At 32.2% G+C, this 139,530-nt stretch overlaps 20 protein-coding genes across 40 annotated transcripts in view; 12 read left to right on the top strand and 8 right to left on the bottom strand.

Moving 5' to 3' along the window:
- Positions 1-1,665: 1,665 nt before the first annotated feature.
- On the bottom strand, positions 1,666-4,610 carry CBSX6 (Cystathionine beta-synthase (CBS) family protein). Its single transcript, XM_068628474.1, has 2 exons — positions 3,723-4,610; positions 1,666-2,805 (listed from the first exon to the last, which is right to left on the bottom strand). Exons 1-2 carry the CDS (start codon positions 4,061-4,063, stop codon positions 1,875-1,877), a joined length of 1,272 nt encoding a protein of 423 aa, XP_068484575.1. The 5' UTR covers positions 4,064-4,610; the 3' UTR covers positions 1,666-1,874.
- A 4,769-nt stretch (positions 4,611-9,379) lies between these two features.
- Positions 9,380-12,558, top strand: CLV2 (Leucine-rich repeat (LRR) family protein). 2 transcript variants are annotated; one of them, XM_068632957.2, is made up of 2 exons: positions 9,577-10,563; positions 10,651-12,558. In XM_068632957.2, the coding sequence occupies exons 1-2, from the start codon at positions 9,722-9,724 to the stop codon at positions 11,894-11,896; spliced, it is 2,088 nt and encodes a 695-aa protein (XP_068489058.2). In that variant the 5' UTR covers positions 9,577-9,721; the 3' UTR covers positions 11,897-12,558. The 2 variants fall into 2 exon arrangements, with proteins under 2 accessions (XP_068489057.2, XP_068489058.2); XM_068632956.2 differs by having other exon boundaries at positions 9,380-12,558.
- Positions 12,559-12,855: 297 nt separating this feature from the next.
- ABCI13 (non-intrinsic ABC protein 11) lies at positions 12,856-17,765 on the bottom strand. Its single transcript, XM_068632959.1, has 10 exons — positions 17,134-17,765; positions 16,849-16,977; positions 16,007-16,102; positions 15,839-15,916; positions 15,692-15,753; positions 15,468-15,543; positions 15,171-15,278; positions 14,172-14,347; positions 13,981-14,065; positions 12,856-13,300 (listed from the first exon to the last, which is right to left on the bottom strand). The coding sequence occupies exons 1-10, from the start codon at positions 17,320-17,322 to the stop codon at positions 13,262-13,264; spliced, it is 1,038 nt and encodes a 345-aa protein (XP_068489060.1). The 5' UTR covers positions 17,323-17,765; the 3' UTR covers positions 12,856-13,261.
- Positions 17,766-22,654: 4,889 nt separating this feature from the next.
- On the top strand, positions 22,655-34,387 carry LOC137826820 (uncharacterized). Of its 2 annotated transcripts, none has more exons than XM_068632960.2 (21): positions 22,655-23,109; positions 23,320-23,418; positions 23,512-23,663; positions 24,080-24,152; positions 24,225-24,347; positions 24,632-24,740; positions 26,438-26,517; positions 26,668-26,749; positions 28,007-28,146; positions 28,238-28,348; positions 28,476-28,592; positions 28,680-28,769; positions 29,449-29,502; positions 29,908-29,982; positions 30,088-30,163; positions 30,242-30,341; positions 30,695-30,764; positions 31,104-31,177; positions 32,303-32,409; positions 33,063-33,320; positions 33,758-34,387. In XM_068632960.2, the coding sequence occupies exons 1-21, from the start codon at positions 22,984-22,986 to the stop codon at positions 34,030-34,032; spliced, it is 2,391 nt and encodes a 796-aa protein (XP_068489061.2). In that variant the 5' UTR covers positions 22,655-22,983; the 3' UTR covers positions 34,033-34,387. The 2 variants fall into 2 exon arrangements, with proteins under 2 accessions (XP_068489061.2, XP_090149546.1); XM_090293420.1 differs by having other exon boundaries at positions 22,711-23,109; positions 23,512-23,653.
- A 2,013-nt stretch (positions 34,388-36,400) lies between these two features.
- On the top strand, positions 36,401-39,465 carry FHY1 (Haloacid dehalogenase-like hydrolase (HAD) superfamily protein). 2 transcript variants are annotated; one of them, XM_068632261.2, is made up of 6 exons: positions 36,404-36,815; positions 37,513-37,564; positions 38,090-38,204; positions 38,280-38,350; positions 38,541-38,628; positions 39,227-39,465. In XM_068632261.2, exons 1-6 carry the CDS (start codon positions 36,504-36,506, stop codon positions 39,345-39,347), a joined length of 759 nt encoding a protein of 252 aa, XP_068488362.1. In that variant the 5' UTR covers positions 36,404-36,503; the 3' UTR covers positions 39,348-39,465. The 2 variants fall into 2 exon arrangements, with proteins under 2 accessions (XP_090150741.1, XP_068488362.1); XM_090294615.1 differs by lacking the exon at positions 37,513-37,564 and having other exon boundaries at positions 36,401-36,815.
- Positions 39,466-41,263: 1,798 nt separating this feature from the next.
- CXIP1 (CAX interacting protein 1) lies at positions 41,264-43,935 on the top strand. The gene is made up of 3 exons (XM_068632961.2): positions 41,264-41,570; positions 42,326-42,595; positions 43,544-43,935. The coding sequence occupies exons 1-3, from the start codon at positions 41,357-41,359 to the stop codon at positions 43,597-43,599; spliced, it is 540 nt and encodes a 179-aa protein (XP_068489062.1). The 5' UTR covers positions 41,264-41,356; the 3' UTR covers positions 43,600-43,935.
- A 1,177-nt stretch (positions 43,936-45,112) lies between these two features.
- LOC137824508 (uncharacterized) lies at positions 45,113-51,788 on the bottom strand. The gene is made up of 8 exons (XM_068630176.2): positions 50,952-51,788; positions 49,966-50,057; positions 49,183-49,880; positions 48,407-48,477; positions 47,715-47,804; positions 47,404-47,598; positions 46,246-46,408; positions 45,113-45,759 (listed from the first exon to the last, which is right to left on the bottom strand). The coding sequence occupies exons 1-8, from the start codon at positions 51,318-51,320 to the stop codon at positions 45,608-45,610; spliced, it is 1,830 nt and encodes a 609-aa protein (XP_068486277.1). The 5' UTR covers positions 51,321-51,788; the 3' UTR covers positions 45,113-45,607.
- Positions 51,789-56,042: 4,254 nt separating this feature from the next.
- On the bottom strand, positions 56,043-63,975 carry LOC137825675 (Membrane insertion protein, OxaA/YidC with tetratricopeptide repeat domain-containing protein). Of its 2 annotated transcripts, XM_068631407.2 has the most exons (14): positions 63,498-63,975; positions 63,275-63,381; positions 62,451-62,578; positions 61,179-61,250; positions 60,078-60,179; positions 59,169-59,228; positions 58,867-58,932; positions 58,379-58,426; positions 58,042-58,281; positions 57,887-57,942; positions 57,639-57,756; positions 57,351-57,440; positions 56,442-56,551; positions 56,043-56,338 (listed from the first exon to the last, which is right to left on the bottom strand). In XM_068631407.2, the coding sequence occupies exons 1-14, from the start codon at positions 63,857-63,859 to the stop codon at positions 56,188-56,190; spliced, it is 1,710 nt and encodes a 569-aa protein (XP_068487508.1). In that variant the 5' UTR covers positions 63,860-63,975; the 3' UTR covers positions 56,043-56,187. The 2 variants fall into 2 exon arrangements, with proteins under 2 accessions (XP_068487508.1, XP_090149547.1); XM_090293421.1 differs by lacking the exon at positions 62,451-62,578 and having other exon boundaries at positions 63,498-63,929.
- Positions 63,976-66,906: 2,931 nt separating this feature from the next.
- Positions 66,907-69,617, top strand: LOC137826823 (UDP-arabinopyranose mutase). The gene is made up of 3 exons (XM_068632963.2): positions 66,907-67,212; positions 68,026-68,155; positions 68,250-69,617. The coding sequence occupies exons 1-3, from the start codon at positions 67,093-67,095 to the stop codon at positions 68,267-68,269; spliced, it is 270 nt and encodes an 89-aa protein (XP_068489064.1). The 5' UTR covers positions 66,907-67,092; the 3' UTR covers positions 68,270-69,617.
- Positions 68,348-69,617, top strand: RGP5 (Alpha-1,4-glucan-protein synthase family protein). The gene has a single exon (XM_068632962.2). The coding sequence runs from the start codon at positions 68,348-68,350 to the stop codon at positions 69,398-69,400; it is 1,053 nt and encodes a 350-aa protein (XP_068489063.1). The 3' UTR covers positions 69,401-69,617.
- A 5,105-nt stretch (positions 69,618-74,722) lies between these two features.
- Positions 74,723-75,589, top strand: LOC137826222 (uncharacterized). Its single transcript, XM_068632109.2, has 3 exons — positions 74,723-74,897; positions 75,007-75,126; positions 75,214-75,589. The coding sequence occupies exons 1-3, from the start codon at positions 74,778-74,780 to the stop codon at positions 75,427-75,429; spliced, it is 456 nt and encodes a 151-aa protein (XP_068488210.1). The 5' UTR covers positions 74,723-74,777; the 3' UTR covers positions 75,430-75,589.
- A 3,480-nt stretch (positions 75,590-79,069) lies between these two features.
- CYP97A3 (cytochrome P450, family 97, subfamily A, polypeptide 3) lies at positions 79,070-85,045 on the top strand. 2 transcript variants are annotated; one of them, XM_068632964.1, is made up of 15 exons: positions 79,070-79,685; positions 79,896-80,109; positions 80,529-80,600; positions 80,701-80,811; positions 81,137-81,328; positions 81,465-81,626; positions 82,359-82,454; positions 82,538-82,639; positions 82,999-83,031; positions 83,349-83,429; positions 83,525-83,607; positions 83,922-84,053; positions 84,159-84,219; positions 84,398-84,463; positions 84,628-85,045. In XM_068632964.1, exons 1-15 carry the CDS (start codon positions 79,357-79,359, stop codon positions 84,823-84,825), a joined length of 1,932 nt encoding a protein of 643 aa, XP_068489065.1. In that variant the 5' UTR covers positions 79,070-79,356; the 3' UTR covers positions 84,826-85,045. The 2 variants fall into 2 exon arrangements, with proteins under 2 accessions (XP_068489065.1, XP_090149552.1); XM_090293426.1 differs by lacking the exons at positions 79,070-79,685; positions 79,896-80,109; positions 80,529-80,600 and having other exon boundaries at positions 80,702-80,811; positions 81,096-81,328.
- Positions 85,046-85,343: 298 nt separating this feature from the next.
- Positions 85,344-92,942, bottom strand: LOC137826827 (sterol 3-beta-glucosyltransferase UGT80A2). Of its 9 annotated transcripts, none has more exons than XR_016514550.1 (14): positions 92,646-92,942; positions 92,333-92,499; positions 91,696-91,935; positions 90,566-90,677; positions 89,905-90,075; positions 88,603-88,666; positions 88,349-88,406; positions 88,071-88,248; positions 87,762-87,892; positions 87,098-87,200; positions 86,932-87,002; positions 86,810-86,857; positions 86,580-86,729; positions 85,344-85,837 (listed from the first exon to the last, which is right to left on the bottom strand). XR_016514550.1 is itself a non-coding variant. In XM_068632972.2 (14 exons), exons 1-14 carry the CDS (start codon positions 92,743-92,745, stop codon positions 85,598-85,600), a joined length of 1,839 nt encoding a protein of 612 aa, XP_068489073.1. In that variant the 5' UTR covers positions 92,746-92,942; the 3' UTR covers positions 85,344-85,597. The 9 variants fall into 9 exon arrangements, 4 of the variants coding, with proteins under 4 accessions (XP_068489073.1, XP_090149554.1, XP_068489074.1 ...); XR_016514552.1 differs by having other exon boundaries at positions 87,691-87,892; XR_016514551.1 differs by having other exon boundaries at positions 86,932-87,008; positions 87,691-87,892.
- Positions 92,943-94,243: 1,301 nt separating this feature from the next.
- On the top strand, positions 94,244-101,800 carry LOC137826825 (uncharacterized). 8 transcript variants are annotated; one of them, XM_068632970.2, is made up of 9 exons: positions 94,244-94,418; positions 95,460-95,562; positions 95,676-95,902; positions 97,499-97,685; positions 97,809-98,344; positions 99,180-99,229; positions 99,339-99,643; positions 99,812-99,969; positions 100,414-101,800. In XM_068632970.2, the coding sequence occupies exons 3-9, from the start codon at positions 95,741-95,743 to the stop codon at positions 101,629-101,631; spliced, it is 2,616 nt and encodes an 871-aa protein (XP_068489071.1). In that variant the 5' UTR covers positions 94,244-94,418; positions 95,460-95,562; positions 95,676-95,740; the 3' UTR covers positions 101,632-101,800. The 8 variants fall into 8 exon arrangements, with proteins under 8 accessions (XP_068489071.1, XP_068489067.1, XP_068489069.1 ...); XM_068632968.2 differs by adding an exon at positions 94,563-94,582 and having other exon boundaries at positions 94,337-94,418; positions 97,499-98,344; XM_090293423.1 differs by lacking the exon at positions 94,244-94,418 and adding an exon at positions 94,561-94,863.
- An 881-nt stretch (positions 101,801-102,681) lies between these two features.
- LOC137826826 (subtilisin-like protease SBT3) lies at positions 102,682-105,435 on the top strand. Its single transcript, XM_068632971.1, has one exon. The coding sequence runs from the start codon at positions 103,050-103,052 to the stop codon at positions 105,345-105,347; it is 2,298 nt and encodes a 765-aa protein (XP_068489072.1). The 5' UTR covers positions 102,682-103,049; the 3' UTR covers positions 105,348-105,435.
- Positions 105,436-108,996: 3,561 nt separating this feature from the next.
- Positions 108,997-111,558, bottom strand: LOC137826828 (wall-associated receptor kinase-like 2). Its single transcript, XM_068632974.2, has 2 exons — positions 110,454-111,558; positions 108,997-110,251 (listed from the first exon to the last, which is right to left on the bottom strand). The coding sequence occupies exons 1-2, from the start codon at positions 111,313-111,315 to the stop codon at positions 109,095-109,097; spliced, it is 2,019 nt and encodes a 672-aa protein (XP_068489075.1). The 5' UTR covers positions 111,316-111,558; the 3' UTR covers positions 108,997-109,094.
- A 1,352-nt stretch (positions 111,559-112,910) lies between these two features.
- Positions 112,911-115,808, bottom strand: LOC137826943 (wall-associated receptor kinase-like 2). Its single transcript, XM_068633101.2, has 2 exons — positions 114,885-115,808; positions 112,911-114,261 (listed from the first exon to the last, which is right to left on the bottom strand). The coding sequence occupies exons 1-2, from the start codon at positions 115,732-115,734 to the stop codon at positions 113,108-113,110; spliced, it is 2,004 nt and encodes a 667-aa protein (XP_068489202.1). The 5' UTR covers positions 115,735-115,808; the 3' UTR covers positions 112,911-113,107.
- Positions 115,809-121,785: 5,977 nt separating this feature from the next.
- On the bottom strand, positions 121,786-124,327 carry LOC137826830 (subtilisin-like protease SBT3). The gene has a single exon (XM_068632975.2). It carries the CDS (start codon positions 124,167-124,169, stop codon positions 121,875-121,877), a length of 2,295 nt encoding a protein of 764 aa, XP_068489076.2. The 5' UTR covers positions 124,170-124,327; the 3' UTR covers positions 121,786-121,874.
- A 3,636-nt stretch (positions 124,328-127,963) lies between these two features.
- Positions 127,964-128,497, top strand: LOC137823569 (RING-H2 finger protein ATL11). Its single transcript, XM_068628755.1, has one exon. It carries the CDS (start codon positions 127,964-127,966, stop codon positions 128,495-128,497), a length of 534 nt encoding a protein of 177 aa, XP_068484856.1.
- A 10,186-nt stretch (positions 128,498-138,683) lies between these two features.
- LOC137823808 (RING-H2 finger protein ATL67) overlaps positions 138,684-139,530 on the top strand; it is a 1,127-nt gene continuing 280 nt past the window's right edge. The window contains exon 1 of the mRNA XM_068629084.2: positions 138,684-139,530. This exon is cut by the window's right edge and continues 280 nt beyond it. Within this exon, the coding sequence (XP_068485185.2) occupies positions 138,975-139,530 (556 nt within the window). The 5' untranslated portion in view covers positions 138,684-138,974.

The raw sequence follows: 139,530 nt of genomic DNA on the forward strand, positions 1-139,530 counted from the left end.
TAACATTTGATTCATTTAATCACATTGGGTAGGCAAACTTTAATTCCATTAAAGAAGATAATAATATCTAGAATAAGAATATACAAACCTTAACCCCATTAAATAAGACAAGTTTAAGACATCTAATATGTAACTAGGGATGGCAAAGCGGGACGGGCCATGTGGGCCGGCTCGCGGCCCACCTATAAAAAACGCGGGACGGGTTGACCTTTTCAACCTGCTAACTCGCATTAGCCTGCGGCCGTGTGGGCCAGCAGTGGGGCAGGACGGGCTGGCCCGCTAACCCACAAAAACGCGGACTAGTCCGCAAACCCGCGGACCAGCTCTTATGCGAGGCGGGTCGGAAATTCTAGTCCTCAATAACTTTGCGGGGCGGGCCAACCCGGCCCGCATTTTTGCGGACCAAGCGTGGGACGGATCAATGCGGGGCGAGCTGACCGCTTTGCCACCCTGTGTAGAACATGTATATTTCAAATATTCGAAAAATTTAAATATTTGATAAAATTAATATATTTGTCATAGAAGTTCATAATACACTCATTCAAACATATATATATATATATATATATATTCACAAATATTTATTTTCATTAATCATTACATGTATATATTCATTTTCATAAACATTACATTAATCATTGATATTATTAAAATATAACTTAGTTCATAAATCTTTCATTCTTACATTAGAAAATCAAGTAAATTAGAAAATCAAGTAAAATAGAAAATTACAAACTAAAATAATTGTTTAATATACTCGTTTGAGTGACAAACATCCTAAGAAAAAAAAAGTTGTTTTATATTATATTTTCGTTTGAGTGAAATAATCCTACTTGATAAAAAAAATGTTTCATGCTTGAGTCAAAAGTATTTTTCTGAGTAAAAATAACAAGAAGAATAGATTATGCAACAATTCAAAGCATCCGAATAATTTTACCAAAAACCTACTCTATTATTTTCAACCTTCTCAACAAATTTAAAATACCAACTTACAACTATGCTAAAAACTCATACTTCAATCATTCAACTTAAATTGATCTTTTCAAAGTGAAACATTTATTTACATTAAATTCTCTAATCATAACATAATTCATACAAACTCAAAATTCAAGTATGTACCAACATATTTAGATAATTGAATATGGAATTAAAAAAATTTGGTGTACGGTGTCTTAATTAAAAAATCTTGAACTCTGTTGTTTGGGGCCAATAATTCATTTAATTTATTAAAATATTTTTGACTATGAGTATTGACTATTAGCCCAACACCAATTTGGAGTGTGGGCCCATTTTCTCCAATGATTGGTTTCTATTTTTATTTTATTGTTTACAACCCCACTTCTACTCGTCAACCACACCAAACATTATACATTAATAGATTAGGTCGAGATCTGAAAACGTTAGCCACATGCTTCACTATTACTTTAAAACCAATCACAATAATTCGATAATCCTTGTCTTCATGTGCAGCCCAAAATTATTAATGTAATCCAATCACAAATTTTGCACTCTTCCATTTCTCCTTTTATGCTTATGACTTCACGTAATTCTACTACACAAAGTAGTTGTAATATTAACTATGTTGAACTGCCAAAGTTCTTCCTTTTATGATCCATTCAGTTTGTTGTTAAAATGGAGAAAACTAGTAGTACGGCACCAAGATCATGGGATGAACAAGTTTCTTTAACAGATTACAAACTATACCTACTAAGGATAGTAGCTATGGACCACATGAAAACATTGCTTATTTTTAGCATCAATTTAACACAAACTTGTACAAACAAACAACCCAATCCAAACCCATTTTCATCTTAAATGTACTGAGATGATTGAGCACTGAAGAGTACTCAGTGAAAAAGTGAAAAGCAAAAAAATCAACACTGAATTTCATTTCCAAACCCCTCTGTAGATCTATTAACAGGAATCATGGCTGTAGGTGATTTGGTTACAGCAGCTAAAATATCAGTATATCCAACCACACCGACCAAAACCTCGTCATTCTCGTCCTCGGTCACCCAAACATGAGTTGCCCTGTGGGATAGCATCTGAGCCAAGACTGCAGCCAGTGAACTAGTGAGTTTACATGTCAGAGGAGCACTCCTACCCCTATACATGCTCCTGGAACCAAAACTGTGGCTCCCAGAATTGCTGAAGAAACCAATACTCCTGCTACTGAATTTCCTTGGTTTCCTTGAACCATTAACTAAATCACTGTTTCCAGTTGGAGAATCTACACTGAACTCAGGCAGTGACCTTGAGCTAACATTATCTTCAACTCCCATGACAAACTGTCCAGCCGAGAGATTCGCCAAAGCCCATGCTGCTGCTAAGTAATCGCATTTCCATAACTTGCATGCAGAAATTTCTCCAAGGATCTTACACTGACCATCTGGTGTGTTTTCTGTCACAGCAACTGCACTTGGATCTTGAGGAAGCTTTTTAGTGGCTGCAATGGCTGGAGTAGAGGATTCAATATAGCTGTAGTCTGCATTAATTGCTCCAAGAGCAACAATGGAAGTGAGAGGAAGGGGAGCCAAAGCGCCAAGACAACCAATGATGAAACGGAGAACATCTTCTCTAGAGAGACAACAGTACTTATCACGGATAACAGTGCCCGAAGTTGAGGGGCTCCAATTCAAGTTAGGAGGTAGATTGTTGCTGCTGTTGCTCGGAGAATCATTATTCTTGAGCCACTTGCCGTAGTAGATAACTGAGAATCGCTTACTCATGCCCTTCCATGCTACACTCTTCGGAACAAGCAGACGTTTCACACCTTGTTTCATCATGTCTAGCGCATCTATCAACCTTGATTGGAGGAAATAAAATAACATTAAGACTGTGTTTGAAGGATTAGAAATCTGAATCAATGTATATGTTGTTTGCCAAAGTTTGGTTTCAAGTACTTCATAATCAAATATTGTTATAAAATTGCAATGGCTATTTTGAATTTCTGAAAAGTATAAAATTGCAATGACTATTTTGAGTTACTCCATTCTTAGAGGAGTTTGATACAAGAGTATAAGATACCAAAGCATATGATACAAGGGAATTTAATATCCCATTGCTTGACATAAAAACTCAAGTTATCCAGTAGTTTACTCGAGAATGTTAAATTCCCTAGCATTGTGGGAAGTAGAAATTCTTGTAACAGGATGGAATCCTATTCCATCAGAGAGAAAAGATGCGGATGATGAAAATCCTCTAACCCCAGATGCCTAGGTGAGAAAATGATTGTGCACCAATCATTTCCAAGACACCTCATCTTTGATAGCAACATAAAACACAATCCTCTCTCCAAAACCAAACCACAAACCACCCACATACATAACATTCTTATCATAATATCATCACCAATGTCAGATCATGCACTTAACATTGATACCCACTGCTACTAAAAAAATCAATCCACCACCTCACAACGTAGAGAGGCTAATAGAGTCGCACACATACTATTCTAGCTAAAGCAAGTGTAAAAACATGGTTCAGTTAATATAAACAAGAGTTTAATTTTCATAGACAGTACAAAAAGATTTTCAAATCGTCAACTAATAAAAAATCACTCCAGATACATGTTTTGAAATAGTATAGAAGTCAACGACCTTACGTATATGCCAATTAACCTGTAATTGTGATTGAATGAAAGTGTAACTTACTATGAGAGTGTGTTCTAATTAAATTCTATGATCAAATCAAATCTAAAAGTAATTGAAACAGGTGCTGACCTTGTAGCAGGGTCAACAAGCCTGAGCAGCGAATTGTTAGGAACAACAACCTCAGAAACAGGAATCTTCAAGGCCTTGTCCTGATCCTCCAAACACTGACTCTTAGCCAAAAACGCAACTATGTCAAAAGAACTAAGGATACCAACAAACCTCTGCTGCCTCATCTCACTATTCTCAATCCCCACATGAGATCTCTTTTTCCAAATGGGTATGCTCCCTTCAGGGGACTCTCCGATCGCCCTAATCGCGGACTCCACCGTCTCACTCTCGTGAAACTCCACCAGCTCCGGCTTCCCCACCGTCAGATCGCCCACCACGTGGTACACAAACACCGACGCCATCAGAATCCAAAAGGGCGAACAAAGTCACAATAAAAATCAGTTTTTTTTAAAAAAAAAACAGAGAAAGGGTAGCTTTTTGTGGGCTATAAAAGGGTGTGGAGGAAGATGAGGAGGAGGTCAAGGGCGTTGATGGGGGGACGGTGGAGGATCAAGTGAGAGAAGGAGTTAGCCATTGGCATGGATGGGGAACAGAAAGGTAAAGGCCCATTCAATTGAATCGGATCAGAGAGAGAGAAAACAGAAGAATCGTGAAAAAAGGAGGCGTGGATTATAGGGAAGATATGATATGGAAAATTGGATTGGGTAGGTCCTTTGGGGGGACAATAGGAGGAGAAATGACAGAGGGAGGATGGATTCTTAATTCCGTTGGGGACTCACTGAGAATGAATGAGAAAGACACACCACAACACCAACACACAACACAACAACCTTCAATTTATCGAATGAGAAAGAAACAGAGTCACGCACACACAACATATGTCAAGTGTGACTCTTTGTGTGGCCACCTGCATCAGTGTTCCTGTTTCTCAGACTCATCTTTAATTTCAATTCTTCATGTTTTTTTTTTAATTTATCACCTATTTTTCATATAATTATTATTGGGTTTTTAAACAATATATTTATATATAATCGTTTAATTTTAGTTTTCCAGTTAAAACGATCTCTTATTGATTTTGATTAATACCCAATCTAAAATAGCCATGCATGGTTATTTTCATCAATAAAGTCAAAACTAATTATGTGTTACCTAATATAGGTTGTAACAGACTTTCGTTTCATTGTTAATTTTTTTTTATTTATAATTTTTTTAATTAGCTTTTATGTTTGTAAAGTCAATCAACATGATCATTTCATTAGTTTAGAAGAAAGTTAGTTAGCATTTTAAATATATTATGATTTTAGTTTCGGTAGAAAATAAGATATTTTCAAAACATTTTCACTACATTGGTTTACCAATATTATTTTCACTACATCTTCCCTTTCTCAACCTCATCGTCTATTTTATAGTATTATTATTATCATTTCAACTTCTCACTTCAGAACTTTTTTAAAAATAAATTTATGCTTTTTTTATTGTGTAATTTAATTTCGTATTTTTATAATGGGCAAATTATTTTTTATTAAAAAAGTAGAGAAATCGTGCAAGTTGAATACGAAACAATTTTAAAGAAACCATACCACCGTTCATATTCATGAATTTGAAATTTTCAAAAACATCGCATATGTAATATACGAGTTCTAGTTAAATTTTACGTGAATGGCATTTGTGAATAAATTGTATTTGATTCATACAATTTCAATTAATAGATAAAAAAATAATTACATTGAAATCATATGTATAAAAATAATATATATAATATTTGAAAATAATTGAAATCTCATTTATTATATAAATTTTAGTTAGATTAGATTGTAATGAAATCATTTTTATTATATACTAGCGGAAACACACATTATAGTATTTGTGTATTAGTATTTCTTTTTTATACTCAATTTATATAATAATATAAATTTAACATGAAATAATTTTAGATGAGTCAAAATTGAAAAGAAAAAAAAAATAACATGTAAAAAAATGATGAATTGATTAATCAACATTTTTTTCTCCTTATGGTTTGAGTTTCTTTTTTTCTTCACATTAAGGTTAAGATTCATTTTATTGTAGATAAAAAAAATGATGATTTTATCAAAAAATAAAGTTGTTTGAAATGGAGTGGAGAGTGATTGAAAATAAAGATTATTTTATTTTATACCTGAGATCTGGTGTGCGAATGAGTGAGGGTGAGAATATGCTCTCTTTCTTTATATGTTGTTGTCTTGAAAAAAGGAATTAAGAGAAAAGTTGGAAGTTAGTTTACATATAAAAAATTGTCCCATAACATTAATTTAAACAAATTTTAAAAAAATAATTTTTTAAGTAATTCATATGAAATGATAAAATACTCAATTATACTAATAAAATGAGATATATTAAATAAGGGTAAAATTAGAAAAAAAAAATTGTGTACACCAAAAAATATAAGGAAAAATCCTCTTTATATACACGTATAGATAATTTAAGTGTAATAAATTTTTTTCTTTCAAAAATAAAATATGTTAATTATTTTTAAATGATGAAATAATTTAAGAAACATTTATGTATCCTAAATCGAATATATTTGTAAATTTATTATTGTGTATTCATATTTTTTACATTAAAAAATATAGAAATTTATATTTTTTATGATTTTATTATATTTATAAATAATTAATTATAAAATAAAAATTATATAATTTAATGTATATAATTTAGTAAAAATAATACTAAAAAATTATATAGTTGTTATTTTTAAAAGAGAACTTACTTAAATATTTTAAAATAAAGAAAAGCTTTTAAATTATTTATTGTATTAAATAAATAAATAAACAGTTTATTTTTTAACAAATAAATTATTCAATTAAAACATGGCATAATATAATATAATGATATAAACTTTTGATTATATTTATGAACAACTAATAAAAAAAATACAACTTAAAATATATGTACATATAATTTAGTAAAAATGGTATAAAAATTATGTAGTCGTTATCTAAAAAAAAGTTATTTAATTATTTTGAAAGATAAAATTGTCCCCTTAAAAGATAATACCAAAACAAATTATGACATGTGTATATCCTCCTAGAATGGTATAGAGTATTTGTAATACTATCTTATTATTGGATGTAATTATATCTTAAATATTTATTTTATGTATTTTTTTTTGGAGTAAACTTTAAATTGATTAACAAATTTAAAAAATTAAATAATTCAATTAGTCATATTTTAATATTCATCACAAACCACAAGTACTTTGATCAAATTCATACAGCAGAAAAGAAAAACATACTATTCAATAGTATTATTCCTCTATTTTTCTCTCTCTTTAACACAATTCTTATACAGTGTTTAATTTAGTGATTAACCCACACATAATCTTTGAGTTTAGGATTAATTATTTTTTAATATTGTCTTCTCTCTCTTCTTCTGATCATAAGGATGGTATCCTTAACTTTTTTTTGTTAATATCACTGTCAAAACTTGAATAATAATAAATGTGAATGTTTTAACCCCTCTTTTATGGAAAAATAATTTCATTTAAAAACTAATTTTTTAGGGAATTTATATAATTTTAAAAGAAAAAAAATCTAAAGAAAGTAGGAAAATGATTTAGAATAAGTTTTGAAAACCTAAAATTATAACTAGCTTTAAATATTATTTTTTTTACATTTGTAATTAAACTTACCTAAAAACCCTTTCCAACCCAATCTAACTCTTTAAAAAAACATAATCTACAAAGTTACTTTTTTTTAAAAAAAAAAACAAACAAAGAAAACCTTAAACGTGTTTATAAAATATGAAAATTTCGGCAGGCTTTATAAATAAAAGGAGTTGTGTGTAACAAACACAAAATAAAGGAAAAGTCTTATTAACTTACATAAAATATGAAAATGAAATTAGATATAAATGTGGGATAATTTTTTTTTACAAAATATGTGCTGAATGAAAATAAAATTATATAAGAGAAAAAAAATTGACCGTTTAAATTGTTTATTTTGTGAAAAGTATTATACAGTAAATAATATATTTACGCCTTATTTTTTAAGTAAAAATTAAATTAATCACATATGATAATCATAATTTCATTGTGAAAGTATCAGATAAAACATTATTCTTGTTTTCTATTTGTAATAAAATATAAATAAATAGAAAAAAAGTGAAGATTGAAGAATATAAGGGGCATAAATTCCTGGAATTGGAACATATACACATTCGTTGAAGAATTTTGCAATTAATGGAAAACTTATTTAGTAAATAAATGAACTTAAATTTTGATAATTATCTACAATATTTTATGAAAATAAATATAAATATAGATATTTTATTACTTGAATGGTCCTATGTTTAGAGGCTAAATTTAATATCAGATATAGTTAAAAATGATAAATGGTATTTTTATAAGATATTTTATAATTTCATAATATATATTAAAAAAAGTATGGTGTTAGTATTTTTTTTAATGGTTTAATTTCGTCTCGTATCAAAGTTAAATGTCATAATTATTACTATTGTTTTATAAATAAATAAAAACTATTTAGTAGTAAGTAGTTAACTTTTTTGTCTTAATTACCGGATCATATCCTAAGTTAAAATTTGTTTGAAAGTATGCATGTATTTAATTAAACAAAAAACTAATAATTTTTGTAAAAAAATTAACATTTAAAAGTTAAAATCTGATGATTCTATCTATCAAATTATGATCATATTTAAAAAAGCAATAATATACAAGTTTAATTATACGAGTTTACACTTCTATTTAATTATAAATAACTTATAGTATCATTTTTAAAATAATTATCATAAAAATTAAATAAATTATTATGCATAATAATATGTTATTAGATGACAATGTAAAATTATTTTATTTTGTTTAGAATGATTTTCTCTCTCAAATGATATTTAGATAAATTGAAAGATTTTGATATAATTATTTAGATGAGTAATTATATGAGTTTGGGCATATCTAAATACTGATTTAATAATAATAACACATTTTTATATTTTAGATGGATTTATAGACCTTTTCAATACATAACTGTATATTTCTATGAATTTAAAAGTACAATTCTATAAAAATATATTTTAGTCCTTATATTTTTTGTCAAAACAAATTGTTTTGATTTTTCAATTTTAAAACTATTAACTATTTTTATATTATATTTAATATTTAGTATTTAATATTTTTATAGCTGGATAAAAGATTAAATTTATATTTTTTCAAATTTTGGAAAAAAAATAAAAATTAAGACACATTTTTCTGAAATATATTAAGTGACTATTTATAAGGGATAAGTGAAAATTTCAAATTTCACACAATTTCTCAAAGAAATAAGTTTTTTTGTCTATTTTTTTTAATATTAGTAAAAAGATAGAATTTTAAAAACAAGTTATGTGGATGCATTTAAAAATTTATTCATTATTATTATAATAAACTCTCATTTCACATCATATATATATATATATATTACATAAAAGTATGTTTTAATATTCAAAGAAAATTAATCATCTCAAAAATATATATTTTTAAAAATCATTGACACTATTTATTGTTATAATAAATTGTATATTATTAATGAATTTTTAGATAACTGGAGCATGCGATTATTTTGACATGGCCATGCAGTGAGAGAGAGAGAGAGAGAGATGAAGAGTGGAATCTGTACCTTAGTATTATTTTCCAACCTTTATAAAAAAATATACGAAGAACAAAGCTTTTTTCTGGGACACAACACAACAACAAGAGAAACTTAAAAAAGGGATAAAGTGTAATGCAACAGAGAGAAAGAGGTAAAGAGAGAGAACTAAGAAGCACAACAAAGCCACTTTATTTTGTTCATCTAACCTAAACCCTCCTCCTTTTACCTGTTACACTCTCACTTTATCAGCGTGACACAACACAACCAACCAACCTAAGACCAATGTGTAAGACTATGTTCCTCTTTCCCTTCTCTTCTTTCTCTCCTTCTGTCCATTTCATCATGTTTTCATTCTAATCTTCAAATCCTCAACCCCCAGTTCCCTTTTTGCTTCAAACTCTTCTTCCCCTTCCTCAAAATTGCACCTTTACTCTCACGTTGATGGTGATGGCACACACCACACCCCTCCACTGTTTATGGCACCCCTTCACTCTCCTCTCTGTGATTCTTCTCTGTGCAATCCCTTCACTCTCAATTGATGTTCACCTACAAGACAGAGCCTCTCTTCTTCTGTTCAGGTCAAGGCTGCAAGACCCCTACCAGAGTTTGTCCAACTGGGCAGGCTCCAACTGCACTTCATGGAGTGGAATCACCTGTGACAACAGAACTGGGAGGGTGCTTTCCATCAACCTAACTAGTATGAACCTGTCAGGCCAAATCCACCCCAGTTTGTGCCAGCTTTCATACCTCAGCAAGGTGGGGTTGTCCCACAATAACTTCACTTCCCTCCTTCCTGAATGTTTTGGAAATTTGCTCAACCTAAGAGCTATTGATCTCAGCCATAACAGGTTTCACGGTGGGATACCAGACTCTTTCATGAGGCTCAGGCACCTCACTGAGCTTGTTTTGAGCGGGAACCCTGGTTTGGGTGGTCCACTGCCTGCTTGGATTGGAAACTTCTCCACAAATCTGGAAAGGCTACATCTTGGTGTCTGTTCATTCAGTGGGGACATACCTGAGAGTTTGCTTTACTTGAAGTCCCTCAAGTATTTGGACCTTGAGAACAATCTCTTGTCTGGTAATCTGGTTGGTTTTCAGCAGCCTCTGATTTTGCTCAATCTTGCTTCCAATCAGTTTGCTGGTACTTTGCCTTGCTTTTCAGCTTCAGTTCAGTCTCTAACTGTGTTGAATTTGTCTAACAATTCTATTGTGGGGGGACTGCCTGCTTGTATTGCTTCCTTGCAAGCTTTAACTCATTTGAACCTGTCAGGGAACCATTTGAGGTATAGAATATATCCTAGGCTTGTGTTTTCAGAGAAACTTCTTGTTTTGGACTTGAGTTATAATGATTTTTCTGGTCCTATTCCCAGTAAAATTGCTGAGACTACCGAGAAACTTGGCCTTGTTCTTCTTGACCTTTCTCACAATCAATTCTCTGGTGAAATTCCTGTGAAAATTACTGAGTTGAAAAGTTTGCAGGCCTTGTTTCTCTCTCACAATCTTCTCTCTGGAGAAATTCCTGCCAGAATTGGAAATTTGACCTATCTTCAGGTCATTGATCTCTCACACAACTCTTTGTCTGGTACCATTCCATTCAGCATTGTTGGGTGCTTTCAGCTGTATGCTCTAATACTGAATAACAACAATCTTTCTGGTGTAATTCAACCGGAGTTTGATGCATTGGATATCTTGAGGATACTGGATATAAGCAACAACAGGTTTTCCGGGGCTATCCCACTCACTCTGGCTGGATGTAAATCTCTCGAGATTGTAGATTTTAGTTCCAATGAGCTTTCTGGATCCTTGAATGATGCAATAACGAAATGGTCAAACCTCAGGTATTTGTCCCTTGCTCAGAATAAGTTCAGTGGAAATTTGCCTAGTTGGTTGTTCACATTTGACGCAATAGAAACAATGGATTTCTCACATAACAAGTTTTCTGGCTTCATCCCTGATATTAATTTGAAGGGTGGCTTGATATTTAACGATAGGAATGTCACTGTTAAAGAGCCATTGGTTGCAGCAAGAAATGTTCAACTGAGAGTTTCAGCTGTTGTTTCTGATAGCAATCAACTCAGTTTTACTTATGATCTATCCTCAATGATTGGAATCGATCTATCCAGCAACTTGCTCCACGGAGAGATTCCAAGGGGCTTATTTGGTCTAGCTGGTCTAGAATATCTGAATTTGTCATGCAACTTTCTCTATGGACAGCTTCCAGGTCTGCAGAAAATGCAGAGTTTGAAAGCCTTAGATTTGTCAAATAATTCCTTGTCAGGACATATCCCAGGAAACATTTCTAGCCTTAAAGATCTGTCCATTTTGAATCTGTCTTACAACTGTTTTTCTGGGTATGTTCCCCAGAAGCAAGGATATGGGAGATTTCCTGGTGCATTTGCTGGAAATCCGGATCTGTGCATGGAATCTTCCAGTGGAGTATGTGATGATGGAAGGACTCAATCTGTGCAAGGAAGTTCTTTCAGGGAAGATAGGATGGAGGGACCAATATCTCTGGGGATTTTCTTTATCAGTGCCTTTGTTAGTTTTGATTTCGGTGTTGTTGTTCTCTTCTGTTCAGCAAGGGCAAGAAATTACATTCTTCAAACCAAAGTTTGATTTGATTTTTGTGACAGGGACAGTTACAAATCTCCTGTAAATCCCAATTTCTAATTTGGTAGCTTTCTTCTCAGTTTCAAGTGAACATACATTTTATGTGACTAGCATACTATCTGGCCATCAACTTCACCAGTGTTATCTCATGATTAATGAACAAGTGTCTCAGAAACAGGATCAAAATGTTATGATGGGTTACAAAAGGTTGAAAGAACACTCATAACACCGGCAACCGGCTTTATCCAACTGAATGAAGACTAGTCCTGCATCTTTCAGCCAGAAAAAGAATGGATGGTTGTGGTGAAAATGCGATCTGAGCAGAGATAAATCCCTCATCATTTTGTTGGCTGTTCTTCTATTTTACTGGAATTGATTTAATACCGCATCCAATATTCATAATCAATGTGGTCAGCTGCAGGAAACACACTGATTTGTTCTAGTTATGGTGAAATTTTGATCTTGGTCATCAAATTGCAGATTTGCAAGAATGTTTAGTTAAAGATAACTTGTATCATTCTAGATTAACCTAGCTCTTTTCTTGGCTTGGGGAACCTAATTTTTCCTCGTAGGTGTTTTGCCTTGAAATCGCGAGTTTATGAAGTATAGTGAAGACAAGATAAATGGAGCAGATTTTCATATATTTAAGATTTTTATTAGAAGCATCACACCTTCATCGTAAGTGATCAACTTTATTTTTTTTATCATTCATTACAAACTCGAACCGTTTGATCTTACATATTGGAGAATGCTAAGAGTGTTCCGAGACATTAGCTAAGTAAAATTGAAAGTAGTTGATGAAAATAAAAATTTTGCATGAAAAGTATAAGAATTATTTAAAACTTAGTTGTTAGTTAAAATGACTGGATGAAGTGTTAAGAATATTTGATAAAACGTACACGTTCACGATATTTGATAGCAAAACACTGATACTGATATGATTATGGGAGGGCTTGGACTATGGAAATCCAAAATCATGAAGCAGATTTATTGATTGTAATGAATTGCTTACAAAAACATAATCTAGCATATCAAATTCTCCACGTAGAACTAAATACATCTGTTCCACCAATCTTTTCTATCATCTGGTGCATGCAAAGCACCTTCTATTGCCAATGAATTTAGTCATCAGTAACAGTAATAATAAGCTGTCCTCTAACCATAAAAAAAGGAAAAATTCTCATTGCCGGCCTCTAATCCAATGCAGTAGCCAATGCTATAGAAGTCAAATTGGAATTTTTAATACCAAAACCCTGTCAAGTTCGTTAATCCTTGCTGCAACCAGTTTATTGTCCATTCGTATCTGCACATTCCAGGGTAGCCAAAACCAGCCATAATCCATGTTATCTACTTTACAATTTCAGTACTGTTCTAATATCTGATAGGACCATCTAGGCTCCCGGATGCAAACTGCCACAACAACAAAAGATCATTATTGACATTATTATTTAGTGATGATTGAATTTGTAATAAACAATCATGCACACAGATACTATGTTTATCGGATATGATACCAAACAACAGTGCGATTATTCTCAAAATATTTAGGATATGGTACGGGTAATAAATGTTTAGAAAAGAAACGTATAAAATTCATAAGATATGATTATTGTATACTCACAATTCTGTAATACAAATTAAAAACATACTTCTTGGACATTATTAAAATAAAGAAAAATTAGTCATTGTCATCATAAATAAATTCTTACATACATGAATAATAATGGCAATCTCTCTTTACTGAAATCATTCACATCGAGAACAATTTCAATTTTGGTTCCTCTAGGGACAGTGTTTCAAATGAAAAATACTAGCCTCCTTCGCAAGTGTTTCAAATAAAAGAAACGGAAGCAAGGAACCCAATCAAGGCAGACTTGTGTAAAGAAGCAAGATCTTGAAATAATGTGAACCGAGGTGCATTCTCTCATGGACAATACATTTGAAGTTTGAACAGAAAAGTAGTACTTCCTTTTGTATAAACCTTTCTACATGTTATATTAATATACCATCCCTATATTAAGAAATTGAGGTCCCACAGTAAAAGATTTCAGAAACAAATCCTTGTTAACTCTTAAAGCAAAACAACTAACCTGCTGAACAATTGGATTTGTTGTAGTTGTAAACTCTTGAGTCATTCCTTCCCAAACAATCGTTCCCTTGTGTAGAAACAACAATCTGTATTTATGAAGTAACTTGGCAAATTAGGTACATGAATTCTGGGCAAATTAAGAGGCTTAAGGGGACAGGAAAACATCCAATCATTATGAAAAAAGATTATCACCTATCAATGGCTCTTTTAATGGTACTATGTTGGTGAGTAACAACTACATAAGATGTAATATTCCCAGGTTTTCCACGAGCATCTCGTCCTTTTATGTGCACTGAGCGAATCAGATCCTCAACAACAGTAGATGCAATAGGATCAAGTCCAGCAGTTGGTTCGTCGTATAAAAGCACCTACACAGAAGTGAAAATGTGTATATTTTATAAACAGAAGAGGCAGAAGAGGAGGGCACATGTTGATTGAAAAACAGTAAATGCTACATCGTGTTAGATTCCAAAATATAATCTCCATTGTTGGAAAGTTATGTGACTATACAGATAACTTGAGCCATCAACTATAGCTCTTTTTTCCTGTAGTAACTAACACAAAGCGGCAGGTTTTCGTATGAAACTCAGTGTAAGGTTATCATTATTTATCTTCGTTTCACCTTTTGATGTAATGATTGCCACAGACAAACTAATATTAAAATTTTGAAAATAGGTGATTAGGAAATAGTTTCAAGTGCAATATATAGATAAGATTGTCTCCTGGCCAAAATAACTACAAGTACTGTCTAAGAGCAAGATCTAGGTGCAATATGCTCGATCACAAAATAGTAAAACAAGATACAAGTACTACATAACTTCGACGTCTGCACCTCCTGGCTCAAAGGTCCCAAACTACTCAACAACTGGATGTCCTGGACCCTACCTTTCTCTCTCTTTACTTTGCTTGAATTGCTTCTAGTTCTAACCAATCCCTACCCCTCCTTGCTATATAGCCAAGGTTGTCACAATTCAAAACCCTCTTCTACCCTTCACTCATTTCTCACATGATCTAGCCTAGGAGTTCCTAGAAATATCCAGCCCCCTCCTGTGTAACACTGCTTGAAACTAATGACTGACTTATGCTTGAAACATAAGGACCCAAGAATAAAAGTTCCAAGACACTCTTCTCTGGTAGTAAAAATTTCTAACATTAATAACTACTTAACATAGAAATGGAAAGCTAACACACCTCTGGTTCAATTGATTCCTTTGTGGTGTCGCATATAATAGATCGAGCTAAAGCAACTCGCTTTTTCATCCCACCTGATAACTCAGAAGGCAACCGATCTTCAACTCCCTATAAAAAAGGTATGAGAAGTGTTAGTCTTTTGTAAAACATAATGGCTATGCAACAAAAATGGAAGAAAGCAGTATGTTAACAGCAATCCAGTAGTATGGAGCAACTTTCTCAGTGGCAGAAAGGAAATGTATGCTACTACTGCTACCCTTTCTGCCTCGTGTTAACGGTTATGAACCACATGCATACCTTCAATCCAACTGCAGCCAAGGTTTCCTTGACAAGCTCTGATATCTGGTCCTTAGACATGCTCGAGTGTTCATCCCTGAACAATTAAATAGGTCAGAAACAAAACAAATAAAATAATCTTAGAAGAATAGAAGATTAAAAAACTATTTAATCAAACAGTTTTATCACATTTTAGACGACAATATAAAAAATGAACTGAAGTTTAAAAGGAAAATTTGTCTTACAAGAGAAAACCAACATTTTCACGAACACTCATGGAATCAAAGAGTGCGGCACTTTGGAAAACCTGTTTAGCATTAAAAATACAAAATTACAGTGGAAGCATGATAGCGCCCAAGAATTAGCATATTGCATATTACTCTGAAACTTACTAATCCAATCCGAAGACCAGATATGTCATCATCGCTTACTAAACCAACCCTCTTTTTTCCTCGAATGTAAACTTCCCCCTGTTAATTTGACAGTGATGGCAATCAAGAAATGAACTCATTTGAATGAAACTAAAATCAAATAACCAAAATCCCAAATCAGAAACTTACCCTGTCCGGAGCGAGAAGTCCTGCAATAATCTTCAAAACTGTAGATTTACCAGTCCCAGAGGGACCAATTATTCCAACAGCTTCACCATGCCTGATCTTTTCATTACATAAAAAACATAATTTTTTTTTAGCAAACTCCAAGTCAACTAGATCTCCCCTACTCTTACTGACAATTAGGCCCTAAAACAACCTGTGCAAGCAGACCCTCATTTATTGAGAGATTCCATATTTTTAAAAGCTCCCAAATTTGCACCAGACTTTTATTTTGTATTTTTGCATCTCAAATATGGAGGGACCTAATTTTCCTGATTAGAACATAGCCTCCAAATTTTTTTAAGACGACCCTATTGACAACTAGTTTTCATTTAACACACTTCTTTCCCTAAATGAATTAATCAAAAAACTGGGTTCTAATGGAACTCAACAAAGTCGTTCGTTCCGTGTTACAAACCTCACACAAGGGTCAAGACATGGTTGTCATTGTTGTAAGCATTCACTACTTTATTGCTTCGTGCTAGATAACACACTCGATAGAAAACAATGAAAGAGGCAAACCAAATACAAGGATATGGACATGTTTGGATAAATTTCTATATAATCATTCATAAGAGAAAACAATAAAAAGATAAAATGAATTTAGTTTCTCTCATAAATTATAATTAACTTATCTACTTTACCTTTCACGGAAGTTACAAGAGAGAGTTTCTATGAAAATTAAGTGCTTAAATTGATTTTAAGTCAAGGAAAAAGCTCAATTCATCTACTTTCTTATTTTCCTTTCCTACAAGTGCATAGAAAAGTGTATCGAACCAAAAACCATTGTCAAGTACACAATCCCTCACCTTGAAGCTGACACCATTTAAGATTTTCTTTTCCCCAAAAGATTTGTACACATCTCTACACTCAATAAGAACATCAGAATCATCATCGCGATCCCGCGCCGCGCTCATCTGTTCTGAATTGTGCAAACCCTGACAACAACCTTGATGTCAGCCAGATACCATAGAAAGAAAGAAAAAAAACAAAACTTTCTGATTACCCAGAACCCCAAACTCACTTAACACCAACCCCAACAACAAAATCTGATTAGTGAAGCAAAAAAGCGAAATCAACTTATAGACATTTACATTGAAATTAATAGGGGAAGAGTCCTGGCTCTTGAAGTTCTGCGGAGGTGCGATGCAGGCGCAGACAACCTTCCTGTGATCCCTAACACGTTGCTTGCTGTAACGGAAGGAATTGGGAGGAGGGATTCCGGTGGAAGCGCTTTGTGCAGTGAAGGGGAAAAAGGGAGTGGTGGTTGACAGGGAAACCATTGTAATGAGGAATGAAGAAAGAAAAAAAAGAAAAAAGGAGAAGAATTAATATAAGTGGGGTTGTGTTATGAGATTTGGCATGTGATTCATATGGGGTTTATACTTTTCTTTCTAAGTGCAATGATGGTAAAATGGAAATGGCCGGTGGTGGTTGATTTTGCAAAGAAGAAAGAGTTTTGTTGTTGCTTGGGGGTTGGGGAAGACCTGATTCTGTTTCTTTGTCTTTGTTTCTCTCTAATTGTAGCAAAGTATCGACAGAGTTTGGTTTAGTTTAGGCTTACCCTGGATTGGGATTGGAAAGGGAAGAAGACAAAACAACGCTAAGAATGGACGTATGGGCTATGATCTATGTCCCACTCACTCACCCTCCCAATTCCACACACGCAACTTTACACTCTCTTTCGCCTCTACAAGAAAGGATTTTTACAAGTGGAACTTCTTTCGCACTTTTTTTTTTGGTCCAACAAAATTATGTCTTAATTGTGTTTGGATCTACATTTACATGTTTAAACTACTTTGACCAAGTCAATGTATTCAAGTAATTGAGGAAATTTCTTCTTAATATTTTTAGGATATGTATTTCCAACACCATGAGATTACATAGTTACTGGAAGAACCTTAATGATAAAAAAAATCAAGTATTGTAAGTTTATTGTAGTCTATTATTAGTGGAAAGTTCATTTGACTTCCTGATATATAAAATAAGAATTATGTTTTATTTGGAGATAAGAAATAGTTATGATATATAAGTGAGTATAATTTTTATTAAAATAATTTGAAGTCTATGTTAACATATATGTTTATATTGTATTTATCATTGCTATCCGACCTCACGTATGAAAATGTTCTAAGATTGTGTATTTCATTTGTTTGACTATACTAGTTGTAACACCCCACTGAAGCATAAATTAATTTCCCTGTATTTATATGTACATACACATGAGCTTTACAAAATATAATAATTACAAACCATTGTTTTTCAAAATAAAATTTATTGATTTTATCGTCTAGGCGGTTCAAGGAGTATATTTCTTAAGAATCTAAGGTATTCATCTTATATATTTATTCTACTTCATCTTTACAATAAAAATAAATAAAAAAATTCAATATTTCCTTAGTAGGACAACTTTGTAACTCACTCCCTTTATGATGTTCGACTTGGATAACTTCCTCAATCTTATCCTGGGTTTGACATTCCTCGATAGTGTGCTCATTGTTCTGATGATGTCGATACCTATGGAGTTGGTCGACATTATCGGGACTAGCAGCCTTTCTCGGTGGTGGAATGAGTTTGGCACTTAGGACTTTGTCTAAGATCCTCCCCTTATCGGTAGTCAGGGGGTATACCTTGTCAACCAGCTCCCCCTGATTGTCTATGCATTTATCTCCCCGATCAGAAACTGATTGGCATTGGCGTTCCTTCTCTTCCTTTTCTTTTTCTCCACTAGCCTCGGCTCGAGCCTGATTGTAGAACTCTCTGAGTTCCTCTAGCTGCATGAACTTGGCGGCTCTTCGCCTAAGCTCATCTAAGTTGGCGGTAGGTTGCATGCATAGATTGTCAGCAAACGATCTCGGTCGCAATGTCGTTAGCATGTGGTGCATGACCACTTTCAGGCTCAAGTTTCGAATACTCATAGCTACTTTTCCAAACCTGTCAATGAACTTCCTTAGGGGCTCCCCTTTCTCTTGGCGGATACCAACCAAGGCGATAGAGGTAAGGTAGTACGGTTGGCTGGTGGCAAACTTTGTCTCAAACTTAGACACCAGCGTTGCGATGCTATCAATGGAGTTGGAAGGAAGTTTCGTGAACCAACTCAGGGCTCCTCCCTTCAGCGATGTGGGGACACACCCGACATAGGACCACATCATCCGAGGTATAGAGGCTCATGTGCGTGGTAGATGCGTCCATGTGCTCGTCTAGATTGGTCATGCCATCGCAACGATCTCTATTGAAGCCCTTCCACTTGTTTGGCAGTGGTACTCCGATTATGGAATTGATAAAAGGATGTCGGTGGACCGAGTCCAAGGTATCGGTCGTGGGGGGAAATTTGTTAGGATAGGACTCACCGTAGACCTCCTGGGTGTGAGCCCTATCATTTGGCTCCTTAACAGTCTTGGGGTCGGTGAACAACCTATTGACAAGGTTGGTCGGTCCAACAGACGATCCCCCTTCCCCAAGCTTCCTTCTCATCTCTTCATTCTCCTTTCGAAGAGCTAGAATCTCATCATCATTCTTTTGAGCGGTCTCCTCATTCCTTCTCTTCATCTCAGCCATCTCTCTTTGTAGAGACATCAACAATGCCATCTGCTCAGCTTCGGACTTCCTCTCTCTCGCCATACTTTGGGTTGATACCATCTACTTTCCTCTTCACACGAATTCTCTCGGCCCCACGATGGGCTCCAATTGTTCTCAAATAGGGTTGAGACCCAGAGAACGATTGAAACTACTTTTCTACTTCCTTGGTCGGTCAGTCGATTTGCACTTCAGTTCCTCTCCTTGCAAGCTCATTCCTCTCCTCTACTCGTTCCACTCCTCAGCCTTCACGTAGTCTAGACTCGGATGGTACCTGTAAAAGGCACTCCAACGCTCAAGTCATATTTAGTATTGTATAATGATGTACTTGGTTCTTATAATATGTGCTATTTATATTATTATGGTAGGCCTTTCTTATTGGGTCAAGTTAGAGAGTTTGGGTCATGTTTAGTAGTGGCTCTTGATTGTTGATTAGCATCACTAACTCTGCTTAAACATAATTGGATTTATGGTGTTGGTCGATCCATTGATGGGACCGAGACATGATCTCGGTCGTGCGGACCCTACCAATACAGTTTTAAAAATAATTTAATGTAAAAAAATGTAAATTAAAATAAAAAAAATATTACACAACTTCAACAAACAAACAAAAATATATTAAAATAAATTACTTGTAAGATATCAAAATTTACCTTAATTAATTTTATTTTATTTACTATTTTACTATTTTTATTATTTATTTTTTATAATATAAAACATATATTTACAAAATATGAAATATGTTTTTTTTCTTAATTATTTTATTATTTTCATTGTTTTTTATTATAATATACTAAATTATATTAATAATATGATTATTAAAATAATTAGTTATACTTTCCTTAATTGATTGTCCAAACTTTCACTGTTTTTAGGTTTTCTAATACCTCAATCTCTACATTTTCTCTTCTCTTTACATCCCTATAGAATAAAAATAGTAAGGCACCAATAAAGCAAAGAGTTTTATGCTTATGCATTATCAATATAAAACTAATGTAAAATACTTTTATATCGTCACCCAAATACAAATAATTATTTTATTGATTTTTGCAAATTATTGTTTTTGTAATTTTTAAAGTAATTGTTATAAAAGTCAGCAAAACTTAACATAAACACTCATTTTTTATTAATTGATAATAAAGTTATGTTTATACTACTAGTACATCCTCTATTTTTCCTAAAATCAAATTGAATTGAAAAACAAGTTTGTTATTTAATTTCATTGCATATTTATTCATGTTTAAGGTTAATAAATCTAATTGAGGAGCACATGAAATACAAATTATTGCTATATTTAGACTAAAATATCGTTGTTTCGTCACTCTTAACAAATGACTACTATAATAATTATAAAAATAAGATACAAATTACTACTATAATAATTTAAAAAATAAGAACACACGTGAAAAAATATTAAAAATACTTGAAAATTATGTAATAATTGTAAATAAGTGAATACACTTGTGTGTGTTGTATTTTTGAAATATTTTGATATAATATTACGAATACATTTGAATAAACTTCAGAAACTAATTTTAATAATATTTTTTTTTGTTACACTAAAGAAAAATTCACATTCCTTTATTGAAATTAAATTTTTAAGATAAAATCTATACAAAGTTAACAATAAAAATTGAAGTATGATGATGTTAAACTCAAGATGAAACATTAATATGTTAAAAATAAAATGTAAATAAAGTTTCTTTTGTTCTCTTATTTCATTCCCAATGAATTGAAATTAAGATAATTTATACATTTTTTTTCTTTAATCGATTAAAGTGTTTTTACATTATTTTTTTTATCAATTTATCAAATATTGAAATATAAAATATGAATAAAAAGATATACTCTTTAAGGTTTCTTTAAAGGGTTTCTTGTTGTTATATTGGTATAAATTATGTGCGTCTTTCTCAATCTTATTAAATAACAATAAATACATTATGTTGTTCACATGAAGAATTAGGGATGATTATGTCATTAAGTTTTTCAACATTTAACATCTTTATTTGTTGGAGTCAACATAGTTCTTTGAACCACATTAGATGAATCTTATTTATGAGATTTCAATTGAGGAGATATTTGTTGTACAAGTTTTTATATGAATTCTCTCCTTCCTATAATATTACAAGTTCACGTGGTATTTTTACCATGCCATCAAGATTTGTAGGTTCAATTTCATCTTCAATGCGCGTTAGATATTTTGTAAAATTGTGATATTGTAATGATCATGTGTTTTATTATAAATGCAATATTTGAGTGTTACTCGATAAAAGAGATTTTGTACTTATTGAACAACTGATCACATTTGGACAAAAAATCTCCTCTAATATTATCACAATCTAGAATGTCCTTTAATTTTTGATTTAATGTCTTCAAAGTATATTTGTTAGTCATGGGTGCTTTATCCTAGATAATGACTTTGAGCGTAAATTAATGTCAATAGTACATTTCTGTTACAATATTTGAAAAAAAACACATCAACTTGTATATTACAACATACAAGTATAGCTAGAGCATATGAAAAAACTTGATGTTATGTTCCTGATCTCGATCTCTCGATGTGGTTGTGACACATATAATTTTATAACAATAATATTAAAAAATTATGTAATCATTGCAATACCTATGTGTTCATCCATAAAAAAATGTGTATCTTATTGAACAAGTGATTATCTTAATTTTACTCTTAATATCATCATTTTTCCAAATAGAACATCACAATCTATAATGTACTTTAATAATTAATTTAATTATTTAAAATATATTTATTAATTATGGTGCTTCATCCAAATTTCAAGATCTCTATATGATAATAACATATAACATGTAAGTATAACCGAGCATATGAAAAACTTGAAGTTATATTCATATAAGATGTGTGACACATATAATTTTATAATAATAATATTAAAAAATTATATAGTCATTATTATTAAAAAAGAAGAAGTTATTTAATTGTTTTAAAATAAAAAGAAGTTATTGATTTTATTAAATAAATAATGATATATTATATTTTACTCTTTGATAAATAAAAATCTTGCTTTACCAAAAAAGAAAAAAAAGTCTCCAAGAGGACTTGTGTGTGTAGCATGAGTTCCTCTTTTACTGTAGTGGAGAGTGAGCCTGCATCCAGATCCTGTAATTTTAATGTATATTCCCCAATCTCAAAATTAATCCGAAAATTGGAGTCTATGAACACTGCTTCACAAATACAAAACAGGTGTGTGTTTCACCTTGCCTAACGGTCTCGCGTGCACCACTGGACCGCGCAACACTCGATCAGATCCATCCACCTCGGTGGTTACCGCTCTCTCCCTCTCCTCCTCCACCGCCATTACCACCGCACGCTATTGCCGATTCCGATCACCATGTTTAAATTCCTCAAAGAGGTCGTTGGTGGATCTGGAACCGGCCTCAAGGATCTCCCGTACAACATCGCCGAACCTTTCCCTTCCGCCTGGGGCTCCTGGACTCACTCTCGCGGCACCTCCAAGGTGATCTCCGCAATTTCCATTCCAATTCACTGATATATGTTTCACGAACACCTAAATCTAATCTACACCTGTAGAGATAGCTTGTATGACGCGATAACGCGAGAGAGATAGAGTGAAACGAAGAGTTTCTATTAGGCATACACTGAATATGCTTTCATGTGTCGTTATTCGGTTATTCCTTTGTTTAACACTGCCACGGCACTATTTCAGGATGACGGTTCTCCTGTCTCTGTCTTCTCTCTCTCCGGCTCCAATGCTCAGGACGGCCACTTAGCTGCTGCGCGCAACGGCGTCAAGCGTCTTCGAACTGTGAGTTTCGTATTTTTTGAATTTTTTAAGTTTTTTTTTGCTTGGATTTGTGGATTGCGTGGTTTGACAGTGCTTTGTGGTGCTGGTTTTCAGGTTAGGCATCCGAATATATTGTCGTTTCTTCACAGCGCTGAGATTGAGACTTACGATGCAGGTTCGCCGAAGGTTACTATATATATTGTGACTGAGCCTGTGATGCCGCTATCTGAGAAAATCAAGGAGTTAGGGCTTGAAGGTACACAAAGGTATCAATTGAGTTATTGTTGGTTTAGAATCATGTGTGGAGTTCTATAGTTGCGCGTAACGTGATGTATTGAGTTCAATTTCTAGGCATTGTCAGTGTGGAATTTTTTATACTACGACTTTAAGGTAGTTATTATAAAAATCAACATACTTACCATATTATGACTGGATAATAATGTAAAAGCATTAGTATATAGATTATTACGGTTGTCTATTTTTTATTTTTATTTTTATTAGTGACTTTCATGTATCAATTGAGTTATTAATATCATGCCTAAGGTTAAAAAATTGCACACGATGTGTGATATCCTTTTCTGTTGTTGCTTTGTATGAGTGACTTTCAAGTATCATTTAGTCCATGAATTGAGGAATCGATGGTAGTCACTTGTTTTGCTTTTTCTGCTATTGGGCTATGTAGGGATGAATATTATGCTTTGGGTCTTCATCAAATAGCTAAAGCTGTGAGCTTCTTGAATAATGATTGTAAACTTGTGAGTATTTATGACTTTCTTTTTTTTGGCTCATTTTTTTAATCATTTATTGACAAGTTTTATCTGTTGCAGGTTCATGGTAATGTGTGCTTGGCCAGTGTTGTGGTGACACCGACTTTGGACTGGAAGCTTCATGCTTTTGATGTTCTATCTGAGTTTGATGGGAGTAATGAAACATCTTCTGGTCAAATGCTGGTATATACGTGCTTCTGTTTGCAATATATTGTTTTCTTGTTAGTTTGGCACTGCTATTTGAATTTATGTTAACACTTATACGGCCATGTCATGCTAACTCTTTTAAAGACTTAAGTCTGTTCACACATTTTGGTCATCTCTAACTTTAAGACTTTCATATGATTTGTGAAAAATTTGATATTGTCGATACTCCCTTGTCATCTGGACTTCTTTATTTGGAAATAAAGGGTATGGAATAGGGAGACCAGATATTGCCCTCACAAATTTTCATATTTCCTGTTCAGCAATATGCATGGCTTGTTGGATCACAATACAAACCAATGGAGTTGGCGAAATCAGACTGGGATGCAATTAAGAAGTCTCCTCCATGGGCAATTGATTCTTGGGGCATGGGTATGTTTTTTTTTCTGTTCTTTTTGATAATAATTCATAGTGATAGCAGATTGATTTATATGGTGGAGTGGAGGAATAGAACACAGGAGGAGGAACACTGTTATTTCTGTGTCTTTAGTTTCTAGCTTAGGGTGAAGTTTCAGTTCCTCTTGCCAACTGCCAAGACTAGTCAATTGATCACATGACTCCCAATATATATTTTACAATTTGTTCTCATTTAGAATTAGGTAGTTCTACTGAGAGTATTAAATAAAATTATTTTCCAGTTTGTGAAATTACACTAGGGGGTGTTTTTCAAATTTTGAAACTAGTTAAAAACGAGACAAGAAGGAACTGGTTACACAAGGTCATGTGAAAATAATCTGCTTAATTAGGGTCATCAGACATAGTTCGGTTTAAAATTATCTAGGAATATGAAATAGAAAAATAGATAACACGGATAATGTGGGACTAGAACAAATGAAACTAAGAGAATTGGATCAAACTAAGAGAGAAAGAACTAGTTTTTCAATGTTTATTTTGTAAGTATAGAAATGAGGAACTGATCTTATATAATAAAAAATATCTAGATTATATACATATTGATAGGAATGTTTTTCTTTATTCATGTGTCACCTTTGTTATTAGAGGATGTCAAATCTCCTCTATTTATTATTGGTTCCTTTTTCTCAATATAAATAAAGCACCGGTGCCTAAAAACTACACAGTTTCAGCTTAATGTTTCTCTTTCCTTGCATTGACTATCACTAATGATGATTCATGCACAATTAGAATGTCTTGGGTTGACAAAATTGCAAAAAAGTTTAAAATATTTGTCTACTTTGAATTTTGAGTCATGTCAGTTTGGAAAACATATTCATTAGTTTTCCTTGATAATCTTAATAAACGAGCTTTATCACCTTTTTCTTTAGTTTACTATGATATTTGGGGTCCTTCTCATACTATTACCCCTTCTGGTTTTAAATATTTATTACCTTCATTGATGATTATTTTCAATGAACTTGAATTTGGTTGATGAAGAATCGATCAGAAGTATTTTCTATATTTCAAACTTTTTTTATGAAATCAAACCACAATTTGGTATATCCATAAGTGTTTTTTGTAGTGACAACGTTCATGAATATTTGTTTAACCAATTCTAGCAGTTCATGGTTTTTTCATAAAACTTCGTGTCCTCATACTCCTCAAAAAAATGGAGTAATTGAGAGCAGAAACAAACATCTTATTGTAACTACTTGGATACTTCATAATCATCTTCCTCACCATATTTGGGGGGATGTTGTCCTTACAACATGTTATCATATTAAACCAGATGTCATCATCTGTCTTTAATGATAGGATACCCCACTTTACGTGTTTTTGGTACCACATGTTTTGTACTTAACCTCACCTCATCGAGATAAACTTTCTCCTTGGTCATTCAAATGTGTCTTCATGGGGATATCAACGTTTCTCTCCGAAACTTCATAAGTATTTTGTGATTGATGTCTAATTATGTAAAATCAGTTATTTCACTTTAAACATCACTAAGAATGTCTTCATGTGTTAGAAGAACTTGCCAATCTTTTCTCTTGGAGAGTGAGTAATTTTAGTTTAAACTATGAAAATTTGGAGTGATATTGTAGGTTCACTCAATTTTGTCTACTGTCTGTTTTCCTTTCTATGTCTTAACATATTTAAAAATCATAATTTTATAGGCTGCTTAATCTATGAGGTATTCTCTGGTTTGAGGTTGGGCAAGACAGAGGAGTTACGCATCACTGGTTCCATCCCCAAGGTCAGCAGCATCATTTTTTTCTCCTTCATGGTTTTATGGCTGCATATAGTAATTAAAGGATATCTTATTTATGTTTGCTGGTTGATTTTTATGTTTTATTATTTGAAAAGTTCATTTTTCACTTCTATGTTATTTTTTTTTGTCTCACAGTCTCTGCTTCCAGATTACCAACGGTTATTGAGTTCCCTGCCCTCTCGTAGATTAAACACATCAAAGCTTATAGAAAACAGCGGTGAGTTCTCCTTGATGTATTTATTATTAATCATATGTGGAAATGGTTCACCTAATATTGTAGTAGTTTTGCATCTTTCTTTGAAGCATTCATGTATTTTTTGGTTTATATTGTAAGCTACATAGGATCCTATACATACATGAATACATGTATAAGAGAGATTGTACATCAGAAAAAAGTAATGATTTTTTGTTTACCTTATTTTATGGTACAACATGCGAAAAAATGGGTGCTAAAATGTTGAGAAATAGAAAATTTGGTGGTAAAATGCACAAAAAGTTATTTGAGTGATAAAATTCGCTAAAGGATGATGATAATTGGGTGGTAAAATATGTAATTAAGTCTTATTTAATCTAGTCTCGGATATGCTTACCAGGAATATAATAGAGTTAATACCTAATTGCATGTTTTCTATGGATGATATAGTTTTGATTGAGAAATCAAGGGAAAAAAGTTAGCTCTAAACTTTTGGAAACATACTTTGGAACTGAAGGGTTTTTGTTTGAGTAGCAGTAAGATAGAACACATGAATTGCAATTTTAGCAAGAAATAAGAGAAAAATGAATTGCATGTGGAAATGAGGGAAAATGTCCTGTTATGGGTTTCTAAGTTTAAATATTTGGAACCAATAATACAAAATGACGGGTAAATTGATGATGTTACAGACAACTGGGTTACCAAAATGGAGAAACACAGCTTGAGTTATTTGTGATTGCAAATTACCTACCAGGCTTAAAGGAAAGTTTTATCTGTATTGCTGTGCATTCAACTATACTTTATGGTATTGAATATTGGGGTTTAAAGGAACAACATAAAAAGGTGCAAGTAGAAAAATGAATTGTAAAGAAGGATGTGTGGCCACATAAGAAAGGGCAAGGTATAAACTATATATACCAAGAGATACTGGTGTGGGGTCAATTGAAGAGAGATGACAATGAATTGGTTAAGTTGATTTGATCATGTGCGAAGAAGGCCACAAGAAGCAGCTAAGAGGAGAGTAGATGGTTGAAAAGGGGGAGCAAGAGACATAGAAGTACTTCAGAGATAATTATCACCTGATGGGGATTTTTGTTCTAAAATGATCACCTGCAAGCAAAACAACAAAGAAAATTTGCTTTATTATTAGTCTGTATAATTCATTCTATCTAAATGTTTGCCTTTCTTGTTTTGAGATTGTCATAACTTGGGTTCGTGATATGATTTTATTAAAATCCTATCTTTTATATAGTTTTGGTTTCTTCAATAATGGATATGCAGAATATTTTCAAAATAAGCTGGTAGACACAATACATTTCATGGAAATTCTCAGTTTGAAAGATAGTGTGGAGAGAGACACCTTCTTCCGCAAGCTTCCAAATTTAGCTGAGCAACTTCCTCGCCCGATAGTTTTGAAGAAGGTATATTTCTGTTGAATTTCTAATAATAAACTATAATCGGATAAACTTTTATTATCTAATTATTTATGATTCTTATGTTTTGTATTTTCAGTTACTTCCTTTATTAGCTTCTGCCCTTGAATTTGGTTCAGCTGCTGCCTCAGCTTTGACTGCATTGTTGAAAATGGGTTCCTGGCTTTCAGCAGAGGAGTTTAATGTAAAGGTAAAGAATATTTTCATACTTTCATGGAAACCATTATCTTTTCCCTTTTACAATGCATAAGTTTATTTGCACTTTTTAATTAGGATTCAACCCCATTCTTGTATTGGATTTCTATATTCATATCTAGGTACTTCCTACAATAGTTAAACTTTTTGCCTCCAATGATCGAGCCATTCGAGTTGGCCTTCTCCAACATATTGATCAATATGGAGAGTCTTTATCACCGCAAGTTGTTGATGAGCAAGTATGTACACAATTTCTCTACCTCCTTTGTTCTTGACAATTCCTTTTCATAGGATATACTAACATATAATTATTGACACATAATTAGGTTTACCCTCATGTTGCTACTGGGTTCTCGGACACATCTGCTTTTCTCAGGGAACTGACTCTGAAGTCTATGTTAATTCTGGCTCCAAAGGTATGTGTGTTATATATTAATATTATTGACTCTGGTTTTACCCTTGGTTTCATTTTAAAATTTAGAAGTGTTGCTGGTCCTATTGGAAGGCCACATACGTGTTTGTATATCATGTTCGACCCAACAATCATGAAATTTACATTGAGAAATTTTTGTTTGAGGGGTGTGATGAGACTTACCAAATTATCTGTGTTCAGTAAGCCATTGCCTTTTTCTAATAAAACAGAGGTCTAAGTCGTGTCAGAGCTTGGAAAATAGCACAGACATTTTATTCTGCCATGGTCTATTTTACCATCTATTTAAATATAATTTTTTAATAAATGTTTTCTAAGAGACTCAGATATGGTAATTGTAAGATTGGTTTATCTTAGAAAGTGAGTTTTAGGCCTAACTCTGAACTTCACAAAACCAGTTTGTAAGGTAAGATTTAAATGATGTTTAATGTACTTCAATGGGATGCATTGTTTGCTTTAGATTGGTATTTATATTTGTAATACTGAATAGTCATTAAAGTCTGATGAACCCTTAAAATATCATGTACTTTATAGCTTGCTGCCTGTATCTTTACTGTTTCTTTTCTTTATAAGATTTCCCTCCTTCCCCAAACTTATCGTTTATTTATTTGGTGAGACTTCTCTGGACAATTGTTCTTTAAAATGTGGTTTGTTTCATATTGCAGTTGTCCCAAAGGACCATCTCAGGGACATTATTGAAGTATTTGTCAAAGTTGCAGGTACTTCCTAAACAAGCTCTGTATAGTGAATTAAAAGGCTAGATGTTTGTCTGTAACTAAAGCAGTGATTAATCGAGAAGGATTTTCTTTTAGTTTTTTTTTTTAAATTGTTAGACTGTTTAAGAAACTTGGACACGTGAGACCAATAGCTGACAGAAAAGAGTGAAGTGTCCCATTAGAATTTTATAATTTATTGATGAGGATGCAGCTCCTTTTTTGAAGTGTACGAGTTTCCCCTCTCTTATCTCAAAATTTACTGATAACCTGACTGCCAATTTTGATAGGAACAAAAGCATTTTATTTAGGGGGAAGTTTACATTTTTATTTCTCTTATTTGCTTCTTTATGTTCATGTCTTCATGATTTTCAACTTCTAAAAATATAACACCTGCACTTTTTTTTGTAGGTTGATGAAGAACCGGCAATTAGAACAAACACTACCATATTATTAGGCAATATTGGAAGCTACTTAAACGAAGGAGTATGTTCCAAATGCTATCTGAAATTCAATTTAGTTTTCTGTTTTATTTTATAATGTTATAGCATATTTTTCTTTGATGAATTAACTTTGGAGCTATTTTTGCAGACAAGAAAAAGAGTTTTGATCAATGCATTTACAGTTCGTGCATTGCGTGATACTTTTCCACCTGCTAGAGGAGCAGGTATCAGAGTGTTACACTTTTATCTACAACTCTTCTTCATTGTTACACTTCGCTTTTTACATAATTTTTAATATTCAGGTATTATGGCTTTATGCGCCACCAGTTCCTACTATGACATCACTGAAGTTGCAACCCGGATTCTTCCTAATGTTGTTGTGCTCACAATTGATCCTGACAGGTTATATCTCACAATAAGCTTGTATTTCTTATATCCCCTTTACCATATGAAAGTGATGAATATTCCAGTGACTTAATTTATCCAAATAATTAGTACTTTTAGTAGGCTGATCCATCTTTTTGGTATTGTAATTCATTGCTTCTGAAATGCCTTTTTTTCCCTATATTATATATTGATAAACTCAGTGGATCTTCTTTTGTATTTATTTTTATATTTGTGCTGAGCGATGCGGTGTTTTGTTTGTTTGTTCTTGTGTTTAGATTCTATGGAGATCATTTTCATTATTGTACTGTTGATTATTTAGTCATTTTTTAGACATTGATTGCACAATGTTCTTGTCATGGTTTAAACAGTGATGTTAGAACTAAGGCATTTCAAGCGGTTGATCAGTTTTTGCAGATAGCCAAGCAACATTATGAGAAGGTATACTCTGAATTTGTTTTTGGCTGTTATTCTGATTCTTATCATGGTCCCCAAATCAGCCGGCATGTAATGTATATCTTTTATAGAAGAAATTAGGTGTGCAGTCTGAATTTATATGTTTTTGCGGGTGACTTCTATTTTTTTTATCAATACACGTCTATCTTTTGCACTCTTATAGTATAATTTTATCCCACTACTGAGATCCTCTGTTTTTTGTAATTAAATAAAAGATCTATTAGAAGGAAACTTTATTGTTGAGAAATCACCATCATATAGACTAATAATGTCTTTGAAGATGATAATCTAATGTGATGCTGGTGTTATGTTTTCTGTTAAAAGACAAATGCATCAGATACCACTGGTGCTGCAAGTGTGGGAAGCTCATCTGTTCCAGGAAATGCTAGTTTGCTCGGGTAAGTCAGTTCAAACTTTGTGTGATTGAAAGTTCAAATGTTAAGTAATGGAGAGAAATGGATAGTTAATATCAACTTATGATTTTAGATTTCAATGTGTTAGTACTTAGTATGTGTAGAGTAGCTATTTTTTCATTCAAAAATAGCTTTTATGTTAAAAATTTCTCTAAGAATTTTTCATTCATAAACCGAAAGCCAAAGTAACTAACCCAAATACACATGCAAGTTAACCCTTTATTTTTAGCATCAATGCCAATTAAAGATTCACGTACATAATTATAGCTTATTTCTTGATTACATTTGTACTATAAAGAGCTTTATTAAAATGTTATTTATAATCTAATTTTAAAATCTTAATTTATTCCCCACATGTAAGATCATGATAAATGAGGAGGGCCTCTGATGATGATTAAATACAAGTTTTGCATTTAGCTTCATACTGATGGCATAGTCATACAGAGGCATATATTCATACTTGCAAACAAATATTTGTAATATGATTGTTAGAATATCTGAAAAGTATCCAATAGTATCTGGATTTGTCTTAGAATATCTTATCACATCACATCTTAGATCATCTTATCTTTTTAGGATCCTTGTCTTCGGGTTTTATCTTCAGGATTTGTTCTATAAAACTAAGTATAATATTAGTATACGTAAGTGTTGGAGTATCATGTTTATTATGCAATTTTAGCTCATCTCAATAAGAAGAAAATATTAGTGGAAGTCTTTCTTCCCTCGATTCCTTTCTTCAATTCATAATTCAATGACAAGCTTAAAACACGAGATATTGTCTATATTCTGGGAAGCAATAAATTGATTGCAAATTCATAATATATAATTTAGTTATATTGGTAGGAACCCACTATTAGTACATCTACCAATTTCACGAGGCATATTAGTATATTACTGGCAGAGCACCTGAATACATAACAGTCATCAAGGTAGTTCTAATTCTAATATAGTACTGTTAAAGCAGGATAAGTTATTATCCATCACGTTTTCTAACAATACATTACTGTTCATAACTTCTACCCATAACTACCAACGTAACATTTATTATTGCACTTGTATCTAATAATACACGACTGCTCACAATACCTATTAACCCTTGCCATCTTTCAGATGGGCTATGAGCTCTTTGACCTTGAAGGGTAAACCTTCTGATCATGTTCCAGTTGCTTCTGCAAGTTCGACAGCAATCACTTCAACATCTTCTAATGGTACCACAGGTATGGCTAATACTAACTGAAATGCAAGAGAATTTAGGAAACAATGAAATGCAGTGTGGACTATCTGTCAATTTCTCTAGTTTCATTAACAAAGGGCTTGCAGGAAATGTAAACCCTTAAAATACGAGTGACATCATTTTGGTCGTCCAAAGAAAATTTAGTTTAACTTACTCTATCGAACATAGAAAGTGACAGAATTGGTCCTCCAAAGAAAATTGATATTAATTTAGTCACTCAATTAAGAGTAACATGAATTTAGCTCCTTTATCACAGGAAAGTGATATCAATTAGTCCCTCGGTTAAAGGATGAATGAACAGTGTTTACAGTCAAACAGATAATTTTGTCACATTTCTTGTTTGGTTGACTAAATCGATGTCTTGTTTCTTTTGGAGGATTGATCTTTCCCGAATCACCTGACTATAGCTAGTTTATATGATTTGATATTTGTGTGATTTTTTTTAACTGTTGAATAAAGAGAAAGAAAGGAACCAACATGAAAAAAGACTGAGGAAGATACAAAGCTATTTATTCTGCTTCTTACCTGTTGAAGATGCCTTAATTCATTTTGCTTTATTATGGAAGCTTCCTTCCATGACTACGTGTTTACAACATTTACCCATGTTTATCTCATTTATTATTTTTGGTAATTCAGGCATTGAGACGCCATCAACAGCACCTGCTCGGGTAAGCTCCTCAACAGATTTGGCTGAACACCCTGTCCCAACATCTCCTACATCAACGGATGGCTGGGGGGAACTTGAGAATGGAATTCAAGACGAGCATGAAAGTGACAGGGATGGGTGGGATGAACTGGAACCGCTTGAAGAGACAAAGCCAGCTCCAGCTCTTGCAAACATTCAAGCAGCTCAAAGGCGGCCTGTTTCTCAACCTATTTCACAGACAAAACAAGGTATTTTTTTATTTGTTTTAGGATTTTGGTACGGATTTCCATGATTGCAAGTTGCTAGTAATAATTTTTATTGCTGATTGAAAGTTATCATCTATGGTTGTGCCAAACCTGTAAAGGACAACTTGGAAAAATGTTGTTGCATGTTATATTCCTAATTATATGATAAGAACCACGAGTTGAAAAACTGTTTCGTGTTTTATGTCTATAAATGATGACAAGATCTATAAAGTGATTGATATGAGTGTATGAATTCCTTATTCAAGTTTGCACTCTGCTCTGAATGATGGGTTGTCATTTCTATTAAATTATTTATCTCATTAAGAAATGCACTGTGAGCTGTCTTATGTGGCTTGGGATCTGTACATGAATGTTTTGACAATTTCCGGGAAAATCCTTAGGTGTTTTCCTGTATTAATTTCTTTATTTTAAAATTCTAGCCTCAAATTTGCTATCCAAAACTACACCAAAATTGAACAAGGATGAGGATGATGATTTGTGGGGATCTATAGCAGCTCCTGCTCCAAAAACTGGAAGACCTTTAAGTTTGAAAACAGCTCAAACTGATGATGATGATGATCCTTGGGCGGCCATTGCTGCTCCAGCACCCACTACCAAGGCCAAGCCGTTATCCACTAGCAGAGTTAGGGTAGCCAAACCTGCTGCTCCAAAATTAGGTGCTCAGCGGATAAACCGAACATCATCAGGCATGTAATACAAATTGTCAATGCCAAGGAACAAAAGGAACCGTGAAAGAGTTAATCTTAGTGCTAGTTGCCCTTTTCTTTTGGTGGCACTGATCAAGTTTTACAAGAACCCGTCTCTATGATATATGAATTATATTTGTGAATTTATTGACGAAATTGATTTGTAATACTTATTCTTTTGCATGCCAATAATTCTACATGAAGGGGGATCCTTGGGGGCAGCATCTTCTGAGTTGTTGTAAGGCAACAAGGCTGTGTTATATTTCCTACATATTTTGGGGTGTTTTAACTTTTTTATTTGATGAACAATTTGATGTAATGTAATGTAATTAGTTTGATAATATGTAGGACAGTTTTTTGGAAGTTTTGTTCACTTTGCATGCATGCAAAGTATCATCTCTCTTTAATACGTGACTTGCGACAAATTTAACAGGATTATTTGAAATCGTGTTGGAAGACTGGTTAACGTAATTTAAGTAGTTGTTTACATGTACTATTTCATGTTAAGAAATATCTTCTAGGTTTAGATTTGTTTTTAAGTTGAAGTAATTGAAAGTAGGTTTTGTATTATCGATAAAAAAAAAACTGAATGTTAAACTTTGTTACTAATTTGTTTAAAAAAATTCATGCGATCTATCCTATCAATGTCTTGAGTTGAGTAGCGTTAGAGTTTTTTTGCACTCAAGGTTTTCCCATACGCATAACAAAGAAAAGAAGAGAAGAAAAATAAAATAAAATAAAATTTCGCACCACTTATTTTCTTTTACTCACTTCATTGTTCAGCATATCTACATGTATTTATATCTTTTTGGAATCATTATCTCTAACTAATTAATCACTAAATAAAACAGTTACAACTAAAACTCAACCTGGGTTAAATTCCAAACACCCCCTTAATTCAGTATAGCAGATTCAACACCCAATTTTTTAGTAGTATAAACCCATCAATGTTGAATGGTTTCTTCATAATATGAGTTACTTTGTTTTTCTGTTTTAAAATACATTTGTCAATCTTCCTTTCATTTACTTGGTCCTTCAAATTGTAAAATATAGTCTTTAAATGCAAAGATGTCACCAATACCCAATACCAAAGGCTGGTGCACTGAATGTTAAAAGATACAGTATTATTGCTGTTCTACCTTTCATAGCGTGTACATAAGCTCCATGTTCTTTACCTTTGTACCTCGTGCTCATCATTAGAAAAACTAAAATTCCAACAAATGCATTGTCAAAATTACTCCACACATATTCAAATACAAGTAAAAAAATGTCCAAGTTTGATAAAATAAAATAAATATATTTTAATTGATTCATTTTTATCAATGTCTTTATTTAGCTTTTTCCTAATATTTGAGCAACTCCTTAAGTAACAATTTCAGTTTAATAAGGAAGAATATTTTCCAGGTATCTTCTTTATATCTTTAGACGCGTTTCATAGAATTTAGTTATAACAAATGTATTGTGTAAATAATAAGAGCATCTAAGGATGGTTGAAATAACTAAGATTGAATTCCGTTAACATTTTAATTAAATCATATTATTCCTTTTTTTCATATTGTGATTCTTTGTTACTATTTTTTTCATTTATCTATTACCATTTTTGTTTACGGTTTCATCTCTATTATTGTATCGTAGTTTGTGTTGACGATTGAGTTATTCACAATATCAATAAATATAAATTAATTTAAAAAAAATATTTTTTTTATACCAAACAAAACTAAATTGTCTTAATTAACATATTTTGAAATTAAGTATTTTTTTATTTAAGTTTATAAAAATTATTTCTGCAATGTGGTAAATACATTCTAAAAATTAATTTTAAAAATTAATACATTCCAAAAATTTAATTTCAAAAATTATTCAATATTTTCATAACTAATTTCCGAAAAATACATTTCAAAAAATAAATTCATAATCCATAAATTACTCCAAAATTCAAAATTAGTTTCCAAAATATATTTTGTAAGAAAATGAGGAGATGCGACGGGAAAAGAATAAGACAAAAAGGGAATCAAATAAAACTGCAACCAATCATTTTACCAAGAAAATAATACTAATAGAAAATTTATTGGCCAATGATGGTCCTTCTATTATTGAATCACCACATGCCAAATCTTACGCTTACCCAAACAAAAATCAGACATTTTTTTTGGAAAACAAGAAAGAAAACAAATACTAAAACAGACTAAAATGAATTAATAAAATGAAAAAAAATATTTTATATATTTATAAATTAATCAATTCCAAATAAATTATGCTTCGACAAGACATCACATCTATGCATATAATAAAGTTATTATTCGTAACTATTTAAGAACCATATCACTGATTTTATTCTGCTCATAATATAAAGTCATTAAATTTTAATAAAATACTGATATAGTTTGTGGCTATTTATGGTCAAGAAGAGCAGAGAGAATATTAAAGAGAAGAAAAGGAATTGAAAGCAACACACAATGAGTTACAGAGTGATACGAAAATGGTGTTGATGGGAGGAGTTGGAGTACCCTCATTCTCTTTCTGTTGTTTGTTCCAAACAAGACCCACAAGACCTTTGTGTCTCAAATTCAGATTGAAACCTTCATCATCACATTCAATTACTACCATGGCATTGACCAATAACACCAATGAAAGGAAGCTTCCTGTTCTGCTATTTGATATCATGGACACCCTTGTTCGTGACCCTTTCTACCAAGATGTCCCTGCCTTCTTCGGAATGCCTTTAAAGGAGCTCATAGATATCAAGCACCCCACTGCTTGGATTGAGTTTGAAAAGGGTCTCATTGATGAGGTAAAAAAACCAACTTTGATAATTCATTGCTGCCAAGTATGGAGCATGGACTCTGTTTCTTGTTATATGTAAAGGTATAAGCTTTTGATAGAAATTGAATTGGGATTTGGATTTTGAGTTTACTTGCACATGGGGTGTTTGATGGATTTACCAAGCTTTCTATCATGTGTAAGTCTTGTTATATGCTTGTCTTATCCTCACATCTTATGTAGAAATTTCTGGGTAAAGGTCATTTTGATAATTGTACAATATATGATTCGAGGGAGGGAAGGGATGCCATGGTTTCAATGGAGAGGGACGAGGGAAGTTGAGGTTCCCTTGCTGCTTTGGTTCAAGAGAAAGGCAGACAAAGGGGTTTGCAATACACACTCTAACACACACACACATCTAATGCTTAGATTTTATATTGAACTATAAAATCAGAAAAGATTAATTAAACAAGACTTGAGATCAACACAAGCTTGAGACATTCAATAAATTTCAGTCTGAGTTAGAGAGTGTGTTCAAAGAGTGTATTCCGGAGTACCTTTCTAGCATTTCTCTTATAAACCACTCTTTTCCAATTTCCTCCAACCAACCACACTGCTTGTACTGCACTTCATTAATTTCTAATTTACTAGAATTTCTGCATAGAATGGTTTGATAGTGTCTACTTTCAACAACAGTTTTCTTATCAAGCTATGTCATTTTCTTCCAGATCGAGCTGGCAAGAAAATTTTTTAAGGATGGAAGGGATTTTGATTTAGAAGGTGCGTTGGTCTAAGATTTTGTTGCTAATAGACCTTAATCATGTTTGAATTAAGCAGACATAAAGTTATCATACCCTATATATCTGTGTCATTTTAATACATTAAAAATCATTGTTTCTCTCTTTTCTTTGAAAATTAGAGCTTGCATATTTTGAACTTTTAGTTAAAGATCAAGCTGATACAGAGGAGTTGACAATTGGCTACGGTTCATCCCTGGGTCTACTCTGAGTATTATATATACTCCAGAATGTGACATACCACTCATGATTTTATTTTGTTAAACTTATGGTTAAATTCTTTTGCCAATTCCTAGTTTAAATTTTTTAATTAAATTTCACTATGCATAATTTTTATAATATATTTCACACCATTTTTCTTGTACTTTTTAGTCTTATGACTTAATCCCCATTGTATATGATTGTTGTTAGCCTCCCTTGTTCTGTATCATTTCACTTTCTAGTAGAGATTGGTGTATACTTTGGGTGCGAACATTGACTTGCATGTGTGTTTCTAATATTCTGTCAGGCCTTAAAACTTGTATGAGAAGTGGATATTCCTACATAGAAGGCATCGAACAGTTGCTTCTTTCCTTAAAGAAAAACAACTATGAGATGCATGCTTTTACAAACTATCCTATATGGTAATGCATTTGCTTTTTCTATTATGATTTGTGATTTTGTGTTCATTGCATATTACTGAATGTTTTGTATTGTAGGTATCAGTTGATTGAAGACAAGTTAAAACTCTCAAAATATTTATCATGGACATTTTGTTCATGCACATTTGGTATACACATACTTTCTCTCCCTCTCTATTTTTATGCCTCTTACATTGATCATCTTTTTCATTTAGTAATTTCTAGATTTTGGTGGACCAAAACAAAGTCTTGATTCTACTTTTTCCAATTTCGCTTTGTTGTTTTTGTTATTGAGGGCTAAAGCATGCATTCAAACTATCCTTTTACAATGTGTTTCAGGAAAGAGGAAGCCTGATACTGAATTCTATAAAGAAGTTGTGAGGCATCTTAATGTTGATCCAACAAATTGTATCTTCGTAGATGACAGGTTCCCACTCTCTTTATACACTAAATCATTTATCAAAATCAAAGCCACAGTATCACAGACATTGGTGACCCCATCAGTAGATTATTTCTTTTCCCCCCCCTGGTCACAGTCTCTTTTTTAATCATAATGATTTTTTTGAAAGACTAAATATGTTTTTAATGTGATTCACTGTGGTTTGTCTTGTAATTTTTTCTTCTTGGTTTTGTTCATCACAAATTTGAAAATGTTATAAAATGGTCCCTTTCATCCTATAGTCATGCCATGTCACATATCAATTCAGAATACACTCTATAGTGGCAGGGTTAGGTGCATGTCATGTTATAATTATGTGGTGATAGACTATTTTAAAATATAACTAAAATATGAGACTAATAATAGTTTTTTAAGCACACTAAAACATATTTAAACTTTTTTATTTGAGTCTTAAGAAAAGAGTGGCACTCTTCCATAATTGGTCTTGTTCTGTGACAAAATCACAAAGTAGATGGTTTTTGTAAACAAGGTGCGTGTGGTTTAGAAGAGTTTGAATTGGCTAATCAGCAAACTCTTGAACTAATTTATTTTAAAGTTTTCATGATTTTTATGATTATTGTTTTAGGCAAACAAATGTGGATGCTGCAATCGAAGTTGGCATCAGAGGTCTACATTTCAAGAATGTCAAATTACTAAGTGAAAACCTGTCATTGATGGGAATTGACATTTCAACAGATGAAGAATGATAGCTTTTTTTTGTTCAGTTTCTTAACTGCAATTTATTTTTTAGATTTATTATATTAGATGTAAGTGGAAGCAAATAGTTATAAATCACTAACCTCCAATCATTTTTTTGTGGCCTAATGGTTTTGGATTTGTGTTTTTGGTTTCCAAATCTTCACTCTCTGTCTCAATAGTAACTAAACCAGTAACAGAAGTGCATATACATAATCATTATTTCATACTAAAAGAAATAATATATTTCACAGTGCAAACATGCCTTAATTACGAATCGGAAAAAAAAATCCAGAAATATGAAGGTCCGAAATGTATCATGTATTCCATTTTATTTAAAGGCATTTCTGTCTTATCATACTGCAATTGGGTCTAGTGATATAATGCAGGAACTAATTGCTTATTTATATAAAAAAAATCAGGTTTTTTCTTCTTGCACCCAACCTATTTAAACTTGACCTAATAAATTTTTGAAATTTCAAAATTGTTCTATTAAACATTTGAAAACACATTCTAGAAAAAAATTCAGAATAAATTTTATGTATTCTAGAACTGAAATTACATAATAAAATTGAAAAACTAAAATCCCATTCGAACAAAACAAATTCATAATATAAATAATATCCAGAAACATATTTCAAAAATAAAATTCTTAAAAACAAAAACCCTGAAAAATATTTCAAAAAGTTATTTCAGAAAGCTATTCGGAAAAATCTAATCTAAAAAATTATTAAAAATACCAAATTTAAAATACATTGTGACCTCACTCACCCATTCCTATTTAAAAAGTAACAAATATTTTATTTTGTTAGGTGCAGTAACCAAAATCCCATAAATTATATGCAGGCTTTTGCTTCAATTATTTGGTGAAAGCCATGGGAGACTCAAATATTTTATATACACAAATATTTTATACCATCTTAATTATTATGATTTACTTTAATATACATTTGAAAAAATTTACATGAATTAATCACGTGCATTTTTATATATTCAACATTTTTCAACTTTATTTATTTATTTATTTGTGTTCTTACCGGTTGACTTGGTTGCCAGTAAACTTATGCAAGCGAACTTGGATTCCGTCTGCCTCGTAGTGGAACTCGTGCTTTTTGTAATGTCTGGATGTTGTTCCTGTTAAGACAGAGGGCGCCCTAACGACCGATCACACTCCGACGATCAAGTCAGTAAAAGTTTACAAAAGTAACAATAATTCTCAGTGTAGTGTGTAGAAAAAGCGTACCTTCACCTAGGGTTTCAACCCCTTTTTATAACCGCACATGCAACTATTGCACTTGAGATAAGCAAATCTTAACTGAAAATAAGCTTATTATCTTATATATCTAACAGAAAATCACCTGTCATATGCACCAATGACCTTTAGGTGCTAAACTGCAAGCCACATTCTGTTATACATACACCTCCCTATCTTTTTAGGGTTAGCCACATCTATCAACATGTATTTTACGTGCAGCAAACAGATAAAATATCTCTTTATATTTTATCTTATATCTTTATAAAATATCTCTTTATATTTTATCTTTAAGCACATACAACTTGAATTTAAATTCTAACATATCATTAGAAAATTAGGCTCAAACAGGCCCAACACTGCTACCTTGACTCCAGGTCCATGATCGAGCTGACTTCTACCCTATTCGAGAACCGAGTAGTAGCTGGTCTAAGATCGAGGACCGATGACGAATTTGTTTGTAATTTATATTTCAATTTTTAAATAGTTGTCCCTAATTATTTTTATATCAATTTTAGTTTAATTTTTATGTAGGGATAGAATACATTACATAATTAACAAAATCAAACGCAAAGTTATCTATTAAATTGGAAAAACCATAATTTATGAGTTTATCGTGTCTTACCATTGGATCAACACATTATGTTAAAATTAATTATTTTATTATATTATATTATTGAAAATTTATAAGTGTGGTGGAAGTGAGTAGATATCTGGAGCAGAGTGTGGTGTGTGAGTTGCGTTTTTGTTTGGAAGGAGAAGCAAAAAATGTCGTGGTGTTACTGTGCTAAGCCTTTGACCTTGCCACCGCAGTTGCACTCAAGAGCATCATCGTCATCATCGTTTCATTCCCGTGTTGGAGGAGTAACAGTAACAACCTCAACACTGTCTCTTCGACCCTCTCCTCCTCTTGTTTTCACCCACAACCTCCATTTCCAACCCAAAATCAAACGCGCTTCCACAACCATTCGATGCGCCTCCGGTACTGCTACTCCTCTTTCCTTTCATGGGTTTTCATTTAAACACGCAAAAGTTTCAATCTTTAAGGTTCCCATTTGAATTGCAAGCTTAGTCTTTTCACAATTCACCGTAATCCCCTTTTGGGAATAGCTCCAATTCAATGAATTGAAGATAGTAAGGGTGATGAAATATGTACCCTTTGTCATTTTTTTTGGAGATATGCAGTTGCTTCACAATTTTTTATATTTTTTTCCTATCAGAATTGGTGTTTTGTCTTATTAATTTGCACACTACAAGTTTGGATAATATGAATACTAAATATGGGGATACTCCAGTTCTGATTCGAAAACGGGGAAACACTTAGGTTTTGTTTGATTTCTAATTTTGGAAACTTCTTAGAGTTTTCAAAATGCAACTAGGTTGTGTAGACAGCTGGTGGTGGGTGGCGCAAGAGACAGATGTGAGTGTGGAATTGATGCAGAGGTTGAACAAGATGAAAACAGAAGAAGAAAAATGAGGAAACAACTTACAATTGTTTTTTTTTTTTTTGGTTTTGAAACGCTTGTTTTGGAAACTATTTTCAAAAACCGTAATCAATTATGGATCAGAAATTGACTGCTGGATAAGTGAATAGTGTGAAATTGTGTTAAAACAATTTTAAGACCAAAAAGTGAAAAATGAATCGTACTGACCCTTATGAACTGCATTTAGCTATTGTATTCTTTTTTAACGATTTCAGAAGGTAGAATTATATCTTTGGGTTTTGGTTTGTTTCAGCGTTGACTCCTCAATTGAAGTCTACCCTGGATACAGTTATTGCTTCAAATAAAATAGTCCTGTTTATGAAGGGAACCAAGGACTTTCCACAGTGTGGGTTCTCAAACACAGTGGTGCAAATATTGAAGTCTCTAAATGTGCCTTTTGAAACCTTAAACATTCTTGAAAATGACATGTTACGCCAAGGACTGAAGGAGTACTCCAGTTGGCCTACCTTTCCTCAACTGTACATAGATGGAGAGTTTTTTGGTGGCTGTGATATCACTGTTGGTATGTAATATGTGATTTAAGTTTTCAGTTTAACAGCTAATTGTCCTTGTCGTGTGTCGTTGTCTGCTACTATAACGGCCTCATCATTACCTTGTTTTTGTGATGCTTATAATTTGATTTTGCCTCACTAGTGGAATGATTTAAACATGATTGGGACAAACTGGCTGTTGCAAAAGCCAAAGTTTTTAGATGAAGACATGTCAGTAGTTTAGACCAATTACTTCTAGTAATTAACATCTTAAAGTTGATGGAGATATTGTTGCATACAACTTAGATGCATTTCCGTAGATGTTTTTGGTGTTTTTCTCCAATGAAAATTGAAGTTTCACCTCTTACATTGTAAAGGTTTACATTAAAAAGTTACCAAAGATAAAACTCCCATTCTAATGGAAGAACAACACCCAAATCACACCAGAAATTGCATCTTAGTTTTTTTCAATATTATTCAAGTATCAACCTATACTACAACTTTGGATGTTGAAAATTCACTAGCATGAACTGGAAAAAAAAGGAAAATGAATCATATTAAGTGACTGGTTTAAATGAAAATTACAAATGCCAAAGCTGAACAGGTTGATTTAAATGTGTAACATGATGATAAAAGTTGTATTATACCAATGACAAAGACGTTGTTTTATCAGCTATTACCAAATTGATGCCTACAAATTGCTGGAGTACACTGCATATTAATCTTTATTTGTTACATGATTTATTAACCATATACATATCTTAGTTCCTTGCAATCAATTATAATAGTTGAAAGAATTAAAAGTTGTTGCTTTTTCAAACAGGTCCTCCAGCTTTCATATGTTTACTGTTAGAATTGACTGCTTAAGAATCAGTTTTTAGCTTTGTTTTCTTCACTCTAGATAAAACCATGTTGTTACATCATCAGTAGATTTCTAGGCAATACTTGCCCTCTTCTCACTTTTTCTTGTGTGGCTGCAGAGGCATATAAGAACGGGGAATTGCAGGAGTTGTTGGAGAAGACAATGTTGTCTTGAAGCCATGGAAGGAATGAGAGGACTTTCTAAGTTTGTAATCTTCCCTAAGTTCTACAGTGGCTCAGTGATAATGGACCAAATAAATTGTCCGATGCTTTTTTGTGTCCACAAATCCCTATTATGATTATTGCATTACAAATCCTGGTATTTGAGTATAAAGCAGATAAGTCGTTTGATGATATCTCATTCAATAGACTATTTATTGTATTACTAGTTGCTACTGCAAATCTGTTGAATTAACTATTTGAAACTGACATGTTTCTGCTACCTTTCATATCTTGTAAACATCTTTTTTGAAGAATCAGTTTAAAATAATGATGGAAGTACCTTGCTCTAGATTGTGGCATTAGATATTCAACATGTAAAATCCAATTAAATATAAATCAACTTTTGAAGCTAGCCTTAACCTGCCATTGCGTATGAAGGGGCTGGTGGGGCATATCTCATACATGTCATCAATGGAAAAGAACATACTTTGTAAGTATGGCTATGGAGTTAGCACACGTAATAACACAAGAATAGTTTGAAAGGTTATCTATGGGGAAACCAATATGACGATGATAGCCAATTCCATAATGCACTATTTAAAGAATGGTGTATTGGTTCAATATCCTTGCTGTTGGTTTTCTTGTGTACATAGAAATGGTTATTTTGTTGGTTGGTTTGTGAAATTGGATTACTTCCATCCACCCAAAAGGAAAAAAGAGAGTGTTAGGATGCATTTGCTAACACTTTCTTTTCTACACGTTTATTGATTAATGTTTATGTAAGTTTAATTAATTTAAGAATGAAATCTATATATTTAGTTGGTTTAGATGAATTTCACCAAATAGTCTTTCATTTTTTACTGTTTAAATGTTGTTCATTTTCTTCAAATGAGTATTTTTCAGGTCATGGCCATACTATTTGGTTGATAAATCATCATTATTTTCTTTCTTCTATAAATGAGCTTGATCAAGTATCAACGATCTCGACCATTATGTGGTCATATTGGTTTGTTTATTCATTCATTTTAAAACTCTGACGAGTGTTATTTTCCATACTCATGGCATTCTATTGTTTTGGTATTATCCCTTGATACAAGCTATGGCATCTTAAAAGAATGTTCCATTGATTGATGGGAAGGGACAGATAGACACAGCTGTTTGTAGGCCAGCAAAGAATCAAAATTACATTGAGTGATAACGTTAATTTCAATAACATCTAGTTTATCATACTCATTTGCAACTAAAATTCAAAGTGTTTGCTATTAAGTTATTATTTAATTAATATTAATTTCAATTCAAATTGTTATTTTCGATTGATTCAGTTGTAATAATTTCTCTGGTGTAAGTACTTCTATTCAAAACAACTCCTCTTGTGCACTATTATTTATACATTATATGTATGTTTTTTGGTATCAATGAACTATATTCTAAATCATATTTACTTCTAATAGATAAAAATCCATTTCAAACTCACAAATATTCTAGATCTACCGAATATGTATGACTATTTGTTAGAGAATAAAAGATTAAAAAGGACAAAATTATTATCACTCTTGAAGTTATTCTACATATCATAAAATGCAAAAATGAAATTTGTCAAATAAGCCAAGAATTGGTATGTTGTGAAGGACTCAACAATAATGCCTGTAAGAACAAAAGTTCCATGCTACTCTGCTGTGTACAAAACAAATCAATGGCTGTACAAGGTTATGTGAAATGAATATTGACACGGAAATAAGTTAACATGAAAGAACCAAAACCCCTCTTCTCACACAAATGTGAATCACAATCCATAGTCCACACTTAGCAGCTTTGAATGTAGGAAGCAATGTCTGGCCAGGAATTATAGAGTCCATGCAGCGCAGTCTTCCATTTGTATTTTGCAAAGATTTCTCAATCTTTACTCCCATTTGGTCAGTTTTCAATCAAGAATCAACTTCCATTGTAGAATGTCCATGCTTGTAAAAATCGTGGAGCTATCTGACCAACACACTGATAAATACTCTTGTTTACAAAGATACTCAAATTTCCTTGTTATTTACGATAGATGAGGAAGAATTGAGCAGAGACTGTGTAGCTAATAATTTGTCCCTTAGCATGACATTATACTCGTACAAATTTTTCAGATTCTTCTGAATATCGGACAAGTCCATTTCAGAGCCATCCTTAAATTCTGCATAGCATTTTCATAAAAGTTAATGTATGAGAGGTAGCAAAAGCACTAACAATTTTCAAAACCCAGAAATCCAGTGGTTCTCTTAGATCATTGAGTAGCTGTTCAAACAGTAGAAACAAGCTTCATAAAATAACAGATGGTAATAGACACTCGGAAAGGCTATAGAGCAGATAAACAATTTGTATATAAAATTGTAACACATAAATGTTGCATTTATGTTAAGGATTGAAATAGGTTTACAAGTAAGTTATGCATAATATAATAGTATAACTATTTTAATGCAATTCGTGCGCCATGCTATTGTTACAAAAGAGTAGCAAAACCATTAGCAACAGTAAAAGTGAAGCCATGGAAAACATTGATGACGGTGAGAAAGTGGAACTTAGACTAGGTTTCAAATTTTGAAACTTAGTGAAGTAGAAATCAACAAAAATATATCACCTAATAATTAGTAAGCTGTGATGAACTCAATTTAATTTGTACCTAGTGAAGGTGGAGGAGGAATGAAGTTGTCATCAATAATAGAAGATTCTTGAGGTTGAGATTGAGGGGGATCCTTGCATGGACCAACATTCTGCTGCTTTCCCATATTTTCTGAATGCAGTTTGGAATCGTTAGTGGATCCAAGCGGTTTGCAGGTCACTGACTGGAATACAAAACATATGAAAATTAAAAAATGATCATGTTCAGTAGAAAAACTAGCTAAAAGACAATCATGTTAACTACATAGCTTTGACTACATATAACATACATAGATGACATGTGGAATGAGAGGAGTCTTTCCATGAGCTGAGATGATAGCAGCAACATATTTTGACAAATGGATACTACTGAAAACAGTGTATTAGTCTGGAATCTAAAACATAATTTATGTGACTTTTTAAGAAATCTTGATTACTACAATCCAATGGCAATGGGAAAGATTCACTCCTCTTGGCTCATGGTAACCACTCCTTACATATGATGCAATCCCCGGCATAAAAATATTACATCGGGCACTAGTATATCACCTCAGCCGCTTAAGTTCTTAGGAGTAACTACAAATCGAAAGAGGGGAAGAGAGATACCTCATAATCTAATGGTGTAACCCAACAAAAGGACACAAAAAGGTAAACCAACTAAAGTTTTACAAGATATCAACTTGGTGTGCTACCTTCATGCTACCCATGGACCTAGATGGTTCCCAAATTCATCATAGAAATAGTGAAAGCAGTTGGCGAATAATTACTTTGTAAGCAAACCCAGAAGCCAAGAAGTAATACTTTGGCAGGTACAATCAGCCAACATATATCTTAAATTATAGTAACATTGTGATTTACCAAATGAAGAGCCAAAAGTGCAGCAGAGTGGCCTTTTATTACAAAAAATTTAGTATTAGATTACATTTAATGACAAACATGTGTACCCTAATAATAATAATAATGCAATATTTTCAGCTTAAAGAGAGGAAACGGAAAGAATACAATGCAGGTTCATTTGATCACTTCTAGAGATCGGACTTTTAGACACTAACCAATATCAATTGCATTAGACTTACCAAAAAGTGCAGGTGACATCAATAATAATGAGCATTAGAAAACCAAAAAAGAAGGATCCAGTTTAGAAATTAAAGCGCACGGATGTGCAATGTAAAAGCATTACCTTGTTGGAAGGTAAGCTAGGTTTCTTGTTAAAGCTTATAGAATCTCTTCTGCTTTTCAGCCTTCGTTTATTTGATGAACCACTACCACGAACTGAATGCAACATACATCCACCACAATCTGTTTCCTTTCCGGTGCCATTTTTCTTGTCTTCTAGTGCTTTACAGCCAAAGGTGTACATTACATATTTCCTCAGCTGATTAAAAGATGAAATATCAGTAATACCACTCAACAATTAAGATTGAAAATTTTTTTGAAAAGGAAATTAATGCTAAATATACAAGATATTTGAACAAGTTGTAAAGAAATTACTTTGTCCCAATGCTCTTGAGCCTTACGCCTATTTCTAATTCTCCTCAAAATGCTATCTTCATTTCTGAGTTTCTTTACCCTATACTCACACTAATTCAATAGAAGGTTAGAACAATATGGAATGTAAGTATGAAGAAGCTATGATGTAATAAGGCTACAACTAGTGAAAATCCACAATGATCAAATATCAGGGATGTGTTGTTAGAAAAATCTCAAGAATGCTCACAGTCTTCAAGAAAATAATAACGTCAATTGTAAAAAGTAAACACCTTCCAAAGAAATAATAAAATAGAATAATAGTGCTCCTTCAATTCTTCCTCATTCAACAAATTAAGTTTATTTGACTTTTCAATTTATTTGAAGAGAATAGATGAAAAAGAAGCAGGAAAAAACTACCATACATCTATTGCACGGTTGATAGTAGCACTGTCTAGCTGAATTGCATTGAAATGTGCAATTTTAACTACCATACACACCAATAAATTAGAAATTACACTATTCACAAAGCCTAATAAGTGGCACCAACTATGGTAGTTTTAAATGCTGATGTTATGTTGTTGAATGCATAATTCAATCTCAGCCTGGATCTACATTCTACAACATAAAATATCAAGTCCTAAATGTGCAGCATAAAGTTTGAAATATGAAGGAATCATAACTGAATAATATTAAGAAAGGAATAAGAAGGGAACCTGTATCAACAGGTAGAAAAAGATGCCTATGCTAATACAATACAAGCCACCAAGGTCAGCAAGGAAGCTCACTGCACATGAAAGCAAAAAAAGATGGAATTATAAATAGTGTGAATCAACCACAGTTATGACCGCAAACAGGTTAGCGAAGATATTTTTTGCTAAGATCCCACATTGGATGGTATATGATCAAAGTACTTCTTGTAATGACTTTGGTTGAGTTAGGTTGCTCAATCTATTCTCAATTGTAATAGTCTCCGAAATACTTAATTCATGACAGTTTTTTTGTAACAACGACGCAGCATATTTCAAATGAAAACTTGGGGTTACATAACTTGTTTAACTATTTCTAAGTAACCTACTATTTTTTATCTACAAATTTTGATTAGGCCTAAACCAGCACAAAACATAGAGCTTATGAGTTTGAGAAGTTGATAATTAATAATTCAGATTGTAGATATAGTTATTCTCATTTTAGAATTGAGATTTGGAATGCAAAGAATTAATTATTCAAGGATCCGGTGGTTGAACTTGACAGTATAGCATCTGATAGTATCTAGTTTGTGAATGAAAGACCTTAGAACCTTGACTACAAATGAGATAATGCCACTCAGGAATGGAAGAAAGTAGCTAACAGTGAAGCCAAAATCAATATTACATGAAAAAAGTGCAATTTGGGCACTGCAAAGAGGAAAAGAAAGGAAGCCAAGAACTAATATAATGGAATAATTGCAGAGATATAGCTTGTATATACAGCACGCACAAAGGACACTTACCAGGACCCAAAATATTCTCTCTATCGATTTCCACGACATAATCAGAGAGGAAATTGATAAACAATGTAGTGTTGATCAGTCCATCAGCAGAACTTTCAAGGGATGCTCGAAGCTCATTTGTATCACGAGAAACTGAACCTGGGAGGAACTCGTGAAATAAAGGCTGTATGAGCTTTAGCTCATGTAAATTATGGTATATTCGAGGGAACAAATTGAATTTCAAAATATTTGATAAGTTTCCTCTGAATGTAACCGGGCTATCATTAAAATCACTTCCATTCTTTAGTGTTCCACTAACAAAACTCAAATGTTTCTTTGCAATATCCATTGAAGTGAGTTTGAACTCAAAACCAACAGCAGTGGCAGGATTGTTAGGCAGATCAACAAACTGCCATGAAATATACATATGATCATAGTGGACCTTGCAGTTTTTACACTTTAAGACTATGGTTGGCCCTGTGCTTGAGTTGTAACAACTGTAGTTTGCTAAAGTAGACAGAGAAACAACTCTTTCGTCGATAGAGCCAGGATCCCCAGTAACTAAATTTCCCAGATTCCGTAGATTTGCACAACTCATACTAGAGACAGTTGTTATATTGAACTCCATGTCATTGATAAAAGAGGCTAACTCCGGTCCATTTGTTGCTCTTATATTGTGGACCTCAATTGATCTCTTTGATATGATCTGGTACAGCAACCTGATAGAAGATTGAGTCAAAAGGGATACATGACCAAGCAAAAAGAAAAATGTGTAATAAGGCTAAGTAAGCACTGGAGACTCACGTAGCAAATAATCCAATAAATAGTATCCAACTTGCTATGGAGAAAGCTCCACCAAGTTCTGTTTTGCGTTTGGTGACCACTTTCTGATCATCCTACATGAAAAAAAAAAAAACAGCACCCCATAAAGCATTTTTCATACACAAAGTTAATAACAATATGCCTATGGTTTTGTGTCCCATTGATAGGTAGAATATAATAGTGTCAAAAGGATAATAACTCATCGCACTAGAACAACATGTAACAGTCAGATGGTTAACAAGGCATTGCCTGTGCTGCAATGCTCATTCTTCAGTAACAGCTGCAAGCAGTCGTAACTCTTGAACAAAAAATTGCTAGCTATACACGTGAACCATACAGATGCATTTTTTTTTATGCCAGCAACTAAGAAACGTGAATCCAGCAATAAAAAAACAATTAGAAAAGCCTAAAATCATAGATACCCTTTTCAAGTTGTTCTTCAATCAGAATTATAATTAACATTACAAAGCAAAATAATAAAGATTTGCATTAACAATTAGTATAATTAATAAAAATCTACATTAGTGCAATTTTGGTTAGCATACTTCGAATTGAGCTATTTTAGTCCAAAAAAATTTCTCAATGCTAAGATCAGGTCCTTCCGTTTTTATATCCAAAATTTGTTAACACCAGTAATTTTATTAGAATTTTGCATTATTTTTCAAAAATATACTAACAAGTGAAAGGTTTTTTTTTGCATGACATTGATTAGTAACACATCAGCCGGTCGATTAACTAAGAGATTATTAATATCAATAAATTTCTTTAAATTGAGTATAAATTCCTTAAATTATTTCACCAAAACAAAACTCTAAATTCTAACAACAATGTCATAAATATCTAAGCAGCTGCATTTTAATTTTATCCTTAAAACAGGACAAATATGGATGAAATTGGATTGCAAGCTAAAGCACAACCACAATTCACAAAACCAGATAACAGAAGAAAGAAAACAAGCCAAAACTAACCAGCCAGTGTCTGGTGGCAAAGCAAATATCCATCCTACTGATCCACCACCTGATGTTGAACCAAACGTTCCTTCCATCACCGAGCTTCGTGAACCTCAGAAAGAAGCAGAAAAGAAGCCACGAGAGGAGCATCACAACCGTGGCTTCCAAGAACACAGCCTGCGACTGCGTGAACTTCTTGATGGTGTCGAAGGCGAAGAGCGTCTCGGGTAAGCTGAGCGCGTAGTAGTCGACACCGGAGTCCGTGGCGATGGTGGAGTTCCCCTCAAAGAGCACGCACGTGTTCCTGACGCGCTGGAGCACGTGGCCGGGGAGGCACGCGCAGAGGGTGGTGTTATAGGTGACGGAGTTCGCGGGGCACGACGCCATGGGAGCTGAAGAACCCCAGATCAAGTGAAGGTAAAGTTTTATTCTTTACTCGATTCCGCGAGTGACCCAGTAGAGGAAAATGCGAAAAGAGTTCAGCTTTTAGGAGAATTCGCGTATAGAGAGAGGAAACGTGAAATGGGTCGGATCCTCTTTGGATGATTGGACTGCAACGGTGAATAACAGAGTGGAAAGATGAGACAGCACGTAACAGAGGAAAACAGAACAGAAAAACAGAGGAACAGAGTTAAAGAAATAAATAAGAAATGCTTTTCTTGTCTTGGTTTCTTCGAGATGAAGCAGTGCGTATGGTATGTGTTGTGGTGAGAAAGAAGAAAAGAATTTAATATTGTGGTGTTTGCTTTTAAGCTGGGTTTTGTTTTGTAGATAAATGTTGGTTTTGTTGTTGTTGGTGTGTGCTTGGTATTGGTTTATGGACTTTTTTTTGGAATGAGTTGAATTGAATTTGTGTTTACATCACTCAAAATTAAGTGGGACACTGTTGAATTAATGTTATGGACCAGGAAAACAATGTGTTTGGTAGTGAAAATTTCTTGAAATGGAGGAAAATATTGAGTATTTGTTGGACTTTCTTTTCTTTCACTAAATAGTGAAAAATAGTATATTTATATTTTTCTTGCCTCCAGCCAATGCATATAGATAAAAAAAATTGAGAATGAGAAAGAAGTAAGGTTGATTCTATAAATATTCTAGATCCTTCAAGAGAACAACATTTTAGGGAGAGATGAAAGAATTTAAATGTAATCAAATTTCAAATGGAACATTAATTTTATTGTTAACTAAAGAGATGTATAAACTACAGAAAAGTTTTTTTTTCTTATCGGCATAAACTACATAATAGTGATGTGTATATAAGAATTGAAATCAAAATGCAACACTATACCCTGATAAAGATTTATGTCATCATAAAAATTTAGTTTCATAATAAAATAACTAAGTTATATCATCCATACTAATTTTTCATGATGAATTTAAATCTATACATGTTATGTTTATGGAAGCGATTGTCAATAAACAAATTTAAGGTTAATCCATAAATGTTACAAAATATTTAATGCATACAAATTTTGGAATAAAGATACTTATTTAATATTTTATTAGTAGGAGTGAATTATATTATTAGAAAGGTAAATGTTATAAATACGAAATATTTATTGATTTTGATAATGATTGATATTTATAGAAAAAAAAATCGATTAATCATCTTTATTGGATTATTTTAACTCAGTTACTTTATTTCATTTCTAATAGAAAGTCTTAATCAAAGATAAATATTTATACTTGCAACTTATTGGTAAATTTCAAAGATTTAACTTTATATGGGTAAACAAAATTTAAAAAATTATATGGGTTTAATATTTTAGCAATTACACAAGGTTTTACTTATTGTAAATGAATGCATATGTAGATTAGGGGACATTTAATAAAAGTTTTTTTTTTCATATGCAAGAAGCACCTACTTGGAATATTTCTACAAGTTTTCTAAACAATGGAAGAATAATGCATTTTTTTTATTAAAATCTTGAATTGATTATTATATTAGATAATTTAATAAGAGTAAATTTGGTTTTTATTCAAATTTTCATTTCAAGGGAGGAAATACTATTATTACATTAAAAAATGTTTTTGTAGAAAATTTGACGAAAACAACATTTTCAAAAAACACTTTTTAAGTTAATATTCTGTTTCTTCTTTTTATGCATTTTTTTATGTTGTTTTACAAGATAAGAATATGATAAATTCTCTTGTTTTTTTATAAAATAGTTACACAATTTATATTTTATCTCTATCTCGCGTGAAAATTATTTATTCCGTTCCTTTGTTACTTTTAAGGTTGTTTTTACTCAAGGAAAATATTTAATTTTTCTACTTCTATTGCCGTTTTAAGTAAGTTGTTTATTATATCTCTATCAATCTTGTTATTTCTATGTACATTTACATGTTATTACATTTTTCTCTCTTTGTTAGCATAACTAGCTTTTTTCTCTCCATATATAAATTAAATATATAATTAGAAAAAAATAGTAATATTATCATGAAATTTAAAATTACATTTTGTTAAAAAAACAAAGGGAATAGATAGTAGAAGACATGTAATAATATTTTGACGCTGATAAAAATAATAATAATATTTTGATAAAAAGAGTAATTAATATAATCTTGAATTTCATAGATAACAAATAACTAGAAATAAAATTTCTCAAAAAAAAATCATACAAAAAAAATTAAATGTAAAAGATATAAAAACGTTTTTTTTTTCAATTTCAAATTTCGAAAACTAAAAGCTTCCCATGTCCTAATCTCCCTTAGTTTTAGTTTGAAAAAAGACAAGCAAAGCCATAAGCAATTTGCCAAATATCATTTAAGGATATTAGGTACCATTTAATAACCAAGAATTACAACGACCAAATGGCTTTATTTGAAGTAGAAATTTATATTGTTTTTGTTGTTATTAAATATAAAATTTGTCTACAATCCTGGTTGAATAGCAAATATATTTGTTGTATTAATTGAATTGTTTTAAGAAAATTAAAAAATATAATAAATGAGACATAATATTATTAAGATTTTCTTTTCTGCAAGAACAAATATAAAGAACAAAAATTAGAAGTTCACAAATTTTAAAATACAATGTCAAATAATAATTACATAAATATTAAGTAATTATAGACGAGAATAAACAAATACACAATTAAAATTCGCTTAAAAATTACAATATTTTTTTAAAATGTTGATAAAGAAATTATCGGGAGAATTTGAGTGATTGAATTGAATCATTGAAAGAAAATGAAAATTTACAAAAGATTTTTTTTGTAAATGAAATCAGTTTCGGGACAAAAGTTAACCGTAAAAATAAGTCTTATAGATTATTTACTAAATTAAAGATGTTCTAATAATTTAAAATTGAAATAAAACAATAAATATTATATATTATTTACTAAACTAAAAATGTTCTAATAATTTAAAATTAAGATAAATATGAGAATAAAAATAAGCCATAGATATACAACACATCCCTTTCTTTGACTCAAAATCAGATATTACTTGTAATCATATTCATACATAATTAGTATAAATACTTAGTGTTAAGATTAAGACAAATTTGAACTATAAGTGTGAGTTTATTTTTTATCCTTAGATTTTTATTTTCCTCCTTTTTTTTTATCATATCTCGATATTCAAATAATGACACTTCATCATTAAATGTTTAATTGTGTCAGACTTATATTAATGTAGTTAATAAATGTTAAATTGAGTGGTTGATGTGCTAACTAAATTCAAAGGCAATAAATGAAAGAATTTAAGTACTTAGGGGAGAATTAGACCTAGATTGGTCTTCCTTTTTTAGATCTAAAATTTCCTTACTAATTCTAAATTAATCTGTTTGAAATATAAAAATAATAATTATAATCCATATTTAATAATTATTTAAGCTTCATATTTCTCTGATTTTGTCGTTGAGTTAGTTAAAAAGACTTTTTAAGTCATTTTTTTTATCTTGATATATTTTTTATTCGTAAACACGATTAAATAGACTCTTAAGATTTCATCGAAAACTAATCTAACTCGAGGCTAACATTATGAGTAAAGTCTAACCTTTTTTTTTATATAACTTCAGAAGTTATTTGCAAATCACAAGTTATGAGACGAATGCACAATGTTTTTTACAATTTCTCACCAACTACTCTAATTTTAAAATCACACCAGTTTTTCACTCATAATTAATAGTAAAGTTAGCTTTTGCTTTTACGGTATGTTAAGACTATTCCTAATTTTGTTTCTCTAAAACTTTTTTCTTCTATATTTGGTGACAATTTCTTGACCAAAATATTTTATGTCCCATGTGTGTTTTTATCAGGGATTTTTTTAAATTTTTCTTAAAACTTACAATATAAGAGAACTTATAAAATATTTTCATTTTACTACTTTTTAAAAAAATACTTTTCAGTTAAACATTTTGAAATTTTACAAATTTTTTTCATCCCCATATATATAATCTCAAACATAAATTGAGGATCTCGTAAGAAGTAAGAAATAAATTCAAGGATCTCGTAAGAAGTAAGAAATAAATTCAAGTATAACTCAACTTTGTAAAATAAATTTATACTTGAGATGTCCAAATAAAGTACATTAACAATGATACAGAAATCAAGGGTAAAGAAGCAACAAAATAAGAACCGCCCAACATTCCAAATCAAGAATGAAAACAAAATCAAAGATGAACAATTGAAGGTGATGAGAAAGAACCACCATTTGGTTTGACACAAACTTAATGAACCGAAACTAAAGGGGGAAGGTCTGCTCTATATGTAGCATGGAGGACCATAACACCGAAGAGCATGTTTATGCTATAAATGTTTGGTTCTTGGAAAGCTTGGCTTACTCATGACTGCCACTAAAGCCTCCCAACTTGGATTCAACCATTAGTGCAGGTGAATCACCACTGCTTCTTAATATGTTGGCTAAGTTCCCATTATCAGAACCATCAGAACTTGTATGATGGTTGATATATTGCTGGAATAATATTACTTCTCAATTGGACATCTTCGAATCCTTCTTTGTTATAATTTTAAATTCTCAGATTACCACCACTTAGTAACATCAAGAATTAAGTAGCTGTTCGCTCATAATTTCAAGGACTAAATTTGAATTTTTAAAAACTATAAGGACTATGAAGGATAGGACTAATGTGACGCATTGCTCTTTAAATGAAGAAACAAATTTTCTATAAATAATTGTGTAATAAAAGAATATCAATTCAAAATTGTAAACCAACATGGCAACTGACAGGTAAATCTTTATTGTTCTGACATTTAATAAATACAGACGTCAGAATAAAATTTTGAAATTAGTAATCTCTCCTGCTACGGGCAAGATCACTCGCAATATCATTATCTTGTTCACACTGATCCAAGAATCTTTTATAAGCAGGTTTATGAACAACAACAAGACGTAGGTATTTCGCAGCTTCGGCCTTTTGTCCCGCATCAAAAAGAGTGCTACATACCCAACAAATCAAATCCAATGAGCAAGATGCAAATAGCAGTGTTAGAAGAGGAAATTTCATCACTAAAAAACTAAGGTAGTTAACCTAAATTGTACCTGGCAAGCAACAGTAACCCATCAAAATAATAGCCTTTGCTTGTAGGATCTTCTGGCTCCTCCATATTTGCTATTCTTTCAAAGTGTGCCCGTCCTTCGTCCCTCTTACCCTGAAGTACGGTAAATTGAAGAAAAATGAATATCACAGCGAATCCTATTGAAAATCTAGAAGCTTCTAAAAATTCTCAGGCTTATTGCCTGCCAATAGTTAGATATAGCCTGACAGTTAGTCGGCCAGGTCAACACCAAAACAACAATCAAATACCCCAATCGTTGTAGGGAGGAGAAATACCCAAATATCCCAATTCAAAAGCAATACGCGCCTCCAATTCCTCACAGGTAGTATTTAACCTGGTACACGCACAGTGTACGTGAAACATTGGATAAATTATTGATTTCTAGATCCTTCTTAATTGTTTTCCTACAACTTTTCTCAGTCTCTCGCTGCCTCTACCGACTTCAGGTATTTTCCACACAAGTCATTTTAACAACAGGTGCTACAACAATTATTTCCCTAGTGCATTCAATTCTTATCCTATCTCTTCTGGTATGTTCACTCTACAAAGCAGCATTCCCATCTCAGCTACAGAGTTTATCCTTTTGTTAGCTTTTTATCGCTCGACATTCAATTCCGCAAAATATCACTGTTCTTGTAGTTCCGCTCAAGTCAGACACCAACTATTTCTAAAACACAAACCAACTTACAGAATCTTTTCTTTAGGAGGAATTGAGGTACAATTTTCACTCAGGTAACAAGATAATCAGGATTGGGGTTGGGCATGCAAGACACGCACAAGATGTCTAAATATTCCTCTATCAAATGCATATCCAAACCGTTTTTCAACATATATCCAAAATCCTGTTCAAACAAAAGTTTGCTCGGAGAACAAATTGTAGTATGTGTTTAACCTGTCGTTCACAAGCAACTCCAGCCCACTGGGATGAAAGAATCAAAAGATCCAGTTCTTCCGCATCAGTTGGATATCCAGCAAAAGAAAGCTAATGAAAAATCAGAAAATAATTAGGGTTTGAAGGCACAAACTTAGTGAAATGAGACAAAAAAATTCTGGTAGCAATAAAAATGAAAAAAAAAAATCAATGCAAGACATAATAATTCAGAGGACAGGTATTTGACATAGTAGATAAAACCAGTATAACAAATGAAAAACAACATGGAAGCAACTATGAGTTTCATACTTTCCAAATTGCACGCTCGAAGTACTCAATAGCCTCCTCATTTACATGCTTCAGCAATAGAGTCCGTCCCATCAGAACTAAAGCTCGAACATATTCAGGGTCCTTATCAAGAGCTAGTCTGTACACGCAACTCAATGCAATCCGTTGTCAACCACAGATAAAACTTAAAAATATAAAGGGTCTACTGTCCAATTTTTCCTCCCTAACTCTGAAGAAACTAAAAATGAAAAAAAAAAAAAAAAACTTACTTTAGTAAGGGAATTGCACTTTCTTTATCATTACTGGAAAGAAATGAGACTGCAAGCTGTAAACAATCAAACCATAAAATAATCACATTCTAAATGCCAATCTGATTTTAATGATATATCACACGTCATATATTCTCATGTTCCTATTCACTCACAGCAGTCAGTTCTTTAGGGGACATCTCTTCTATAGGTATTCTACGCCACTTTTCAGTTGAACTCAGAGGACCTTTTTCTGGAGAAACAGCTTCCTTAATAGCTTCTGTTGGAATATTATCTTGTAACCTTGGTGAAGGAGCTGTTTTTGAAGCACCAATTTTCTCAGTGGCTACCTTTTGACTATTCTTGTCTCGTAACCCCAACATTGTAAGGACAGCAGGATGTCTCAGGGCTATTTGCTGCAAAGTTTATTGTTTGTTGGATCAACTTTATGAGTTAGTACAATAGTGGTTCAAACTAAAATAGACTAAAGATGCACAAGGTGTTTCTACTTACCTGAATGAGGGTAAATGAACTATTGGTAACCCAATAGAACTGGCTCCCCTGCGAGAGTATATTAGTGTAGAATGTTATTACAGCCTTCAATATGAGAAAGAATAAGTTTACCATAAAATATAGTTGGCACGGAAAATGAGACATGCAATAGGAATGCAGCAGTGAAGTGATACTTACTAATCTCTTAGATAATTATTACTAAAAATTATAACTGAAAGTTCTGGCTTATCTTTGACCAGGGAAATTAACCTACTAATGTGAGTTCAGAAACTGTGACCACAACATATACAAAAATAAATCATAGGTTTCATCAATTTTCAGCAATCACACCTCCAGTGTCTAAAGATATCTTCCATGTCATGTCATTTAGAAAGAAGATACATCAAGAGTGCAGTTTTATTCATAAAAATACAGTGACTTCTGTATTTTTCTTTTACTTTTATCAGAACTAAAGTCTACAACACACAACACTCAAGGATTAAAGTTACCTGAGGAATGCAAAAGCCCACAAAAGCTAAAGGCACTGTTAGAAAGTCCAAGTATCGCTTATAATACTGCAACAAAAGCATCCCACAGTTAACAATGGGTTTACTTTATTTCAATGCAGTTACTAGAATAAATTCCCTTATGTTGCAACATATAAACAATGTTCTTAAACGGTTAGTAAAATGAAATGAGCAGTTCATATAATATAACAGGAAATGTATAACAATAAATATCCCCACCAGTTTTTCTCAAGAACATGCAATACAATAGTAAGTCATTAGAAGTACAGAGAAGCTATACTCACTTTGGCTAATAAGTCAAAAATACTCCTTGTCTCTGCAACTACAGGTTTCCCAAAGGATATCTGATAAATCAATTAACACAAATTAGTACACATTCTATGCCTGACTCATCCTGGCCTCTTGCAAAACGAAAGAGAGAATTATGGTACAAAAAGTATACACCAAACAAGTGCCAAACAGAAAGCACGAAATCCATCCTACTATACATTAGTCTATGATCTGACTATGTCTTAGCACATGAAATATTTGGGACTGTCTAGTTTAAAAAATTGTTTCTGCTTTCATTTTTCTGTTTCATTTTAGTTACAAAATCACCACTTAGTTTTTATTTTGTTTCTTTCCAAAAAATTGTATAGAAAATAAGGTTTTTCTGTAATTAAAGTGAAAAGAGAAAACACTATCAAAAGCCAAACGACCTTAGTTATTAACCTACTATACTTTATGTTATGTTATTTTATTGTTAACACCATAAAGCCAGGCAATGTAGCTTGTTTAATCAATGATATAAAAAGTTAAAGTTTGATTCATTATTATAAGAAGATAACAGAGTCAGTACGCCAACGATCATTATCAGATTGTGACTCGATAAATCATTTGCCATTAACCAGTTGATTTGGATCCATCAACTTTGCCAGCCACTTTGGTTTTGGTAGGTCAACCTTTGTTATATCAACCGGCCCAAAATATCTAATTTAGACACTAAAATCAACTGCATCCAACCCTTACTAAGAGGGTTTCTGCCACAACAGAATGATACAATGTGATTCATCTATCTAATAAAACAAAATCTGTGTCTTGTTAAAAAGAATCACTCTACATTGGCACAAACATGGGGGTAAGACAACACAAGGTAACTAGAAACATGATTTTCAGGTTATATCCCTTATATATATGGATTCATACTCCATTACCTGAACATTCATGTAGTGCAAACCAGCAATCAGAGAAGGAAAGATGAACCCCGAATAACCATGAGAGAGTTCAGTTAAATTTTGGAACCATAAAGCACCACCCTGCAACATATTTAACAAGTTTAAATGTTCAGCAAGTATGACTTTCTGCGTGCAACAGGAACAACACTCAACACTTCTGTTGAAATTAGAAGATTTTAGGAACAGAGAGAGGATGAGTGAAATTAAATTGATATTAGGTTAAATATATTACAATTGATTTGTTCATAAAACCAAGAGTATGTCATCTTATTTATGTTAATCATAATCTGTTAGAGGTCTCACATTGAGTAGGATAAACTAATTGATGATGTAATTGAGCACTGAGGCTCTACCACTTAAATGGACTAGTCTTTTGAGTTAGACTCTTTTTTTTGTGCCTAAGTCCTAACATTTGGTGTTTTCATTGATAGTTGGATTACAGAAAGGGCTATCTAAAGGCTGAATTAAGGTGCAAATTAATACTAATAAATGAGCGAAGTCGGTCTCAAAGAGAAAAGAGCTACCACTAGGTCAGTATCGATAGAGTGAACTATCGGCCCTTAAAGGGAGTGACAATGTTATGAGTCCCACATTATGTAGGATAAGCTACTTGATGTGGTACTTAAGCCTTGGGGCTCCCACCTAATGGACTAGTCTGTGGGTTGGGCTCTACTCTTGTGCTCAAAGCCTAACATAATCCTAAGAAATGAGGGGAATAAATCATTAGGAAATATGGCAACAAATCCTAGAGAGAAAAAGGAAACGGAAAACTAATCTAAGAGGAATATCTAAGATAGGATAAAATAATTTCATACATTCTAACATTATGATATAGCTTCACTACAGCAATAAATTTTCCAAATGTTAAGTCCATAACTTAGATGACATCATTACAGCTAACTGTTATCATTCTAATCCTTTGTATCCAATTGAACCAGATCTTAATGTGAGATATATTCTCATAATGTAGTTCTATTCGTTCATGGAATGACGTCCATGGAAATTATGTTTAGAAAATATGAAGATACATAAAGCACAAACACAACGTCCAAACAGCCTTTTAATAAGTTGGTGCATTACACAATCAAAACCAGGGTGACCATTCAGTGACATCTTCCTTATGCTAATCATCCACAGGAAAAAGCACGGAACCTGTAGAAAAATAGAAGACCAAAAGTCAAAATTACAATGGAAAGTTTGTGAAGCATTGCTACGATCATGTTACTTTTTCCTTCCATATTTGGCTTATCCTGATTGCTGATTATAAACAAGTCAAATTAGTTTCCACCACTTTCTTTACAGAGGGAGACACTTATCTGAAATTCACTTAACACTAACAGAGGGAGACAAAAACTCAGTAGCAGTGTGCAGTTTATGCAATTATCTGGAGCAAAGGACAGTTAAAGATTGTCTCTTCAGTCTTCTTGATCATTGAATCCTTTAGACAATATTATGTGTCCATGCTGCTACCTTATCTATCAGTTTGTCCCTTCCCTGTTCTGTTAACAGGAATTGAATGAAATAAAAGGAAATATTTTCCTTATACACAAAAGTTAACTAACAGTTGCCAATGAGGGTTTGTCCAACAGACTGTAATTTTCCAGGCAGGTTCAGTATGGCCTGTCCTTGGAATGGGGCAGCTTCCCCTCCAATCAAGCTTTTTTTTACCACAAAATAAAAGCTAACAGTTAATTAATTCAGTTATGATATTAATTACTAAACATAATTCCTTTTAGATCAAATGAACCTCTTTGACAGGTTTCAGATTCCAGCAACTCGTGGATGCTCCCTCTGATATTTAGGAAGGTGAAAACAAGCTCAAATATAAAGAAAGAAGCATCAAAAGTCTTATTGAAAAGCTTGAACTCAGTTACTCACTAATTTTCTTCGGTTTAAGCTGTAAACCTATGTCATAAGGTAATGCCAAAGTCTTCAGGAATAGTAAGTAATAAATTCTAACAACACCATATACCTCCGTAACTTTCTCAAAATGGAAACAAAAACCAAAGCTCTGTCATAAGTCATGAAGAAATTTTTAATTTGTAATTGAACCCTAAAGATTTACTCAAAAAAATATTCTGCTCGGGAGGAGTGGCTGCTTTCTTTTCCTTCTCAGATTTTAGACATCCTTTAATTAGCTAGCATTACATTTTGACTGGCACAAAGTGAGGTTTTCCCACACAACTCATCACACAACATGTGAATTTCTTTCATCCGTATCACAAACAGCTTTCTTAGGTGGTTGCTTTTGGCTGTGATATTATTAGTAAAAGATAATTTGGGGAGAAGAAGGCAAACACATTTGCTGTAGGAGTCATAAGCAATGTTCCCCCATGAAGCTAGATATATCACCTGTACAATGAATGGTACCAGCGGCCACACATAAGAGGGGCATCCGATTGCTTTTCTCTTCTTCCGGAAGAATAGAAACTGACGAATATAACTCTTTCCTGAGAAAGGTGGCGGGAATGGAGGAGGCACTTTAAGAATTGAAAAATATTAATAACAATTTAAGTACATGAACTAGAAGTGGAGAAAAGGAAAAAAGATATCTTTTACACGTAAAATTATAAGGAAGTATCTACTCCCATTTTCCAATCACAAAAAAAAAAAAAACACTTTAAAGATAAAGAACAGTTAGATACACAACAAAATGAAATGATGCATAAACAAACAGGCTTACAAGAGCAAAAACACAATCCATATGCCCATTACACAACATTTGCACACAGTGGTAGCAAAAGGTAGGATAAAAAGTGATCCAGTGCAACAGAAATGAAGAAAAAAGACATTTCAATAACTATAATCAAAGCTAGATTAGAAAATAGTGTTACACGAGTGTAACTTGTATAAGATAACCAAGCAAACAAGCATCCAATGGGAACAGTCAAAACTAACAAAATACTAATAACCTAATTCTAATTTCTAAACAAACATTTGAAGCGCCCAACGGCTTTATTCAACAACAAAGATGAAAGAAGTGATAATGATCAGCTACAGCTGCATCATATCTTCCAAACAAGACACAGATGGATTAACCTAGCAGAACCAGTTTATTCATTTATTTTTTAAGTTTTTGCTTCCAATTAAAATTGAATAATTAGTAAAACTATCCAAATTAAACATACTACCAAAACACGCTATGAACTAATCCGAGTAAGGCATATGATACTCACATTTAGGAAAAAACTCGCCAATCGTTTTCAGCTTGTGTAGTGTTGAGACCAGAGGAAAAAGAATAGCAATTCTGAGAGCTAGAGTAGAAGAAAATATAGTTAACCACCTGAAATTCAACAACTGGATTAACACAAACGTTTCGGTTCAGAGTCCAAAACTGAACAGATAAACAAGTGTTAAGTAATGCATTAGCAACAAGAAAGAAGAGACCTAGAAGCTTACCAGGGAAATCCAGAAAGCTCGTGGAACGAGTCGAGCATCGAAATCAGCTCACGAACGGGGAAAACGGCGTCGTCTTGATCGCCGCCACTGGTATCGGCGATCGCTTTCAGAAGCTCGGAGTTAACCGGCGAGTCGACACCGAACGAGTTCGACTCCAATTCGCGGTCATCGGAAGAGCGAGTAGAGAAAGCGCGCGAGTGGAAAGCGTCGAGAAAGGCAAGGGTTGGAAAGGGAGATAAGGCGGGAGCGGGGAGTGGAGAAGGGAGCTGAGAGGATAGAAGGCGTGGCAGAGATAGGAGGGAGAGGGAGGATGATGAACGCGCTTGGCGGAGGCGAGAAAAGAGCACCGCCGCGGTGGCCATCGGCGGCTGAAGGGAGCACAGCGAGGACTATCGTGTAACCTGGTTGCTACAAAATTCAGTTCCGAGAAATCAAGGAAGCGATTATAATGTGTAAATTTTAGTTACATTGACTGAACACTCAACACACTCTCTAATTGAATTATCAATATTCTAAAATTGGACTAATTTAGCATATGTCATGAAGAGAACTATAATTCATTTTTATTTAAATAAATAATTTACTTTATATACTTATAATCGATTGATTATTCATTTATTTTATATATTTATTAGGTAATTGCACACCTAATTATGGTTTAAGTTTAAACTGATATGAGAGGTTTATACACCTCATTATAGTTTTAGGTCGGAACATGCACACAAGACTTGTACACCTTATTATGGCTTTAGGTAGAGACAAGAACGTGAGGTTTATACACCTCATTACGACTTTAGGTTCGAGCATGCATATGAGGTTTGTACATCTCATTATGAATTTATGCTCGAACATGCATGCTAGACTTCCGCGTCTAGTTTTTTCAAGGAGTTTTAAACAACATAAACACACCATGCACATATAATAAGTTACCACTTGATTACAAAATACTTTACTCATTTTTTATTTAGATTCTTTGATTATGATAAGTCAATCACTTATTGGTTTACATAATTTACTTTATGATGTAAGTTTTTCAATTATTTCTACAAGTCATGTCTCGTTATTGAACAATGTGCATCTTGTGTTTATTTTTGCTTAAGCCATAAAATGAACTTCAAAAGAGAGGAACAAATTGTGTAAAACAAACAATAGTTAATTAAGAGTCAAGTAAGTGCACAATACCACAAATTATATTTAATAAAAAAAATAACAAAATAATAATAATTTTCTTCCACGATCACGTAGTTGACGATTACTTGAGTTTGTTCCACCATCGCTTGAAATCCCTCGTCAAAAGTTTTTTGCTAGTTCTGATTTTATCACATTCTCGATCTTATGCAACTTCTTATTTTCTTCTTCTCAATCCTTATTCTCAACGGTGTGGTTGACAATAAGAGACTCCTTGTTGAAACGTGTTTGTGCTTCGACTTTGACTAGATCATTATAAGTATTTTTTTCATGTGTCTTTATTTCTATCGTCTCGACTCTAAGGTGTCCTACTTCTTGCTCATTTTTCTTTTATGAAATGAGTAAATTTGTTTTTTTTTTCTAGATTTTTGGACTCCTTTAACTTTCACTTCACTCATGTAAACCAATGTGATTGTTTTACTAAAGAGAATTGTTTAAGTTTCTCCTTAAGTGAACAAAGGTAATTGCTTTACTGAAGACAAATTTTTAAGCCTCTACTTAAATAGAAAACTATAAAAACTTAATCTATAATTACAACTTCTAAAATTTTATCCATCAAACAAAACTCACTAAATAGTTTACCGAAATTCTAAAGAAAACCTACTAAGAAACTAATTATTAAAAAACCAAGCTTTCACTTCCTATCTCTTACAAACCTTTCAAGAAATTCTTAAAAAGACACAAGACCTCCTAAAACTTCTTCAAGACAAGCCAAATCTATCATATAACCTTCCTTATCTTAATTTGATACTTAAGCTCACGTAAACCTCGAAGATTTAAGTCACGAAACTAATTTACAAGTTTAAGATTTTATCTTTATCTTTATCTGTATTTGTTAGCTTTAGTAGATGGGATATTGCAATAAACCTCTATCCAATATTTTATAATTTCTTTAATATTTTCTCATTACACTTTTATATTTATCATTTTTAATCTTTTTACATTTTCTTATTCAAAATATGTAAAATTTAAAAAGCATTAAAATAGGCCAAATATGTTGTTAATTAACAATATAAACAAGGTATTATTATTTTTTAGTATTTATTTTATAAAATCTCAATTTGTCTCTTATTCTATTATAAAATATAACAGACAAAAAAGAACAAAGATGAAAAAAAAAATATAAGAAAAACAAATGATATAAAAATGAATATATATTTTATTATATTGAAATCAAAACGAATAGTCTAAATATATATAAGGTGTATACTCATTCTAAGTCTAATTAAAAAAAAAAATAATCAATTAATAAATACAAAATCATAACAGACAAAAATAAAATAAAGGTTATTCATCTTATAAACAAAAACAACTAAAAATTAGAGAAGACACAATTAATAATATCATTTTTCTATAATGTTTGTATTCATATCCTTCAATATTATTATGGGTGTCGGATAAAAGAAACATGTTGTATCATAACTATTCTCTATTCAAATATATACTTTATTTGATAAAAGATATTTAAATTATGATGGATTTAATTGTTTTTTTGTCTTAAAGAATAGAAATGCTTTAATTTTACTCTTTATTAATTTTGTTTCATTTTTAATTCTTCATATTATATTTTTTTTCCTATTGTTAGTGTGACTCATTGGTCCATAGGCTTCCAATTTAATTTAATTAAATAAATATACAAGATCATTGACCTTCCAAATTTCTTGCTTAGTCACCAAGCCTCTATCTCTCACGCACAAGTTTTTTAAATTTGTACATGATATTCTTTTTATCCATACACTGATTTCTATAATTGTTAGAAAAATATTATATGCATTTCTTATACATTAATTTTATTTTTTATTCCAATAAAATATTATAATATTTTCTATTTCTACACTCCTAAAATAATTACAACAAACCAAAAAATTAAATAAAAATTACTAGAAAAAAAAAATCCCTTTGTGTAGTTAGTTTAAAAAGCAGGCCGAAGACGGAAGTCACGCAAGTCTCTGATTTTTTAAAAGATACGATGCACATGACACGTACGAAAGACACGCGTTGAATTTAGAAAGCATGTGAAGAGAAAAACCGAAATTGTAGCAGGCGTTTTTTTAATTACCATTATTATTTATTATCATTAAATAATAATAACAATTGTTATATTTAATAATTTTTATTTAAAAAAATCACGTTATATATTAAGTATTTTTTTTATGTTGATAATTAAATAATATTTAAAATTGATGATGATATAATGTTATTATTAATAATAAAGTTGTATTTTGAAATTTGTGTTGTTGCAGAGAGGACGGAGACAGCACAGAGATTCTTGGATCGTTCTTCCTTCTCTTCTTTCTCTTGCTTCCTTGTTGCGACCATTTCTTTAATCACCATTTTTTCTCTCTCTCTCACACCGATAATTGTAGCCATCCACCACCGTTTATTTTTAATTATTACTTTCGAATGAATGAGAACAAAACCACCGCCATCGCTCTTATCTCTCACCATTGACTCAGCCGTCCTTAATCTATCCGACATCTACGATCTCTCCTCAATCCCTGATCACATCCTCCTCGACCTCTTCCTGGTACTTTTCTTCTTATCATCTCTCTCTCGCTTTCTCGCTTTTTCTCATGCCTCCTACTCCTACTTCCTAGTTAACCAAGGTTCCACTTTCGTGCCCTTTTTTCATTTTTTTCTTCATTGCCACCTCCCCTTTTGTTTTAATCAATGCCCCTTCTTTAGATCTTCCGTAAAAATTAAATCTTGCCTCGTTGTTGAATGAGGGAAGGAATGTTATTCAGCTGCATGCTCTTTGCTTCTGTTTTCTTGTCATTTTTCAAAAAACAAAACTTTTGATGTACTTCTTTAAGGAATGTTGTCCCATCAGAATTATAGTTTTGATTCGTGTAACGTATTTAGTTGGTTCATGCTGTTCTGTTTTGTGCGAATTATCAAAGTGGAATTTTAATTCTAATGTGGTTGATGGAAGGACTGGGTACTGGTTTTGTGCTTTTTTGAAAGTTCCGAGGACTTGTGTTAAGCAAATTATGAAACAAATATCGTTTATGACTGTTAGGGATTGGGATTGAATTGATGATTATGTTTTCTTGTATTTCTGTTTTGGGGGCGGTTATCCCTAGGGTAAGATTTTCCTTCACTTTCTGCTTTCTTGTAGGGTATCACGTTTGAAATTTCTTTTTCCCTGTTGCTGCAAATGTAGCTGGGTCAAACAACTGTTTCATAATCAGGATGGGAATCTGGAAATGTCAAATATTGTTGTGGATCTAGTTTCAGTCCTTTTGTTGTCTATATATATTATGGCCTTTGGATGAAACCTGAAGCTATTTTATTTCACTGTCATTCAGCATCCTTATTATTTGTGGTTTTTCATGGACAGAGAATATTAAGAGCTGGGAAACTGACTGAGAAAGTTCTGAGACTGTTCATAGCAACTGGTAAGGATGAAGTCATCTCCCTTGTTAAGGCACTCAATATCCAACATGATCTGACCCCTGTGCTTCCCACAAGTGAGTTAGTTTAAGATTTTATGCAATACGTACAGTAGCTATTGATGTAGTGACAAATGATTCTTTTCTGACATTTGAATATCTCTAAGTACAGGGTGTTCTGAGAGATTCTAAAGGTTAAATTATTCGCAGTTAAGGAGGTCAAACAAGACTTTTAGTTTGTGAGATAGTCTGTATTCTGTACCGTGCAAGATGTCTCAAGCAGTTATCAAAGATAATGAAGTGGACATTGTGATTGGTGCACTGCACCCTGACCTCACAGCTTTTATGAATGAATGGAGGCCAATTTTCTCCCGCTTTCACCTGATAATAGTAAAAGATCCTGATCTCAAAGAACAACTAAAAATTCCTGAAGGATTCAGTGTGGATGTGTATGAAAAGGCTGATATTGAGCGAGCGGTGGGTTCTTCCTCTTCTATTCGCTTCAGTGGCTACTCTTGTAGATATTTTGGCTTTCTAGTTTCACGGAAAAAGTATGTTGTCTGTATTGATGATGATTGTGTTCCTGCAAAAGATAATGCGGGGTTTTTGGTGGATGCTGTGGCTCAGCATGTTACGAACCTCCAGACTCCTGCCACCCCTTTCTTCTTCAATACACTATATGATCCATTCCGGAAGGGTGCAGATTTTGTTCGTGGCTACCCATTTAGCCTGCGAGAAGGGGTTACTTGTGCTCTCTCATGTGGGTTATGGCTCAATCTGGCCGACCTTGATGCTCCAACACAAGCTCTGAAGCCAGCGCAGAGGAATTTGCGATATGTAGATGCAGTTTTGACTGTTCCTGCTAGAGCCTTGGTGCCTGTGAGTGGAATCAATATTGCCTTTAACCGCGAAGCTATCGGTCCAGCAATAGGCCCGGCATTGAGGCTGTCTGGGGAAGGGAAATTCAGGTGGGAAACTGCGGAAGACATATGGTGTGGAATGTGTGTGAAAGTCATATGTGACCACCTTGGCCTTGGTGTGAAAAGTGGGTTACCCTATGTTTGGAGAACAGAAAGGGGTGATGCAGTTGAGAGCTTGAAGAAAGAGTGGGAAGGGGTGAAATTGATGGAGGATGTTGTTCCTTTCTTTCAGTCATTGAAGTTGCCACAGTCAGCAACTACAGCAGAGGATTGTGTGGTTGAGATGGCCAAAACAGTGAAGGAACAACTAGGGAAGGTTGATCCTATGTTTTCTCAGGCTGCTGAAGCCATGGTAGACTGGGTCACGCTCTGGAAGACAGTTGCATCTTCTTCAAGCTCCTGAACTTGAGGACCCTTGTAAGAGTGACGTTCCCTCGGTTGGGTGGCTTCTATATTTCTTTATTTTGTTTCACTAATTTATATATGTCTTCTTTTTTCCGGTTTGTTGTGAACTTAGCTTACATTTTACCTGACACAGATAGACTAAAGGCTGAATAAAATGATGATACTACTTATGGGCTTTGTGACAATTGAATAAATGCTTTGTCTTGCTTTATAAATAACTGCTCTTTGTGTTAATTTTCTAGTTTACTTGTTTCTGGTTTTCTGTTTTACTGATATGATGTTATATCAATTGGTTTACTGATTTCTTTCTTTTGCTTCCTATCATATACATAGGAAGTCTTTGTTTTGTTCATGCAACTTTGAATGATAATCAGAAAGTTTATCACCTCCTTTATCCTTTCACACGTGTGATAATCACATACAGAGTGTTATCAACTCTCTTGTGGCAGTCTTGATCAAAATCAAGATCATCAAATCATGAGTTAAGATATTCAATACTTTGAACAGAACTCCTGCTATTTTCTTTGTTTCTATATAACCTCTCTTACAAGAGAGAATACATGCTTAGATGTTCACAAACAAATGCAATCACCAATGACATGGAAACAGATTTAAGAACATTATTCGAATTGCTTCTTCAAGCGAATATTATATTTTGAGACCAATACCAAGATTCTTATTTGTCCTCGGTTGTCACTAACAAGGAAAGTTTCTTTTCCTTAGAACATGGTTCGAATTGCTTCTGCAAACCAACACATCATGAAAGACCAATAACTTGATTCTTATAATTGTTTAGGTTTGAGATCAATTCTATCTGAATAGCTAGTTCTTATTATTGTTTTCAATTTATACATACACCATCTTAGCTATGACTCGACAAAGGGGATATGATAGATTCACAGCTATTAGGTTAAGTCTTAAGTTGTAATACTAGGTTTTAGTCAAATTTGGTTTGAGAAAATGACCCCTTCATAAATCAGTAGATTGAAATATGCTCCAATAATAACACTGAACCCCATATCAAATTATATATATATATATATATATATATATATATATTTTATTTTTTTTTAAATAGTCACTATTTTTTTTCTTACTAAAAGTATATATGACATAATTATATGAAAATATATACAAGATGTGACTACCTAATTATCAGAGTTATTTAATTGGACAAAAACGTTAATTTTGAGTGAATTAAAAGAAAGATAATCAATTTTCATTCAAAATACTATTATAAGGAAATCTAACAATTTTTGTTGCTTGCTTCAATTTTGTTGACTATTTCAATCAAATTAGTTATCGATTTAAAATTAATTGTCCATTTTAAATTTTGATCTATCTATCGTAATACTTATAAATATCTTACAACACGTGTAATAAATAATATGAAAATAAAATTAATTACATTTCATTTTTAAGCAAAATTAATGGTCCATTTAAATTAGTTTTGTATTTTAAGTTTGGATTCATCAAGAAGAAGGTCAAATAAAAACATTTTCTAATTTCATGCGCCATAATTGTCTTTTTAAATTAATTATCTTTTAAAACATGATTTTATATCTTAACAAATTCAAATTAAACACATTTGCGTTGAGTTTATTTGAATTATTATAATGACTTAATTCATACTTTGATTGAGAATTTGTTTGGACTTGAGATTGGAATTGTTTGTTGTCTCTCTTGTTATATTTGGTTTGTACAATAACAAAGAAGAGACTTTGTTGAAATTTCATTAAAAATTATTAACTTATTTATTTCGTTAAAGTGTGAGACTTAATACAATGATTAATGTTAAAATTTGAGACTTAATACAACGAGTAATAATTTATGTAATATATATTAATCATTTTATTGAATCTAGAGTTGTCTAATTCAATAGTTTGGAAATATTTTTTTTTACTCAATTAATATGTCACATCAGATCTCCTACTATATTTTCATAAAATTCTTCTTTATGTTCATTTAGTTTTGTTTCTTTGAATGTCTTAATTGTGGTGAATTAATCTAACCACTCTCATGTCATGTTATCATTGTGAAATAGTATCAAAATTTTATAGAAATAAGAAGTATAACTTTAATGCATATTATTAATCTAATATAAAATTTGTGTTTGTAAATGAGTTATGACAACATCTCTCAAAGTGAGATGTACATGCATAAGAAAAGCTTTACTAACTATTTGAAAATAAGATGAAAGTTGGATAAATGCAATTTGCATGTTTAAAGATTAAGAGAAGAAAGTTGAACAATTTTTGGAATTTTCTTTCTAGAATTTCTCAATGAAGTTGGACTAGTATCATTGATTTTTTTTTTATCATTTTTATTATAAAACATAAGCATGAGACAATAAAGTGAGTGATATTTTTGAAATCTCTCAAATTGAAGAATTTATAATGGAGATGTTTGATACGCTTAATAATCTTACATCACTTAGGAGTCAAGGATAATAACAGTTTATATTTTTTTTTCTTTTAATTCACTGAGATGTCTTTTAAGGACAAAATCGTGATGAAACTTCAAATTTCAAAGAGAACAATATCTTTGATGCAATGATTGATCCTAGTGATGTTATCTCAATAGACTAGAGGTTGAAACATTGATACCGACTATGGGAATTGAAAACTCGTTCCCTTAGTTCTCGACTGTGTGTTTGTTCTAGTACGTTCAATAGTCTTACATCACCTAGGAGTTAAGGGTAATGACAATTTATATACATATTTCTTTCTTAAGGACAAAACTAGTGACAGAGTTTCGAGTTTCAAAATGGAATATCTTGAATGTAGTGATTGATCTTAATGATGTTATCTCAACGAACTTAAGGTCACAACATAAAAATCATTAGATTATGTATTCTATGATGTTTGAAAGTTTTCACCTTACTCCTTTCTATCCTTAAATTTCACACAATTATTTTAAGATATGTGAATTGGAAGGCAACTTATGAGTAAAATGATAAAAGTTTCACTAGAACATTTGAGTACCAAGGGAGAATACCTTGTCAGACAACGTGTTTTAACAAAAAAATATACTCTATACAGTTAGTTTTTAATATAAAAAATATATAAAGTTAAAAAAGTATACTACTAAATAAAAATAGTTGTACTGATAAGGAGAGCTCCAAAGATCGTCAGCATATTAAAAATTAAAACAATACAAATAAATAATAGAATAAAATAACATTGTATCAAAGTCCAACAAATAAGTCTGAAACACTAAAATATATTTAGTAACGTCAAGGTGTGAAAAGTAAAAACTCAATCAAGTTAAAGTCTAACAACAACCGTTATAAATAGGTGATCTGTTTAACTGAAAAGTTGAGTGTTTTTATCTTATAATTGAGTAAATTGATTTTGACTTTATCATTAGAGTCCTTGCAGGTACACACACTCATCCGAGAGTGATCCTGGACTTAGAAGTCGAGAGTTAAACCAAATCCAATACTTGAGTGATGGTTCACATCCAATAGCCAAAAACAAGTTCTAGTCCACATAACAAAAAATCAAAACTAGTTGATCCAGTAATCGAAAGTCCAAGTAATCATTGAGAAGATGAGAAGATGAGAAACCGATTGAAGGAGAAAAAGTTTATTATTTCTAAGACCATGTAAAAACAATAGTTATGGACAACATCACAATTTCTTTAAATTAAAAAAATTATTATTATTATTATTACCTTATCACTTTACAGGTATATATATTATATTATACTCATAACTTAATTTATAAGTATTTAAAAAGAATAAATAATTTTGGATGAAGGCAATAAAATATGTTAGAAATAAAAAATAAATAAAATTCTTAAAAATTAAAAATAGATAAACACATTACCAAATTATGTTTCTTTCAAATTTGTGAATAATGGAACTATTTTTTTATATGCATCTTAAATTTTAAATTATATTATTATTTTACCTATTTTTAAATTTTATGAAATTGTGAATTCTCCAAAATAGACTGAATAAAAAATAAACTTACTTTATACATTGATTAAGTTTATAACTAGTATTAAAATTTTATTTTCTTTCAATGTCAATTATATATATCCTTCTAATGATTATATATTGTAGAACTAAATGAGAGTCACAAGGTAATAACTCCAAATTGGATAACAATAATAATATTACCTATAAATTGTATCGATTAATTAATAGTTTTTTGTTTTTTTTTTCATTTGTGACAAGTAAGACTAATATACCTAGCCTTTCTCTTCAACATGTTATAAGTGATATTAAGAATTAAATTTAGCATAGAGTCTTTTTTGTCTCTTCGTCTTAGTATTTTCTTTTCTAAGTGGAATATCAAAACTAAAACAAATAATAAATTCCAAGTTTTTATAGGTAGTAGTTGGAAATCACAAGACCTGTTTTCAAAAAACAAAAAAAAATCAATGTCAACATAGTGAATCAATCTTAAAAAAAAATGGTATCATTTATAAAAAAAAAACTTATTAATTGAAGTATTTAAGATATATTTCAATTTATATATATAAAAAAATCATAATCCTAAAAAAAATAACATCTTTCCAAAAAAAAAACTCCTATCCCAACTAAACAAACATTAACAAGAAAATCATGAAATAGAAACCAATTTTTAGAGATAAAAAATAATTAGTTGCTACAGTGACTAAATTAGAGACGAATAACAATTTTTTGGTTTTTAAATTGGTTTCTATTATTGTTAAATGGTTTCTAAATTGCTATCTAATTAACTACCAAAATCTTTGCTACTAAATTTAGAATCTAAATAATTGGTAGTTAAAACATTGGTAGCTAATTATATATCAATTTCGAAACTATTTAACATTAATAAAAACTAATTTAAAAAGTAATTTTTTTTAGTTTATAAAATAGTATCTAATTTAGTCATTATAACAACGAATTATTTTTTATATCTAAAATTGGTTTTTATTTCATGATTTTTTTTTTTTTTGAAAATCAGATGTGTGACAAACTTACATATACCATAGCTAAAAACATACATAAAAACAAGTTGAGTTGGTGAAGAAGTGGTAGAACAATAACCTCGTGAGATAAGTGCTTATGAAAACCCTAGCTTTAATCAAGAACAATAGAATCAAAATTGAAACAAATACCATGTATTAAAAAAAAGAATACAAAGTCTAAATTTGAATCTCAACATTGAGCCTATTTTTCTAAGGCCACAAAAGTCCTAAGATCCTGGGTCTTTTACACCGTTCAGTAGCATTGTGGATCTCTTTTTTCTACCACTAGTGGACGTGAATAACTCTTGCCACACGATCAAACAAACCTCTGAGAAGCACTATATATACCTATACACAGTGACCTTCAATGCAACAAATCATACACAATTCCCTAACACATAACAAACAGAAGAAATCAAAGAACATAGACAATGGCAAGCTTCACCCTAGTCACATCCCTCCCAAAGTTTGGCCATGCTGGAGCAATCATTGCTAGGGCTCGTGCCTGGAACCCCAGATTCTTCGCAGCCACCACCCCTAGATCAATTCAAGTAAACACTTCACTTCAACTTTTGTTTCTATGATATTGTTGCAGGAAAATGGGAAAAGAAAGTTGAATCATAGTTGCTATGAACAATAATTCTATATCTTGGTTTGTAGGTACCATCTTCACCAGAAGGCTCAGCAGCAGTTGAAGGAACCAAACAAGGAGCTGGTGAAACAGTGAATAACAGTTTGAATGAATCAACTCAAGACAAGGCTTTCACCACAGCACAACATGTAACATTTTAATACTTAGCAGTGACTTATATATATATTAAATCAATGAAAGTGATTAAGCAAAAGTTGATGATATTGTTGAAACAGGTGAGTCACAAGACAGACCAGATGGCGAATCAGGTGTCAGCAAATGCTCAAAACATGGCAGAGAGGGCAAAGCAGACAATGCAAGATGCATGGGATTCCACTAAGAACACAGCCAATAGGGCTAAAGACACTGTGGTAGCAAAGTCTCAAGAATCAGCTGAATATGTCAAAGAAAATGCTGAAGCAGTGAAGAACAACATGAACTCAAAGAACTGATATTTTTCATCACCATAGTATTTCATGTTTTCCCACTTATTAACAATAATTTTGTAGTTTCTTTTTGTTCTGCATGGCATCAAATATGGAGAAGATTGATGTGTCTCTTCCCACATGCCATTCATATGAAATCAATAAATACTTAAGCGTTTCATAAGTATATTATGGAAAAAGTTTTGTTAACACTGCACACAGTAAATAACACTATTCATCAAACCTTTTGTAATACTATTATAATATTTTAGATGAAAAATTAAAATATTAATTTAATTGTTTGTTAAGAGTGTGTTTTTAATGTGTATCAGTGTCAAGGCATTATTAGTACACTATGTTAATACGTTAGTAATGACTTTTACTAATTAACATTTATATATATTAATGAAAATATTTATATAAATTTATATGAATATTAGTAAAAAAAATTAATAACTATTTTTCATAAAATATAACACTTTTAAAATATTACTAAAATTTAATAGTAACATTTTCAAATAAAAAAAACATTAAAAAAATATTACTACAAATTTTTAATAACCTTTTCTCAATAAAAAGTTATATTTTAAAAATGTTACTAAATTTTTTTAAGAATATTCTTTTATAGAGACAACATTATAAAAATGTTACTAATGTACACATTTTATAACATTTAACAAATGTTATTAAATTATTTACTTTAAAATGAATATTTTTTAATAAATTGAAGTTATGTCCATTAACCTAAGCTGAAAATATAAAAAAAAACTTTTTAAGTTACTAGTGCAATTTAATATATTTAGTTGATTTTTAATATTTCTAAAAATAATTTAAGAATCACAGCCTAAGGGGATCTATTAACTATACAAATAATCATTTTTAATGATTTCATACCCAAAGTTTACTCTTGCATTTGATTAATAAAAAAAATAGTTGGTGATAAAGGTATTTTGAAGGATTTCCTTATTTGACAAACTATAATGAAAAATAATGAACTCAACATGTTCAAGTTGGGATTCAAGACCTAATAATAACTAGGCAATAATTTATAACTAACTCAACAACATTAAAATGAACTAGAAAAAACTATTAAACTAGAGAAACAAACTCAATTAGTAGCTACAAAACTATTAAAACATTCTTTAAATATTTTATATTCATTTATTTAATTATTTTTTTCTCAATAAAATAAAAATAAAAACTGTATTATTCAATCCAAAGAACGATTTGATTAGTTTGTTTGGATGGAATCAAAGCATTTGAAAGGCTTGCAAAATACATAATCTTTCCCATGGGCAGTATTAAAATTTAACTTTGATTTTTGTATTATATTTATTCCAATTTCATTTTACTTCATCGTTATTCATTTTTAAAACATAGTATTTTTTTTATATTTTTTAATACTATTTTTATTTTACATTTTATTGATTAGAAGTCTCGGGAAAATATTTGTTTCGAAAATATCAATATTAAAATGAAAAAATACTAAAAATATTTCTAAATAAAGTAAATTACTCAAAAAGTTATAAAATATGTTCTAAAACCAATGTCTTAATTATGCATGTTAAGTAAAAGTCCAAAAAAAGAAAACGATTGTGAAAGTATACACCTTTCAAATATACAAACATCTCAACTTTATATGATGGTGCTCTTACTAAATTTTTTTTGCAACTCATCGATTGTATTTTCAAATAATGAATAATAGAGGTCAATTTAATTATAATAAAAAAAATAAAAAAAATTAATATAAGTGTATTAGGAAGTAACTTTAAACTTAACTCATTATCAACTTCTAAAATTAGGTTTATCTCTACTTTATATTATAAATTCATCTTATTTTTAGTCGATATAAGATCTTTAATATTTATACTCATGTTGAGACATGTAGGTTTTGTATGTAAAACTATATATTTATGAATGATCAAATAACGAGTGTTATGATAAGTTCAATAAATTTCACTATAATAGACTTTAAGATCTTATTAATTAAGAAGAAAATTTAAACTTAATTTATCTTCATTTATTCTCGAAAAATAAAGTTTGTTGTCACTTATATATTATAAATTAAATTGATTTTTTTAATATTTAGTGCACCTTAAATCTCCAATTAACTAAATTTGCTAAATATTAATACTATTGTGATACTATAGTCATAATTATTATTGGACTTTTAAAATAAATTATGGACAAAATAATACTAACAAGTTATGAACAAATTCTTAAAGAGATCATTACATTTTTTTTTAATTTTAAATTTTAAAATAACATGTTTATGGATTTTCTGAAACTCAGATTTATAATTCGATATTTAGAAACATGTATGATAATTCAATGAAAATCCATGAAGATCATAAAAAAATATGGAGAAAGAATTAAAATGAAGAAAGTGCAATAATAAGACTGAGAAAAAGTAAAAGAGAGATAGAAAAGGAGATGAAAATGAAAAGCAATAGAGATAAAGAATGAAGCATCATAAATGTCAGTCTCACCATATCCATGGCAGAATCACACGAACCAATCCTCTTTAGTGATAATTCCACGTATCAACGTGGACAATTATAGTATACTCATCATGCACTTTATCAACATTTTCTTTTAACGATTTTTTTTTTTTACATTTATGGAATTTTTTTGCAATATTTCATAAAATATCTATAGAAAAAAATCTCACAAAATTATAAACAGTATATAGGGATTTATCATCTTGTTATATATATAAAAGTAGTATAAGAGAATAATATTTTTACTTTGAAGTTGTATTATTATCACCTCTGACCTTAATTTTTTCTTTTATTTTGGATATATAAATCAGGTTTAAGTATACGATTCAGTGTTTTAGTTTTTTCTAAAAAATTAAATATAGTATGTTTATTTTCTAAAAAAATTAAACTTGCGTATATAATTTTTATTTTTTGTTTTTATATTTTGAATTAAATTTATTTTGGTAATTATTTTGTTTATTTATTTTAAGAGTGAAGGTAGGAGTGTAACACAATTTGTTAATTTACATAGAACTAAAATCAAATTAAATTCAGGGGTTGATCAATTGTGAAGAAGTTGAATCATATTCAGTGAGTTTCGGTATTAAAATTATATTGTTATAATCTATGCGAAAAATATGTGAATTTTCACTGAATTTCAATAATTTGTTGTTTCTGTATGTACCAAGACTCTTTTCTCTCTAATTAATTCTAATTATAAGATATTTTTTTATACTTTTTATAAGACTATATTCAATTGTTTCTTGCATACATTATTCGATTTAATCAAAGACCACTTTAACAACTTTTCTTATCTTTTTTTATACCATCAGAAGAGTAATTGTTTTTCTTAATTTTATAATTAATGTAACATATATATTTAGCTCATAAAAAATTCCTTCAATTAATGTAATATTTATGGTGAATGATTAATTTAATTTTACAGATCATATACTTAATTCATGTATTAATATTTTTCATTAATATCTTTTATTTATGGTATAAAAAAAAATCAAACAATGATTTATGATGAAGTTTCTCTTATATGAGATAGTCTTTCACATGATATCTTAAATGAGATTAAGACTGTTTCCTATTTATAATTAAAAGTATATATCCTTTTAACTCATTTAATTTAATTTTAATAAAATAATTTATAAATGAGTTAAATTAACTTATAATATAATACATTTGATTTGTACACACCAAAGAAACATAGGTGATAAAACAACAGAGAGAGAAACGTGGCTTGTTCTGATAGGAACAAAAAACTTAGTCATTGACGAAAATAAAAAGAACAAAAGGAGATTCCAGAAACGGCATCCAACCAAGTTGTTCATTCTTGGTTACACAAAAGATTCCACTCAGAAGCTTACACACGTGATGTTATACGCAAAACACTGTTATGTTTGTGCATTAACCACTTATTTATCTGCTTTCCACTTGTTCTAACAACCAACACTTTGTGTGATCCATGGCTTCCCACATTGCTCTTCTTCGAGCTCCTCCTCTTTCAATTTCTACTCACCGCTTCCATGCAAAGCAAATTTGCATAAGCGGACTCAAATTAGCCACTGCCACCTCTACTTCTTCTTCTTCTTCTTCTTCTTGCTTTCCTTGCTCCATAACAACACAGAGAGGCTCTTTTTCCTCAGTGGTTGCATGTTCCTCTTCAAATGGAAGAGACCCGGGTTCGGTGGATGACGAAGAGGTACAGAAGGAGCTCATTCTCGAAGAGAAACGACGAGCTGCATTGTCTGCGAGGATTGCCTCTGGGGAATTCACCGTGAAGCAGAAATCTGTGTAAGTATAACAAAATTCTTGAGGTTTTAAAAATGCCCTTTTTAACGGAAAATTCTCTGTTTTTTTTTTTTCTGGGTTAATACAATGATGGGGTAGTTGTTAATTTACCCTCTTGTCTTCAATTTCGGTCTAACTCTAGTATGGTGTATGATTTGAATTGGGTACAGTCCAAGAGGGATTTTTGTTTATTTATTTGTTGGTTTGATGTAGTTTGGTTTCTATACTGGAGGGATTGGCAAAGGCGGGGGTGCCCAATGGAGTTCTGGACTTTTTGTTTGGTTGGGTTGAAGAGGGTGGTGAGCACCCCAAAATTCCTGAGGCAAAAGGGTCAATCAAAGCTGTTCGAAGTGTGGCTTTCTTCATCCCCTTGTATGAACTTTACCTCACATATGGTGGGATTTTTAGGTTGACGTTTGGACCAAAGGTTAGTTCTGTTTTTCTTTTCTCTTTTTTTTTTCAGGTGAAATGTAGTTTATTTTTCTTTGGAAACAATGCCTCATGTGGGATAGCAGGGTTTTAAATTGCGGTCGCAATATCATCACCTTCTTTATTGAGGAAATTTACAGACAGATGCAGTTCATGCGGTCGCTGAAACCCCATGAACCTTGACGTTGTAACTGAAATCATGGTTGCAAACTGTTTTTTAAAACCTTGTGGGATAGCCAATGGGGTTTGACACTTTAACTTACTTGTTTGACCTTTATGATTATGATATTGCATGCTTGGGTCTAAGCTCAGGGGTCCCTCAATGTTAAGGGAGAAACTCCCTTAACCTGAATTTATCAATAAAGAAAAGGACACCTTATAGGGAATAACCGTGTTTTGCTCTTGGTTGTTTTGCAGTCCTTTCTGATAGTATCTGATCCGAATATTGCAAAACACATATTGAAAGACAATTCAAAGGCTTATTCAAAGGTAATCAACAACAACTGCTGCTGTACAATTGCTTTTCTGTTCTCGCCTTTCTTTCATACATTGTATTTGCATGTTATTATTAGTACTTCTTCATGTTCAGGGCATCTTGGCTGAGATCCTAGATTTTGTAATGGGGAAAGGTCTCATCCCAGCTGATGGTGAAATATGGCGAGTTAGACGCCGTGCTATAGTCCCAGCATTGCACCAGAAGGTATTCTACTGGTCTTGGACGATTTATTTATAGTCACTTTGAACCATAGGCTAGATAGATTTCTTGGCTGCTGAGGTCATGATTTAAAGGGTTACCTTCTTATGTTGAATAATCAATTTCTAATTTATGTAGGTGAGAAACAGAATCGGCACTAGGAAATACTTATTAAACTAGGCATATGCATAGAGCATCATATTTTGATATATTTATTTTATGGTGTCAATAAGAGATGTTTGTTACTTCATACTACACCATCCTCACTTTGTCTTAAATCTCTGCCACAGCTTGTCTATCTTGCATTTGATTTGATTTCCTGATTGTGAAGTACGTAGCAGCTATGATTGGCCTTTTTGGACAAGCCGCAGATAGGCTCTGCCAGAAGCTAGATGCTGCTGCATCCGATGGAGAAGATGCTGAGATGGAGTCACTTTTCTCTCGATTGACCTTGGACATCATTGGAAAGGCAGTATTCAATTATGATTTTGATAGTTTATCAAACGACACTGGTATAATTGAGGTATAGTTTTTGGAATATTTCCTCATGTTTTTTTCATTTATATGTTCACTGCTCCAGTATACAATTTATCTTGCACCAAGGAATTTATTTATAGTATACCACATTCACATTGTTGTACTTAATTTAATCATATCAGGCAGTTTATACTGTACTGAGAGAAGCAGAAGATCGAAGTGTTTCTCCAATTCCAGTATGGGATATCCCAATATGGAAAGATGTATCACCACGTTTGAGGAAGGTTAATCAAGCTCTCAAATTGATCAATGATACGCTTGATGATCTGATAGCAATATGCAAGGTAATGTTGTCATTAGTGTGACTCAAGCTTGTAGTCTCAAAATATGTTCATGTGAGATGCTATGCAATATCTGATGCCACTGCAGAAAGGCACTTGTAAATATTGATATGCTGTCTACATTCTTGCATCTGCTATGAATATAAGTTTATGTTCATCAATATGGAATCTTTTCGATCTCTGACACTATCTTCTATTTTGAACTTTGGTACTAGATCTTGATTCCTAAACTGTTAGCTAAAGTCAAAGTCCAAGGAACTACTTGGTGATTACATGTCCATCATTAAAAATGAATGAAATGCTTGTTCTTCCTTTTTTCATCATTTAAGTTCCATCCAAATTGAAGCACTTGACATCTGATTATTCTTGCTTCCTTTTATGTTCACAAGTTAGATTAGGAGAACTTCTATGATTAGATCTTTAGAGCATAGATTGAAAATCTTTGGTGGTTTCCCTGAATATGAATGTGCTTATATATATGGTCTTCCGAAATACACATTTCTGCCCAACAAATATTGTATCTCTGACGTATGTAGGCATACAGTAGCTTTTTGGTGATTTTCTTTTAAACATTATACAAGATTCAAGCTTTGATGTGCATATGTAGTTAAGTAAATATCAATTTTATAACATGGAAATTTTCAGCTGTCATTCACTCGTCTTACATCAAAATACCGTTCTGTGATTCATCATAGCTCTTCTTTGTTTTGTATATTTTTCCATTATCATTTTCAGAGAATAGTGGATGAAGAAGAGTTACAGTTTTATGAGGAGTACATGAATGAAAAAGATCCAAGTATTCTACACTTCTTGTTAGCATCAGGAGATGATGTATGTTAGCTGCGTCTCTAATTATTTTATTTTATAAAAAACCTGGATGTGAGTGCGAAGTATGAAATATTGACTCTTTGTAGGTATCAAGTAAGCAACTTCGTGATGACTTAATGACCATGCTCATTGCTGGACATGAAACATCAGCTGCTGTTTTAACTTGGACCTTTTATCTTCTATCCAAGGTAATAAGAAGGGGATTCTTGTTCTGGTGATCTTATATATACGTTGTTCTTAGCATCCCTAATTGGGCTAACAATTACTTGATGGAACTGCAAAAAAACTAAATTCATTCCAATAATGCATGTTTAAAGTTTTTTTCATTCCTATAATGCTGTTTAAAGTTTTTTCATTCCAATAATGAAAAGTTTGGTAATAATGCATGTTCAACATAACATTACAGTTATTTCTTGTCATCAATCCCAAATTGAGATGTATACACTTAAAAATTATTTGTTCCTAATTATGTAAGTGAAGAATTCATTCATAGTGCAGTAATGACTAATACAAGAATATTTTTCTTCTCCTTTTTTGTTGGCTGCAGGAGCCTAGGGTCATGTCCAAGCTCCAAGAAGAGGTTTCATGAGATTTAGGGACCATTTTGTCCCAGAAAGTGTTTTATATTTTCACTTTTATTTATGGTCATGTCACTTTGTTGTTTGTTTTCAGATTTTTGTAGGAAACAGTAAAAACAATAAAAAACATGTTACTGATTCCTATTCTAATCTCTGAAAACATAAAACAAAGTGATAATGGGCTGCATTTTTGTTTTAAAAGTGAAAACAAGAAACATTTTTTCAAACTAAACAGCCTCCTAACTTTCAAACTAGTATCAAATATCATATTAGGCTTCCAGATCAGTAGAATCTAATAAATAAGTGATTTTTTTTATAGGTTGACTCTGTACTTGGAGATAGATATCCAACTATTGAAGATATGAAGAAACTCAAATATACAACCCGAGTGATCAATGAGGTATAAAGATGGCATACACATACTTGCATTACGTTTCATCTCATTATTTTATATCTATCTAGTAATTGACTTTTATAAATATACTCAATTTTTAGTCATTGAGGCTTTACCCACAACCACCTGTGTTAATTCGTCGCTCGATTGAGAATGATATTCTTGGAGAGTACCCTATAAAGAGGTAATTGCATTGCAATAAATATTTGGCTGGATTAACTCGTTAAGAAATAGTTTACCTATTCTTCTTATCTTGTTTAAAGGTCTTGTTCTTTTTTGTTTAATCTTCAAGTTTCTTATAGCATCCTTAACCACAAGTGTGAACTCAAAGCTCCTTGATATGGAGTGAATTACACTAACCTCCTAAAGTGTGATTAAATCACTTTAACTTGAGAAAAACCTGGCCTCCCTCTATATACAGATGTTTTCTCTCATTATGAATATATGAGCATCTTCCTTTCTGATCCACGCTGATTATGCATTAATATTTATTTGCAGAGGTGAAGATATATTTATATCTGTCTGGAACCTGCATCGCAGTCCAAAACTGTGGGATAATGCTGACAAGTTTGAGCCTGAAAGATGGCCATTAGATGGACCAAACCCCAACGAGACTAATCAAAGCTTCAAGTATACTATTTGTCTTATTTCTATCCTATAATGTTGAGGAGAATTTTGTCTTACATTAGGCCAAGAGTTTATCTGTTCTATAATGTGTGTTATCCTTTCTTTCAGATATCTTCCGTTTGGTGGAGGACCACGGAAATGTGTAGGTGATTTGTTTGCTACATACGAGGTAATGTTCATTGCTATGCTGTAAATTTTTTGTGTATCTGCTACTTGCCAAAGGGCTAGTTCGAGGATCTTATAATTACGAGTGGATTCAGTTTTCTCAAGAGTTACAGTGAGCAAATGCTATTGCGCATACTAATGGGTGTTTATGTTTGTATGCTTCTATGATGCTTATTGTAAAGACTGTAGTAGCACTTGCAATGCTTGTTAGACGGTTCAACTTTCAAATGGCAGTTGGAGCTCCACCTGTAAGTTTTATACTATGCTGTGATGGTTAAATGCTTTGATGAGGTCTCGGGATATTGTTTTAAATTTTTTAAGCATAACCTTAAAGTTTCAGAATGATGGTCTTAAAGTTGATTGCTTTAAGATATCTTAATAACAAGAAACTGATACTATACAACCTATATAGGTTGAGATGACTACTGGAGCTACAATTCATACGACACAAGGCCTGAAGATGACGGTAACACACAGAATAAAACCTCCTATTGTGCCCTCATTACAGATGTCAACTTTGGAAGTGGATCCATCTATAAGCCTTTCTGATCAGGAAGAAATAAGTCTGAAAGGCCAAGTTTACCAGGCTCAGGCTCAGGGTCAGCCCTAACTGCTGTTGTGTAACAAATCATAAACCATACAATACAATATATAAAATGAGTGGAAAGGGGAAAAAGTTGAGTAGAATTCTTTTCATTCTTTTAGCTTTGAGTGAATTATGTAGTAAGGTGAAGCTTTATGTCCTCAAAAATCAACAATCCCCTTGCTCCTTTCGCAAGGAAGAGAGCAAAACTACAAATATTTCATTCCTTTAAATTTCTTATTTGAAATGGTGTATTTTCATATTATAAATTTGTAAATACAACATTGAATTAAGACATTGCGAGGCTGCACATGTAGAACACACTTGGAAAGTACAGTAGAAAAGTGTTATCACTTTTTGAAAGCATTGCTATTGATTAAAGCTCATTAAAAATTATAAAATTGAGTTCACTTATTTATTTAATAATCACGTGTTAAAAAATTTCTGTTGTTGTGTGTGTAAGTCTAATAGTCTAATAAACAAAGGGGGGAACGAGGACAGTAACAAATTGAATACAATGCTTGGAGAAGAACAGTACACAAAGATAACCCAACAAATTTGCACATTCCTTATCCATGATATATTTTAGAAAATGATTGGTTGAATTCTACAAAACACTGGCTCTTATATTGATGCAAACCTTACTAAAAGTAAAAAAGATTGGACTGTACTGGAATTCCTTCAGAAATGCTTCTGGATAAGCTCGGCAAAACCAGCGGGACTATTTACTTTTCACTATTGCTGATATATCAGAATTACACAACTGGATAGCGGACACGATTACATGGACGAATGTGCTTTATGTAGTTTTTCTTTTCTCTTTTGATGGTTGATGTGTATCCACAGAAGATGTAGAGAAACCAAAACATCCTCGTAAACAGAAATATTTATGAATTGGCTTGGGCTTCGTTGCTAAATCCTTGGCGAATTCGCACTTCGATTTTTGGTCCGGATAATGTTTATAGAAAGCTTTAACCGCTCCTAGCACCCCATCTTCATTTTTCATGGCATTAGCAAGATCAACAGCACGCCTTTTCACCTGTATATAAGCCCCAAAATGATATATCAGCAAGAGTAAAAACGAAAAGCATTCCAGGATGACGATGAATGCACAGACCTCTTACCATAATAACAAATTACTAGCGTCAACATAGTAGTGAAGGGTTTGAATAAGATGCAAAAAGTCCCAAGTTTCTTCTAGTCACACCATTATAAGAAAAGAAAAATATGCTTTTAGATCACAGTACACGGTCAAGATTCCTATGCTTTCATATCGATATATTTGGTTCTCAAACTCTAAAGGACATTGTTGATTTAGTTCATCTCTCTAAGAATTCATAATGTTTTTTAAAGTTCACTAGCTATTCACAGTTCCAAGATCAAATTCATTAGTATAAACGTATAAGAATCTTGACCACATTTGACAGGAAGTATAACAAACTAAAACACATCGTTCCCTAATTAAAAAAAGAATTAGGGGAAACTACAGCTGTGAAGTCACTTCCAGTTGTTAATACTCTGATTTTGTATCCCAGATATCACTGCCCATGACACAAAATATAATATAAATCGGTGCGTCACACATGTAAATAAATGGGTGTTTGGTAAACATAAACTTTTAGCGATCGCCAAGCAAAACATTTAATGAAGTGCATAACCTTTTTCCTGGTAAATTATTGTATGAGATATTTATGGATTGTGAACAAGGGTAGATCCGGAACACATTCTATAAGCTACATTCACAATACTAACTTCTCTGGTCTTTAATCTTAAATTATTACCTCAGGTTTCAGCATAAAGTGTATGGCATCAACCAGCCTATCTAGTGTAAACTCATCCACCGGGATGGGTGCAGGACCTACTCCCCTAGCATGTACCCGATCTCCCCAAAATGGCTGGTCCCCAAAGAATGGTACAATAGTTGTTGGGCACTGCAAAAATGCAGAATGGAAATGATCTTATTATTGTGAGATGAATAATAACATTAAAGTTGAATTACACGATACATTACTTCAGCTCTAAGACCAGCGGCAGTTGTTCCGGCACCCCCGTGATGTACCTGAGATTTGCAACTTTCAGGCAGAACTCAAACTTAAATAAAAAACATTAGTACTTCCACTGAGAAAAAATTACCACTGCAGAGCATTGGGGAAACAGCCAATCATGCGGACAGTTGTCCAATAAATACACGGACTTCTTTTGTTCTGCCACTGAGAAACAGAAATTACTACATGTTTCACAATCAAAGCAGCAAAAATAGTATACCAATGGCATGTTTGACGCAGAAATCGTGACTCACAAGACCCAAGACCACCCCAGCCTTTGTTGATGATACCTCTCTGTCCTGTTTTCTCCAGAGCTTGTATTATAATTTTCGTCATTTTCTCTGGTTCTTGTAAAGGCTGTTTAAAACACCAACAAATATTACATTACAATAGAGTTTGAAGGGTTTAACGATGTCATACATATATCTTGATGTTTAATACAATCAAAGGCAGAATTATAGCTCAATACATATAGAGGTTGTTTCTCCGCAGTTTCATATCTCTGTTTTGGCAAACAAATAAATGAAATGGAAGAGCCTTTATTTTTACTTCTTGAGAAAGCGTTTTCTACTTTTGTTTCTCAAAGTATACAATCATATATTATAGTTGCACAGAATTTCATTCAAGACAGGTGTTTCTTATTAATTTGAGTTAGTTTGAAACCAAAATGAAATCATGGGCACTTCCAGGAAAAACTCAGAAAAATTTATCTCTTAGCTTCCCCTTCTCACAGACAACTTCGGAAACAAATTAGAGATCAAAAGGTGAGGCACCTTTGATTCAACACCTTAGTATGGAACAAGCGATCGAGTCTGATACATGTATATCTATTACTAACCAATCTTACTTAGACAGTGTAGTCTGCTGATTCATCAGAGGTTGATTAGATGACCCAAACACGGGAGCATAGAAACTTACAAGGCTTCCAAATCCAACATAAATAGGTTTTTCTCCCTCTTCAAGCCAATCTACTAGCGATTTTGGTGGTTCAAAATTTGAAGCAAGATCAAGGAAACAAAATCCAACGACATCAATATTATGTCCCCAGTCTGCAAATCAGTAAAAGACAAATAGATTATCATGACATCCTCCAAAAAATAATGATTATGTGGTAGTATGCCTCACAACCCTATCTAATAACAAGTGCATACAACTATAGTGGCTTAGGGACAGTAATAGAAAAGTGAGGACTAAAATCTGAGAGTGAATTATAAATACATATCTAACCTTTTGGTTTAGGGACTAAGTGAGGGCTCCATATATAACCATGGGGCACGTCAAAAGGGTGAGTGTAAGATCCACTTAGATAAGTAACAGGCTTTAGCTTCAGCTTTTTCTTCCTAAACTCATTTATCATGTCTCGTATTCCAAGCCAGATTAAAGCATCAACTACTTGATATGACACCTGAAAGAGTTGAAACACCAAACAACACGATAAATTAGAATCCCATGGGAAATTAATAGATTGGATAGTTTTAGATTAACAGACAGAGAGTAGAGCTCACTCTGTAGCCAATTGGTTGCTTAACACGGGAAAGAGGATGAGGGAATTCACTAGTAGGCCTGCAAATGTTATAAAACACTGTCATGAATAATCAAAGTACAAAATTAACCTCTAATGTATCTGCTTACCTGTTCTTGATGACTACTGAAAACTATTCTAGTTCCTGAGCCAATGCTTGACAAACACAGGACAAAAATCACAATAGACATGTATAATTAAGTGTGGGATTAGCCCATGTCATGAAACAAGACTTACGTCCATGGCATTGTGAAGAATATGTGAAGTGGAACTTTTAGATACTCAGCAACATGTGTATGCCCTGCATAAGTTCATATACATTAAAATAACATACAATATTTTTTAGTAATACATAACAGCTGTAAATAATATCAGATAGCTTTCTAGAACCGTAGTAATTTATATATTCCTTTGCCAGTGAACTTTATTTCTATTTGGTATTAGCCTATTAGTAGTTTCCATCTTTGGTACTTCGTCATAAAACGGAGGAATTTCTTGTTTAGTCTACAATGTCTTCTTTCATCATGCATGTCAGCTTGAGAAAACTAGGATTTTTTCCCCTCTCTCTGTCACGAGTTACTTTTCACAGCCACTACAAGCGTCCCACAAGTTTATTTTTCATTGCTTTGCTGAACTAACAGTATACCTTTTCAGTCTCATAATGAAATGAAGTAACCCTCAAAACCATAACTAATCTAGCTGTTTAGTCATCAAATAAGAACGAATCAGTAAAACATGAAAACTGCTGCTGCCAATACATTCTTGCTCCCTATGCTTTTGACTTTGCCCACTCTTTAAATTCGATAGTTTCAAACTCAATCAACATAAAGCTCTAGAAACGTTGCTCTATGTGGGAAACTAACCCAACTGAAAAGCCACTCTACGGATATTTCCTTGTAAGGTCTTCATCAATATTAGCAAGCTGCCAAACCACAATACAAAAAAATTCCAGCAATTTTTTCTGTATATATTTTTTCCCAGGGTCTACCCAAATTACAATTTGCAAATATTAGGGTAATACTCAGTTCCAATATGCCCATCTGTCAGTCTAACTATCCTTATCAGTTTACCAGTTACAGTAAATGTAACAGAACCTGTATGATTTAGACTTTCAGTTGATAGTTTCAGAACAAAGGTTTCCCAGATTTCTTGCTAAGCTTTTTCTCATGTTATCATTCTCAATGCTTCTCGATTTCTAATAATAATTATAATTTAAACTTTAGATTGTGATCCTCTAAGGTGCAGTGTAGTTTCAATCTATGAAGTGTTGAATTAGTAACCATTGATGGACTAACAGATAAAATACAGCCACAGTTATAATAAACTGTGAGATTACCACTCTGTACATACCAAGCACTTTAGAGGATAAAAATCCATAAATTTTATGGGACACAGTTAGTGATTGAACTTTTTGTCACTATGCAATCTCTTATTACTTAATAAAATATTTGAATTACATTCTCTTCAATGTTATTTATTATACTTATTACGAGACATAACATGATGAAATTGAAATAATTTTTTTAAGTAAAATCTAACCATATGCTGGAGGATTAGCAATTATCGCTTCTGCTTTAAATGTTGCATTAGACTCTGGGTAACGACTCTGGCATGCAGGAAGCAAAGAATTAATAATATCCTTGATTTGATTTCTTTGTATATGTATTTCTGAAGGTCCTGATGGCAAAAAACCTTTATTCTTGACCATATCTGAAAAAAACATGTATATAAGTAATTTGAAAGCGTGAACAGAGAAGAAACACAATTCATCAAATGACTACAAATATTTATATTAGAAATCAATGGTATAAACATTCTCTCACCTCCATATGACCAAAACTGTATCATTGATTTTTGAGGTGTAAACCTCATGATTTTATATCAATTTTTAGATTTACCTTCTATTCCAGCTATAGACCTCTTCATTCTTTTAGATAAAGTTTTTTGTGTATACATCTTTTTTGACAAATATGTACAGCATACATAACATTTCTTGTCATGTGATCCACTCCACTGGTTAAAATGGACTGCATTCATCTACTTAGTTTTTTTTGTGTTGAATTATGAAGATAAATAGTAGAAAACTGCAAATGATGCTAGGGACAAGTTACTAATAAAAGATAGTTTTAGCAGTCATTACCAGGTGATATTATTGCTCACCTTTAAATATTTAAAACAAGTTGGATCTAGAAACACTTACAACCAGCAAGAACTTTAGGATCTCCACCCAAAGGGTAAAATTCCAAGCCTGCATTCAAGACAAAATCTTCAAAGTTCTTATGAGTAGCTAGCCTAACTCTGTGGCCATCTTCCTGCAAAAGACACAGCCTCAACTAGGTTGCACCACATAGGATAAAAATTGACTTAAGAAGTTAAGTTGAAAAAAACTATGCTTTAAAGGAGGAGAGAATGAAAATGCTTTAGAAATTAAAGACATCAAGATTTTCATCATGTTCCAAAGTAATAAGCTAATTAGAAACAAAGTTTGTGATCCATAATGAAACCCAGAAGGGGCTGACAGTTTCAATCATAGTCAAAACAAATAAATGAAGCTCTAGGGTCACCTACGATTCTTATGGGGTGGATAAATGGGGAAGACATACAAAGGGGTTATTTTAGTTGTACTTTACAAGTTGTGAAACTATAAAATTGCTTTTATCCTGTTCAACCGCTCTCAGGCACAAAGCCACACTACAGTAATTTCAAATAAACTGATTTTGAAATTTCTGGGAATGGTAAGGAAGGACATCATATGCAAGGCTGTATTTGGTATATTTGTAAAACTTAAAAGCATAAATCTAGTGTAAGCTCACTTGCACAGAAAACCTGAACCACAAGTTACTTGGAGGAGACCAGTTATGTTCCCAGGCTTTTGGAAGCAATTAAGCAAGCCAGAGCAGGATCTTAGCATTAAAAGTAGAAAATTACAAAACATTTGCTTGGTGCAAAAATATTTCATAAGCAAATAATAATAAGGGGTTGTTCATCCAACATTTGGCCAGACTATCATGTTTTTATATGTAATTTCTGAAAGGCACCTGCCATCAATACAAGCTAGGTTTTAAATTGCAGACTGCAGCACTCCAATTGTAGACCGCATCACTTTGCTAAAGCCTATCTACAATTTAAAACCTTAATTTCAGAACAAAGAACTAATAACCTAATTTCCATTATCTTTTAAATTAAATTAAATTAAATTAAATGTTGCCAGAGTAAAATTAAACCTTTTGAACCCTAACTATTTCCATAAACACAACGTAACAATTTACAACACATTCTTGTAGTATATTGTGTAAAACTAATACTTCAGAAACCAGGAATGCAAAAAACCTGCAGACGCTTCCCCATCGCAACAAATGGCTGGACATCTCCCCGTGTGCCGACTATAAGCATTACAATTTGAAGTGGCTTAATGGGTGGAATATCCTGACTGTGTATTTCGTCCCCTAATTCATTATGAGGTTCATCACCTTTAACATCATGCTCATGAATACTACTACCTGCGCCTGGAACTTTAATTTCAACTGTACCATCATCCTTAAGTACGGAAGCCCGATGTATCCATTGCACCTAACACATTTGCAAACAGTTTTCAAGGATTAAAAAACACGCAAATAATTTGAAGTAGTATCAGGAAATGTGACCAATACAGAATGATTGTTCGGATACTCCGCAACCTATATATTTATCTATTTATATATGCGGATATGCACAATTGAGACCCCATTCAACACAAAACCACAATTCAGCACGCCACTATCAACACCTCCAATTTAATCGATGCATAAATCTATCTTCCCAACAACAGGATTCCAACTGAAAAACAAGTCACAGCATAAAATTACACTTCTGACCCTGCCTTGCTATATAAGCCTAACTTCCGAATAGCAACAACATTGCTACACACGAGTCTTCAATTGCACAAAATTCGAAGAATAATTATAGAACACAGTGATTCTGGTGAAACCTTTTTCCTGAAGGGAATTTTCGCGTCAAGGAACTTAGCGAGCGCCAGTGCACTGCTTCCCTTGCTGCTAACTCTCGTAAGATCAGTCTCAACGTTAACCGGTGCATGTGCAGGTGCAGGCGCAGGAACGTTCCGCTCCGCAGAGGATGGATTCCTGTGAACAGGCCCTGCGTAAGAGCAATCCAAAGAAGAAGCAATACACGTAACCGCATGAATTGTTTTTGTTCTTGTTTTCAATACAGTTATTCCACAATCCTAATTGCATGGAAGCGATCTCGTAAAATCGAGAGAAAAATGAATGAGGAAAGGTTACCGGCAGAAGCGGCGGGGCCGGAAGTGACGTCGTTGTCGAAAGAGACCGAGATGTCACTGGAAGAAGAGGTCGCGCGGTGAAGAACGTTCTCCTTCGCCATCGGAATGGAGAACGGAGAACGGAGAACGAAGAAGATTCTCAAACGAAAGGTTCGCTACGCAGAAGAATTTGGTTATGGTTACGGTTATAGTTATGGTTACCGTGAAGAAAGGAATAAAGGTTCAGATGTTTGCGCTTTTTTCTTTTTATTTTTTTTTTATTTTTTGAATTTTCTGGGGAAGGGAAAGTAGAAAGCATGAGAAAACATGAAGGAGGGTGCCACGTGGGAGTGGTAGAGAGAACGTTGCTTTGTGTGCTACGTTAAGATAACTGACTGTGATGGAATGATGGATGATTACACGGCGCGTCACCACCGCATGGTTGTCGTTTGCGTCATGCATGGACGTGTCCCCCAACATGTAGCAGCTTTTTTGCTTTCAAAATTTTGAAACTAATTTGTTTTATTTTTCAGATTAAAAACAAAACCCTTTATCCAACCACAAAACAAGTTTAACCTATAAAAAATTCAAATTAGCTTCTTAATCTTTTAATGAAATATTTTGTTTATCCCTACTGATATAAAATGTTTGTATTTAAAGAAAAAATATTATTATTTTCCTATAAAAACTATGTTTTATTCGTTTGGAAATAATTAAAAAACATGTTTTCAACCGCCGATAGCACGTTAGTAAAAACTGATTTTTCACTTTAGAAACTAAAATTTATACCACTTTAATTTCAAATGATTTTTATATAAAAAAATTAATAAACACTGAACTGGATTTACTCTGAATTTGAAATACTGAAAAAAAATCAAACTTAAATATATATTACTAATTTTTTGTTGTTTTTAAATTTGTTAATTAATATTCCAAAATCACTGGTTAGCATTTTCTTAAAACTATTATATTGTAACAATAATTTCGTTATTATTAATCTTTGATAGCTTAAAGCTATTTTTATTATTAAAGAGTTGAAATGAAAATTATAGCCACAAAAAATTATACTAACAAATTCTTATTATATAAAGGATAAAAAATAAATAAGGTGAAAAAAGAATTACAAGTTACAAATTATATAATTTAAAAGTTTGTGAAAAAATAACTTGTAATTCAGAAATAAAAGGTATTTTCACAAACACACAATCTGAAAACTTTGTTTTATACAAAATGACTGTTGTGGTTTGTGCAATGTGTAATTGATAAATTAAAAAGTACTTTTTGTATTAAATAATTCAGAAATAAAAATATATCTTCTAAATTATATAATTTAAATTTTTTATGATTTTTTGTTTTGAATTCTATGATTTAGAAGAGTTTTTTTACCTAGATTGCAAAATTCAGAAAAAAACTTTAGTCGGACAAGTGCAGAAGGAAAGAACGGGGTGCAAAAAGAAATGTCCTAAATTGGATTGTAAAGTGGGCCTGGGCCTATGACATAAGCTCATGGAAGGGACGTGTCACTGTTGGCGTGAAAACGCAAGCAAAAAGCAAATGTTTTTGTCAGTGAGTGTCGCTGGTGTTGTTGCTTATTAATAATTAATTAATATTATTATTAATGAAAAACTTGAACAAGAAAAATGAAAAACATAACCAAATACATTGTACAAGGACTGATCTTAGCTCTTGTTAAGTTTCTCAAAGTACTATAGAGTAGAGACAGATGCTGACAACAGGAAGAGCTTTCAACTTTGGTGTATTATTGTTCCGCTCACTTGTCTCTGCTTTCTCTTTTGTAAGCTCTTTCTGCTTTTATTTTTGCACTTCTCCATATTTTTTATCATTTCCCTTTTCTTTTTTGCTTGACTGCTTGCCAAAGTTTGATTCTTTTTGCTTACTGCATGGCTTCAAATTTCACAAATTCATCTGGGTGCTGTAGAGAATGGCTCAACAGTGAATGTAAGCTGGTGATTCTTTAGTGTCAATGGACCCATTCTCTCGTTAGGTTTTGCTGCAAGGATTCTTTTCCTTTTTTTGTGTCTAAAGAAAAAAGAATAGTGGGGTTTGTGTTTGAAGTATGTGAAGCTTCAGGTTATAAGCAGAGTTTCTTGCTTTTTGTTTTTCTAGGGTGTTTATATTTTATCTCAGTTTTTGGTTACAAACTGTGTTAAACGGAGCATTTTCATTCTTGTGCTTTGAAAATCATGGAGTGTGGATGGTGGTGACTTGATGGAGGTCAGGTTAGTGAAGTGGTTTTGTGTGGGTTCACGTGGTTAATAAAGTGTTCAATGTCAATGGACATTGGGAAGTATGGTCATCGAAGAAAAGTATTATTGTTTAAAGATGCAACTGTAGAAGTTTCTCTTGGTAGGGATTGCTTCAATGTGTTTTGTGTTAGATACCCTCATAAAGGACCTTATTGGTCCAGTTATTGCTACTGTTGATGGAAAAAAAAAATCTGAGGGAATCACGGACTCTTGTGGTTTATGAATATTGTGGCATATTAAGAGGTGTCTTGAACTTCTATGTAGAAGAAAGATGAACATTTTTACTTTAGCTTATTGAGCTTGCCATTTTTTCTTGGCAACAAAGATGTCCCATGCTTAGCTGGCTGGTCCTTTTGTATAAATTATGAAAAAGGATGAGTTTCCATTTTGCTTTTGCATATATTAAAAGGGAAATTTCATGGCACTAAAACCATTTTAAGATTTTCAACCATCACAATATGGTATTGATATTTCAAATGCCTGTGGTGAAACTTGCTACCCTTCTTGCATCCATTCATATTAGTTGATGTGAATTGCAACTCCATAAAGGCTTTTTAACTAATTTGCAGGTTAAATCAGGAAGGCACTACAAAATAGGACTTAAACTGCCTTTGTAGACTGAAGATATATGCTATCGGAATCCAATCTTTTGAGAGATGTGTCCTATGATTTGTAAGATATATTCAATTTGTCATTTATTTCTCTATATTCATAATATTCTATACTTAAGTGCTGAAGGCTTGACTCTCACGTGGATTGATCTTCATTTGTGACCCATGTTTCAGTTCTGTGTTCAGTGCTCCAAGCCTAGCATCCAGTAGTTCAGGAGTTCTTATCCAAAGAAGTTTAAATGTTCGGGAACAAAGTGTTTCTAACTTATAAAAGAAAGCGGCAATCTCTAACTAGTAATTTTATCCATGGGAATTGTAACCAACATTCGGCATGTGAAGATGCCCATAATGGCAATCAAACTGTGGAGAAAACATCAGAAAAGCATGAAGAAAAAACAACGGTGAGATTCTTAAAACTCATCTTCTGGTTTTGTTGATATGTTCAAGAAGCATTAAACTTCTCTTTCGCTCTCCCTTTCTGCAATTCCATATGTAACAAGATTTGACAAGACTCTTGTAACCCTTGACTAGCCAGTGGATAGGTTGATTAATGTATTTCTACTAAATAAAAATGGTTTTCGCTGTTACAAAATACTTTATTTATGTGCAATGCTGTATGTCGGCAGTGAAGAGGATTATTGCGAGAGAGAGAAACTCTGACATTATATTACTGGTGCTCATGTGCTTTATGTAAACTCTCATGTCTAACAAGTATAGGTAGCATTGTGAGTTCCTTGATACAAAATATTTGATTTAATTGCATTGATGTATATTGGCAATGAAGAGTATAAAGCTAAAAAGTATAAAGAAATTGGAATGGATAGCTATTAATTTTATAGAAAGAAATTAAATTCTTGAGACTGTTTTAATGATTAGAAGAAAATATGTAGTTCGAGGCATGTGAAAACAATAACTTTAGATCTTGTTAGAATAAACTTCTCTATAAAAACTTATGAAAGAAAAATGTACAAAGGGGAATAAATTGAACTTCTCTCATAAGCTAAAATCAACTTATGCACATAATTTTTATAGAAACTCTTAAGTTTTCCAAAAGTAAAGTGTGTAAGCTGATGTTATCTTTGGGAGAACATAATATTATACTTTTTTATTTCTTTTCCCTGTAAGTGTTTATGGAAAATTTTATATAAACAAGGCCTGAAGATTTATTTGCCTCACATAATATTTTGTTAGTAACGTGAAAATCTCCGAGGTTTCAACATGCTCTTGTAAGATGCACCCCCAAGTGACAAAATTATAATTTTTTTCCCAATATTACGGGGAATTTGAAGGAGGAAGAGAAGAAGAGAGCGAGTTGGTGATAGAATCACGAGAGTAATGTTCTATAATAACAAATGATGTTTGACTTTGACAAAGTAAAACAACCAATAGGTTAAGTCAAAATATATTAATGCAAAAATTAGATTTATCTAAACTCATCATTGCCCATTTACTCAATGCTAGACTTGTTCCCTTTAGAACTTCTGAGATACTCATACAAATAGCCAAATTTTGAAATACTCAGACTATACTCATAAAATCGTAGTATAATGTACTACACGTGAAAGCAAGAAGGCCTAATGCAATTTTGGGATGTGAGGGAAGGAATCCAGAAAGCTGATAACTGAGTAACAAATTTAAATGGCCAATATTTTACTATTTTGTTATTTTACACGTCAGGAAGGTGGATTTTTTTGTTGAGAAAGTTCTTTAGATGTAAGAGCTGGGACATAATGCCCTTTAAAGTTCAGTTTTTTCCTTTTTCCTTTTAAAGAACAATGGAAATATCAAGTAAAGAACACTCGTATGGAGTTTCCCTCGTGATGTGATGCATTACATCACGATAACTTCCATCATTCTTATAATTGTCAAATCCAGAGCAAGTAAATTATTTTTGGGTGCAAAAATGGGTATATATTGGAATAACACTTAACTGCTAATTACATGGAGAGCTTTTGTGATTGCATGCTGACAAGCTTACTCATCTATATATTTTGTAGGATACTAGTAATGGGAAAGTGCCATGTTTCAAACAGCCGGATTGTTCATCATTGCTTCTGCTTCAAAATACCGGTGACCTTAAGGCAGGAGTACTTGGAAACAATGATGCAACAGAAATGATGGTTACTGCCCATGAATCATTTTCAACAGAGCATCCTTGTGAGGATAACATCAAGAGAGATGATGGTGAGTTGCCTGTAGTAGAAAAGGCTTCAGATAATGATTGCGATACTCAGAGAAATTCATGTGCTGGTGAAAGCTCTCATAATGTATATGACAACTGTTCTAATAAAATTATTTCCCTGCCAGTTGAATTGGGTCCTGGCAATGATTTTAATTTGGTCAACTCAGAAACATTGATCACAAGGGATATCAGTTCTGCGCAAGTCAATACATCTCCTGTTTCAAATAGTTCAATGGATGATCCTACTGATTCACGCTCCAAAGATAATATTAGAAACCCATCTGGAGATATGGTTATTCGGGCCAACTTGACCAGTCCTCTAATAACCTTTAATCGATGTTACAAAAGAAAAAAGGGGTTGGATGGAAATGGCAAGCAAAGCAGCCTTTTGCACACGAAAGAAAACATTTCAGTGTTAACCAAATGGAGTATGCTTGCAAATGATAATCTATGTTCTAGTGATGAATCATCTAGTGAGGAATGTCCTGTAGATAAAGTACCTGACCTTAATCAATCAGTGGAGCTTTCAGAAAGAGGGAAGGCATTGAATGAAACGCAAGATGAAACATCTTGTAGAAGTTGCTCTATATTTTTTGTGGCAGACCTTAATCAATCTGCTGAGCTTACAAAAAGAGGGGAGCTTTGTCAAACTAAAGAAAAAGTATGGCTTCCTGGTGATTTTCTTAAACCTTATGGTTTGTTACTTGAAATTTTGAGTTTGATTCATGAAGGTATACAATAATTACTTTAGGAGATGATTTTAATTTGTAGAAGCTTCTTAAGTTTTGTATTAATATTTTTCGCCAATTTTAGGATTATCATTTTTCTCCTTTGCTGATGTTCTTTATATGTGAATAAATATTTGAGGTTTACGATGTGTTTGGGATATGAAATAATTATAAAATTTTAACAGTAAACAATTGAAGAAAGTTTGAAGAATTCTCACAAAGATCAGGGTTGAAGAGGTGAAGTTTTGATTTTTTTAATTATATTTTGTATGAAGTTGGATATTTTGGTTACTTAGTTTTGAGCAGATGAATGTTTAAAACTACATAATCAATTCAATTTTAGGAGATTGAGTGAGGATTTAAAGGCTTTAGATAGAAAATGAAGAAATATGCTTAATTTTGAAAACATTGGGACTTAATTTACTCTAAAACTTGAGGATCAAAATCATGTACAATTCAAATAAGAGAGACCAAAAGACCAATTAATCATACAAAGCTTTTAGTAGGTTTAGAGTTCTTTATGATACAAGGTTTTTTGTCCTCTTTTAATCCTTTTCTGGACATGTAGTGACAAAGTCAACAGATAATAGCTTAAAGACATGGGAGTAAACAGATTCGAAACAGAACTCTAAAATATTAGACAGTGCTATTAGACATCCTGATCATGAAAACTACTCAGTTTGAAAGGGAAATTGAGTTTGCGAATTTTTTTGATGTTGATCATCAATCAAATCTCTTGAATAACAGTAGCTCTTAATTTTATGACAGGTCAAAAGTACTGATTCTCCATTTTCCCCTGGAGTTGTTTCTGAAACATGGTATATTTTCATAAATCTCAACTCTGCAATTTTTTTAATATTATAAAACAAATAGAAAACCATTAGCTGCTGGGGGGAAAGTTGAATATCAATGTTTTCATTCTAACAGTGTGGCAGACATGAGAGAGAAACTTTGTCATGGGGAAGACTCGGGAAAAAATGCCTCTCATACAGACAGAACAGCAGAACTGAGCCATAGTTGTCTGATTGACAAGGATCATCTTTATAAGGATTGTCAGGGAGTCTCTATCAAAGTTGATTCTAGAGATCCCTATCCTTCAGCCACAGCCACTGATCGGGAACAAGAAAAGTCCCAAATCTTGTGCTGTGAGGCCAATGAACATGGTTTGAGCAATGAAACGATGAAAATTGGTGAAAACCAATCTCGGTTTGACCGGCCTAATAACTCCGGGGGTATGATTTTTCACCTAGCCTCAAACATTGAAGTGGCGAATCTAAATATTTTGTTCAGTAATTGTGAAGTTGTTATTAGTGTTATGTATTTCTGCCAGAAAGCTTCATCATACATTTTTTCATTTTATTTAAAGAATTTTACTTGATATACATTTTTATGTGATACAGAAGAGCACACTGTTGATTTAAACATGGGTGCTGAGAAGCATCCCCTTCATTTGAGTACGAGGGCTCCGGGGTCCAAATTGGAATCTACAAGCAGTAGTTCTGCCATTGCTGAAGATAAAGTTTCTGAACTGGACTTTTTAAACACTAGAAACACACAGGTATAAGGAGGGTACCAATTCATTTCTATAACTTCAAAGATGGTATTTTATATTTTAGAAAAAGAAAATTACAATGCACAAATCCCAGCAAACATATTCCCATTTAGGAAGAATTAACAAATCTAGAAATATATTTAAGCAGTTAACCAATAACAGATTGGATAAAACATTGCTTTTTCCCGAAATGGAAATATAAATGTTTTAATTTGTCCTCCTAATTGGAAATATGTGTACCAAGACTTGCTTAATTTGATCTCTTACAAAAAGGTTTGTGCACTGTTAGTCTTCCCAAGTGCAGCATTTCTCATCCTTTTAAAGCTTTTGCATGGGGCTGTTTGTGAGCATCAACTATGAAGTTCATCATGTTTTATCTTCTCTTTAAAAGAAGATAATAGTGTTGCCCATTATTGATATCTGGTTCTCCTTATCCTCTTGTATATCCAGCTGATTTCGGAAGGAAAAGCTATAGCTGGTGTTTGCTCAAGTAGTACTCAACCTCAGTTAATGATGACTGAAGAAAGAATGAGGGTTCAACAAACAAAAACCGATAAATCAAAACTGATGCCTTTGATTTCTCTTTCTCTGGGCTTGTCTTTACCTATGGAGCTCAAGACCAGAGGCAGTGATTCTGTTAGTAGTTTGTCTGTCTTCTCTTTGTCAAATTCAACCACTGAAACTAGAGATATTGTCCAAGATGGATTATGTCGGTCATCACCAAACCGGAAACCATTACATCCCAGGAACCAGGTGGTACTTGACAACATTGCACACAGAACAAGAGCTTTAAATGAAAGAGGAAATTTTCAAGAATATTTGAAGCCACATCCTATCAGGTGGTCTGAAGAGGAGTTGGATTTTCTCTGGATTGGTGTAAGGAGACATGGTAGGGGCAATTGGGATGCCATGCTAAGGGATCCTAGATTGCGGTTTTCACCATTAAGGGTACCAGGTGACCTTGCTGAGAGGTGGGAGGATGAACAATTAAAACTTTTGAACGATATTGACGTTCCACAGTTCATGTATCCAGCAGCAGAAAGGGGAGCAGCTGTGGCATCATTGCAAGGAAACTTTTGCTACTTGGATCCTAAATCAAGTCTCTGGGAGAGCAACCCTTTGAAGAAACCTATTACCAGATATAATTTTCAAAGTAACACCACTGCGCACAGTCATAGGCCAACTACTCATTCCAGAAAGGCCAATTACAACAACATAGACAAGTATGAACTAGGATTTTTCAATTCTCCTGGAAGCTTGAGCATTTGCAGGCAGAATGCTTATTCGAATGACTATCCCTTTAATTGTTCAGCTGCGACAAATAATTTGCCCCACTGGCTCAGGGAAGCTGTTAACACTCCTCCAATCATGCCAAATATGGCTGCAGTGTGTTCCTTGAGTTCTCATCCAGAAGTAGGAGCTTCAGATCATTGCTTCAATACCAGCAAGTCATGCTTTGTACCTCCAAATTGGTTCAATGGTTTGAGGGCAAGTGAGCCACACATGCCAAATGGTTCTCACTATTCAACCTATTCAAGAAAGTATGGGGTGGTGAAGATGAACAAATCTGTGGAACATCGTGTCCGGAAACCGGATGACTTGATCATTGTTGATAGTGACACTTCTTCTGAAGAGACTATATCTGATGATAACCGTGCCAGCTTGTAGATCTGAACAAAGTATTTGATGTTGATAAAATGATAGGCTTTGTTAATTACTGTTGTAAGCTGCATAAAGGTTGTAGGTGAATGATGCATGGTTTTGTAGTTGAGCAATCTGTATAATGTAGGAGAATGATGTGACTTGCTGCCAAATGAACATTGATTTTTATATTCAACTGAATTTTTTAGAGATATTAAATGGTCGGTATTAATTTGAGGAATCAGAAAAGGATGAAATGCTCTCTTTTTGTTACCATGTACAGGTTGAGAACAAAAAGCAGGGAATCTAATCTGTCTAATATTCTATTATTTTTTCAGTTTAATTCTATTATTTTTAAAGGTCTCAATTTGATTTAAATTTAAATTTTTTTAATTTTAAAAAGTCAATTTTATCTCTTTTATTAAATTGGTGTTAACCTCATTTAGAAAATGACAGATATGGTAGAATAATGAAGAACATGGTAACTGATATCCAATGCAGGAAGCTAGCAAATGTAGTCATGCTTTGAAAACATACCCTTCTATGCTATAAGTGTAACATTTATTTGGTTGAAGGGCACCCTCTTTGGTTTGTCTTTGAAGCCAACACAACCTACTTGCAAGTCCCATTTCCTAAAGGCCTCACCAGAACGGCATGTGGAGGCAGAGAGGATTGGAGGAAGGGAGAGGAAGAGGAGGGAAAAAAAGGTGAGGGAGAGAATGATTGTGATGGTAATTTTTAATAAATTATAGGTAGTTGATTTTTACAATAACTTAAGCTGTATTTATGGTTATTTATAAGTACATAAAATTTTACATTGATGCCATATGACTATTAAATTGTAAAAATAAGTTATGCAAGTAATTCTATACAATTATCCAATTACATACTATTTTTATGTAAAAAAAAGTACATACTATTTATGATAACTTTGCTGACTTTTGCTATATATGTAACTTATAAGTCTTCACCACTAATTTCTAATCGACAATGTAAAGCTTTTATATCTTTCTCTTTCTTTCAATTCTCTTAATTGGTCATTAAAAAAAATCTAATATAAAGAAGTTAGTTGCCAGTTGTGATTAATTCAATACTGGAAACAACATTTTTCTGGTACAATATCATACTCACACGGTTAAAAGACTTTATGCGCATGTATACCCTAAGCATTTGTGTCTGATTGATGCAATACGGAAATCTTACCTAAGATTGATTACGTTGCATTGCATCAATCAGAAAAGTAAGCTCTACTTTTCTTTTTTCTCATCACAAAGCACCTTTGATGCAGAAAATTCGGTCCAATTATTTTGCACTGATATTTTACACACTTTGTATAATTACAAATGTCAACATCATTGAAGTTCTGTGGACCGAAATTCTTATATATAATGCATGATCTCACCAGTTTTTCCAAACTAAGAAATTTTCATTGAGGTGCATAAAGAATGATGGAGCCTAAGCCTAACTTTGTGTTTCCACTTCCTTTCATGCTCTTCATTACTCATTGGTTTCTATTGGCTCTTCATGGCAGTGCTGCTGAGAGTTCCACATATATAGTCCACATGGACAAATCCTTGTTTCCTCATGTCTTCACAACCCATCATGATTGGTTTGAATCCATCATGGATTCCACAAAATCTGCAACACTTGGTCACTCATCCATACAATCACAGAAATTAGTGTACTCCTATAGCATAGCCATGTATGGCTTTAGTGCAGTACTAACTTCAGAAGAGTTAGAGGCTGTCAAGAACTCCCTTGGCTTTGTTGCAGCATATCCAGACAGAACTGCCACTATAGACACCACTCACACTTTTGAGTTTCTCTCCCTAGACTCTTCTAGTGGCCTGTGGCATGCATCAAATTTTGGGGAGGATGTCATTGTGGGTGTTATTGACTCTGGTGTGTGGCCTGAGAGTGAAAGCTTCAAAGATGATGACATGACCAAGAAAATACCAAGTAAATGGAAAGGGGCCTGTCAGGAAGGACAAGACTTCAACACTTCCATGTGCAACTTCAAACTGATTGGAGCTAGATATTTCAACAAAGGTGTGATTGCTGCAGACTCCAAGGTTAGAATCAGCATGAACTCAGCAAGAGACACTCTGGGTCATGGAACTCACACATCATCAACAGTTGCTGGCAACTATGTCAGTGGAGCCTCTTACTTTGGCTATGCTAAAGGAGTGGCCAGAGGCATTGCACCAAGAGCTAGGCTTGCCATGTACAAGGTCATTTGGGACGAGGGTCGTTACGCCTCTGATGTTTTGGCTGGAATGGACCAAGCCATTGCTGATGGGGTTGATGTCATTTCCATCTCTATGGGGTTTGATGGTGTTCCACTTTATGAGGATCCTATAGCAATAGCTTCTTTTGCAGCAATGGAAAAAGGGGTGGTGGTTTCATCCTCTGCAGGTAACTATGGTCCTGATCTTGGTACTTTGCACAACGGAATCCCCTGGCTTCTCACCGTGGCTGCAGGTACCATTGACCGCACATTTGGTACTCTAATTCTTGGAAATGGCCTAACCATTAGTGGTTGGACCTTGTTTCCTGCAAATGCGTTAGTGGAAAATCTTCCACTTATCTACAGTAAGAATACATCAGCCTGTAACTCAGTCAAGTTGTTATCCAAAGTGGCCATGGAAGGGATCATTCTATGCGACTCAGTGTCAGACCCTGAGTTAGTGATCAAACAAAGGAGGTTTGTTGAAGAAGCCAGTTTGTTAGGGGCAGTATTCATCTCTGATCAACCATTAGTAAATGAAGAACATGCCATATCTCCAAGTATTGTAATCAGTGCAAAGGATGCACCATCCGTGATCAAGTATGCAAAAAGCCATAGGGAGCCAACAGCCAGCATCAAATTTCAGCAAACATCTGTTGGAATAAAGCCAGCACCAGGTGTTGCCGATTACTCTTCAAGAGGTCCTTCACCTAGCTACCCTGGGGTCTTGAAGCCTGACATAATGGCACCTGGCTCTGATGTCCTTGCCGCTTTCATTCCTAACACTCCAGCAGCTTCAATTGGCAACAATGTGTTATTACCTAGTGACTACAATCTGCTGTCTGGAACATCGATGTCCTGCCCTCATGCTTCTGGTGTTGCTGCTCTTTTGAAAGCTGCACACCCTGAATGGAGTGCTGCTGCTATAAGGTCTGCACTAGTAACCACAGCTAGTCCTCTAGATAATACACAAAATCCAATCAGAGACTATGGCTATCCTTCTCAATATGCTTCCCCTCTTGCCATGGGAGCTGGTCAAATTGACCCCAACAAAGCACTTGATCCAGGTTTGATATATGATGCCACCCCACAGGACTATGTTAATCTCCTTTGTGCTTTGCACTACACACAAAAACAAATCTTAACCATTACAAGATCAAGTTCCTATAATTGTGCAAAACCATCGTTTGATCTTAACTACCCTTCATTTATAGCTTTCTACAGCAACAAAACAAGGTCAGTTGTCCAAAAATTTAAGAGGACAGTGACCAATGTTGGAGATGGTGGTGCCATATACAGAGTCAAGACGACACAACCTAATGGTTCTGTGGTGACAGTGTCACCTGAGACATTAGCATTCAGATACAAAAATGAGAAGCTAAGCTATGATGTGATGATAAAGTATAGGAAGTACAAGAAGGAAAACATCTCATATGGGGATCTTGTTTGGATTGAAGATGGTGGAGCACATAGTGTCAGGAGCCCCATTGTAGTGGGACCAAGTGGAATTGTATGAGTTGTTGTAGTTGGATTTATCTTTCTGGGCCTGAAATCATGGGACCCAGAATAATAAATAATGTGATGATTACATAATTTCGTAGTAACTTCCATTTTGGTTGTCCTATCAATCGATATCTATCTTGTTGTATGGGGTAGTTTTGTGGATGTGTGCGTCACATGGATTTGTGGAAGTGTGAGTCAGATGGATTTGTGGAATATGGTAACTGAAGTGCTTCTTTTATAACTAAAAGGGTATCTCTGAAACACATGGTTTTCAATCTTTACTTGTGGATAAGTGATGGATCATGGGAAGAAGAATACTGGCAGTAGGAGCCACGTGAATTAACTCATTCTTGCACTGCAAAATCCTTTTAACTGGAAAATGCTCCTCACAAATTTTGATGTGACATTTACAGCAGCTATAAGAATAGCCGTTTATAACTAAAGAGACTAGAAAATACATATGAGTGTGTCCATCACATTAGTCTCTTGCTCTTCTTGCCACCCTGCAGTATCAATTAAAACATAAGAATTATGTTAATCTAAACTAAATTTTCTAAGATAAATTTAGAAATTCACTAAAAGTAAAAGTTTAGGTAAATAAATTTAATATGAAAAAGTAAGAAATAAGTTACATTATTGCCTGTAGAAAGTAATCCCCTTTAAATTTGTGGGGGAAAGAAGAAGAAAGCAACTCCTTCGAAGGTCTCTCCAAATTTGGTACTTTATAGTATGGAATGACATTCAATCACTTGGAAATATGTGAAAAATCACTGCAACCAATGAAAAAATGTTTGCTATTCTAATTATCTTAGATACTGTGAAAAGACAAGCACTTTTGCATTTTGTATGACAAGAAAAAATAATAAATACAATTAAAAAATGATATAATTATTTTATTATTATTATAAAAACATAATTAAAAAATATAAAGTATGTACCTAAAAATTAGTTTTATTAACTGTGACAATTACACCATAAAAGTAATTTCAATTTTTTATTATTTTATTATGACTAATTTCTTGTAAATTGTAGAAACTAGAGAACTTATTATTAGAAAAAAAAAGTGCAAAAAGTAAAAGAGACAATAACATGTGTACATAAAAAGGTTGAAAAAGTTATTAATTGTTATAGACTTTTAATTTAATCCATAATTATAATTAATGATTATTTTTCTATTTTTGATCATGTACTTTACAATAACATTACAACGAGTCAACAATAAAGTGCATAGTTATGATTTGGGATTTTTCAATTATCTAGTAAACTTGAGCATTTCCAATATTAACCTTATATTCTTGTAGAGAAATGACAAATTTTTCATTTATAATTAAGCATTCTAGGAGATTGATACAAATTGGTCCACATGCTAAAAAGTGAAAAAAGAAACACTAAAGCATAGTTGACAAAAAATAGGGTATATGAATATGGGTCTCCCAGAAGTATGTGGAGTCTAGTTCTAAGCATGGCATGCTTTCATATGTGTATGCTTGAACTATATCACTTATAAGGATTTTAAATTTACAAAGAAAAAGGAAAGAGTAAAAGATCCTGAAGATTAATTATATATTAATAATCATTTTTCTTTTATAAACACATATAAATATAATTATTAAAGATCAAACACTTGTTTAATTATTATAATTATTAATGAATTTTAAATAAAAATATTGAAATTAACATTTTTTTATTAAAATTGTTGAGAGACTTTTGACCAACTATAAATGTTTTATTCAAGTAATATGAGCAGAGTCAAACTTTTATCAACCGGTGTCATCCTTCTACATTTCTTTTGGATCATGTAATGAGCCTTAGTTTCATATTTTGGACCTTGTATTTGAGCTAATAGTAGAGTAGGGTGTAGATAGTAATAAGGCTAATTCTTCCTGCACCATATCACTTCTGACCTGCACCCAACATCTATTTTTAAACCCCAAACTGCCCTTGTCATTTTTATTTTTTAAAAAAAAACCTGTGGAGGAACTCATTTGTTGTGGTGGAGGTGTTTTGAGTGGAGGTGGTGGTGGTGTAGTCGTTTGTTGTGGTGGTGGAGGGCGAGGCATTGTTGTTAGGTGCGGTGGAGTTGTGTTTTTAGGTAAGCATTTTTGTTTTCGTGTGATGGATGTAGTGGCAATGGTGCAAGTCGTTTTCGTTTTCATTTTTTTGGAAAGTGGCTTACGAATGTAGATATTCGAAAGCATTCAATGTATTCACATCCAGAAGGTAAAAAAAAGCCTCTGAATCTCAGCGTCCAGAAGCTATTGTTGGGTGTCTTGATAAGACTACAAATGGTGATATCCATAAGTCACTAATCAATTCTGGACGAGCAGATCCTGAAATGCATTATTTGTGTTGTAGACATAGATATCCAAAATGTTAAGGGCAAAAGAGTTAATTCTTTTACATGTGTTGAATGCGGGTCAGAAATGATATGGTGTAGGGAGAATTGACCTAGTAATAAAGAGTTTAACTAGAGTTACAATTGCGCTTCATTGAGTCCAATTGTAAATGAGGTGTGCATCTAGAATAAAAGCGTGTGCGTCTAACAACATGAAGCAATCCCTCTTGACATAGTGAGTATGAACCTTAGCAAGGAGAGCATGAGCATCCACATGACATCTCCTTAATGGAGAAGATTTCCACCGATAAAGATATATCACTTGTCAAGTTCCAATTTTAGAGGATTTGCTCCAATGAGAAAGAGTCATTTGTTATTATGTAATTATGTAAGTGAAGAGTTTTTAAGATTAAAATTTCGGTCTTAAATAATAGTCATTACTATAAAAAAACCCTAAACCCTAAACCCTAAGTCATTACTATAAATAGAAATGTTAGATTTCTGCAGCTTCTATGAAAAAAAAAATAGAGGAGAAAAAGACATCTATTAATTATTCCTTTTATTCTTATTATATTAAAATGAAATAAGTGAATACTTATTGTATCCAACGGACTATTGACAAGTTTATTCAGTTATAAAAAAATCTCAAATAGTAACTGTTATTTTCTTTATATATGTGTCTTTGCCTTATGTATATATTTGCTTAAAATGTGATGTTGTAAAAATCTCATTGATTTTTTTTACTATAATTCTAATATTACATATCTTTAATATTTTTATACAAAATTATTTAATTTAACTTAAGTGTACATGTTTCTCATAAAATATTGTGTCCCTTTTTATTTATGTGCTTTAAAAAATTAAAATGGTGCAATAAAAAATATTATGAATAATATGTAATATTGTGTGATAAATAGTCTTAATTCAGTTAAGATATATTCTTCCTATAAATAATAAAGAGATTTATTGTTACAAATATCTATTCAAATGTTATTAATATATACAGATATTGAGGGTTGAAGGACATATTTAAAAATAGAATTACTATTATAATAATTAATTTTAAAAATAGAAATAGTTAAATGGTTTAGTTTAACAAATTCATTTATTGTAACCGACATAAACCTTCGATCATATGTTGTTTTCTACTTACAGAAAGTCATCATGGTCTCACATTGATGAGTATTGAAACTTCCAAATCTTAACATCATTTACAAATTTAAACGAAATTTTTGTTTATTTAAAAAAAAGAAATATATGAAGTTACTTTTAAAAAATTGAGATAAAATTAAAAAAATTAATAAAGAAAAAACAATAAAAAAAATAAAAAAGAAACAATGAAATGAAATACTAAAGCATAGTTAACAAAGAAACAGGTATGAATCTAGTTTCCTAAAACCTTATACAAAACAAAGTTTCTGACTTCTAAAATGATGTGGTGGAGTCTAGTTCTAAGCACAGTGGCATGCTTTTATCTGTGAATTCGTGAACTGTGTCACTTGTTGTGTACTCATGATCATGGTTGATCTCTAAGGAACTTTGCACCTTTCTCAATGCTTCTAATTCCACTGAAACCTCTTTCATTGTTGGTCTTTTCTTCCCATTAAGTCTCAAGCATCTCATTGCAAGGTTTGCAATGGCAAGAATCTCATCTTTCCTTGCTTCCTTAACCACCCTGCCATCTAAAATTTCATAAACTTTGTTCTCCTTCATCAGAGAAAGAAACTCTGCAATCAGATTCTGACCCTCATCTTCCTCTAAGAATGAAACTGGCTTTCTCCCACTTATGAGCTCTACTAGCACAACTCCAAAACTATACACATCACTTTTATCTGAAAACTGACTAGATTGAAAATATTCAGGGTCTATGTACCCAAAAGTCCCTCCTACAGCTGTGGTCAAGTGAGTCTTGTCTTGTGGCACTGATCTTGATGTTCCAAAATCAGACACTTTGGCACTGAAGTTGGTGTCTAAAAGTATGTTGGTAGGTTTGATGTCTCTATGGAAAATGGGAATAGAAGCTGAAAAATGCATATATGTAACTGCTCCAGCAACCTCACATGCAATTCTAAGGCGAGTCTCCCATGAAAGGGAGGGCTCATTGTCTCTCCTGTGGATATGGTGAGAGAGTGTTCCATTGGAAATGAATTCATAGACTAGTAAAGGAGTTTCTGTCTCAAGACAACAACCAAAGAGTTTGACAATGTTCCTGTGGTTGATCTGGGATAGAATCACCACTTCATTCACAAAAGTCTCAATCTGGTTCCTTTCAATCTCTTTTGACTTTTTAACTGCAACAATGGTCCCATCTGGTAGCATTCCTTTATACACAGTGCCAAAGCCACCCTGACCAAGAAATCTACTCTTGTTATAGTTATCTGTTGCTTTCTGTAGCTCCTCAGCTTTAAACAGCTTTGCCATTTCTCCATTTCCATAAAAAGAGAGCTTCTCTTGTAACAAGTATCCACCATTTCGCCTGAATAAGCTTTCCTTACGAATACTTTCTCTCCTTTTCTGAATATATTGATATGATTTGTACCCCAAAAGAAACAAACACACAAAGCCTGCTCCAATTCCAACACCTGCAAATTCACAAACAAGGATAAAATTTCAAGTAACTAGCAAAAACATCTTTATAATTACTCTATCAAAAAGAAAAACTATTGGCATGTTGTAAACCATGTTTTATCTCATTAAGTGGCATCAGCTACATACTATGGCCATGCTAAAATCCGAAATTCAAACAAAACTAAATTTAATTCTATAAAGGGTTAAAAAAAATACCTAAAGAAGCAACCAATTTGGTAGGAAAAGTTTTATCATCAGATTCATTACATTGGAACCCCATGAAGGTTCCATCCTCAACCCTTCCCTGGGAGCAAGTACAATAGAAACTATCCGGGTCTTCTTTGCAACTCTTCCCTCTGAGAGGAACCAAGATAGGAGTTGTGGCATAGATGATGATGATGTTCTCTGCACTTGACGACACTGACAACCCATTGGCCTCTAGCATACTTTGTTCGTCAACACCATAAGCCTCTCCAATGGACTTAATAGTATCACCATTATTCACTGAATAAACCAGCAAGGAAGTGACCCCTCTTGCTGTCTGATTTTCAGTGGGACAAGCACATACTACTGGAACTGTGAGCTCAGCACCAACGCTAATGTCAGCAGAGGCATAGTAATTCTGACCCATCAGTGCCTGGCAGGTGGTGAGGCCTTGGTAAGTTTCTGTAACCAACTTGAAGTAGGTGTCATTCTTGGTGACAGTGTAAGGTGTGTTATGCTGGTAGATATTTCCAGAACATGAACAGAATACAGGAACAATGATTGACTTATTGGAAGGAATCTTGTCATCTCTTGAGATGTTGTTGATTGAGGCTATGGTAGATGCTTCAGAGCCAAGAAGGTAGGCAATGCTTACAGGGTTGTCATAGGGAGATTTGGACCTGAAAACTAAGAAGGAAGTGCATGACTTTTGAAGGCCATTGCACAGGTATCCTTTTGATGCAGAAGGGTTCTCAGAGCAGTCATAGACAGTGCTGTTGAGGTATGCTTGTTGACAGTTAGCTGATTCTGGAAACATATGTAAGAACAGGATTGTGTAGAGAATGTAAAGGTAAAGATGAAACTCCATGAACATGTCTCTGGAGAAGACAAATTCAATTTGGTAGTGCTGTTTAAGATCTAATGCATTCTTTACACCATGTTGTGCTTCTTACTTTATGAAAAAAAATCATTATTTTTTAGCTATGGAGATATGCTTCATAGGATCTCTGATTCATAGACAAAATATCATTCAATGTTGGAACAATGGTGTCGGTTAATGTTGATCCCTCTAAAGTCAATAGTCAGACACTTTGAGTAACGAAATTTTGTTTATCCTCTGCACTTTGACATTTCAATAGTTGCCTTGGTCATGCATTTGAAAATCATCAATGAAACCAAATGCATAGCTAATCAGAATGTAAAACTAGATCAGTACCATATAACAGAATCAAACTGGTTAAACCTTGAATTCGTGTTAAATAGTTGTTAGGCTATAATGCAATTCTAATCCTAATTTTTTAAACAACTAAAATTATACACTACTTTTTAAAGTACACATTCATTTTAGAATAATCAAATCTAAAAAAATAGTTAATTTTATCATTCATTTTTTCCCCTGCTTGCAAAGTTTGATGTCATAGTTTACTTTTAATTTCAATTTTAGATTATCTAATGCGTTTAAAATTTAGTTTTCCTTATATGAGTTATAACTAAGTATGAGATATCGTTTATGACAATGACAAGACTGGTCTCATGATGTGTACTCATTCGTGTTAGAATGTTGGTTTTAAGCATTTTTTTCTTATATTAAGAGAAGTCCAAACACGCAAGTCTACTATTTTGTCTTACTTGTTTAAATAAGAGACCCATTTTTGTAACTAAGAACAACAAAGAATAGGAAAAAGAGAAGAGAAAGAAGAGAATAACTATTAATTAGAAAACCAATTATTGATATTCTTTTTAATTTAAATTTTATCAATTATGTGTTTGATTTTATCACGTTTCTCCACCCTTTGTTTATTTATAGAGAGTACATTTTATCCACTAAAATATATCCCTCATTGAAGAATCAAACTGTGATATTGTATATCTTTGAACTTTTCAACATGCTTTATGTTGCTTGTTTCAAGCTTTTGACTTTGAATTTTTTTTATTGCTCGACGTGCTTCATCCTTCAATTCATGCAGGTTCAATTATGGAAATCTCAATTTTTAATAGCTCTCTTTTTTGCCACATAGTAATATGTTAAAAAAGGAATTAAAAAATAAAACAGTTCAATGAGACAACAAAGTTGACAAGTATGAAAGAGGATTTATATTGTATTAATACGATTGGACCGGCGGACCAAGTTACCAGCCAAACCATGGTAAGAAGGTCACGTTACGACACGTGACCGACCGACCCTTGACGTTGAGTCAAGGGTTGACCAAGTCAACAGGGTTAATTCATTATTAAGGGTTGTTTACTGCAACCCTAAACACAAACCAACCCCCTAATCCCGACCCACCAATGAAGACCCATTAATATAATATAAATAGCACACATTTCAAGGAGAAAGATACGTCATCATCTCTTACACCATCCGAGTACTAACACCTTGACTGACTTGAACATCGGAGTGTCTTCTGCAGGTAAGCAAAGTTTGGAGCATCAGTAACCGACAGAAGGTAAAAATAGGAACAATCGTTGTTTAGGTCCCAAAATCGTTCGAGAAAATATATATTCTGAACTAAGAGTGTTTCCAAGTTTCAACTGATGTTTTTGTGGAGAAGTACAAACTTTGTTATGCACACATGAGTAAAAGAAAAAATGAAACACTGAAACATAGTTAAGAAAAAATGGGGTATCTGGCTTCCTACAACATTATAAAAATAAAATCTAGCTTCCTAGAAGGATGTAGATTCTAGTTGTAAAGACAGTGACATGCTTTCCTCTGTGCACTCTTCAACCATATCACTAGTTTTGTGCTCATGATCATGGTTGATCTGTAAGGAACTTTGCACCTTTCTCAATGCTTCTAGTTCCAGTGAAACCTCCTTCATTGTTGGTCTTTTCTTCCCATTAAGTCTCAAGCATCTCATTGCAAGGTTTGCAATGGCAACAATGTCATCTTTCCTTGCTTCCTTAGCTACCCTTCCATCTAAAATTTCATAAACTTGGTTCTCCTTCATCAGAGAAAGAAACTGTGCAATCAGATTCTGACCCTCATCTTCCTCTAAGAATGAAATTGGCTTTCTCCCACTTATGAGCTCTACTAGCACAACCCCAAAACTATACACATCACTTTTATCTGAAAACTTACTAGACTGAAAATATTCAGGGTCTATGTACCCAAAAGTTCCTCCTACAGCTGTGGTCAAGTGAGTCTTGTCTTGTGGCACTGATCTTGATGTTCCAAAATCAGACACTTTGGCACTGAAGTTGCTGTCTAAAAGCACGTTGGTAGGTTTGATGTCTCTATGAAAAATGGGAATAGAAGCTGCAAAATGCATATATGCCACTGCTCCAGCAACCTCACATGCAATTCTAAGGCGACTCTCCCATGAAAGGGAGGGTTCATTGTCTCTCCTGTGGATATGGTGAGAGAGTGTTCCATTGGAAATGAATTCATAGACTAGTAAAGGAGTTTCTGTCTCGAGACAACAACCTAATAGTTTGACAATGTTCCTGTGGTTGATCTGGGATAGAATCACCACTTCATTCACAAAAGTATCTATCTGGTTCCTTTCAATTTCTTTGGACCTTTTAACTGCAACTATGGTTCCATCTGGTAACATTCCTTTGTACACTGTGCCATAGCCACCCTGACCAAGAAACCTACTCCTGTTGTAGTTATCTGTTGCTCTTTGTAGTTCCTCAGCTCTAAAAAGCTTTGCCATTTCTCCATTTCCGTAAGATGAGAGCTTCTCCTGTAACAAGTAGCCACCATTTTGCCTGAATAGGTTTTCCTTTCGGATACTTTCTCTCTTTTTCTGTATATATTGATATGATTTGTACCCCAAAAGAAACAAACAGAGAAAGCCTACGCCAAGTCCTGCTCCTGTAAATTAAAAAAGTAAAACTCAAATTCAAAAGCAAAGTAAAGACTTGCAATGAACATCCTTATGTTTTGGAGCAATTAGTAAATAACAAACTTGCAAGTTCAAGTAAGTGAAAATTGTGTTGTCATTACTGATCATTTTGGGTCTGCTTAATTTCTTTATAACTATTTTATTTTAAAAACTGTTTTATAAACACACTACTTAGCAATCAATTTCTCATAAAAAATCAAATAAGTTTTAAAAAGTGTTTCCAAAATAAGTGTTTTAAGAACCACAAACTAGAAACTGTTGGGGAAGTTTTCTCATCCTCTTCTATTTTCTTCAAATGCTCCAATCAAGTGTTCAAGGAATAACCATTTGGAAACAGAGAAATGTGGTCAAGAGAAGCACATTCAAATGTGCTAAGGGAACAAACAAATTTATAAAAACAGAAAGCTATTTTTGAAAATAATAAAATACAAGTTCTTATTTTACTCTATTGACCTTACTCTTCTAGGATGATACATAGCTCTTAAGGGTATATCGTCTACAAACAACTGTTACACTATTCTAAAAAGCAAAAACTAAAATTTCATCAAAATCATATTTTGATTCTTCTTGAAGAGGGGTTAGATAAAAATACCTAAAGCGGCTAGCAACTTGGCAGGGAATTTCTGATCATCAGATTCATCACAGAAGGGCCCCTTGGTGCTTCTATCTGGTGCTTGATAACATTTACAATAGAATTTATCTGGGTTCTCTTTGCAGCTCTTCCCTATTAGAGGAACTAAAAGAGGTGTCAAGGAAAGGAGAGTCATTCTGCTATTTTCACTTTGTGGCACAACCAACTCATTGGCCTCAAGTATACTTTGTTCTTCCACACCATAAGCCTTTGCTATGGACTTAATAGTGTCACCATAGTTCACCAAGTAAACCAGCAAGGAGGTGATCCCTCTTGCTGTTTGATTTTCAGTTGGACAAGCACATAACAACGGAACTCTGAGCTCAGCACCAATTTCAATTTTGGTAGCTGCATAGTAATTCTGACCCATCATTGCCTGACAGGTAGTAAGGCCTTGGAAGGTTTCTTTTACCAACTGAAAATAGGTGTCATTCTTGCTGGCAGTGTAAGGTGTGTTATGCTGGTAGATGTTTCCTGAACATGAACAGAAAACAGGAACAATGATTGTCTTGTTGGAAGCAATCTTCTCATTTCTTGAGATCTTGTTGATTGAGGCTATGGTAGATGCCTCGGAGCCAAGAAGGTAGGCAATTTTTTCAGGGCTATCATAGGGTGGTTTTGACCTGAAAAGTAAGAAGGAAGTGCATGACTTTTGAAGGCCATTGCAAAGGTACCCTTTTGGTGCAGAAGGGTTGTCAGAACAGTCATAGACAGTGGCATTGAGGTATGCTTGTTGGCACTTGAGTGAGTGAGGGAACATGCATAGAAGAAGAATTGTAGTGAGAGTGTTGAGGTTGTGAAGAAGCTCCATCAACAAATGTTCAGAGAAGACAACAGATGAGTTACACAGTTGAATTTTGTTTACAATGTTTATGTGTTAGTTTGGTTCTTATCACGCGGTGTGGTTGGTTTTATGCTTTGTCTTTGTGTGCCGAATATTCAGCAAAGTGAAGTCGGTTAGCTCTCTCCATGATTTTTAAATTTGGATGAGAAGGACAATTTCAACAACAACGAAATTGTGTTACTTCTTATGTCCGATTAAAAAGTTAATAATATGCTAAAATTGTTGAGCATATTATTAGTTATATAACTATTATTAGTTGTTAATATATCACTGTTCTTTCTTATACTAATGTTGATGTTTCTTGATGAAATCTATTCAATTCACATCTTTGCATGGTAACATTTTAGAGTTAAGAATATGATTACATTGTCGTTCATCTGTTAAGCAAATTACACACACTACTCATGGACTATTGAGATACAAATTTATATTATAACAAGATATATGGATAATTTTCACATTTTAATTCAATTGATTTAGATACTAATTTAGTGGTTGATTTTTTCAACCATTTAGTGATTATGATTTCGTGAGTATCAGAATTATTTGATGAGTTAACTTTCATCTACAAAGAAAAACGTAAAGATTAAATCTTAGATTATTTTATGGAACTTTTCAATAACTGTTGACGTTTCACATTTATTGTAACCGAATCAATGTATATGTGATTAAATCTTATGAGAATGGTTCTTAGTTGAAAGTTATAAGACATGTCTTGTTTTATGTCTAAAAACTTGAACTTGACGATTATTCTTCAACATAAGAGTTTAGTTCATTGTGAAAGAAATTTAGTGTTGTAATATCAGATATTATTCATAATAAACTTCTATTTGTGCATTAGGTTTTCAATTGAAGCACGTTAAATTGTGTTGTGTATGCATTTTTCTACCCTATTTTACATTCTTCTTTTCTACAATTGAATTTTTTTCCCAATTTTTGTGTTAGTTTTGAGGATTTAGCAGATTATTGAATTATTATTATGTTTGACAGATTCAATATCGATTAAAACATTTTTAATTATCTTAAAACTAATATTTTTACTGAAAAGACTCCGCATTATTCTCTTCAACTAAGGTTGACGAGGTTTTTTCGTATGTTAAAATCAATTATAACTATTTTTAAACTTATATTGTTGGAATTATTTGTTATCTAAACTAAAATTATTTTTTAATTAACATTAGTTAGAATTTTGTTAACAATGTCAGAACAATTTTTAATATATGATCTAAATTTTCTAGTAACGCATTTCTTAATTTTTTTTAAAAAAATCTCAACCAATACTATAAAATAAATAACCTCAGACATAAGCTGGAAACAACATTAGACAGTAGCAATAAAGAATCCTTTATCCGAGGAAAAACATTATTAACTTATATTTTTTTTTATTTAATATTTTTTAAAATTAAAAATTATATTTCATTTATTCTGTCAAAAGAAATTTAAATTTATTTTTTTATTCACAAAACATCCAGAATAAAATACCAATAATACGTTTTCTTAACACAACCTCTTAGGCTTTATTTTATCTAATTAAAGATAAAAGTTTTATAAACTTATTAAAACTATTATATCTAATTCTCTTTAATTGAAATTTAAAGGTACGTTGGATAAAATATTTGAGTCTAAATGAGTCTTATCACTAGTGTATTATCGGATGGTTGAGAAAAGTCAATAGCGAGCCAACAATACTCTCGACCTCTCGGCATAATTAACATAAATGATAATAAATTTTAAAATGTTATTAGTCAATAAGACGTTAAATTATCTGCAAAGCATAATTAAAACGTGATTGACTATTCTTTTAGGTCCTACGTCCAAGTCCGTGACATCAAAGATCCAACTAGAAGTATATATAAGAGAGACACTCAAGTCAAGATATACATATAATTTTTCAACTCTCACACCTACATCTCGTACTCAGACAAACTTGAGCGTCAAAGTATCTTTGGAGGTATCTTCTCAGTAGAAATGGAATGCATTAAAGATGAAAAGATTATAACACCTAAAAGTTTAGACGTCTAGAAATTGAACTAGAAGAAAAGTTACTATTTGAGAAATCTAGCATTGTAAAGTCTCTAAATTTTTTCATGTTTTATAGAAATTTAACTTATTTGAAGTGAGATAGATCAACTTTAAATATTATAATTATTATTAATAAAAAAAATAGTGACTGATATTTTAAATAATACGAAATTGCTAGTACATACAAATAAAAAAATACATAGAGAAGTAGCAATAAAAAAATAGGTACTTGGAAATTCCTTGTAATATTTTTCTCATGCATTTCCCACTATCAAATGGTAGTCTCAACTTCTTCTTTTTTAAAACAAACGTATTCTTCACTTTACTATTTTAAGAAGAACATCGATGTCAAATAAGATAAGAATCTTGAATGGCAAATGAGACAGCATTTTGCATCGATGTCGTATTAATAGTAGTTATTATTTTATGGCACTCAACGATGCAAATATGGAAGAATGATGAAATAATAATGGTTTGGTTGATCAATTCAATGTTCACGGGCAAATTAAGCTCTCAAATTTCCTTCACAAGAAACCAAATGTCTCGTCATTAAAAAAAAGCACGTCTTCTTCGTTGATTTGACTAAATTGGAAACAACATATAACTATGGAATAAATCACATGTTTGGTTCAATATTAATTTTTTTTATATATAATTTTAGGTTTAATTAAATTTTAGGCATTTTATAAATTTAGATGTTTTTAAGTAAATTTTATTAAATATTTTAAAAATATATATATATTTTTGAATTGACTCGTTTAATTTTGTTATCTTTGAATTTAAGTGTTTACTTTTCACTTAGAAAATAAAAAATTACATAATTCAATTTTAAATCTCTTATAAATTTGAATACTTTTATTTTAAATATTTTATAAATTTGGGTATTTTTTAAAGTAAGTTCTTATTAAAAAATTATTCTATGTTAAAAAAAATATTTTTAATTGAGTTTTTATTATTAATTAAGTTGACCTGACCATTTATTTTTGTACTATTAAGCGCAACATAAATTTGGGTGATAAAAAAGTAATCTCTGGAAATTATCTTTACCAATGGATATTGTTTCTGTCTCCACATGACTCATTTTATTTTTATTTTAGTATTTAATTTAGAAAACAAATAATGTCAGATTGCAAAATCAAACAATCATATCATTTCACTTAATAACAAAATTAAACAACAGAAATTGAATAGAAAAATATAAAAAAATTTAAAAATATAATTTTTTTAATAAAAACTAAACTGAAAATACTCAGATTTACAAAGACTTAAAACTTAATTAAATATCAACATAAAGAGATTAAAAAAATGCTCAAATAGAACACAAAATTTGTTTAGCTAAAATAATTAAAAAAATACTTAAATTTACAAATAAAAAACATAAAACTTAATTAAGTCAAAATTTTAACACCCTAAGAAGTCTCGGATAAAATATTAATAATATAATTGATGACGATAGAAATATTAAATTCTAAAATACAAACACTTTAAATATATTACCCTAACATGTTTAGTGAACCACTTAAAAAGGAAAAACTCCTTCAATTACCATTTTACTAGAGTAAAATCTAAGAAATTATTTATATTGAAATCAGAATAAATAAATATGAAAGCTGGAAAGAAAACATATAGAGTGAAAGAAAAAAAATTGTATAGAAATAATGCTTAGGTATTTGGAAAATAATATTACGAGGAAAATTATTTACTTTTGGAAATATAAACTTTTGCACTGCATGGCATGGGAGAGTATATAACCTATGAAGCTTCTTCTATTAAATGGTGTCGGTATCGGATACTCATATCGGACACCGACACTGGTATGAACACTTGTAGGATACGTATCCATGAACTGTCCAATTAAAAAAGTATGTGTTGGATTTCTGACAATTTTAGTACGATTCTAACATAATTTTAAAAAGAAAAAATACATTAATTTTTTAAAAACGCAAACTTATTGTATAAGTTTTTATTATGATTATAAAAATAAAAAACAAATTCTTTTGAATCAATCATGAAAAATATTTTTTTACTCCAAAAAATAATTTGAAAGATATTTGTGCACATAAATCTTTATTGTCAATTTATATAATTCATAATTATATAATATATAAATTTGTGTTCCTGTATCCTACATTTTAAATATTATATGTATCTTCGTGTCCGTATCCGTGTCGTATCTGCAGCTAGTATATAACACAGAAAATGTAAATATTGTTTTAAATGTCTCATCTTTTTATAACTTATTTTGAATGCTATCTCTTATTTATTAAGGGTAATAAACAAAATAGTCATGTTCGTTAATTACATCATAAATTAAATGGAATATTTTCAATGAAAGATTTTAATTTACAATTATACAAAGATTTTTTTAAATATGTTATAAATTTAATTATGTATTTGTAATTTTTTGGAGATTATTTCTGACTTAAGCGACATAATTTCTTAAAATCCGTGTTGACTATAAAGGAAAGGATAAAAAACCTTCTCATCTTCACTAAGGTATTAGGTTTCGATAAAAACAAATGTAAAATGTTAGCTTTTGTCTTAATACATTTTTTTATATTTTTAATCCTTATATTTATCAAAAGTAACATAACTTTAACCTTCTCTAAAAATAGAAGTATTGTAAAAATTCAGGAAATGAAAATGTTTATAATTTTAAGAATAGACTTTATTCAATATTTCGAAATATTTTATACAACGAAAACAAATTTTATTCTATAACTAATTTTTTTTTATTGAATTACCAATTTTTAATAAGTATGGATGAAAAAATATCTAAAATAGACGAAGTATTATTATTTTGTTATTTTAAGTTAAGAAAATTATATATATATATATATATAACAATAAAATTATTTTATTTTTATTTATTTAAAATTTTATTTTTTTAAATTTTCTATCGTTTAACTTATCTTTGGAGTTCTGAGATGATTGCGTATTTTTTTACTAGTAGAACAAATGTATAAAGGACAATAGAAAATATATTAAATATAAAATTAAGGTACAAAAAAATCTCTTGTAAATGAAGTTTTAAGATTTTCTATTTTTATGTGAAGTTTTTATCTTGTGAAATACGATTGCAAATAAAATGAATTTCTGGTAAGCAATTTATGATTATAATAATATGCTTGATTTCTCAATAATGTTCTCTAAAAATAGGTTTTTTTAGATCAAAAATTCTTAAGTGTTTTTTTTGTTTGGTGTACTTGATAAATCTTTGAGTTTTGTATGATTGTCTAATTGTAAAAGTTAAAATTGTAATATTGGAATCATTATACTCATATCATTATATTTTATTCTGCAAATTTTTTTTATTCAAGAGCGATGACAACTAAAATATTAGAATTTGATTATGACTTGATCCACATAACCACCTAACCTACACCACAGATAATTGATATTACCTGCAATTACCTACCTGTTTTGAGATAATAATGGTTTAGCCTTTATTTTATTTTTTATCTATTTAGATGTTAAAGTGTGGATATAATGAATGTGTATGAATTGAGATATACGTGAATATTGAATTGGATGATAATAGAAAATACTTAAGATGGTATTAAGATGGTAGTTTGGGTTGACTTGTGTTTTCTAGTGCTAAGTATTGGAACTTATTAGTGAGATATATGTAATTGAGAAATTAAAGAAAGTTCTTGCATCAAACTTTGTTAAGTGGCTACAATAAATTACCTTGATTGCATTAAGCTATTATTGATGGACAATAAACTTTTATATGGGTAAGATGTTAGTGTCTAGTACAAATTGCACTAACCCTGCAAGAAATTTCTAGTTAGTTCTGCTGATTTTTATTCCCGTAATTCGTCTCTTAATTCAAGTGAAGATTCAGTGCAATGTGTTGGAGAAGATACATGTTTTAGTATGAGGCGTTTTAGTCACATTTCATTATTCACCACTTTCTCCAAATTCATGTAAATGACACTTCCACAGAAGTATCCTATGCAAATATGACACTGAAAATGGGAAACTCTCACCAAATTACTTAACTAGCAAATAGTAATATTATTTCTGGGTTTCAATTTTGGAGACAGAATTTCATGGCCAGGAGAAGGAAAACTCAAACCAACTCATACAAATCCACTTGGTGCCAGAACAATGGGGCTCCTAACTCTGTGTGCTCCACCATCTTCAATCCAAATAAGATCCCCATAAGAGATATCTTCCTTTTTGTACTTCCTATACTTTATCATCACATCGTAGCTTAGCTTCTCATTTTTGTATCTGAATGCTAATGTCTCAGGTGACACTGTCACCACAGAACCCTTAGGTTGTGTCACCTTGGCTCTGTATGTGGCAGCACCAACTCCAACATTGGTCACTGTCCTTCTAAATTTGTGGACAACTGACATTGTTTTGTTGCTATAGATAGCTATAAATGAAGGGTAGTTAAGATCAAACGATGGTTTTGCACAATTGTAGGAACCTGATCTTGTAAGGGCTAAGATTTGCTTTAGTGTGTAGTTCAAAGCACAAAGGAGATTAACATAGTCCTGTGGGGTGGCATCATATATCAAACCTGGATCAAGTGCTTTGTTGGGGTCAATTTGACCAGCTCCCATGTCAAGAGGGGAAGCATATTGAGAAGGATAGCCATAGTCTCTGATTGGATTTTGTGTATTATCTAGAGGACTAGCTGTGGTTACTAGTGCAGACCTTATAGCAGCAGCACTCCATTCAGGGTGTGCAGCTTTCAAAAGAGCAGCAACACCAGAAGCATGAGGGCAGGCCATCGATGTTCCAGACAGAAAAACGTAGTCACTGGTTAAGTACACATTGTTGCCAATTGAAGCTACCGGAGTATCAGGAATGAAAGCGGCAAGGACATTAGAGCCAGGTGCCATTATGTCAGGCTTCAAGACCCCAGAGTAGCTTGGTGAAGGACCTCTTGAAGAGTAACCGGCAACAGCTGGTGCTGGCTTTATTCCTACAAATGTTTGCTGAAATTTGATGCTGGCTGTTGGCTTCCTGTGGCTTTTTGCATACTTGATCACGGATGGTGCATCCTTTGCACTGATTACAATGCTTGGAGATCTGGCAGTTGCTATGTCATTTAACAAAGGACCATCAAGAAAAAACACTGCCCCTGACAAACTAGCTTCATTAACAACCCTCATTTGCTTGTAGATTGAGTCAGTGTCAGGAAGTAAGTCACATATAATGATCCCATTTGTTGCCAGTTTCGATAACAAATTGACTGAGTTACATGCTGATATATTCTTATTGTAGATAAGTGGAAGATTTTCCACCACGGCATTTGCTGGAAACAAGGTCCAACCCCTAATGGTTCGGCCATTTCCAAGAATTAGAGAATCAAATATGCGGTCAATGGTACCTGCAGCCACGGTCAGAAGCCAGGGCATTCCATTGTGCAAAGAACCAAGACCAGGACCATCGTTACCTGCAGAGGATGAAACCACCACCCCTTTTTCCATTGCTGCAAAAGAAGCTACTGCTATAGGATCCTCATAAAGTGGAACACCATCAAACCCCATAGAGATGGAAATGACATCAACCCCATCAGCAATGGCTTGGTCCATTCCAGCCAAAACATCAGAGGCGTAACGACCCTCGTCCCATAAGACCTTGTACATGGCAAGCCTAGCTCTTGGTGCAATGCCTCTAGCCACCCCTTTGGCATAGCCGAAGCAAGAGGCTCCTCTGACATAGTTGCCAGCAATTGATGATGATGTGTGAGTTCCATGACCCAAAGTGTCTCTAGCTGAGTTCATGCTGATTCTAACCTTGGGGTGTGCAGCAATCACACCTTTGTTGAAATATCTAGCTCCAATCAGTTTGAAGTTGCACATGGAAGTGTTGAATTCTTGCCCTTCCTCACAGGTCCCTTTCCATTTGTTTGGAATTTTCTTGGTCATGCCATCATCTTTGAAGCTTTCACTCTCAGGCCACACACCAGTGTCAATTACACCCACAATGACATCCTCCCCAAAATTCGAGGCATGCCATAGGCCACTGGAAGAGGCTAGGGAAAGAAACTCAAAAGTGTGAGTGGTGTCTATAGTGACATTTCTGTCTGGATATGCTGCAACAAAACCAGGGGAGTTCTTAACAGCCTCTAACTCTTCTGAACTTAGCACTGCACTAAAACCATACATGGCATGGTTATAGGAGTACACTGTGAGATTCTGTGATTGCTTGAATGAGTGACCAAGTGTTGCTGATTTTATGGAGTGAACGGTGGATTCAAACCAATCATGATGCGTTGTAAAGACAGTGGGAAAAAGGGATCTGTCCATGTGGATTATATATGTGGAACTCTCAGCAGCACTGCCATGAAGAGCCAATAGAGTAAGGAGGAGGAGCATGAAAGGAAGTGGAAACACAAAGTTAGGCTTATGTGCCATCTATGTTTATGCAACACAAAATGAAAACTTCCTCTGTGAAAAGCCTATCAGATCATGCAGCATATAAAGGAAAATGTTGGGTCTGTAGAACAACACCAATTATGATCGAATTATTCATCTTCAGCACATCTTTAACTTCATTTTTCTTTTAAAATCTTTTAACTATCTAATGCTTCTTTAATTAATATTCTTATTGTTTAGCAATATCTAAGAACATATATGAAAGCCAAAATGACACTTCTTTTCGAAGGAGTAGAAACAAAGAAGCATGGCGATTATAAGAGACGTGTTAGTATGAATTAACGTCAAAGAATCAGAAAAAAGAACAGAGTATTCGATTATTTTTGTCGTGCTGTTAACTTGTTGCAAGGGTTCTGCTCCGTTTAGAAGCCGTTAATTTTAGTTATTGATACCATATTATATGAGTAAATGATACTTGTGATCCAGTAGTTGCTTTTACTATTTACAGTACTAAACAAACTTTATTCTATAAATATATAGAGGTTCAAATTTATTTTATTTTTCATATACTTCACATTTTCTGCATTCTTGTAACGGGATTACTTGAATAATTTTTTCACAAAAATAAATGAGAAAAGAAAAGAAAACTAAAATTCATTTATTCACAAATTAATTATTCAATTTTATCTTATAAAACTCTAACTACTTCTTGAGAAATCTAAGCAAACAAGTCCAAATATAATAATTTGTCAAATCATTTATGCATTATTTTGACAAAAAAATAAGTTGGTTGTAAATTGTAATTTAACTAGCAACTAATTAAACTAGTCATAAATCGAAATAGTAACTTGATGTGGTTTCAATGATTAAATCACTAAAAATTAACAATTGATATGGTTTTGATTACTAGATTATTACAAATTAATGACTGATTTAATTTTGATCGTTAAATACAAATAATTCACCACATATTAGTAATCAATTTATTTTCAGTAGTTAAATCAATACAAACTAACTACTAAATTTAGTGATTAAATTATGATTGTTTTATTATTATTATAATTATTAATTTAATTATAATTATAATAATAATAATGTTATAATTATACTATACACTACAAGAATATCAACAAATAGAAATTAATTTTAGAAACAAAAATAATTAGTTACTATATTGACTAAATTAGAGACTATTTTAGAAACTAACAAAAAAAATTGTTTATAAATTAGTTTATATTATTGTTAGATAGTTTCTAAATTGGTATTTAATTAGCTATCAAGGTTTTTGCTACCAAATTTATAATCTAAATAACTGTTAGTTAAAACATTGTTAGCTAATTACATACCAATTTAGAAACTATTTAACAATACTATAACCTAATTTAGAAATCAATAATTATTTTAGTCTCTAAAATATCTATAATTTAGTCACTAGTAACTAATTATTTTTTTCTCTAAAATTGATTTCTATTCAATGATTTGATTTTTTTTTAGTGACAATTATAATTATAACTTTAATATATAAGTATAGTTATTATAATTATAATTATCATTATTATGATTATTATTATAATTATAATTAACATTAATAATATTATTATTAACAATAATAGTAATATTAATTATAATAATAATATTAATATCTATTATGATATGTAATTATTATAATTATAATAGTTATTAATATTATTATTATTTTAATAATGATAATAATAATTATATTTCTTTTATGTAGTGGTTATAGTTATTTCTTTATTCATGGAATTTGAGTTAAATTCACTCAGGTTGAGTAAACATTATTATTATTATTATTATTATTATTATTAATAATAGCTCCAAATTATTTTAATTATTGAAATCATAAACAAATTTAACGCGACAGGTTAGAAAACTAATTTTAGTTAATTTTCTTAATTGACGTTAAATTTCTTATAGGATTATTTCAACGGTTAATGCACATTTTAGAAAAAAAATTATGCATTTAAAAGATATACATTTTATGAATATATTACAAGTTTTAATTCCAAAACTTATGAACTCGGTAACCTCTTAAAATACCAAATCTACTAGTTTAGGTAAACAAATTGCCCACCACTATTCAATTTTTGTCCTTGGTTGGATTCAAGATTTGGATCTAGTTATTATCCAACTAGAAAGTTTCTCATACATGGTGCTCATAATTTTAATTTTGAATAAAATTAATAATTAAAGTATAAATAAAAGGAGAATCATTTAATTATTGATAATAAATAGTAAGCTTAAATATATTGTTGTCTATAAAATGAATGAGTTATGATGATAAATTATTCAAAATCAAAATACACCAATTTTATTGACATAATGCGTAAAAAATTAGAGAATAAATTAAAATAAGGATTTATTAAGATTATAATAATTTTAATATTCAGTTTGTCTAAAATAAACCTGTCTTAAATTTGGTATAGTGTTATAATATTAAAATACAAAATAAAGTCTAAATAAAAGTATTTACAAAAATTAAAAAGTTCCAAAATTAAAATGTATAAAATATAAAATTGAATTATCAATTCATTGAAAAAGCTAATTAAAATGACCAAACGACTTATAGAAGAAGATAATAGTTGTTAAATTTTCTCATGTGATAACTTTAATCAATCAATTATGTATACTAGTGATTTCATGTTTGAAGTTATTTTCATTTTTATTATTATTTTTATTATTATTATTTTCTTTTCTTTTCTTGTAATGGATTAGAAAAAATCTTTTTTTTTTTAAGGCGATTGACTTCTCGGTCTTTTCTCTCAATGTGAGTTCTCGATTTGAGTTTTCGGTTTAGACTTGATATGACTTAAATTTTTATCTATTTATAACACTTTCTTATTGAGCTTAAAACACAGTTGGACTTTTATTCTTTACACACGATCTTTTTTATGTTTTGGGCGATAAATTTTGCAACAATAACTATTTATTTATTTTTCACCTTTCGGTCAACTTTTCAGTTTTTCTATTGGTCAACCTCTCTATGGTAGAAAGCAAATTATTATTATTATTATAATATATAGAAAATAATTAGATCAATTAAGTATGTGAGTAGGATTTAATTTGTTCTCATGTATGTATGAATAATGTATGTATGAATAATGAAAACGTAAACACACGATCAATAATAAAAATAACACATCAAATTGTTGAAACAAATAAGAACAAATTTATAAAAAACAAATTTATCTGTACTTTGACATTTTGGCTATAGTTATTGGTACCCGATTAGTAAATCGTGTATAATCAATTTTTCACTCTATAAAAAACCTTCAAATTCTTTCCTAAATAAGTGTTTTGAAAAAATGGAAATAGTTTAAATTAAGAGATGTTTGTTTACTCACATTCTTCGTTTAGTTACAACATGTTCAGCCTCTTCCGTAATTTCAAACCCCATTAAATCTTTTGAAAATTAATGATTGAAACAATTTTTAAGTAGTAAATTGATAGTTTATCTTTTTTTGTGAATAATCAATCTTCTGTTAATTTTATTCTATTAATATATAAAGAAGCTGTTTTAAATTTTTTGTAAAAACAACCAATTTCTTAAATTTTAATTATGTTTGCATGCAACCCTAAAAAAGCAAAATAAATCGCAAATACAACACCAAATGAGTAATAAACCTTTTGGGGTTAATTAAGCAACTAAGCACCAGCTTATAGGTTAATTTTAGATGTACAACGTGAATTAGGTTAAAAATTTGTTCAAACCCAACACACTGATAGAGAAAACATGTACAAAAGGCTCCTACGATGTAATCACCACGAAACTTGTCTCATGTCACAACCTTTGACCAGAAGAAGATCAATCGGCAATGTCGTTGTTGTCTCCTTCTCCCTCCGTCGTCTACAACGGGCCACCCATGAACTCCAACAACGCTGGATTGGACATATTCACCAAGGTCTTCCTATTGATCCTCTTTCTGTCTCTCTTCATTCGTGTCTGTTACGTGTACATGAGCCTGCGACGCGACCAAGGTGCCAACAACGACAACATAAGCGACAGCATCGCATCCATGATCCATAACGATCAAAACAATAACAACCTCACAGGGCTACCCTTTGATGTCGTGAAGTCGTACCACACTTTCCCTTACAGCAAAACCAATAGTGTGGCAACGATGTGCGACCATGATTCCACCTGCGCCATATGTATTGAGGATTACGAGGAATCGGAGATGCTGAGGATGATGCCGCAGTGCCGCCACTACTTTCACCGAGATTGCGTTGACGCCTGGTTGAAGGTCAATGCCACGTGTCCCGTTTGTAGGAACTCGCTCAAGGAAACTAGAAGCAATAATGATAACAATATTAATAACAATGGCGGCAATGCCTTTGAACGTGTTTAATAATATCATCATTCAACAAGCTCAAATGGTTTTGCAGAGAGGATTTTTTTTCTTCTTCTTCTTCTTTTTCAAATTGGTTTTACGTGTACATGTTCATAATGTTCAGAGTTTTTTTGAAAATTGATGAATGTAGCTTTTTGTTCTTGGAAGAAAATGGAGAGGAGATAAAGGGAAAAAAAAAGGGAAAGTGATAATAATGACGAGAAAGAACGAAAACTGTAAGGGAAAAAAATGTAAAATGTATACGAATGTAATTAATTAATTAATTACTCGAACCTTTTTTTTAGGGTAAAACATGCTTCTTAATTTGCTCTCCAAATTCTTTGATTTTTCAAATCTATCTTATTGTGTGTATTTAGAAATAAACCCAATCTAATAAACCCAAATTCTTTGATTTTTAAATCTATCTTATTGTGTATATTAATAAAATGATTTTTTTAATAAGAATTTAATTAAAAATATTTAAATTTACAAGTTACTTAAAAAATAATTAAAATACTTTATTTTATCGTGGATTTGAACTTTGTGTTATAATATAGCTTTAGCTTACCCTTAAACTTTTAAAAAAATTTAAGGCCATGAACTAATCTTAATACATAGGTTCTAGAGATTTTCTTTTTCCATGGTTTCTCTCGCACCTAATCTAGATAAAACAAATATTATAAATTAAAAATAACAATTTTAAATTTTGAAAGACGAAAATAAAAGGTATAATACCACTTAGTATTTTTTTTCAAATACTCAATATATTCCTTTAGTTTTTCTTGGACTCAACAATATAGTTTCAAATTTTGTTTAAATGACTCAATTTTATTTTTTTTTAACATTAATATGACTAATGATAGCGTGAGATGTGACACGTGGACATTTTAAGTTAAGGTGAATAACCGTTGTGTTTTTAGTCATTTTATGAGTTGGAAAAATATATATTTTTTAAAAGATTGAAGACAAAAGCATAGTGAGATTTTTCTTAGTTGAATGTGTGGAGATTTGGAGACTGAATTTATGCAAATTGGAGTTAACAATTGGTGATTGCATCGTGGTTTTGTCATTGGTTTATGTAATGTGATGTTTTCTATTTAGTTTCTAAGGTGAGTGTCACTTCTTGATTGTTGTTGCCATGTTTGGTTTAAGTTTTATGGTGAGATCAAAATATTATTTTATTTTAATTTTGGTTGTTTTTTTTTTTGTATTTGATTGTGTAATTTTTAAATCTCATTGCACTTTGTGAGTTGATTAAGGTTTAGAGTTCCACCAAGTGCAAATGTTCATTTTATGTGGTTTATCATTTTTTTGCCAATGTATGTGTTGTTGGATTGATTTGAATATTTTTTGGTTTATGTGTACATATCCATATATTTATAGGGTTATATATATATTAATTAATTGTGATGTATGAGGATTTTTTTGACGTTGTGGTCCACTATGATGAGAGTTTGTGAGTATTGATAGACTAAAATATGTTGGTTAAACAGGTACATTGTCATGTGACTCACATAGATGAAGTTATTTTAATATACTATACATTCTTAAAGAAATGGGATATGTTACATTAAAGGAGTAGTGATATTCTAGTGGTGGGTGGGTGTAATATGGTCAATATTGCAAGACAATGTGACAAAGTACATTTATTTTTTATACACATGGTTTATAAACCTGAGGTACTTGAAAATCTTTTGAAATATAAGACTGATAAGGATAGTGTGATTGTATAGAGTGTGCAAAGTAATGATGTTGAATATGGGAATGATGTTGAGGCTAATTTTTGGTAGGGGGGTCAAGTTGAGGTTAAGGCTAAGAGTGAGAATGTGGGTGAGGTTAGGTATGGAGGGGGAATGACAAATGTACAATATAGGTGAGGTTCAAGTGAAATTGTTTTTAATACTAAAAAATTTGCACAATGACAAATGGATGCAATTACGCAACTCATACTTCCACAACCATGGAAAGAATTATATTAGTTTTGCAATCCTCAAACATTACAATTGTACAAGGATGAGGACTAGTAGTGAGATATTGATGAAGAATGAAACACACACCTTTTTTTTTTTTATCAGCAAAGAATAAATAAAATAAAAAAGAGACACTTCAGGGGTGTCCCAACCCTTATACAAAACCCCAAATGCAAGTAATCTAGTACCCTACCAACTAATGATCCAACAATACACAATCCCAGTACAAAATATAAGAACCCAACAAACACAGTTACATCAACCCACCAAAAAGGTTACACCCTCAAACAAAGATATACAAGAGGTTTTTGCCATCAGGCTGAATTACCATAACCAAGTGTCAAACTCGATAATAAAAGACACATCACCCAACAACTAAGCCAAATCTTTGTAACAGGCAAACTGTACCAAAAATCCAAAAACTAACATCAACAAACCGATCCTTCGAGGATAGTACATAGACCAGATATTGCCTGCAAGAAAAACGTAACAGCTTCCAATCGCAGTTATGAGCAAAGAACTCAGCCCGACCCTGCCAAACAAAATGTCCCAGACAACCGCAATACAGAGCAGAATCATCAGTCTGACCCTGCCAGATAGGAAATACCAAAACAACCTGCACAACCACTTAAAGCTTTCCAAGCCTCAGTCTAGCCATTCATATAGGAGTTACCGAAGGAACCTGCGCAAACCACACCACAACTACCAAAACTAGGAAAGAACGTTAGCTAAAAACACAAAAAATCAGACTTTCAAATACCTCATACAACAAATAGGATCCAAACACCAGTCTGAGTAAGAGAATGCAACCGATTTTTCTTTTACTATGACCCAAGACCAGGTCTTCCTTTGTGCCACGGTAAAAACCTCCACTAGATCCACCCGCCCATTCTCAAACACAACCTTATTCCTGTGATTCCAAATTTCACTCACAAAACCTACCCAAATACCCCCCCAACACTTGGTAACTGCGTGGTTCAGACCAAAAGGTTTGAACATCCTAAAGTGCATTTGTGCATCACAATGTAGCACCAACGGGAAACCCAACCACGTGAGACACATACCCCAAATTCTCCAAGAAATCTTACACTCAAAAAATAAATGTCTTACCGACTCTTCTTCCACACCACACAGAGGGCACTGATCGCACATCAAAGGTATACCGTGTCTCGAAAGATTGTCCTTAGTAGGAATAGCATTACGTAACACCCTCCAAGCCAAAAAATGTGCCGAAGGTAAGGTCTTTAAAGTCCATAAATTCGCGAACAGATCCTCCCCCACTACTGACTCCTCCCCCATGAGGCACTTATATGCTACCTTCACAGAGAAATCCGTATGATCCACATCCCTCCATAGCCATTTATCAGGTTTAACTCCACCTTCTCTTGTTAACCTTTTGGTATCCAACTTCCGCATTAGAAGATCAAGTAGACTGGATTCCCACACAAAAAGATTTCTTCTCCACCGCAGTTTCCAGGACCAACCATTATTACTCCAAATCCCAACTTGTGACAGAGTACAACCAGTATCCAAGGAGATTAAATATAATCTAGGGAATTTATGCATTAGAGGGATGTTTTCCAACCACTTATCCTCCCATAATCTGATTTCTTTCCCATCTCCTACTTCCCACCGACCTCTATCTTCAAAATCAAATCCCCACCCCTCTAAGTGCCAAACTTTCCTGAGGTCCCTCCACTACATCGACTCCTTACAAGACTGATCTTGAGATCTTAAACCCCTCCACCCACCGTACTTAGACTCTATAATATCCTTCCAAAACCCACTCTCTTCAGACTTAAGTCTTCATATCCATTTCCCTAGAAGAGCCAAGTTAAACTTTTCTATGTCAATGACCCATAATCTGCCATTATCTTTCGATTGACAAATCTTATCCCACGCCACCCAAGCAATTTTCCGGTTCTCTGACCCCCATTCCCACAAAAAGTTTTTTTGTAACCTTTTCACTTCCCTCATCACAGTTACCGACATAGAAAAGCGGTAGGGACGTAAGCACCGATTTGATAAGACATACTCTGCCTGCCAAATAGAGAATTTTCAGGTACAATTAAAAGAGAATAAAAAGATAAGTCAACTAGCTAATACAATAAATTTCACGTATAATTGTTTGAAATATTCATTCATATATAAGAGAATAAATCAAATTGTGTAAATTTAATAAAATTAGATACTACATTGAAGAAAAAAATAAATGATAAAATGCATTGAGGATTTGCAAAAAAAAAAAATATAGAAGCAAAAGTGGTCTAAATCAAAATAAAAGTAAAAAATATACTTAAAAATAATCAAATAATAATTTTAAATTTTAAAAAAAGTTACGAAAACTGAAAATATAGTGTAAAAAAAACATGAACTGATGTAAACGAGAAGGTTTGGTATGATACGAGAATAACAACTCTTCCATTTTATTCCATTAATTATCGTGCGCCGTGGGTACAAATTTCAACATCGTAATGGTTCCCACAAAATGGAAACTGGTTGGTACTAACTTCACATAACGTAGAAATTAACATCTATTAATAAAAAAAATTATAATTAACCTACAATTTCATACTTATGATTATTTTAAGTTTTTGAAGTTATCTTTGTGACTTTCTATACTCAAAAGTCTGAATTATATTACTATTCTTTTTATTAACAAAAAGAAATAGAATTAGTAGAGGTACTAGAATACTCCAATCCATTATAAAAAAAAGTCTTAATATATAATATAGGTATGAAAAATTTAATATTCTAATCCTTCAATAATTCTGAACATAGAACAAAATTTTCCACAATTTAACTATCCTCCTTAGTATAAATATCTGTAGATTCTAATTATTTTCCAAAACATCCACAAACATCAAAATCATATTAAACCCCAAATAAAATAAAATAAAAACTTTCATAATTAATGTTATATTCACTGCAAGAAAATCATCAATATAACCCAATTTTTAGAAACCAAAATAATTAGTTGCAATAATAATTAAATTAGAGATAATTTTAGAAACTAAAAAAAAAATAGTTTCTAAATTAGTTTCTATTATTGTTAAATAGTTTCTAAATTAGTATATAATTAGCTACCAAGGTTTTAACTACCAGATATTTAGTTTCTAAATTTGGTAGCAAAAATTTTGGTTGCTAATTAGATATCAATTTAAAAATTATTTAACAATAATAGAAACTAATTTAGAAACTAAAATTTTATTTAGTTCCTAAAATGTCTCTAATTTAGTTGCTATAACAACTAATTATGTTTGGTCTTTCTATTTCATAATTTTTCTTGTAATGATAATTATAATTTAACTCAAAATTACTTATTGTATAGTAAAAAAAGACTAAAAAGATAAACAATTTAATTTACTATTCACATTTTCCTATCATTGATATATAAATATACATAGTTTTTATTACTTGTCATATATAGTGTTCATAAAATCATTAATGAAACCATTTTTAAAAATTATTAAGATAACATAATCATAAATATAGACAAACACAAAATCCATACTTTGAAAATTCCAGAATGCAGTGACTTGTGCAGGAAGTATGCTTCCATGCCGGAATCATTAGTATCCAAAAATTCGGTATTTATTATTTTATGATTGTTGAATGACATGATACTAAAAATGTGGAACACTATATAATAAATAAGTAAACAACTATAATCAATTCAATTTATTAATCTCACCCTCAATTACGTAGTTTACATTAAAACAGAAATTCGATTCATTATGGTTAGATACTATGTACTTATATTGTAAAAACATTATTATATAAAAAAAATTATGTTCAATTTTCAGTGTTAACACTTGTCACACTATACTTCTAACACCCTAATTTATATAACTATCTCTCTTAATACTAAATTATTCAATATTTTCCTACACACACATATATATATATATATGAAATTAGGATAATGCTTTTTTACAAAACTAAATTCAATTTTATTAAATTTATTATTTTAATCCTTATACCAAGTATTTAAGTTTATATATTTATATACTAAATATAATCACAAACAAGTCAGCATATACATATATTTGACATAAAATCGCATTCTAATATTTAAGTCATTAAAAATTATTTTAGTTATAGATGATCACATGCATCTAAGTATCAAAGATAAATATATATACTCAGGGAAACTCAACTACTGAAAAATTCATCATGACTTATAAAAAACTAACTAATTTAAAATATTTTCAGTTTACAAAATTTATGTCCTTTCTCTTTAAGATTTTGAAATGTATATTCATCATTTCTTAAATCTAACTTTGCATTCTTAAAGATTATTAAGAGCGAGTAAAGAATAATCAATCAAAATTTATTAAAATGAGATTTTCCTTTTCTTATCTAAATTTGACATTTTTGTGTTGATTCTCGGGCATAAGATTCAATTTGTACACGTATGTACAATACAATCAAGATAATTCTTAATAAGTTTATGTTTGGAATGATGTATTTAGTTTTTGAATCAAGTTTTGTAGGAATAAGTTGAAACTTTTCTAACTTTTGTGTGTGAGAATGATTTGAATAACCAAGGGGCTCAGAGATATGAGAAACTTAACTAAATGTCATAGATGGTAAAAATAAATTGCAAATCTTGAGTTAGATATTTGTGGATGAATTGGTATAGAATTTGCTGTGTTTTAATGATGGATGATTTTTCCAAATAAAAAATATATACTTAAAGTCTTAAATTTAATAAGAAAGTTGAATATTTGTGATATTGGAGTTATGCTGATAACTTGTACATGATTATATGGATGTGATTAATATATTAATGAGTAAATAGAAATATAGTTTATATATTAATGAGAGGTTGTAGTTGTTTTTGTACGAATAAATAGTTAATGTATTATTATTGAATAAATTAAGTGTTTGAATTTAATGGAATTGAAATAGGGATATTTTGAATTTTACTAAAGAATAAATAATTATATTTGCAAGAAAAACAAATTTAGTTCATTTGTTGAATAATTTTAATTGTGATTTTTTTAGTATGTTGCTTAAAATCGATTGAGTGAGTCTTAAAGAGTAATTTTTAATGTAATGATAGAACATTACTCTTCAAGCATTCATTTATTCTTTTTAGAATGGTAACATTTCTCTTCAAATCATAGCTTACTTGGGAAAATTATTAAATTAGTAATCTCTATTATAAGAATTTGATCATTCAAACACTTTTTTTTATACTTTAAAAATAAATCAAATCAATTTGTTTTCCTTCAAATAAATAATACTTAAGCATTTTAGTAAATGTTTATTCTCTTTCAAATAGAAAAACGCCACTCAAATAAGAATGTTTCTGTTAAGTGTTACTTATTTGATTTCAAAATCTTATGTTTGGTCATTTTAAATTAAATACCTGTTTTAAAATGATAATGAGTAAGTAATATATTGTATATATATTTTGATGATTTGATGTTAATATATGAATTAATGTGAATTTAGTTATGTGATGGTTGACTATTGAAGTCATTAATGAAAACTTATATACCAGTTTCAACTAAATAAGTATATATTATAAATACTCTAAATAACAGACTAAGTAATATTAATGTATGAGATATTCTTGTTCATGAGCGTGACTACTTCGAAAAATCAAATTTTAAGTTCCATAAGTTAAATTTAACTTGAAAGCAAATTAAACACTCTTTAAAGAAACTAAAATGAGAAAGTTTTGACACATTATCTTACCCACAAGTAAATCTTAATTCATGAAAAGAAAACATTTTTTTCCTGGGAATCTTTATGAATAACTTAACCAACTATGCCATGAATGACTAATTATCATGTTAGAACACTTCAGCGGAAATATTTGAAGTACCTAAAATTTCAAATTAACTTAGAAGAAAAAAAATCATAGTAAGTGACCCTCGTATATTTTTAATTTTATATGTAAATGAATTACAATCTATTGCAAATGAATTACAATCTATTACAAATACATTATTATATATCACTATCTAAAATGTTGAAGATTCCACATCAAGCATACACATTCTTTTATCGACAATAAAAAATGAATAAATATAAATTATTTTATGATGATACAACCTTTATACATGAACACAACTTTAACCTTTCTCACTATACGTACTCTCATGTATGTCTATACAAAACTCATAGCTTAACCCATAAAAAATCACCTGAGACAAACAATCATACAACTTAAATGAATACATCATGAGATCATCCTCATACAAACCAACAAATTTATACACCAATCGGAAAAGAAAAAATGAATAGATTGTGATTTGGATGTAACCCAAGACCAAACCTTTAATTGGACAAAAGCAAAAACTTCTAGTACATCTACTATTCCCATTTAAAGATTATTCCGTTCCTATGCTTTCAAACCTCATCAAGCATACATAAGAACATTTTATAATATATAAGTGAATGCAAACCTAATCGTATTAGTCAGTTTCATAAGTTTGTTTGAATTAAGCTTAAACTTCACTTTCTAAGATGATATCAAAGTCATTTAAAATCAATTGTGATGAGAGTTGCACTACAAGAAAATCATTAACTATAAATTAATTTTAGAGACCAAAATAGTTAGTTAAATTAGAATTTAGATAACACTCTATAAATCATTTATGAATAATAGAAACTAATTTAAATAACAATAAATTTTTACTCTCTACAATAATATTTAATTTAGTTAATGTATGAATTAATTATTTTTTTTAAAAATTAATTATTACTTAATGATTTTTTCATAGTATTGTTTTACGAGCCTAAAAATTCTAACCTTTAAAAACTGAAGAGGAAATAAATATTTTCAAAATTCAATTATTCATCACAGTTATAACTTGCTTGTATTTGAGTGAATTAACATATATTATAATAAAAATGAAGTTATAACTTATTTCTCTTAATATATATACAGTAAATTTAAATTAAATTAATTGGTACAGCTGAAAATGGTGAAACCCCCAATGCAATTTCCCCAGTATGAGTGTATACATATAATTATAATTATGTATTATTAAAAGTAGGTTGGGTCCATTCATTTTTATTTTATACTATTCTTTTAGTGGTAAGAAACGCCTTGGTTGTTTTAAGTGTGGTTATGATTTTTTCAAATTTCATAAAGAAGAATAAATAAGCAGAGATGTTATTTATTTCTTTCTCATTTGTAACGTACTAAGGGAATATGACAGCAAAGAGGGATGATTTTATTCTCAACAAAAGTCAAGCACCCATTCAAGTCAAGGACTATTTTTATATTTTTAATTTCTCCTCGAGCTTCAAAAATTACATGATTTTTTTTTAATTTTTAAATAAATTTATTTCTATTTTTTCTATCCCATAAAACATAGGGAACAAATATTAAAGTGGGACTAATGTTGTTTAAACTAAATAATAATAATGTTGTAATAGATTAAAAAAAATTAAATTATCATTAACCTTAATTTTAGTAACTTAGTGAATCAAGTTGTTTAGCCACTCATTTTCTGTGCACCCACCACACCAAAACACAACATCAACCTTTTTCTCAGTTGTAGCACTCACCAACAAAGGTTTCAGCCAATCCCAAACCTTTTTCTTACCCCAATATTAATATTAAAATTAAAAAAGATTACCAATTTGCAAAGAAGACAAAAAAATAAAACAGAGTCCAAAACAAAATAGTACTGTCTTGTAATGGAAACTAGTTTATTCCCCTGTTTCCCTCCAATGCCAAGAACCAACCTCCAAAACCAAAAGTGGAGAAAGCCAATGTCCCAACTTAGGCAAAATTCACACCTCTACACAATAATATGTGAGTGTGTTTCACACTTTTTAGACATCATAATTTGGGATAAATATTAAACCTGTGTTTACACTTTTCAACTATGTCATAATTAAAATATAACATATTTTTATTCAGTTCATACATGTCTTCCATATACTTTGGACCACTCTTTTATATGATTTCAATATCAATAAAAAAAGATACCTCACACTCATTTGTAACTAAACACTTCTTACATAGTGTTATCATAAAAGAAAAAAGTAAAAGAAAATTAATAAAATGCATAATTAATTATTTAAGTATCATAATCATCAGTCAAACATGGTATGTGCATTGCAAACAAATTTATAGTGTGATCCTGTTAAAGAGTATTATGAAGAATAGGTTTTGTTTTTACAATAAGAGAAGTAGAAAATGGGATTGATGAGTAGTGAAGTGTTATGGTAAAATATTGAAGAAAAAGAAAATGAGGAAATGAAAGTCAAAAGATGTATGATAGATAGTGTGAGTGATAAGTAACTCTCTTCCACTCGCAGAATTTAATGCAGAGAAACTCCTCTGCTGAGAATTGAGTCTGTGAAGAAAATAAAAAAAAAACAAAGTATTAAATGCAGCAGATGAAGCCCTCACCCACCCTTTACCCTTCCCAAATGGAGAATCTCTATTCTCTTCTTCTTCTTCGTCTTCTTCTTCTTCTTCTTCTTCTCCTTGTTCTTCTTCCTCCTTCTCATTTTCTTCTTCTTGTTCTTCCTCTTCCTTCCCTTTCCCCATGTCCCCTTCCATTCCCTCCCCTCACTTCACCCACCTTGGCCTTGGCTACTCCATCGCCATAGCCCTTGCCTTTCTCTTCCTCCTCTCCACCCTCCTCCTCTCCTCCTACCTCTGCTGCCGCGCCACCCGACACCGCAACCAGACAACCGCCGTCGCAACCGCCGCCGCCAACCCCTCCGACGGGGTTGTCCTGCCACGGGTCATCTTCGTGGCGGAGGACGATGAGGAGGACGAGGAGGCCAGCGTGGCGCTGGGGCTGGACCAGAGCGTGATTAATTCCTACCCCAGGTTCCAGTTCGACAGGGGCAGCGCGCGGAATAGTAACGGCAATAACAACACGTGCTCCATATGTTTGTGCGAGTACAAGGATTCGGAGATGCTGAGGATGATGCCCGAGTGCCGCCATTTCTTCCACCTCTGCTGCCTCGATTCCTGGCTCAGACTCAGAGGCTCCTGCCCCGTTTGCCGCAACTCCCCGCTCCCGACGCCGCTCTCCACGCCGCTGCAGGAGGTGGTGCCGCTCTCTCAGTACGCCGCCGATAGAAGGCGAAGTA

Source organism: Phaseolus vulgaris, chromosome 8 (assembly GCF_051622355.1).
Source record: "Phaseolus vulgaris cultivar YP4 chromosome 8, ASM5162235v1, whole genome shotgun sequence".
NCBI lineage: Eukaryota > Viridiplantae > Streptophyta > Magnoliopsida > Fabales > Fabaceae > Phaseolus > Phaseolus vulgaris.

What these genes read in the sequence shown, in the direction of transcription:
- LOC137826823 (XM_068632963.2), top strand. Translation starts at nt 67,093, where the DNA reads ATGAGAACAAAACCACCGCCATCGCTCTTATCTCTCACCATTGACTCA. An exon ending in TCCTCCTCGACCTCTTCCTG is followed by an intron (nt 67,213 to 68,025) that starts GTACTTTTCTTC and finishes TTTCATGGACAG; the next exon opens with AGAATATTAAGAGCTGGGAA. An exon ending in GACCCCTGTGCTTCCCACAA is followed by an intron (nt 68,156 to 68,249) that starts GTGAGTTAGTTT and finishes CTCTAAGTACAG; the next exon opens with GGTGTTCTGAGAGATTCTAA.
- LOC137826827 (XM_068632972.2), bottom strand. Translation starts at nt 92,745, where the DNA reads ATGGCGAAGGAGAACGTTCTTCACCGCGCGACCTCTTCTTCCAGTGAC. An exon ending in AGCAACCAATTGGCTACAGA is followed by an intron (nt 88,249 to 88,348) that starts GTGAGCTCTACT and finishes CAACTCTTTCAG; the next exon opens with GTGTCATATCAAGTAGTTGA. An exon ending in ACTTTATGCTGAAACCTGAG is followed by an intron (nt 85,838 to 86,579) that starts GTAATAATTTAA and finishes GCTTATATACAG; the next exon opens with GTGAAAAGGCGTGCTGTTGA.
- LOC137823569 (XM_068628755.1), top strand. Translation starts at nt 127,964, where the DNA reads ATGTCGTTGTTGTCTCCTTCTCCCTCCGTCGTCTACAACGGGCCACCC.
- CXIP1 (XM_068632961.2), top strand. Translation starts at nt 41,357, where the DNA reads ATGTCGTGGTGTTACTGTGCTAAGCCTTTGACCTTGCCACCGCAGTTG. An exon ending in AACCATTCGATGCGCCTCCG is followed by an intron (nt 41,571 to 42,325) that starts GTACTGCTACTC and finishes GGTTTGTTTCAG; the next exon opens with CGTTGACTCCTCAATTGAAG. An exon ending in TGGCTGTGATATCACTGTTG is followed by an intron (nt 42,596 to 43,543) that starts GTATGTAATATG and finishes GTGTGGCTGCAG; the next exon opens with AGGCATATAAGAACGGGGAA.
- CLV2 (XM_068632956.2), top strand. Translation starts at nt 9,722, where the DNA reads ATGGTGATGGCACACACCACACCCCTCCACTGTTTATGGCACCCCTTC.
- LOC137826828 (XM_068632974.2), bottom strand. Translation starts at nt 111,315, where the DNA reads ATGTTCATGGAGTTTCATCTTTACCTTTACATTCTCTACACAATCCTG. An exon ending in CAAATTGGTTGCTTCTTTAG is followed by an intron (nt 110,252 to 110,453) that starts GTATTTTTTTTA and finishes GTGAATTTGCAG; the next exon opens with GTGTTGGAATTGGAGCAGGC.
- RGP5 (XM_068632962.2), top strand. Translation starts at nt 68,348, where the DNA reads ATGTCTCAAGCAGTTATCAAAGATAATGAAGTGGACATTGTGATTGGT.
- LOC137826820 (XM_068632960.2), top strand. Translation starts at nt 22,984, where the DNA reads ATGTTTAAATTCCTCAAAGAGGTCGTTGGTGGATCTGGAACCGGCCTC. An exon ending in GAAGCTACTTAAACGAAGGA is followed by an intron (nt 29,983 to 30,087) that starts GTATGTTCCAAA and finishes CTATTTTTGCAG; the next exon opens with ACAAGAAAAAGAGTTTTGAT. An exon ending in CTCACAATTGATCCTGACAG is followed by an intron (nt 30,342 to 30,694) that starts GTTATATCTCAC and finishes TGGTTTAAACAG; the next exon opens with TGATGTTAGAACTAAGGCAT.
- LOC137824508 (XM_068630176.2), bottom strand. Translation starts at nt 51,320, where the DNA reads ATGGCGTCGTGCCCCGCGAACTCCGTCACCTATAACACCACCCTCTGC. An exon ending in TTGCCACCAGACACTGGCTG is followed by an intron (nt 50,058 to 50,951) that starts GTTAGTTTTGGC and finishes TTTTTCATGTAG; the next exon opens with GATGATCAGAAAGTGGTCAC. An exon ending in TCCTCCTCCACCTTCACTAG is followed by an intron (nt 45,760 to 46,245) that starts GTACAAATTAAA and finishes AATGCTATGCAG; the next exon opens with AATTTAAGGATGGCTCTGAA.
- LOC137826222 (XM_068632109.2), top strand. Translation starts at nt 74,778, where the DNA reads ATGGCAAGCTTCACCCTAGTCACATCCCTCCCAAAGTTTGGCCATGCT. An exon ending in CCACCCCTAGATCAATTCAA is followed by an intron (nt 74,898 to 75,006) that starts GTAAACACTTCA and finishes CTTGGTTTGTAG; the next exon opens with GTACCATCTTCACCAGAAGG. An exon ending in CTTTCACCACAGCACAACAT is followed by an intron (nt 75,127 to 75,213) that starts GTAACATTTTAA and finishes TTGTTGAAACAG; the next exon opens with GTGAGTCACAAGACAGACCA.
- LOC137826943 (XM_068633101.2), bottom strand. Translation starts at nt 115,734, where the DNA reads ATGGAGCTTCTTCACAACCTCAACACTCTCACTACAATTCTTCTTCTA. An exon ending in CAAGTTGCTAGCCGCTTTAG is followed by an intron (nt 114,262 to 114,884) that starts GTATTTTTATCT and finishes TTTAATTTACAG; the next exon opens with GAGCAGGACTTGGCGTAGGC.
- ABCI13 (XM_068632959.1), bottom strand. Translation starts at nt 17,322, where the DNA reads ATGGTTTCCCTGTCAACCACCACTCCCTTTTTCCCCTTCACTGCACAA. An exon ending in GACTTCTCGCTCCGGACAGG is followed by an intron (nt 15,917 to 16,006) that starts GTAAGTTTCTGA and finishes TCAAATTAACAG; the next exon opens with GGGGAAGTTTACATTCGAGG. An exon ending in CAAATCCAATTGTTCAGCAG is followed by an intron (nt 13,301 to 13,980) that starts GTTAGTTGTTTT and finishes TTGTTGTGGCAG; the next exon opens with TTTGCATCCGGGAGCCTAGA.
- LOC137826830 (XM_068632975.2), bottom strand. Translation starts at nt 124,169, where the DNA reads ATGGCACATAAGCCTAACTTTGTGTTTCCACTTCCTTTCATGCTCCTC.
- LOC137826825 (XM_068632966.2), top strand. Translation starts at nt 95,741, where the DNA reads ATGTTCGGGAACAAAGTGTTTCTAACTTATAAAAGAAAGCGGCAATCT. An exon ending in AGCATGAAGAAAAAACAACG is followed by an intron (nt 95,903 to 97,498) that starts GTGAGATTCTTA and finishes TATATTTTGTAG; the next exon opens with GATACTAGTAATGGGAAAGT. An exon ending in TTTGTCAAACTAAAGAAAAA is followed by an intron (nt 98,345 to 99,179) that starts GTATGGCTTCCT and finishes ATTTTATGACAG; the next exon opens with GTCAAAAGTACTGATTCTCC.
- CBSX6 (XM_068628474.1), bottom strand. Translation starts at nt 4,063, where the DNA reads ATGGCGTCGGTGTTTGTGTACCACGTGGTGGGCGATCTGACGGTGGGG. An exon ending in CTTGTTGACCCTGCTACAAG is followed by an intron (nt 2,806 to 3,722) that starts GTCAGCACCTGT and finishes CCTCCAATCAAG; the next exon opens with GTTGATAGATGCGCTAGACA.
- CYP97A3 (XM_068632964.1), top strand. Translation starts at nt 79,357, where the DNA reads ATGGCTTCCCACATTGCTCTTCTTCGAGCTCCTCCTCTTTCAATTTCT. An exon ending in GGTTGACGTTTGGACCAAAG is followed by an intron (nt 80,110 to 80,528) that starts GTTAGTTCTGTT and finishes GTTGTTTTGCAG; the next exon opens with TCCTTTCTGATAGTATCTGA. An exon ending in TGGCAGTTGGAGCTCCACCT is followed by an intron (nt 84,464 to 84,627) that starts GTAAGTTTTATA and finishes CAACCTATATAG; the next exon opens with GTTGAGATGACTACTGGAGC.
- FHY1 (XM_068632261.2), top strand. Translation starts at nt 36,504, where the DNA reads ATGGTGTTGATGGGAGGAGTTGGAGTACCCTCATTCTCTTTCTGTTGT. An exon ending in AAAAGGGTCTCATTGATGAG is followed by an intron (nt 36,816 to 37,512) that starts GTAAAAAAACCA and finishes ATTTTCTTCCAG; the next exon opens with ATCGAGCTGGCAAGAAAATT. An exon ending in TGTATCTTCGTAGATGACAG is followed by an intron (nt 38,629 to 39,226) that starts GTTCCCACTCTC and finishes TTATTGTTTTAG; the next exon opens with GCAAACAAATGTGGATGCTG.
- LOC137826826 (XM_068632971.1), top strand. Translation starts at nt 103,050, where the DNA reads ATGATGGAGCCTAAGCCTAACTTTGTGTTTCCACTTCCTTTCATGCTC.
- LOC137825675 (XM_068631407.2), bottom strand. Translation starts at nt 63,859, where the DNA reads ATGGCCACCGCGGCGGTGCTCTTTTCTCGCCTCCGCCAAGCGCGTTCA. An exon ending in GAGCTTTCTGGATTTCCCTG is followed by an intron (nt 63,382 to 63,497) that starts GTAAGCTTCTAG and finishes GTTGAATTTCAG; the next exon opens with GTGGTTAACTATATTTTCTT. An exon ending in TTTTTGACTTATTAGCCAAA is followed by an intron (nt 58,933 to 59,168) that starts GTGAGTATAGCT and finishes CTTTTGTTGCAG; the next exon opens with TATTATAAGCGATACTTGGA.